This window comes from Malania oleifera, chromosome 12 (assembly GCF_029873635.1).
Source record: "Malania oleifera isolate guangnan ecotype guangnan chromosome 12, ASM2987363v1, whole genome shotgun sequence".
NCBI lineage: Eukaryota > Viridiplantae > Streptophyta > Magnoliopsida > Santalales > Ximeniaceae > Malania > Malania oleifera.
In genome coordinates, this window is record NC_080428.1 from 26129228 (window position 1) to 26273406 (window position 144179).

Here is a 144179-nt window from a genome sequence, read left to right on the forward strand (position 1 = left end):
AGGCCTTATATGGATTGAAACTAGCTCCCAGAGCTTGGTATGAGAGGCTTAGTGGTTTTCTGCTAGAAAATGGGTTTACCCGTGGCAAGATTGACACTATACTCTTCATCAAATCCAAAAATGATGATATGCTCATTCTTCAAATTTATGTGGATGATATCATTTTTGGAGCCACTAATGATGAGTTGTGTAATGAGTTTGCCAAATGCACGCAAAGTGAATTTGAAAATGAGCATGATGGGTGAACTTAGTTTCTTCTTATGGTTGCAAATTAAACAAGCTGAATATAAAACTTTCATATTCCAATCTAAATATGTCAGAGACTTGCTAAAGAAATTTAATACGGAAGATTGTAAAATTTTTGATACCCCTATGAGTTCTTCCATTAAACTTGATAAATATGAGCAAGGAATCCCTGTTGACATAAAATTGTATCGAGACATGATTGGGAATCTTCTATATCTCACAGCCAGTAGGCTTAATATTGTGTTTAGTGTGTGTATGTGTACTAGGTTTCAGGCTGCTCCTAAGGAATCTCATCTAGTAGCTGTTAAACGAATCCTTAGGTATCTAAGTGGAACTATAGAGTTAGGCTTATAATACCCTAAGCATACTACCTTTGAGATTGTGAGTTATACTGATGCTGACTTTGTCAGTAGTAAGGTGGATAGAAAGAGCACAGCGGCACTTGTCACTATCTAGGACAATCTCTCGTTTCTTGGTTCTCCAAGAAACAAAACTCAGTTGCCTTATCCACAATCGAAGCAGAATATATTGTGGCTGGAAGTTGTTGTGCTCAAACTCTTTATATGAAACAACAACTTATTGATTTTGGATTGCACTATGCTACAATACCGATTAAATGTGATAATACTAGCGCAATCAACATCTCTGAAAAACCTATCTCACATTCACGAACTAAACACATTAAAATTAGACATCACTTCCTTCATGATCATGTGCAGAAAGGAGATATGGCTCTTGTGTTTGTATGCACTAATGAGTAATGGGTGGACATTCTCACTAAACCACTTCCAGAAGATAAGTTCATAAAAATTAGATGTGAATTAGGTCTAATGCATAGTAGAGATGCTTCCTAGATATTTCATAGTTTGCATAAATTCAAGGGGAGCTTTCAAATAATTTTAAAATTCTACCAGTGAATATAATTGTTGATATCTTTTATTGGCTTAGACTTTATGAAAGTTGATTATGGTTTACAATGCATAATTCTTATACTTACTGCATAATGATGACTGCATTTATGTTTTATATCTTAATCGTACTAGAACTGTTTGAGTTGCCTAGTTGTGGATGAATTGTTAGGTCTTATAAACTCAAAACAAGTCCTTTTTATATAGGAATTTTTGGGAAATGTCATATTTTCAAATGGCATGTTGCCAAAATTTTTAAAAATTCCCAAACTTCTCTTGTATACAAATGATTATTAGCCAATGCCTAAAGCTATAATTTTTATGGCCCTTTTTTCTATTGCCAAAAAGGGGAGATAGATAAGAGAGGGTAAAAAAATTGGGTTAACTTAATGAATATTTGATTTAATTGAACTTACATGAAAAATTATTTAAAGTTTTACATGATGCACATTGTTAGGGGAAGCCTTCTAAGGCTATATCCATTTTTTTTGCATGATGTATTTGTCATCATCAAACAGGGGGGAGAATGTTGACCTTATAGGTCACACCCGGTTTTGATAATGACAAATACTTAGGTATTTGATGATTGTCAAGTGTTTGTGCAGGCTTAAAAGAGCATCCTAAGGAATGACACTTGAAGCAACAAGAAGACCCTGAAGAGTTTAATTTGTATTTTCAATTAAATGATTGTAATATGGGTCTGTAATAGTAACGTAGGGTATGGTCTGTATTTTCTTACCTACATTTCATGCATACAGGATATATGGTAAGCTCAATAAGACCATAGTAAGACTTTAGGTCCCAACACTCACACATAGATCATACAAATTTAAGGAGTGTCAAAATATGCTTAATTGAATATTTCTAAGAAAATTTGGGGATCTCGGGCAGCCAAACCCTAAGAGTTTAAAATTCCTCGAGCACCCGAACTATTGGAATGTCAAAAGTTGACTTGGGCTCTCGGGCAACCGAACCTTTTTGTGCGTACTGTTCATGGGCACCCAAACCCTTTGAAAGGACATTCCACCAACTCGGGCGATCAAACCTTTTAGTTCAAATTGAGCCCCGGGTGACCAAACACTTGAGTTCAGGCCACCGAATAATGACCGGGCACCCAAAGTCATGAACAAAAGCTACTGACTTTGATTCGGGTTGCCAAAGCATGACACAGGAGACCGAACCTATTTAAATAACTTTTATTACTCTGTTTGTTCGGGCGACCGAACCTCGATTTAGCCACCCGAACCTCAGAAGGTTAAAATAATTTTAACTGTGGTAAAATCGAGTTAAGTTGGGTTAATGGTGTTTTACCTATTTGAAACTTTTTTAATAATTCCCAAGGAGTTATATTTTTTACCTTGCCTATAAATATAGGATCATTTGTAAGGATTAGCAAGATTTAGCAAATTGATTAGCCAAAAAATCATCTCTTTACAAAATACACTCTTTGTCCAAATACTCTTAAATCTTTACTTCGTTGATATATTCTGAGTTCGTGAGAGCACATTTTGAGTGTTTGTGATTGCTACACTTTGCTAGAAACTCCCATTTGATTGATTGTGTGTGAAATTATTTTTGGGGAGTTTAGCTTAAATCCCACAAATTTTGATATTATAAATCTTGTGCTAGGATAAGCTAAGTGAGTTTAGGATATTTGCATTATTATTGCAAGTGTCCAATAGCTTGAATTTTTGTTGTGCAAAGATTTTTCAAACAAGCAAAATATTTTCAAACTAGTATTGTGCTTATTTCATTAAGGAAAATCTTCTTGAACTAGTTTGATTATCTAATTCAGATATTTGAAATATTGATTTGCTACTGAACTGTGCTTTGCTTAAAGTCCAAGATATTGCTTGTATTGAACACTCTTGAGCATATCACTGATTATACCATATTGAAGTGTTGATAGCACAATTATTTGCATCACTGAGCTTACACTATATCTATATCATTGATGTGTATGTGACTGCGCATGTTGGGTACATATCTGCTTTACATAAAAGCATAATCACTATACCATTTGATTGAGAGAATACTGTTGTATTTCTAGGCATGGCTTGAGGGGGCGGTAATCCAGCTAGGTAAGGATTGTGTAAAGGTTGAGGTCAGTCCTATGCTAATTGACCTAGTTTGTTTAGGTGCCGCTCCACCCGTTTAAGTGAGCATTATAGTGGTAATCCTTGTGCTTGTTAGCCAAGGCGGGGACGTAGGCAATTTTCCGAATCTTGATAACATTTCCGTGTGTCACTTCTCTTTTCTGCTTTCTAGTGCATACATAGCTAATCAAATTGTGTTATTTAATTTCTACAACATATCATAATTGATTTACCTTACTTGCACTAGATTGACCTTAAGGTTGTGAATATATTGCTGTTAGGATACCTAGAGCATAAAGTTTAAAAATACCAATTCACCCCAATCTTGGGATCATGGTAAAGCTAACAATTTTCATACTCAGTTCATTTCCTATATATCTTGCATCTCGTACATATAACATAATTCCACACAGAATTCTATTTTACTCATGCCACACTATTTAGCAATAAAATTCATATATATATATATATATATATTTCCTGTAAAGTAAGTCAACCCATATTTAACATTTATATACTAACCTTTCCTTTTTTACATTGTTATCCTGAAAATATCATTCACTTACATCAGTTCATTTTCACATATACGTATCTAAATAAACAGCCGTAGGCTCAGAAAACATAATTTAAACGGTTGGCATTTTAAACCTATGCAAAAACATATACACATATATTTATAACATATTTCATTTTTCAATTAATTCATAAAAATCTGGTTTTATATATATATATATTCCCCCTTACCTGATTTCTTGAACTACGCTAATAGGGACCCTGAAAATATACTCACGGCGCTCACCCGAACTTTGAATCAAAAATCCTAGTTCCATTCAATCAACCCTAAGTAAAATATTATTTTAACATTTCCTAGACCCATAAATTCCAAATAAATAATTATACCCTCAAATATAGCCAGTTTACTTAATTCCCCAAATCTCACTCTCGCTTTGGAGTGGTGCCTAGGATACCCAAATTGAAAATTTACTCCGGCCAAAACATCGTTGATCCCGACTAGAACCTCGTGGTGGTGCCTGATCGTCAATTTAGCGGCAGATTTAAGGAGAAATTTAGAAAATAGGGAAAGGTTACCTTACCCCAAGAATGGTGCCTACGCTACTCCTATGACAAATCCACTCCGGTAGAAATGTCAGTGGCGGAGCTAGGAATTCAGCAGTATCTTCGATTTTCCAATCGGCCGAATATTTACTGAGAAATTGAGGAGAGAAGGAGAGGAGACGAGGAGAGTCACGGAGAGTAGGAGAGATACTGTGAGTTGCGCAACAACTCATTCCAATCTCAATTTCCATTTGCATCTGAAGCTTAAAGAAGCTTCGGGAGATGATAAGATATATATTATTTATTACTTTAATCTATTATATTATAATAATAATAATATATTATATACTTATATATATATATATATCGCTTATCCTTATATATTTAATCATATTTATATATAACCATAATATAACTTAACTTAATTAATTCAATTTAATAATATTTAATTAATTAATTAAAAATGAATAATTTTAATTTAATTTAATTTAATATTTTTACTATTCCTTTTATTTATTTATTTTATTAATTAATTTAATAATGTCTAATTAATTAATTGATGAATAATATATATATATATATACATATATATTTATTATTATTATTATTATTTATTTATTATTTATTATTTTTCCAGGTTACTACAAATTTTCTACATATATAAATTGCGTGGTTGTTTACTTAATTGCTGGAAACTAAATAGTTATTGGGAATTGCGGAAACCTTGATTAAAGGAAGTACGTTGATTGCAGAAACCTTGATTAAAGAAAGTAAATTAATAAATATCAAAGTTCATTAACATACTTAAACTCAAGTAACTTGTTTGATATCAAAATCTAAATTTTGGAAGCTTGCTGAAATTTCTATTTTGTTTCATATTGTGAAATCATAGGTATTATATTTTGTTTCATATTTTGAAGCTTACCTTATTGATTGGATTGATGTATTGAAAAGCTGAATTCTAAATATTGAAATTCTTACCTTTATCATCATTTATTAATAAATACTAAATCTTGGATTGGGTGTTGGTCATTGCAAATCAATTATACTTGTATGATTGCTGAATATAAAAGAGTTGGGAAAGACTTAATAAAAATATTTATAAAAAAAATTTTAAAAACCCCAATTTACCCCCCCCCCCCTCTTCTTGGGAGTACACCTTAATGTGACCTTTTCTTTCACAATCTGAGCATACTTTGTTTTCATGTGAAAGATTTGGCTTATTAAACCTATTTTTACTTGATGAGGCATAAAAATGACTATGAGATTTATAAGATGAACTGGAATCCCTTTTTAAAACATTATTTCTTTTAACTCCTAAGGATTTATTTGAATTATTCTTTTCACTTGTTACTTTGGATATTATTCTAGAATAATCTTTTATTTTTCTCTCCAAGCAAGTGACTTTTAAATCCTTTTCAACTTGTTCCTTTTTCCAAGGTAGCATGCAATTCTTTTAAATCTTCTAATAGTTTTGCCAAATTTTTATTTTCATTTTTCATGATTGTTTTCTTTTTAGACATCTTAACTAGAATCTTATGCATTTTAAATGAAGCATTTTCTAATTCTTCGTAAGAAGACATGCTTTCATCATTAGATTCATCACATGATTCATTACAAGATTTATCACAATAATCATCACATGAATCATTTAATGAAGTAGATTGAGAGACGTGTACCTCCTCATCAACTAATTCTATTAAGCAACAAGTTGCTTTCTTTTGATCATTTGAGGTTGAGACATCCAGAGTAGTGGTCTCTGTAAGGAAAGACTCCTCAAATCAAGCTGCCAATCACAAGTCCTGATTTATAGACTGACATTATGTTTGTAATAAATATCAAATATTTTGTGTTGTAAATGTGAGGCTTCATTTTAGTTCTCTTGCCTTAAATAGAGTTTGTATACATGTATATATGTTGACACAATAAAGTGAAAAGTGTGGAAGATTTCTCCATTGACAGCAATGAGAATCTTTGTTCATATTTCTCAAAACTTCATCGTGGTATCTGTAAAGCCAACCTCCACTGAGCCTTCGATCTCTTCCTCTGACAATACCCATAACCAGATTGCAACCCCACCATTCCCAACACCATTGAACCAACTTGTGTGGGACAAGCTCTTCTTGAAATACATTAGAGAACAGCCATGTTAGAAGAACTCACAGCCCTTATGTGCTATGGCACATGGGAACTGATCCCTCCCCCACCTAATTGTCAACCCATAGGGTGCAAATGGATATTTCGGGTCAAGTGAAAATCTGATGGGTTTATAGATCATTTTAAAGCATAGCTTGTTGCCAAAGGCTACAATCAATGTCCTGGGTTGGATTACAAGGAAACCTTTAGCCCCGTTGTGAAGTCTGCAACAAGTCGAACTATTCTAACAATTGTTGTAATGCAAGGATGACCATTAAGACAACTTGATGTCAACAATGCCTTTTTGCATGGCCAATTAATTGAAATAGTTTATATGGCCCAACCCCCAGGATTCAAAGATGCATCGACACCTAATTATGTTTGCAGGTTAAATAAGGCAATTTATGGCCTAAAATAGGATCCTAGAGCGTGGTACTCGCCACTAAAAATGGCTATCATGAGTCTCGAGTTTCAAAATTCAAAGGCAGACTCATCCTTGTTTATCTACCAATAAAACTCTGTTTTGTACTATTTATTAGTATATGTGGATGATTTGGTCATCACTAGTAGCAATCCAATTTTTTTATCTCATATCATTAAACAACTTGGAATTCAATTCTCCATAAAAGACATAAGCCAGCTTCATTTCTTTTTGGATATGGAAGTAATTCCAACAACATCCGGTCTCTTCCTATCCCAGCACAAATACATTCGGGACCTTCTTTCAAAAACAAATATGATGGGTGCAAAGGAAGTATCTACCCCGATGTCTACAAGCTTGGCTCTGAAGCTGGTTGATGGAACAACATCATTTGATAGTACCGAGTTTCAAAGTGTTATTGGAGGCCTTCAATATTTATCCGTCACACACCCATACATTTGTTTCTCAATAAATAAATTGTTACAATTTATGCATAAACCCACTGTAACTCACTGGGCTGCAGCAAAGCGACTTCTCCGGTACTTGAAACAAACCATTTTCCATGGCATTCAAATTTTAAAAAAAAAAATTCCAACTTTGCTATTACCACATATTTTGACGCTGATTGGGCAAGAAACTTTGATGATCGTACATCCACATCAGCATTCATAAGTTTCCTTGGTTCTAATCCCATTTCATGGAGTCCAAAAAAATAGAAAGCTATTGCAAGATCATTAACCGAGGTTGAGTATTGATCTCTTGCCAATGCTACCTCTGAAACCGTGTGGCTACTATCGTTATTCAAAGTACTCGGGCTATCAATAAAATATACACCAACATTGTTGTGTGATAATCTGGGTGCGAAACATCTTAGTTTCAATCCTATTCAGCACTCTCAGATGAAACACATATAGATTGATCTACATTTTGTTCATGATATGGTTCAAAACAAAATTCTCAATGTTCAACATGTCAACACTTAAGATCAGCTAGTAGATTTAATGACCAAGCCATTATCACGACAACGCATGGAGACTCTAAAAATCAAGATTGGCTTAGCCGATAGCTACTCCATCTTGCGGAGGTGTATAAGGAAAGGCTCCTCAAATCAAGCTCCCAATCACAAGTCCTGATTTATAGGCTGACATTATGTTTGTAATAAATATCAAATATTTTGTGCTGTAAATATAAGGCTTGATTTTAGTTCTCTTGCCTAAAATAGAGTTTGTATATGTGTATATATGCTGATACAATAAAGTAAAAAAGTGTGGAAGATTTCTCCATTGACAGCAATAAGAATTTTTGTTTATATTTCTCAAAACTTCATGAGTCTCCTTCTTTTTGGTTTCTCCATATCTCCTATCAAGCTCTTCCCAAATTCCCTTTACACTTTGGCATGCCATGATTTCTTTAAAAATGTTAGTATCTAAAGCACAATATAACATGTTCATGGCACTAGAATGAATTTTCATTAAACTAACATCATTTTCATTCATCTCATTTTCTAACGTGGGAATTTCTATATCATTAATAATTTTCATTGGCACAAAATTCCCTTTAACAATCACGTTCCAAGCCCTCCAATCCATTGATTTTATGAACATGCTTATTCTTTGTTTCCAAGGGGTGTAATCTATACTACAAAACATAGGAGGCCTTGAAAAAGATTGACCCTCACAAAACCAGGATACACCAATACGACCCATGCAAATATAGTAGTTATATGACCGTTGGCGCTTTAAAATAATAGTTTATTTTGAAAAATAGCCATTTTGTGGCCATTGGAGCGCTTTCCCAAGAGGTTTGGTCCACTGGGGTGAAGATTTGGTCGGCTGGATCTTCAAATCCGCGAGTTTCGGTCGACTGACCAATAATCCGGTTGATCGTATCTAGGATTTCTGTGTGGACACCCTTCAGCGTTTTATACATAACTTTTTCTTTACAACTTTCAATTGGACTTTCTTTGTATCAAACTAAATCTAAGTCAAAATTTCACAACTTTCATGTTGAAAACTTTTTATGATAAGAAGTGATTGATTGAGAAGATCACTCATCAATAAGACAGAAGAAACATGAAAGGAATTTTCTACTGTAAATACCTTTCCGTATTTTGGGCATTAATTCTTCTAGAAAGCTCCAAATGGGACATTCTTGGTATCAAAATAAATTTTAAAGAAAATCACACAATTTTCATGTTGAACATACTTTAATATGAGAAATGATTGATCGAGAAAAATGCTCATCAATGAGACAATAGAAACATGAAGGGGATTTCGAAAATCTTGTTATGGAGTTCTTCATTCCAAAAATGATTTTTACACTTGAAATAATTTTTGCACATTTGTAAAATGATTTTGCATCAAATATAGAGTGCCTAGGGTCCAACTAAGGTCATGGTTCAGAAAGAGCTTCTACTCAAATCAAATGATATGCATGCACAATTTAAACCTATAAACAATATAATTGAAAAATATGAAGTCTTCAATCTTTGCTTTCCACAAATCCATAGAATATGCCAAATGATGTGAGCGTGTAAGTGCTTAATGGCTTCTATTTTGCATTGGCCATTTGTGCTTATAAAAACATAAGCACGTGTTGACTTTATTAGTCCAATCCTGTTTTGATAATGACAAATTACTTGGTATTTGATCTATGCATTGAAATTGTGAACAGGAATTATATTAAGCATGCACGGAAAGATAACAAGTCATGGAAGCCATGAAGAGCAAAGCATACACAACTTGGCAAATCTATGGAACTCAAAGAGTACAAGAATGAAGATGCAAGCAACAAGTTCAAGAACGTCATGGGAATTGGTACTTAGAGCTAATGTATTTACATATTTTTATGATTTAATTTGAGGCTCAAGATATACCCTAGACTGACTTTAGGACTCATGCATTTTATGAACATCATTAGGGGACATTCATTGACTTAGAAATAATTTTAAAACCCCAGAAAATATTTTTATAAAAGAGCCAAGAAAGAGATCAAAGCTTTTTTTTAAACTATAAAGAAAAAATTCAAGAAATAGGAACTTCGAAAGACCGAACTCAACGGTCAGTCACCTGAAGTTGCAATTTCAGAAGACCGAAGTTAACCTTAGTTGTCTGAAGAATTTCTTCAGAAGATTGAAGATTAAGTTCAGTTGCCTAAAGAATTAATGGTGAAACACAAAACCTGGCAGAAGCACCTCAGAAGACTAAACTCAAACTTTAGTTGTCTGAACCCGACACTTCAATCTTTTGAACCCCAAGTATCAGTCGTCTGACCCTGTATCCAATCGTCTGGGCCTTTGACCTCAGTCGTATGAACTTTTGGGAAAACTTAAAACTCTAATCTTTAATAAGAGAACTCGGAGATATTTTTTTATCCGAAGGTTAAGATCTATTATAAGGGCATAATACCTATATATTGAACATCCAAACCCTAGTGCGTTAGCTAAGACCAACGAGAAGAGAAGAGAACATATTTTTGAAAGAGAATTGAGAAACTTGAACATATAGTTATACGATTGCTTGCACTCCAACTCATACTTATTAAGCTTGGGCAAATCAACTCAGAAAATCAAAGGGAAATCATTTACACATCTTGATTTCAACTTGGTATTAAGGTTTGGTAAATCGATTTATTATTTTCAAGAGTTTCTCATCTAGAGAGATTGATCTTGAGTGTTCATATACATATAGAGATTTTTTTTTTACAAGATCATTACTTGAGTAAGGTTTTTTCCATTGGTTGAATAGTTTTTTATTCAAGATAGTATCTAGTTAAAGACTTGATATTTTTTTATACTTCAAAACCATTTGATTAAATATCCTTAGAAGTTCATAACTATATATATATATATATATATATATATATTTGAGGGATATTTGCTGAAAAATCCTATGTTAGTTTTTAATCTTTGGTAATCACATCATATATATATTAAGTGGCATATTACAAAGATCATATTGTGGTTGAAAACTTGAGAGAAATATTATTGTGACAAAATGTGTTTCAAATCTTTGCAATCTTCGAAGTTTTTTTTTTTTTCGTACTCAAAGATTTAACCTAAGTTCTCCAAAACATTGATTTATATAAATATTTTTCGAAGATTTTATAAAAAGGGAAGTTAGTGAATCATATTCTTGCATATAATGATTATATCATTACATTCATTCTGAGCTTCAAGTTTCTTCATATAATTATGTGTTAGGAATTTCAATTATACTCACTAGCTTTGTTAGAAGCAACTTTGAGTGTTTTACAGATTTGATTCTAATCACGGTTCGGATTGTGAACCAGGTTCGAGGAGAGAGTTGTATCTCTTGTAAGTAGCGGATTAGGAGAAATTTGTACCTCTTGTAAGCAACAGATGTAAGGGAAGCTTCGTCCCAATTTAAGGAGTAGGGGTTATTGTGAAATACTTGAGTGGGTCGCTCAAGGCGAGGACGTAGGCTGGGTTGGCTGAACCTTGTAAAATCGCGTTTGCATTCTCTCTTCCCTTATCTCTTTACTTTCCACACTACATTTCATTAATCGTATTGCATGTGTATGTTGAATAACTCTACACACACTTAATTGGGTAAAAAGAACTCATTGATAAAATAAATTTAATTTAGTTTTAAATCCCTGAAATTGATTTGTTAAATATACAAATAGGGATTAAGTGGTAAATAGTTTCAAAGAATTTAAAATACCCAATTTACCCCCTATTGGGATTACACCTAAATCAATATTTGGTATCAGTGACAGTTTACATAGACTTAATAGTTCATTTGTAAAAAGATCACATGGAACACATCGGTGTAACTCCATTCGGTGAGGGACACTCATCCACTAGACCACCAATTTTCTGTGGTGTAAATTATATCTATTGGAAACGTAGGATGAGCATATACCTGTTAAATGTAGATTGGAAGGTATAGAAAATAGTGTCTAAGGGAAATCATGTTACCATTAAAGTAATTGATAAGGTTAATGTACCTAAAACTGAAGATGAGTATATTGAAGAGGACAGGAAATCAGTGCAAATAAATGCTATTGCGATGAACTTGCTTTTCTATACATTAGATGTAAATGAATTTAATAAGGTTATGACATGTAACTTTGCTAAAGAAATTTGGAAAAAATTAGAAGTTACATATGAAGGCACTAAGGAAGTAAAAGATAGTAGGATAGACATGCTCACTAGTGAATATGAAGCATTTAAAATGACTACTAATGAATCTATTCAATCCATGTACACTAGATTCACACACATCACAAATTCTTTAAATGCACTTGGAAAAACTTACCCTACTTATGAGTTGATCAAGAAAATACTCAGGGGACTACCTCTAATTTGGGAAGCGAAAGCTACAGCAATAGCAAAAGGGAGAAATCTCAAGGAGATATCTATTGACGAACTCATTGGATTGCTCATTACCTATGAGCTGGCAATAAATGAGAGGAAAAATGAGCAAAGCAAAGCAAAGAAAAGAAAGCCACAACACTTAAGGCAACATCTCACAGCTCTAGTGAGGGAAGTGATTCAAAATCAGATGACGACATGGCCTTGCTAACAAAGAAGTTCAGAAAGTTCTTAAAGAAGAATAAGAAGTTCAACAGAAAATTTCGAAACTCAAAGTCAGAAAAAGGAGAGTTAAGCATGAAGAAAAGAAGGAAGATCTACCAACATTCTACAACTACAAAGAGGTTGGATACATCAAGCCTGAGTATCCCAAGCTAGTGAAAGCCTACAAGAAAAAGAAGAAGGTGCTGAAATTCGGTTGGGATATGCACAACACAAGCTATTTAGAATCTGAATCCAATGATGATGAGATTGTCAATCAATGTTTTAATGGCACATGATGACCATGAGGTATAATCATCATTCTCATGATTCTAAAAATGAGAATGACATGCTTTCATATGATGAACTGAAACAAGAATACTTGTACTCTATTAAAATGCTTGAGAAGAAAACTAAGAAAATTTTTTATTTGAAAAATAAAGTCAAAGAACTTTCAAGTTTAGTTGAACTCCAAAATGAATCTCATGCATCACTCATAAAAGACAAGGATTTGAAAATTGAGGAGTTAGAAAAGGATTTGAAAGATAAATCTAAAATTATTTGTAAATTTACTAAAGGACAAAATAATTTTGAAAAACTCCTAAGAGCTCAAAGAAATTCCCTAGAAAAGGAAGGGTTTGGTTTTAATGGGAAGAAAAATCTAAGGAAGAGACATCTTTATGTGGGATATTTTATAAGAGAGTCAAAATCATATGTTCCAACTAAAGATTATCATAGAAATACTGCATGTTTTAAATGTAAGAGGTTGGGTCACATAAAATTTGACTATCCTTTCAAAAATAAAGATGTCAAAATTAAGAAAGTATGGAACATCAAAGGAGAATCTAGTACTAATCCCCATGGACCCAATAAAATCTGGGTACCAAAACTAGTTGTCTGATTGGGTCTTGTAGATATGCTTACAATCATCATCCTCAAAAGACATATGGTATATGGATAGTGGATATTCACATCACATGACCGGGGATAAAGTGAAGTTCACATCCATCACACCCACGGATGAAGGATTTGTCACTTTTGGAGATAATGCTAAGGGAAGGATCACAAGTGTAGGTAAAGTTGGTAATGATTCATCACTGATTATAGATGATGTTTTATTGGTTGATGGTTTAAAGCACAGCTTATTGAGTATAAGCCAACTGTGTGATAAAGGTGACAAAGTGTCTTTCGAACATGACAAGTACATAGTTGAACACAAAACTGATAATAAGATACTATTCACAGTTGAGCATCATGAAAACATATATACCACCAGTTTTGATAACTTAACCTCACAACGTGTGACATGCTTCTTTACTATGAATGAAATTAGTTGGATTTGGCATAGGAGACCAGGACACGCAAACATGGATTTAATATCTAAACTAGTTAAGGGAGATTTAGTTAAAAGATTGCCTAAGACAAAATTTGTCAAAGATAAAATCTGTGAGACCTGTCAACTAGGAAAACAAGCAAGAACAAGCTTTAAGAAGAAGAAAGAAATCTCCACTACTAGGCCACTTCAAATGCTACACTTAGACTTATTTGGTCCAAACCCAATTCAGAGTTTAGGAGGAAAGTCATACGCATTCATCATAGTTGATGATTTCTCAAGATATACATGGGTACTATTCCTAGGTCACAAAGATGAAGCATGTGAACAATTCATAAACCGGTGCAAGAAAATCCAAAATGAAAAGGGATATACCATCACTAAAATTTGAAGTGATAGGGGTAGAGAATTTAAAAATCAAAGCATGGAAGACTACTGTAATTCATTAGGAATTGCTCATAATTTTTCAGCTCCTAGAACACCACAACAAAATGGTGTAGTTGAAAAGAAGAATAGGTCTATATAAGAAATGGCCAGAACTATGCTTAACGAACATAAACTACCTAAGTATTCTGGGCTGAGGTAGTGAATACCGCCTGCTATGTTCTAAATAGAGTTTTGATTAGACCATCTCTTAATAAGACTCCGTACGAATTATGGAATATCCATAGACCAAACATATCATATTTTCATGTCTTTGGCTGTAAATGTTTTATGCTTAGAGACAATGAATATTTAGGAAAATTTGATGTGAAATCAGATGAAGGTATCTTCCTAGGGTATGCCTTAGACAGTAAAGCCTATAAAGTATATAACAAACGAACATTGACGATTATAGAATCTATTCATGTAGTGTTCGATGAGTCAAATTCCTTCTCCAAAAGAATTGATGAAGATGAAATTGAAATAAACAAGGAATTTGAAAAACTATCCATTAAGAATGATTCAGAAAATAAAAAATGAAATTGAGGAACCATCCATTGAAACAAATCACATTGAAAATGAGGTTAATGAACCACCTAGAGAATGGAAGTACATAAAGAATCATCCCATTGAACAAATAATAGGTGAACCATTACGTGGAGTAGCCACATGATCCTCACTTAAGAATATGATTAGTCATTTTGCCTTTCTATCTTAAGAAGAACTTAGGAATGTGAGTGAAGCAATTGAGGATGAATCGTGGGTGCTATCCATGCAAGAAGAGTTAAACCAATTTGAGAGAAACAAAGTATGGACATTAGTTCCTAGACCCGAGGATAAGACAATCATTGGTTCAAAATGGATATATAAGAACAAGAAAGATGAGCATGGGATAGTTGTTAGAAATAAAGCTAGAATAGTAGCTCAGGGGTATAACCAGGAATAAGGAATAGATTTTGAAAAAACCTTTGCACCTGTAGCTAGAATGGAAGCCATTCGAATGCTTTTAGCCTATGTAGCTTTTAAGGATTTCAAGCTATATCAAATGGATGTCAAAAGCGCATTTTTAAATGGATACATAAGTGAACAAGTGTACATAGAACAACCCCTAGGCTTTGAAAACCATAAGAATCCAAATCACGTTTATAGACTAACAAAGGCCTTGTACGGTTTAAAGCAAGCTCCTAGAGCTTGGTATGAAATGCTAAGCGGTTTTCTACTAGAAAATGGATTTATTAGAGGAAAGATCGATACAACTTTGTTCATAAAGTCTAAGAAAGATAACATTCTCCTAATTCAAGTATATGTAGATGATATCATATTTGGGGCTACAAATAAAGAATTTTGTAATGAATTTGCTAGTACTATGCAAAATGAATATGAGATGAGCATGATGGGTGAACTAAATTTCTTCCTAGGGCTTCAGATCAAACAAGCAAAACATGGAATATTTATAAATCAATCGAAGTACATTAGAGATCTGCTCAAAAAGTTTAATATGGAAGATGGAAAAATACTAGGTACACCTATGAGCGCTTCATTGAAATTAGACAAAGATGAACAAGGTATACTAGTAGATGTCAATCTTTATCATGGAATGATTGGTAGCTTACTTTATCTAACTGCCAGCCGACTTGACATAATGTTTAGTGTATGTTTGTGTGCAAGATTTCAGGCTGCACCAAAAGAGTCACACTTGCTAGCTGTTAAACGAATACTTAGATACCTGATAGGAACCGTGGAAATTGGATTATGGTATCCTAAGTATACATCTTTTGAGATTATCAGCTAGTCAGATGCTGATTTTGTGGATAGCAAAGTGGATACGAAGAGCACGAGTGGTACATGTCATTTCTTAGGACATTCGTTAGTCTCTTGATTTTCCAAGAAGCAAAATTTAGTTGCTCTTTCCACAGCTGAGGCCAAATACATAGCGGCAAGTAGTTGTCGTGCTCAAATGCTATACATGAAGCAACAACTAATGAATTTTGGATTAAGCTATGAAAAAAATTCTATAATATGTGACAATATGAGTGCAATAAACATCTCAAATAATCTTATATTACATTCACAAACTAAGCATATAGAAATACGAGTTCAATTTCTTCGTGATCATGTACAAAAAGGGGATGTGATACTTGAGTTTGTATGCACGGATGAACAATGGGAAGAAATATTCATGAAACCACTTGCAGAGGATAGGTTTATACAAATTAGGCGAGACTTAGGCTTGATGCATGGTCGAGAGGTTGCCTAGAATTCTATTAGATGAAATAATTCAGGGGAAGCAACGTCACTTGATATTCACAATTTTTTAAACATTTCCCTTTTGACTCATTTATTCTCATTTGATATCACATTAATCAAAATTGGTATCCTCATATAATATTTGACATTTGGCACACTTTGTATGTTCACAATGCAATTTACATTCCACAACACAAATTTATGCATTAGCAAGGGGGATGCTTGATGTCAAAAGGGGGAGAAGCATTTTTTTTTTTTTTTTGGGGACAAATCTGATGGTTGAATAAGTTCAAAACTTTAAGACTTAGAAGGGGAGAAAAATATAAGACTATGTACACTCATGTTTTTGTTGATGTTAAAAAGGAGAGAAGAATCAAGCTTTAGGCAAAAATGGGCAAAAATGGTTGACAACACTAATTGTGTAAAGGGGGAGAAGAATCAGGTTATAAATGAATTAGGTTATAAGAATCAGGCTATAGGAGAAGAATCAGGCTAAACAACTTGTGTATGAACATAAGCATATTTCATTTGGAATCAGGCTAAACAACGTGTGTATGAACATAAGCATATTTCATTTGGCATCCGCATATTTCACTTACTGAATTGTTAATGCATTAATTGGGGGGAGCCTTGTTAGGAGTAACCCATTTTATTCTATGTTTTTGCTCGTGTATTTGTCCTCATAAAAAAGGGGGAGATTGTTGACTTTATGAGTCCAATCCTATTTTGATAATGACAAATCACTTGGTTTTTGATCTGTGCATTGAGATTGTGAACATGAACTATATTAAGCATGTACAGAAGGATAACAAGTCATGGAAGCCATGAAGAGTAAAACATACACAACTTGGCAAATCTATGGAACTCAAAGACTACAAGAATGAAGATGCAAGCAACAAGTTCAAGAACATCATGGGAATGGGTACTTAGAGCTAATGTATTTACATATTTATATGATTTAATTTAAGGGTCAACATATATCGTAGACTGACTTTAAAACTCATGCATTTCATGAACATCATTAGGGGACATTCATAGACTCAGAAATAATTTTAAAACCAAGGAAAATATTTTTATAAAAGAGCCAAGAAAGAGAGCAAAGCAGTTTTTCAAATTATAAAGAAAAAATTCAAGAAATATGAACTTCAGAAGATCAAACTCAACGGTCAGTTGCCTGAAGTTGCAACTTCAAAAGACTGAAGTCAACCTCGGTCGTTTGAAGAATTTCTTCAGAAGACCGAAGATTAAGTTCAGTCGCCTAAAGAATTAATGGTGAAACACAGAACCTGGCAAAAGCACCTCAGAAAACTAAACTTAAACTTCAGTCATTTGAACCCGACACTTTAGTCATCTAAACCCCAAATCTCAGTCGTCTGACCCTGTATCCAGATTAATTTTTTAAAGCTCTAAGGAACTTCGATTGTCTGAGCCTCTAACCTTAGTTGTCTAAACTTGCAGGAAAACTTAAAAATCTAATCTTTAATAAGAGAACTTGTGAGATATTTTTTGATCCAACGGTTGTGATCTATTCTAAGAGCAAGATACTTATATATTGAACATCTAAACCCTAGTTCATTAGCTAAGATCAACGAGAAGAGAAGAGAACATCTTTTTGAAAGAGAATTGAGAAATTTGAACATATAGTTATACGATTGTCTACACTCCAGCTCATTCTCATCAAGCTTGGGCAAATCAACTCACAAAATCAAAGGGAATTCATTTACACATCTTGATTTCAACTTGGTATTGAGGTTTGGTAAATCGAATTTTTATTTTCAAGAGTTTCTCATCTCATCATTCATTATTGAATATCATTAGAGAGATTGATCTTGAGTGTTCATATACATATAGAGATTGTTTTTTACAAGATCATTACTTAAGTAAGGTTTTTGTCATTGGTTGAATAGTTTTTTATTCAAGAGTGTATCTAGTTAAAGACTTGATATTTTTTATACTTCAAAACCATTTGATTAAATATCCTTAGAAGTTCATAACTATATATATATATATTTGAGGGATATTTCCTGAAAAATCCTATGTTAGTTTTTTATCTTTGGTAATCACATCATATGTATATATATAAAGTTGCATATTACAAATATCATATTGTGGTTGAAAACTTGAGAGAAATATTATTGTGACAAAGTGTGTTTCAAATCTTTGCAATCTTCAAAGTTTTTTTTTCTTCAAAGATTTAACCTAATTTCTCCAAAGCATTGATTTATATAAATATTTTTGGGAGATTTGATAAAAGGGAAAGTTAGTGAATCATATTCTTGCATATAATGATTATATCGTTACATTCATTCTGAACTTCAAGTTTCATCATATGTTATGTGTTAGGAATTTCAATTGTACTCACTAACTTTGTTAGAAGCAACTTTGAGTGTTTTATAGATTTGATTGTAATCACAATTTGGGTTGTGAACCGGGTTTGAGGAAAGAACTGTATCTTTTGTAAGCAACGGATTAGGAGGAAGTTGTACCTCTTGTAAGAAGCAGATGTAAGGGATGCTCCGTCCCAATTTAAGGAGTAGGGATTATAATGGAATCCTTGAGTGGGTTGCTCAGGGCGAGGACATAGGCCGAGTTGGCCGAACCTCATAAAATCGCGTTTGCATTCTCTCTTCCCTTATCTCTTTACTTTCCGCACTTCATTTCATTAATCGTATTGCATGTGTATGTTGAATAACTCCACACGCACTTAATTGGGTAAAAATAACTCATTGATAAAATAAATTTAATTTAGTCTTAAATCCCAACAATTGATTTGTTAAATATACAAATAGGGATTAAGTGGTAAATAGTTTCAAAGAATTTAAAATACCCAATTCACCCCCCTCCTGGGATTACACCTAAATCAACATGTTCATTCACTTAACGCATAAATGAGATGTTGTGCTTTGTCATAATCAAAACGAGATAGGACTCAAAAAGTCAACCATCTTCCCCTTTTTGATGATGACAAACACAAGAGCAAAATTAGGTTCACCTGACAAGGCTGCCCCTTACAATATGCATAATTTCAAAAGAATAAACAATATATTTGAGGCATATTCAAATTGAAGACTTCTCAATTTTTCAAGCTGAGAATTTAAGTTCAGTTCAATTCAATTTGCATGACTTAGAAAAAAAATATTTCTTGAAATCATTTCCACTTTTGAGAGAAAACACAAAAGGCAGGAGAATACCAATTGTAAAAGAGATACCACTTGTAAAAGGATTATGATAATTTTGCTCAACAACTCCTCCACCTTTTGTCATCAACAAAAGGGCCAAAAAGAATTCTTCTTTGGTAAGAAGATCATTTAAACAACAAAGCCCTTAAATTTTTGAACTCCATGACAAAAATTGATTTTTAGAAAATTACAAATAGCAAATGTAATGAATGCCTTTAAGTTTGAAGCAAGAGATAATATTTGTCTTTTATAAGATTATTTCTTGCCACAAAAAAATTCATTTTGTAAAAATATTTCCCTTTTGACATTATCAATAAGCACTAGGGACTATGCTTGCTATATCTATTAATTTTTACACAACGTTCAAGCAAGTTGTTTTTTTTTTGGTAAGCATGTAAACATTTATCAAGTCAATTTTCATACTTCAGCCAAAATGAGCTACCTATAGATCCTAAAAATTAGAAAATTTAATGCAAGTTCATATGGCTAGACTTAGAATAAATATGCCTAAGCACCAATTTTCACTTAAGATTTACTGTGAGTGGTAGGCTTGCCAAGTCTTGCGTCCTTAACTACCAAAAAAATATATTTATAAACCTAACTATCCCAAGTTCAGTAGAAAGCAGGTAAGTTGGGTATCGATCCACGGGGACTTGAAGCGCAGTTAGTACACCACTTCCAAGTTAGTTTACTATGGCCTTGTTATGAAAAAGAAGTAAAAGGTGATCTTTTGAAATGGTGGTTGTTTCTAACTAATGGAAAGCGATTAAATGAAAGCAAGTAAATCTATGCTATTGGAAAGCAAGTAAATTTATAAGTTACCCTACTTCTACAAAGCGATATTGTGGTTCAAATCAAATGCTGGATGCCATGCCTCTATCTATGTTCATCCAGACTTCCATAGAAGCACTAACTCGAGTGGGCCAAAGCGAGTGAGGGGTGATCAAGGGCAAAGGATAGCAAGGGAGCACCAACCATCTAGAGGATGGTCAAGAATCGAAGTATACCCTATCTCAATGATAAACTAATACCTTCGCAGTTTCTTAGTCGACTATTTTCCTCTGAATGATGCGTAGAAGTGCTTATCCTTATCTGCAATCCTTCATCAAACACACAGCAGGTAAATGGAAAGCAGTAAACGAAAGCATGTAAATGAAAGCAAGAGTAAAAAGATTATCTCTTTATTATTCAGAATGTCTGTCATTAATGCCAGGAATTACAAAATGAGTGATCATGGAATATACACGAATAGCACATGAACGCCATCGGTTGTCACAGGCCGTCGAACACTTCATGCACACACCGAAATAGGAATTGGCCAAAGAGGAACCCAGAGCTCGTGTTCGTAGTGAATACTTATAGGCTCTAGGGTTTACAAAGTTTGTTTTACAAAGGAAAGTTTGCAACAAATCTCGTGCAGAAGATTGTCGCTGTCGACTAAGTCGCTTCTTCATCATTCTTGTGCGCGCCCAAGTTGAGACTTGCATGAAGTCAGGGATTCAAATCTCCAATGCCTTTGATTTCATCGCACCTCAGGGTCTTGATGGTCGAGTTGATGGTTGAGACTTGCAGTATCTCGATCTTCAGGAAATCTCAGTATCTCGACATAGTCGCCCCTGAAGGTCTCCTGGTCGAACACTTTGTCGAGACTCGATACTTCTGAATTTCAATTCTATCTTAGCATCTCGATGTGGTCACCCCAGTGGGTCACTTGGTCAAGCACTTAGTAGAACCTTGCATCATTATAATCTTAGTCTGAACCTTGGAGTTTGCAGTGAAAGACTAAGTCGCCCTTGTGGTTTGCTAGTCGCGCCACATGGTCGAGCATCTTCTTCTTGTCCATTTATGCTTTGAAGCTTCTAGAGCTTGGCTAAATGTCTGACTTTGAGCTTTGAGTCCTCCAAATTCTCCTTGGCTTCTTATAATGCTAGACTCCATGGTTTTTTCCTGTTTTCCTGAAAAGACAAACAAACCTTGCATAGCTCTGAACAATGATAACTCTGGGTAAATATATAATAAAATGAGGATAAGCATAGGTAAATGAGGGTCTAAAATCATATATTTTAGGGACACATCAGTGAGTATAAAAAAAAAAATTCTAATCATACATACCATAGTAAACTTTTAAAAGAAATCTAAGCCAAAGGATGGGTGAGTGTAAAAAGATAGACTTTTAAGTTAAAAAACTCTCCCTTTTGATCTGAATTCCAGCTTAGATGCTATTAACCACTTATACTAATACCAATTGTGAGAATTCATTAAGTGTTAAACAGTATAAGCAACCATTTTAGGTCTTTAAACACTTCTACTAGATATATGATTAAGCCTATTTTATTCAACCAGTGAAATCATTCCTATAGAGTACACATGCATCAAAAAAATAATTAATGTAAAATGTTTATAAATTTGAGAACAATCCATATCAATTCATATATTCATAAAAGCAGAATATGATGTTCATGGTATTCAAAAGAGCCTTAGGACTCAAAAAAAAAATAGTAATCTGATGCATATGAATCCACATGAGAAACAGTTTAAAAAAATTCCCCTGGGATGGAGCTCAGCTCCCTTGTATGTTCTCAAACATACATAAATGCAATTATAGTTAAGGATGAATTTTATTTATCAAAACATTCATCATACAGTCATCCTTAAAAGAATTTAGCATGCAGCATTTAGCACACAGTTACTTTGCAATTTGCATTTTAGCTTGCATATGATTGCCACCAAGGCTATACTCAAATAAATATGCAATAATTATGTAGTTGGGGTTCAACATGAAAAATACACAACTCAAAAGACTCAATGGGTGTGTGAGAAATAAAAACTTCCCCAATCGCATGACTGATGCAAGTGACCATGCCTTAGGTTGGGCCAACGTGTGAATTTCATGCCTTCTGTGATTTACTATGCTAGTAGGACCTTAAATGATGCCCAGAAAAATTACACCACTACTAAAAAATAATTACTTGTTGTGGTTTTTGGACTTAATAAATTCTAGGCTTACATTTTTGGTTCCCTTGTTGTTATTTTCACTTACCATTCTACGCTGAAGTATTTGTTGGCTAAGAAAGATGTGAAACCACATTTAATCCGCTAGATTTTACTACTTCAAGAGTTCAATATCACCATTAAGGACAAGAAATGAGTCAAGAATGTGGTGGCTAACCATCTCTCCATTTGCCACCATCCTTATCTTCAAATTTCATCCCTCCTTATGGTGATGGTTTCCCATACGAGCAGCTATTTGTGGTTCAAAAAAGCTCCCTGGATTGCTGACATAGTCAACTATTTAGTGACTAAGCAAATGCCTTTCAAATGGTTTATCCAAGATGAGTGCCGATTTCTCTTTGAGGTATGACATTTCTACTTTGATAATCCTTACCTTTTCAAATATTTTTCAGATCAGTTGATTCAAAGGTGCATTCTTGATGATGAGTTTTCCTTTGTGTTGAGATTTTGTCATATGGGTGCATGTGGTCATCATTTTTCAGCAAAGAAAATAGTAGCAAAAATTTTGCAAAGTGGTTTGTGCTGGCCTTCCATGTTCAAAGATGCTTACAATTTTTGTAAGGCATGTGAGTCGTGTCAAAAAGTGGGATCCATTAGCAAAAGAGACATAATGCCTCTTTTCCCTATTCTTACTTTAGAAATCTATGACTATTGGGGAATAGACTTCATGGTACCTTTTCCAGTTTCCTTTAGGAACACATACATTTTATTAGTTGTGGACTATGTTTCAAAGTGGGTTGAGATTGTCACTTACAAAACAATTTATCATCGTGTTGTGCTAAAATTTTTACAATCACTGTTTGCTCATTTTGGCATGCCTAAAGTTATCATTAGTGATGGGGGTTGTCATTTTTGAAACAAACCATTTTCTACATTCATGAAGAAATAGGGTATCACACATTGATTTTTCACCCCCATCACCCCAAACAAATGGGCAAGCTCAATTGGCAAACGGAAAATTTATTTTGGAGAAAACTATTAATCCTAATATGAAAGACTGGTTAGTTCAGCTTCTTGATGTTTTGTGGGCTTATAGGAGAGCTTTTAAAGCTAATCTAGGGATGTCTCCTCATCGATTAGTTTATGGTAAAGCTTGTCATTTGCCTGTTGACATTTAGCATCGAACTCTTTGGGCTATTAAACATGTTAACATGTCACTTGATGAAGCTTCAAGGTTGAGAAAATTGTAGATCAATGAATTGGATGAAGCTTGTCGAAATGCCTATGACAATGCTCAGCTGGCAAAGGAACACATGAAGATTTTACATGACGAAAATATTCATCCCAAGCATTTCGCACTTAGTCAGGAAGCTCTTCTTAACAACTCTTATCAATATATTTTTCCTTGTAAATTGAAATCTTATTGGAATGGTCCCCATGTTATAAAAAAAAGAAAGAAAATCATTCTTAGGGGGCAGTGGAAATTCAGAATCTTAAGAGAAGTACCTCTTTCACCATTAATGGTTAGCACCTTAAGCATTTTATTTCCACTTATGATCTAGGTGATGAAACTCTTTTTGTCCAGACACCTTGTGACTGTTGAGTGTTGTTTCTTTTATTCCTTCTGTTTTTTTTTTTTTTATTTCTTTACATTTTTTTCTTCTCTATTAGCATGGAGGACCTTGCATTGCTTAGTTGGGGGGAGGGACTTGTGTAGAAACCCGAACCTAAAAAATAAATAGGAAATAAGAAAAGAAGAAAAGGAAATTTAAAAAGGGGCAAACAGCAAGACTCGTCAACGAATCCCCTGCTTTCGTCAACGAATTCCTTTTTGTAACTCGTAGACGAAGTTCAGGCATCGTTGACGAAGAAATACCAAAAGGAATTTCAGGCATATGGTTCATTGATGAACCCCTTCTTTTGTCAATGAATGTTCTTCTGTGGTTCGTCGATGAAAGTCCCATTTTGTCAATGAATTTTGCCGGTTCAAAGGGTTATAAATAGATTTTTAGTTACTTCTTCATTAAGTAAACATAAATATCTCTCTCTCTCTCTCTCTCTCTCTAAACTAGCACCCCTCACTCTCTTTCTTCGATTTCTCGTCATTCATCACCCAAATCGACGATCAAAAGCTGCCACGAGGATCTAGGGGCATTTCTCTACAAGTGTAGCGGAGTGGATTTTTGAACTAGGCTCTCCAGGCATCACTCCAAGGTTAAGGTAAGATTTAGGGACTTAGGCCAATTTGGTGTTTTTGGAAGTTTGACCCTTTATTTGCAGTTTGTGGTCCTGAGAAATGTTAAAATAGTACAGTACCTGGGATTGAGTTGCTAAAACTAGATTTTACGAATTCAGGGTCCGTGTGAGTGCTGCAGACACAATTTTGGGATCCTTATAGGTGTAGTTTCAGGAAAACAGGTAAGGGGATTATATTATGTTAGTTGTTTTGAATTATCAACCGATTTAATGGCATTGTATATTTTCAAGAAATGGTATATGTAATATTCTAAATAATTTGGGCATATGAAAAGGATGGTTTTGATTGTTATATGTTTTGAGGGAAATTAATGTGATTGATTTGAAATCTTTTATTTTCTATAAAGTAAATAGTTTAAGTTAAATAAAACCCTGGAGATGCTCAGACCCTATTTTCAACAATTTATGTCTTTCCCCATCATTTTATTTTATTTATGATTTATTAGATAAAAATTGTGTGGCATGTGAACATTTTTTAAATGATATATATGAGCATAATGTTTTTTACTAATAAAACGCAGTATGATATGACGGCTGGGGGCCGAGATTTGATATGATGGCCTGGGGTTGAGATTTAATATGACGGCTAGGGGCCGAGATTTGATATAACAGTTGGGGGCCAAAAGTTATTAAATAACAGGTTTTATATGAAATGATGTATAATACAGTTTTATTATGTAAATTGTTATATATGATTCTAGAGCCCTGTGGATATTAGATGTGATATATTGAGAATGGTACTGTAGCTATATCTTGGCTGGGAGTGCAATCACACTGGGATGATAATGTGACAATGGATAGATGATTAGTAACCTGGGCACAGTACTCCCCTAAGGAAAGTGCCAGGGGGGCCTATCCGATGCAGTTCCGAATGACCATAGGTAGGCACAATCGTACTTACTACCTTTACTGACTCAGTTATGGTTGGTCGGCCATATGTTGAGTCTAGCTTTCAGGCCACATAACCTGTCATGGGAGGAAGCATTTCGTATGAGTTTATGATAGCATGACGATGCTAATACAACAGTCCAAGTTGTATCTTTTATGCATATATGGGAAAATTTACTATAAAAGGGCTATATTGAGCCAACAATTTATTATTCAAAAATTATGTATTTTCAGATATACAGTGTAGTATAGTTTCAAATGTCATTTCATATACAGTTAAATAATGGAAGTTTTATATTCACACGAGAACTCATGTTAACCACACACTAATAATAATATAATCCATCTTATTGAGAAGTGTCTCACTCCATTATACAAATCCTTTTTTAGGTCCTTCAGGGAACCGTACCTAGCTTATCTCGGGGCTAGGGATTAGACTCTTGGGATTAGATATCAAAGCTGGTGAGATACCAGATATCTTATTTTGTTATTTTGGGATTGTAATATATGGACAAATAGTGTTATGTATGTGTGTACATGGGAATAGATAGAACTTTGGCAAAGTGTTTTTATTTTTTTAGAAATCTTTCGATTTATGCTTTAATTCTAGTAATGACAGGTGCACCTGAGATTCCATGGTTAGGGCATGTTGCAGTATATGTATATGTGGTATCTGAGAGTATTTACATATTTTACTAGCACTCCGGGCCCACATGGCGGGTTAGGGTGCTATAGGTGGTATTAGAGCCTAGGTTGCTAGGTTCTGCAAACTAGGTTGGATGATTTTACCAAATTATAGGTTCAAGTAGGACAAGGATTGGAATGGATAGAATAGGAATTTTGAGTTTTTCCTCGTAAGCCTAGAGATAGAAATTCCTTGATGGACTTCTATGTTTTTCTAGATCAGTTGATGGATTCAGAAAACCACGACAATATAATGATGGTTTTTTTTTCCAAGCAGAGAGGTAGGAACTTGAAAACTAGAACAGGAATATGAAATTGGTAGAGTATGTTGTAATCAGGGGAGAAGATTTAAGTCGGTATTGGAGTTTATTTAAAGTGAATATTTTAGTGTTATAATTGCACCAAATGTGGTAGGATATTAGGATTCTAAATTTGTTTTGGTTATGTCTGCAGGATGGATCCCAGGGACACTAACGCCAACGCCGAAGGAAGTAGCAATAAGGGAGTTGCCCATGAGGGTGGCAGTGATTCTAAAGTAGTGCTTCGAGATTTTGCCCAACATTTTATGGCCTAGGTTATGCAGAGCTTTGGGGGGAAAGGATCGTTCCATTACTGAGATGGGGGATTCTATCGAAAATTTCACTCGCTCGAAGCCTCCTACCTTCGCGGGAAGTACCAAACCGATTCTTGCAGAGAATTGGACTCAGAAGATCGAAAAGATCTTGGTCATACTGTGATGCACTGATGAGCAAAAGGTGTTATACGCCACGTTTAAACTGACTGAAGGGGCTGAGAGATGGTGGGAAGCGGTAAAGCTACTAGATGAGCAAAGACTGGTACCGGTGGCGATGACATGGAACCATTTTAGAGAAGTGTTTTTTAATCAGTATTTTCCAGACTCTATCAGGAAAGCAAAGGCAGAGAAGTTCCTAAACCTAACTCAGGGATAACTGACTATTCAGCAGTATGTCACCTAATTTGTGGAGCTATCATGCTTTGCTCTTTACATGGTACCAGACGAGTCTACAAAGACTTTAAAGTTCGAGAGGGATTTGAAGTAGGAGATTATAAAGAAGGTGGCTGTGTTACAAGTACAGGAGTTTGCTATACTGATAGATAAGGCCATTGTGGCAGAGGAAAGCCTACAAGGGGGATGTAAAGGTCAAGAACCTGAAGAAGAGTTCGATGCCTTCTAGTTCTCATACGGGTGCTAGGTAGGGCCCTTGGAGGAGGTATAGTAACGACAAGAGCCAACGATAGGATATGGGTGTTAGGGCATTCTAGGGTACCTCATCATGCCCTATTTTCCCTATATGTGGCAAGAGGCATTCAGGAGAGTCTAGGGTAGGGTCAATTGGTTTCTTATAGTTCATGTTGGCCTTATAAGGCTTAAAATACTGTTTTGATGCTAATAAACAAGTGGAAATTAACATATTTGTGTGAGTAATGTTATTTCAGGGCTCACATATGAGAAAGTAAGGTCAAAGTGTTCACAAGGATCAAATGAAGTTTAAAGAGAAAGCTTAAAGTATATTAAAGCTTGAAGACAAAGAAAGAGCCAACGCAAGCATGAAGACTTGAGTGTTTAGAATGTCAATGTCTTAGAAGTCTTCATGTAAGTACTTTAATGTTTAAATATCGTTTGAAATATTTTGAAGTTGTTATGTTAATTTCTTGGACCTAGATACATTTTAAAATACTTGGAAAATGTTTTTATAAGGTGAAAAGATATTTCAAAAAGGTTAAAATTATTTTTGGAATGAAAAGCACCAAAAAGAGATTTTTCTAAATGCTATCATTTTTTCTACATCCACAGTGAGATGCATTTTTTCTCTATTACAAATTCCTTATTTTAAAAAGTGTTCAACATTAAAGTTGGAGGACTTTTTCTTACCTTTCTTTTGACACCAAGAACACATAAATTGGAGTTTTATAGAAAATTTTATGATCAAAATACCGAAGCGGGGTCGAGACTGTCAACAAACTGAACACTGTTCACGGTAGAACTTCAGAGGATTGAACAGCAGACAGAACCACTTCAGACGACTGAAGTGTAACTTTAGACGTCTAAAGAATTTCTTCATAAGACTGAAGATTAAGTTCAAAATGCTAAAAATTTTGCTCTAAGTTTTCTAAAGAGGCAGAACCACCTCACACGACTAAACCCGAAAGTTCAGACGTCTGAACACTGTTAACGGTCGTATTTTTTTAAAGATTTGAATTTGAAATTCATATTTCTTGGCCACCAAACTTTATATAAACTTAGAAGATTCTCCAATTAATCTTGGGCAACATGAAAATACTTTTGAAAGCCTATAAATACATGATTTTGCAAATCAAAACACACCAAGTATTGAAAAATCTGATTGATAAGTTGAAAGCACTCTTGTTCTTACAAAGCTCTCTCTTGCTCACTCATTGCAAAAATATTTTGCTGAGATATTTTGAAGTGTTGATCCTTCCTCCTCTAAATTCCTACTACTAATCCTCATCTAAGAAGGATGTTGGTGAATTCTATGGTTGAGCTTCAATTCTATTTCATATTGATATTTTTACATTGAAGTATATAGTGCTAAACTTGTACTAACCTGCTCTTTTTAGAGAGTGTTTCTTGTACATAGAAATTCTTTTTAGTTTTCTTGTATATTGATGACTGCAAGGATTGTTTGGATCGTTGGCTAAGCATGGAGTATTGCTTAGAGAGGTGTAGCTCTAGCCTAATGAAGGAGTGACCGAGTGAGGGGATATCACTTGGAGAGGCGGTGCTCTTGCCTATTGAAGGAGTGTGTAAACGGTGTTATTCTGCCCAACAAAGGAACTGGTTTTAGTGAATCCTTTGGTGGTTTGCCAAAGGCAAGGACATAGGCTGGGGATAAGCCGAACCTTGTAAAAACTCGATCACACTCTCTTTCCCTTACTCTCTTTACATTCAGCATATATAAACTACGCGGATGATTTAATTTTCTTAATTATACAAACTACGTAATTTGGAAGTTAAATAAACTTAATGTTTAATTTTGACTTGGGATTGCAAAAATTGAAAGGGACTATGTTGGTTGATCAAACTTTTGCAAAAACCTCAAAAGGAAGTACGTTGGTTGGTTAACACCCAAAGAAAAATTAACTAAAGAGTTTATTTAAATTCTGAGTTGTTTGGGAATTGAGTTGTGGTTTGCATTGAAGGAACGATTTCATATATACAGGGCTTGGTTCAAATTCCCATTCACTACATGGCTTGAATATAAATCATATACACAAGGCTACATACAACAAAGCTGAATCTATCAAAGTGTTGCATCTTGATTGAATATATTTTATTTGATTGAGTTTTGTTTGATTGTTAATTTACTTTAATTAGTTGGTTGTGGATTGAAATCTTTGAAAGAATTAAAAGGCTTAAAAATTCATTAAAAGATTTGAAAGAAATTTTAATAATCAATTCACCCCCCCCCCTTCTTGGGACTACATCTTTGTTTTCAGTTCAGTAGGCCCGGACATTTGGCGCATGATTGCCACGTCGCATGGAATACCGCACCTCCCCAACAACAATATCAAGGAGGTAATCAAGCACCATACGGAAACTATCAGAGGGGTACGACTCAGGTGCGTGTGTATTCCTTAACTCCTTGCAACACTAAGAATGTCGGTAACGTGGTGATAGGTACAATTTCCATTTTTTCAAATAGGGTTATTGTATTGTTTGACTCAGGTGCGATGCATTTTTTATTTCTCAGGGTTTCATTAAATTATGTGTGGTAGAAACACAACCATTAAATGTCGAGTTAGAAGTGGTCACACCGACAGGGTCAGTGGTAGTGTGTAGTAAAGTGATCTAAGACTACTCAGTATAAATTCAAAGGAGAATAATACCTGGTAACTTGATTATCTTTGACATGTATGGCTTTGATCTTATTCTGGGAAAGGATTTGTTAGCATCTAGCTATGCAAGTGTTGACTGCCACAGGAAGGAGGTAGTGTTCCGACTTCCTGAGGAGCCGGAGTTTATATTTGTTGGGTCATGTGTGCGCTCTACACCACAGATCCTTTCAGCTATTTAGATGAGGAGGTTACTTCTAGAGGGATGACAGGGGTATTTAGCATTCATAAAAGAGGCACTAAGGGAGGAATATAAAGTGGAGGATATTTCTGTGGTAAGGGAGTTCTCAAATGTTTTCCCATAAGACTTACCGAGATTACCTCTTGATCATGAGGTGAAATTTTCCATTGAGTTGCTTCTAGGGATAACATCTATTTCTAAGGCTTCACACAGAATGACTCCAGTGGAATTAAAGGAGTTAAAGGAGCAGCTGCAGGAACTTCTCGACAAAGAGTTTATAAGACTGAGTGTATCACCCTAGGGAGCATTAGTGTTATTTGTAAAGAAGAAGGATGGGTCGATAAGGATGTGCATCGTTTATAGAGAGATTAATAAAGTGAAAGTAAAGAATAAGTACTCGTTACCCCAAATTGACGATCTATTTGACTAGTTATAGGGCACAAAAGTCTTTTCCAAGATTGATCTGCGATCCGGGTATCATCAGTTAAGAGTTAAATTAGAGGATGTACCAAAGACAACCTTCCATACTAGGTATGACCACTACGAATTTCTGGTTAAGCCATTCGGATTGACCAGAGCCTACGGCATTCATGGACCTGATGAACAAGGTGTTCCATGAGTATTTAAATCAACTCTTGGTTGTATTCATCGATGACATCCTGGTTTATTCGAGGAATCTTGAGGAGCATGCAATTCATTTGAGGTTAGTACTCCAAGTACTTAGAGAAAAAAAGTTGTTTGCGAAGTTCAAGAAATGTGAATTCTACTTAGAGCAAATGGCATTTCTAGGACATGTGGTGTCTAGGGAAGGTGTTTCAGTAGACCCAAGTAAGATAGAAGCGGTAGTTGATTGGGCGAGACCAAAGAACATGCATGAGGTTAGAAGTTTCTTAGGTCTGACAGTATATTACCGCAGGTTCGTAGTGGGATTTTCTAGATTATCAGGTCTGCTAACATGACTCATGAGGAAGAACATGAAGTTCAAATGGACTGGTGAGTGCGAGCAAAGTTTTCAGGAACTGAAGCAGCGACTAGTTACTGCCCCAGTGTTGACCAATCAATCAGGAGATAGTGGATTCAAGATCTACAGTGATACATCTAAGAAAAAACTTCAGTGTGTCTTAATGTAGTAGGGAAAAGTTATCACGTACGCTTCTCCCCAACTCAAGGAGTACAAGAAAAACTATCCGACACACGACGTGGAATTGGTAGCAATAGTCTATGCATTAAAAATCTAAAGGCACTACTTGTATGGTGAAAGGTGCGAGATTTTCACTGATCACAAGAGTCTTGAGCACTTTTTCACTCAGAAAGAGTTAAACATAAGGCAGCGGAGATGACTTGAGTTAATAAAGGACTACGACTGTACCATTAGTTACCACCCAAGAAAAGCTAATGTGATAGCTAATGCTTTGAGTCAAAAGTCAATGGTTGCGTCAGTCTCAGCAGTTGAAGTTTAGCACCAGATCAAGATGGACTTAGAAGGGTTGGGTATGAAGTTAGTGGAAGGAAATCACTAGGCATTTATTGCTAGCTTGGTAGTGCAACTGACATTACAGGAAAGGATCAAGACAACTTAGATGAAAGATACAGAGATGGTGGAGATTGTGAGTGGAATACATGATGGGTTGAATGCAAATTTCAATGTCTCAGATGACAGGGTATTGAGATTTCACACCAAGATATTTGTACTGAATGATCCTGAAATTAAAAGAACCATCCTGGAAGAGGCACATCATTATTTATATACAGTGCATCCAGGGAGCACAAAGATGTATAGGGATTTGCCGCAATCTTTCTAGTGCTCTAACATGAAAAGAGAGATCACTCGTTTTGTTGAGCAGTGCTTGACATGTCAGTAGGTGAAGGCTGAGCAATAGAACCGTTGCAACCACTTCTCATTCCTAAATGGAAGTGGGAGCATGTTTCCATGGACTTTGTCACGGGATCGCCATTGGCACTTCATGGACAGAATACTATCTGGGTAGTTGTTGACAGACTGATGAAGACAACCCATTTCATTCTGATTAAAATTAGTCATCCTATGAATAGGATGGTAGAGCTTTATGTGCAAGATATAGTCAAATTGCACGGGGTGCCTGTGTCCATCATTTCAGATAGGGACCCGCGATTTACTCCCAATTTTGGATGAGTCTATAGGAAGCATTGGGAACTCAACTCACTTTTAGTACTGTTTTTCACCCACAAACCGATGGTCAGTCAAAGAGGACCATTCAGATTCTAGAGGATATGATGTGGGCGTGTGTATTAGACTTCGGGGGTAGTTAGATTAAATGTCTACGTTAGTTGAGTTCACATACAATAACAGTTATCAGGCCAGTATTGAGATAGCACCGTATGAGGCAATATATGGTCGGAGGTGCCGATCTTCGTTGTATTGGGACAAGGTCGGTGAGTGGGAAATTTTGGGACAAGAGCTTGTTCAACAGACCTCTAAAAGAGTCTAGTTTATCATGGAAAGAATTAAAACAGCACAGAGTCAGCAAAAGAGTTATGCGAATATATGCCAACGAGAGCTGGAATTTAAGAGAGGTGATACAATATTTTTTAGGATTGCTCTGATGAAAAGGGTAATGAGATTTGGGAAGAAGGGGAAACTGAGCCCTAGATACATTGGGCCATTTGAGATTCTAGAAAGAGTTGGTCCAGTGGCGTACAGAATTGCATTACTTCCAGCTTTGTCTAGAATTCATGACGTGTTCTACGTGTCCATGCTAAGGAAGTACAATTCGGATCCTTCACATGTGATCAGTTCGCTACATTTTTAGTGACAAAACTATTAGTGAGGAATTCAATTTCGTCACCAAAAGTTGGTATTAGTGACGGTTTTAAAGAACCGTCACTAATAGTGTAAGCATTAGTGATAGTTTTAGCAGTCGTCACTAATATAACACTATTAGTGATGTTTTAAAACCGCCAGTAATACTTTCGTCACTAAAAACAGCACAAGAAACAATTTTTCGAGCGAAAATTATACCGGGAAAATTTTAGCGACGATTCTGGGTTATTAGTGATGAATTTAATCCATCACTAAAAGTCACTTATTAGTGACCGTTAACTAACTGTCACTACTAGTATTTATTAATAAATAAATAAAATTTATTTGATACTATTAGTGATGGTTTGTAAAATTCGTCACTAATAGTAGGGTATTAGTGACGATTTAGATTCGTCACTAATGATTCTTTTATTTAAAAAATATTTAAAAAATTATTTGATACTATTAGTGACAGTTTGTAAAATTCATCACTAAAAGTATGTTATTAGTGACAGTTTAGATTCATCACTAATAGTTTTTTTATTTAAAAAAATTTATTTGACACTATTAGTGACGGTTTGTAAAATTCGTCACTAATAGTTTTTGTTAGAAAAGGTGTATACCCAAGAGGGGGGGTGAATTGGAAATTTTAACTTTTCTTCTAGGTTAAGTCGGAAGTCAATATGTTTTGGTAACCTAGGGTCTTTTTACACAGTTCCAAATGCGCTGATAAATAAAATACGTGAAATTTAAATCATTTACATCATTCATACAATAACATATACGTGCAGTAAATATAAAGTGCTGAAATGTAAATAGACACACGATATGTTATCGGGGTTCCGCCAACTATGCCTACATCCCCGCCTCTAGTTCGCAAGCCAAAGGATTCCACTAATAGCTCACTTAAGGGTGGAGCAGCACCATTTACAGTCAGGTCAAATTAACACAGGGCTGACCTCAACCTTAACCAGGTCAATTAGCGGGGCTGACCTCAACCTACACGCCTTAACAGGATGACGCACCTAGCTTTCCTAACCGAGTCTAAGCCAATCCGGGACTATTCCAGGGATAGTCTCCCTTTTCAGGCCTGTGCCTGGTTATAGAACAAATGTGTATATAATCAGATGGTACAGTGATTGTGCTTTTTTGTAAAGCAGATATGTACCCAAATACGTGCAATAAAATACACCACAAATGATATAATAAGTAAGCTCAATGTGGTCTAAATGGTTCAACTCTCAAAGGTATTTTCTATTTGTGTAATGTTTACATGAGAGTGACAAACAAGCAATCTTTGTATCACAAGATATTCAGCAAATAAGTTCACACAAAGATATCAAGTCTCTAGTATTTCAATTAGCAAGATATCTCAAGCATGTAAGTATTAAATGATGTATATGCTTGGTTTGCAAAAGATGTGTAATTTTTGTATTCAGAAAATAATATATGAGTGAAAGAATATTGCAACAAAGATCACTATCACACAAACAAATATCTCTTCAAATATTTTACAAGATAAAAGTGCAGTAGATATTTGGAAGTGTTTGAAAAGTTTTTGCAACCAAAAACAAATACAATCTTCTCAAGATCTTGCAATGAAGGTGCAAGCTTGGAAGATCAAATCAAGGTCTTCTTATGAGAGACTTATTAACGAAGTCCCCTAAGAATACTAGGGTTTAGCTCTCATAAAAATAAAATCAATCTTACATAAAATGAGAGACCAAACGTTTCTTAATCAAGCACTCAATCAACTTACAGATAGTTTGAGCAATCAGAGAAGGTAAGTATGAGTATTTGAGGCTTAGATATGAGTATTATAGGATTTGGAAATTTCAAAGAATTTCTTCTAATCAAAATGGCTAATCCCTTCCTAATTTGCACAAATGATCTCATATATATAGACATTTGAGAAAATATGACCGTTGGGGACCTATTGGGTGTTACTAAGAAAGTTTAAGGACATTTAGAACATTTTAACCTTATTTAAAAAATATTAACTGCGGTAAAAAATCAGGGCAACCCGAGAGGTCCGATCGACCAGAAATGTTTCGGTCGACCAAGTCTCATATGGTTCGGTCGACCAGGGGAATATTGAACTAAGTGCTCGGTCGACCAGGAGAGGGCGATTTCTCAATTTTCTGAGGTTCGGTCGACCAGACCATTTTGAACTGGTTGGTTCGGTCGACCAGACCACTAGAAATTCTCTCGAGGACCCTCCAGTCGACCAGGTAGTTGGAGAACAAAAGTGCTCGGTCGACCAGATGGTCAAACGTTGACCAAGGAGGGTTTCGGTCAACCAGGTCTCTTTGAACAACCTAGTTCGGTCGGCTAGGTGGTCAAACTTTTGATCCAGGGAGGTTTCAATCGACCAGGGCTTTTTGAACTACCTGGTTCGGTCAACCAGATGGTCAAACTTTTGACCTAGGGAGGTTTCGGTCGACCAGGGCTTTTTGAACTAACTTGGCTTGTCGACCGAAAGTGCACCATGTGTGCATTTCAATCCCGTTTCGAAACATACAAGCCCTATTCAAGTGCCTAACAAACATATGTGTAAATGTGTGTGTCCTAGGGTCACTTGGGGTCGAATTTGAATACATCAAAAAAGTCCGATGTTAGTCGATCGAAGGTCGATTGAAGGGAAAACCATAAGGTCTTTCTGAGGTCATTTCTCATTAACGGTTTGTTTGAGCTTACGTATTATCATACATGTGATGTGTGTGAGCTTATTACAAACCAGAGCCCTAGTTACCATTACAGACCAATTAAATGAAATATGGTACAACTGAAAAACGTGTATTGGTCCTCAAGCTTTAAGCTTTGTGGCCATCTTGATCTCAACAATCTTAGTTCCTGCACAAAAACTCAAACACTCATTAGATACAATGAGTATTTGTCATTATCAAAACTAGGTGTGACCAATAAGTTCAACAATCTCCCCCTTTTTTATGATGGCAAATAAACGCACAAAATTATAGGGATAAGCCAAAGAAGGCTCCCCCTCACAATATGCATCCAATGTACCCATTATTTTTGCCTCCTTTCCATCTCTCCCTTTTGGCAACAGCAAAAAGGGCCATTTGAAATAAAATCCTAGGCCATGGATGAATAGTACAGTTATATAAAAGAAATTTTGGAAAGATTTAGAAAAATTTCAACAGAGTGTCGTTTGTAAATTGGACTTTCCAAAAATAAATCCTGTATAATATGTAACCTGTTTGAGTTTATATTTCCTAGCAATTTATCCACGACTACTCAAACAGTTCAATATGGTAAACGCATAGATTAGAGGTATAATCGTTCAATCATTCAAAAACATAATAGTCATACTTATGCACAAAGAATAACAAAGATAACCCCAACAATTAAGCACACAAACAATATAACTGGTTATTATGAGGTTCAAATGACATATCAACCATGATTAGACCAGAAATATACACAAACTATTTGAAGTTGAAACATATCATAAGACCCGTGGAAGATTTGAGTTAAAGACACATGGCATATGATACCAAAAAGAAGGTTTGAGCACAAATATAGTCTGACTAGTTCACATGCATTTTCATATATTATCAATGAACCAGTTATGTAATGCAACACCCTTAAGAGATTTCATGACATAAAATTTTAATGCAAAGAAAGCATAAGTCATGAAGGCATGTAAGCATACTAGCAAGACATAAAGTATATTCTATATGAGTTCAGCTCTTGCTTTCATAAATAGATATATATATATATATATATATATATATATATATACATATGTATATGATAAATATATATATTCCCCTTTGATATGTGCAAAAGGTACTGGGGGTTTCTTGATGAAAAAGAAAACTTTAATTTTAAGACAGTCCAAGCAGCATTTTTCTGGGTTGTCAATTATGCACATACTGAATTATAACCAGAAAAATCATAACCATAATGATCCCTAAAAAATTAAGATTCACATGCAAGATCATATGGCAAATCAGGTAACTGTGGCAACAAGAGCATATTTCAAATTTATGATTAAAGCATTTCATTTAAGCACATACCGCACTTGATTTAATAGCAGATCTAGTCCAAACATATTTTGTGAGCAAACAAAAATAGACATTCATTTTTAGATGCTCCTCCTAAATGTATGCAAATTATGAAACAATTCCTTTACATGTATATATACATTTGGCACACACAAGAAGTAACATTTCAATTATTTGGGCAAATGTCTACAAAAAATTCGGCAGCATGCCGACTGTAAACAGGACATTTCCCAAATTTTACCTACACAAAAACCGTTCTCAAACAGACAGTATTATAGAAGTAAGGCATGCGAGAACCTATCATCTACCAGCAGGCAATTCTCAACAACTGCATCCGCTATGCAATAGGCATTCTACACTACTGATGCATTTCAATGCAATACACATTTAACCACTAGAACATGCAAGTCAAGAAACTGCAGATATATATATCATAATAACCAGGGTAGTATGTCAAAGTATCATGAGAGTACAAAATAAAAGGAAAGAGCTGTTTTTATTTAGTACAGACCAGATGATATAAGATAAAAATAAAAAAGAATCAAAGCCACGCAATCTGATCTGCAGACAACCCCGGAGAATAGAACGTCCCTCCATTGTCTCCTCCATCCTCTCATCCATCACCACCGTCACCGGCATCGAAATCGAAGTCCATAGTCATCCTATCCCTCTCATCCTGCATCTCCTAAATGCAGTCACTCAACTCACTAAAGCCAGTTGTCATAGACCACTCCAAATCTGTGAGGCGACTTGCAGTGGAGATGGAGTGCTGCTGGAACTCCTCCTGAAGTGCAGCAGATGACGATGCCAAGTTCTATAAGTCTGACTGGACTGATCCCTGAAACTGTGTGAATGTGCCAGACAAGCTAGTGATGGCAGCCATAAGATCCAAGTTTGATGGCTGCGGAGGCTGTGGTGGCTCTTGTGGGGCCTCTACCTGCACTGCTGCTACTCTAGAGGGTGCCTAGATGTTCCCAATAAGCTCGTGCCCCTTCAGTCATAGGGTCACGCCGGAGAAGATGTCAGCAGGTCGTCTCCTCTTTAGTGAAGCCACATTTGTCCTTGTGACTCCAATGTTTCTGAATAGCTTGTTCAAAATGCCTCCATATGGCATTATCACTTGGTGGCCAATCATCTTGGCCATTATCCAATGGATTACCAAACTGGGTAGGTCCAACTTCTTCTGAGCGAATAGACACCACATGATAAAGCAGTCTAAAAATGATACGTGCACTCTAGATCCCACCTTGGGCAGGACATTGTATGTGATCAGGTGGTGCACGACCTTAGCCTCAAGAGTGATCTGTCTATAATGTGGCGGGTGATTCTAGCTAGCAGTGCCAGGGTCAGACATAGTCAGGTTTGCGAATGTGACAACTATAAATTCCTGCTAAAAAATCCAGGAGTTTACCACATTGGGGCACTCAAAGTCGCCACGGTCTATGTCGAGGACATCAGAGATATATTGTGCGTCAAAACGCACATCTGTCCTCAGAACACTGGAGAAGTACCCGTTCTCATCATTGCCCAAGTTGGCATAGAACATCCTAACAAAGGCTGGGTAATGACCCCCAAGCTGGTAGGAGATAAAGGCTCTCCACCCCTGATACTCGAATATGTCCATAATGTTTCTAAAATGCTGATTCATAAATTCTAAATCGAGTATCTTACCTAGTATAGCTTCCTTGGGACGGAACTCCCGTATATACCATACTTTGCACCTTTCTGAGAGAAAATACTCATCCTCTACGTGTGCAAGATCGTGGGCTTCAATGTGAGCCATGGTAGTGCAGATATGAGGCTTGGAAACTTGGTTTACTAGGAAAGGATGAAGGATCTCTCAAGATTTCTCACACAAATAAGCCCAAAATGAAGAAATCAAATATATATACCACAGCTCGGTCGACCAGAACTTGATACGGTTGACCAACGCTTGAGATTTCCCAGGCACCGACACAGTTCGGTCAACCGAGGAAAAAATGAACTAGGATGGCCAGTTGACCGAAAGGTTGTACTGTACCAGGTTTGGTCAACCAGGAGGAAACCGAAAGGTTCGGTCGACCGTGACAATGTGTTCACTAGGGTCCGGTCGACCGTATGGGTCAAAGTCAACATGTCCTGGTCGACTAGGACACTTTATAACTGCAATGCTCGATCGACCGAGCATAGTGGATTTTCCTGATTTTGCCTGATTTTTTATCCAAAGTTCTCCCTAAGGTCTAGATTTGATATGTAATAGTATAAACATGATTCTTAGGGATTCTTGGTGAAAGGATATTGCTCAAATGAAGTGTGTACCAAGAATAGACTTATTGACCTATTTTGGGCACCGAGCACTAAGGAGTATGAGGCTTTTTATTAAACAATGCTCTTTGGTGATTGGAGAGTATCCTATAGAAATGAAGACATAAAGGAGCAAGGATACAAACCAAGGAATGGGTGAAACCTCACGGAGTGTGATCGTGGTTTGGTGAGGACTTCCTATGGATAAGATTGACTAGAGTTAAAGGATTTTTAATTTTAAACTTAAAGGGTTTCCTAGAGGATACCTCTAATCTTGTTAGAACTATGAGAAGCACACAATGTACATTAGTCATTTATGATTAGTGGTGCTTTAAGCCTAGAGTGATATCTTGATTTTGATTTAGGCTTTTCATTTTAAAAGTGAGTTTAGGGTATAGTGATGCGAGATATAAGATGGAACCCTAAAATTCAACTTTGTGCAATGGACAACTGCTACTTAACTTTATGTTTTTCATGTCGGCAGGGGTTAAGCAATTAGAACTAAATACTGGGCGTACACGCCATGTCCATTTGGAAGTGGATAAAGGTACTTAGTATAACAAGATAGCTTAGTGAGTGTGCATACTAAGAATTTCGTTTTAATCATCAATCACTTCCTAATCCTACAATCGTCACAATCCCTAAATCTAGGAATAAAGGAAGGATAGCAAGAATGCATTTTCATTTTGAATTTGTTTTTTCTCAAGTCCTACGGGGTTTGCTTCGCTGATTATCCATTTCATTTCCTTTTCTAGTCCTTTGGCACTTCTTAGTAAGCAATTAAACCATGTATGCCACACAGATTTGCAAAATAAGCAAGTATAGAATATACGTAAGGAATTGTGCTTATTTATTCCATTTCTCTTCAGTGAGGCTAGTCTATTGGTTCTATGTGAGCAACCTGAACCCCTTTTGAAACGAGTTTTCTTTTTAGGACCAAAGGGGTTGTTTAGGTTGTCTTTATCACTTGGGGATTTGAAAAACATTTTAGAATAATTTTTACTTTTTCTTTCTAAGCAAATGGTTTTCAAATCTTTCTTCATTTTTCTCCTTTCTAGTGTGGCTCGATATTCCTTCAAATCATTCAAGTGCTTTGCCACCTTTTCATTTTCATCTTTCAAGAATGTTTTCTTCTTTGATATCTCAACTAGAATTCTATGCATTTTAAATGAGGTCTTTTCTAGTTCTATATGTGAGGGCATGCTTTCATTATAAAATTCAATACATGATTCATCACAAAGTTTATTACAATAACATTCATATGAATCAATGCATACAATATTATTATCAAAACCAATAGATGACTCATCATACAATATATCACATGATTTGGCACAAGAGTCATCACAACATGCATCACATGGATTATTACATGAGCTAATAGCATAATTATTACTAGGGCAAACAGATGATTCATTGCATGATATATTCCAGTATTCAACATAAGAATCATCAGTGCATTAATAACAAAACAATCACAATATTCAATAGATGATTCAACATTAGATACATCATAGCATTCAGCAACAGAATCATCTACGGAGGCTAAGATAGGAACATATACCTCATCGGCTGTTACTGCAATTGCCCTATTATTTACCACTCCCTGAGTGGTGGTCTCATTCTCCTGGGACTCTCCATATTTTCTTTCGAGTTCATCCCAGATATCCTGTGCACTACTACATGCCATAATCTCAACAAAAATATTAGTTTCTAAAGTACAGTACAATATATCCATGGCATTAGAATTAATCATATTAAAGTCATTTTCATTTATTTGTGCACATCTTCCTCTAGCAGTCACAAGCCAGACCCTCCAGTCCATAGATTTCAAGAATATGGTCATTCTAACTTTCGACATGGTGTAATCAACACCACAAAATACTGGAGGACTAGAAAGTGACTGTCCCTCACCAAATGGGGATACACCAAAGTGAGCTATTGCAATCTTTTGCAAAAACGTTTAAGTCAAGTGCAACGAGGCTCTGAAACCAAATGTTAGAAAAGGTGTATACCCAAGAGGTGGGGGGGTGAATTGGAAATTTTAACTTTTCTCCTAGGTTAAGTCAGAAGTCAATATGTTTTGGTAACCTAGGGTCTTTCTACACAGTTCCAAATGTGCTGATAAATAAAATACGTGGAATTTAAATCATTCACATCATTCATACAAGAACATATACGTGCAGTAAATATAAAGTGCTAAAATGTAAATAGACACACGATATGTTATCGGGGTTCCGCCAACTGTGCCTACGTCCCCGCCTCTAGCTCACAAGTCAGAGGATTCCACTAATAGCTCACTTAAGGATGGAGCGGCACCATTTACAACCAGGTCAAATTAACACAAGGCTGACCTCAACCTTAACCAGGTCAATTAGCGGGGCTGACCTCAACCTACACACCTTAACGGGACGACGCGCCTAGCTTTCCTAACTGGGTCTAAGCCAATCCGGGACTATTCCAGGGCTAGTCTCCCTCTTCAGGCCTGTGCCTGGATATACAACAAATGTGCATATAATCAGATGGTACAGTGATTGTGCTTTTTTGTAAAGCAGATATGTACCCAAATACGCACAATAACATACACCACAAATGATATAATAAGTAAGCTCAATATGGTCTAAATGGTTCAACTCTCAAAGGTATTTTCTATCTGTGTAATGCTTACGTGAGAGTGACAAACAAGCAATCTTTGTATCACAAGATATTCAGCAAATAAGTTCACACAAAGATATCAAGTCTCCAGTATTTCAATCAGCAAGATATCTCAAGCATGTAAGTATTAAATGATGTATATGTTTGGTTTGCAAAAGATGTGTAATCTTTGTATTCAGCAAATAATATATGAGCGAAAGAATATTGTAACAAAGATCACTATCACACAAACAAATATCTCTTCAAATATTTTACAAGATAAAAGCGCAGTAGATATTTGGAAGTGTTTGAAAAGTTTTTGCAACCAAAAACAAATACAATCTTCTTAAGATCTTGTAATGAAGGTGCAAGCTTGGAAGATCAAATCAAGGTCTTCTTTGGAGAGACTTATTAACGAAGTCCCCTAAGAATACTAGGGTTTAGCTCTCATAAAAATAAAATCAATCTTACATAAAATGAGAGACCAAACGTTTCTTAATCAAGCACTCAATCAACTTACAGATAGTTTGAGCAATCAGAGAAGGTAAGTATGAGTGTTTGGGGCTTAGATATGAGTATTATAGGATTTGGAAATTTTAGAGAATTTATCCTAATCAAAATGGCTAATCCCTTCCTAATTTGCACAAATGATCTCATATATATAGACATTTGAGAAAATATGACCGTTGGGGACCTATTGGGTATTATTAAGAAAGTGTAATGACATTTAGAATATTTTAACCCTGTTTAAAAAATATTAATTGTGGTAAAAAAATCAGGACAACCCAAGAGGTCCGGTCAACCAGAAATGTTTCGGTCGACCAAGTCTCATATGGTTTGGTCGACCAGGGGAATAATTAACTAAGGGCTCGGTCAACCAGGAGAGGGCGATTTCTCAATTTTCTGAGGTTCAGTCGATCGGACCATTTTGAACTAGCTGGTTCGGTTGACCAGACCATTGAGGATTCTCTCGAGGACCCTCTGGTCGACCAGGTAGTTGGAGAACAAAAGTGCTCGGTCGATCAGATGGTCAAATGTTGACCAAGGAGGGTTTCGATCGACTAGGTCTTTTTGAAAAACCTGATTCGGTCGACCAGGTGGTCAAACTTTTGACCCAAGGAGGTTTTGGTCGACCAGGGCTTTTTGACCTACCTGGTTCGGTCAACCAGATGGTCAAACTTTTAACCTAGGGAGATTTTGGTCGACCAGGGCTTTTTGAACTAACTTGGCTGGTTGACTGAAAGTGCACCATGTGTGCATTTCGATCCCATTTCGAAACATACAAGCCCTATTCAAGTGCCTAACAAACATATGTGTAAATGTGTGTGTCCTAGGGTCACTTGGGATCCAATTTGAAGACATCGAAAAAGTCCGGTGTCAGTCAACCGAAGGTCGACCGAAAGGAAAACCCTAAGGTCATTTCTCATTCACGGTTTGTTTGAGCTTACATATTATCATACATATGATGTGTGTAAGCTTATTACAAACCAAAGCCCTAGTTACTATTACAGACCAATTAATTGAAATATTTTACAACTGAACAATGTGTATTGGTCTTTAAGCTTTAAGCTTTGTGCCCATCTTGATCTCAACAATCTTAGTTTCTGCACAAAAACTCAAACACTCATTAGATACAATGAGTATTTGTCATAATCAAAACCGAGCGTGACCAATAAGGTCAATAGTTTCTCATTTAAAAAAAAATTTTAAAAATTATTTAATACTATTAGTGGCGGTTTGTAAAATTCGTCACTCATAGTAGGGCATTAGTGACAGTTTAGATTCGTTACTAATAATTTTTTTATTTAAAAAAATATTTAAAAAATTTATTTGATACTATTAGTGATAGTTTGTAAAATTCGTCACTAATAGTAGGGTATTAATGATGGTTTATATTCATCACTAATAGTTTTTTTATTTTAAAATTATTAAAAAAATTTATTTGATACTATTAGTGACGGTTTAGTTTATCACTAATAGTTTTTTTATTGAAAAATGTTTTTTAAAAATTATTTGATAATATTAGTGACGGTTTGTAAAATTCATCACTAATAGTAAGGTATTTGTGATGGTTTAGATTCGTCACTAATAGTTTTTTTATTTAAAAAATATTAAAAAATTTATTTGACACTATTAGTGACGGTTTATAAAATTCGTTAATAATAGTAGGATATTAGTGACGGTTTAGATTCTTCACTAATAGTTTTTTTATTTTAAAATTTTTTGTAAAAAAATTATTTGATACTATTAGTGACTGTTTGGTGAAATGTCACAACTAGCTTTTTTATTTAAAATAAAAATTTAAAAATTTATTTCACTTACCCGACGAGTTCCCCCCAAATCCCCCTCATTTTCCCCCCTTTCCATTTTCTGCTTCCCTCCTCCACTCCCCATCCTCTCTCCGTCGCAGCCTAGTTCGCGGTCGCCAACCGCCCATCGCCACCACCACTCGCCCCTCACCTCACCATCGACCCTCACAGCCCTAACCCCTCTCCACTTCCCATTCTCTTTTCGTCGTAACCTGGTTCGCAGTCGCCCCTCGCCTCTCCGCCGGCCCTCATAGCCCCAGCCCCTCTCCTGTGGTACATTTCTCTCCTTAAATCTCTCATTCACTTTACAAATATGGTGCCTTGCTTCTTCTGCTTTCTTGAAACAAGATACAAGTGGAGGTGATTTATTTGCCATATTTCAGCAATTTTTCTTGGGTAGAAATTCTATTCAAAATAACCAACCAATTTATGAGGTCTTGCTTAGGAGTATGGTTTTAGAACCACAGAGTTGACCCAACTAATAGCAGGAGTTTTAGGCAATCCTAGTTGATTTGAGAGAAAATATACCAAAAGCAGTTTGTTCCCAAAAAAACCTTTCTTTACAACTTAAAACTAGGTCCTAGGTTCCATCAAGCAAACAATTACAGCCAATTTCCAATTTAGGCTCAAGAACCAATGAATCATAAATAAATTGGAGGTATTGATCTCCTGACAAGGACTTATAGTCTTGGTTCCATAAGGCCCCTCCAGTTATACACTAATAATAGAATTCTCAAGTGACAAGAAAGCTTATTCTTGATTATTAGAGCTCACAACTTATGCTTTAGCATCACATTATTACTGAATATTACAGTCTTCAGTCAAAATGACCAAATGTTTACATTGAGAACATATGGAAGCACTCAATCAGTGTACCACATTAACAATAACAGAATCCTTATCAGAGGTCTTCAATGCCACAGAACTAGGCATATGATTTTCAAAATCAATTTCAACAAATTTTGTAGAAAAGCTAAGGGCCTACTTAGTTGTGGAAAATACTTTTCATTTTTCATTTTAAATTTTTAAAAGAAAACAAAAATGGCACATTGTTTTTTTTAGTTTTCCAACATTTACATGGAAAAACTTTGAAAACAATAGAAGGATATTTCCAGCTTTCTTATTGTTAGGTTACCACTTTTCCTACAAGCTTAAGCTGTTAGGTTGTGGGCCAACAATGTATATCAAGCTTTAATACTCCCCTGCACAGGCAGCCCAACAGTATGTGGAGAGATAAACACGCAATAAATAACATCCATTGTAGGGAACACAATCATTTTTTAAACACCACACAATAAATGCGAGCAACAATATTAGAACCCAGAACCTCTTGGACCTACTGACCACTTTACCAAAAAGTGTTAGCTATTAGGTTTTGGGCCGACAATATGTATCAAGATTTAACACCTTTATAAATATTAGAAAATTGAAAAACAAAGTGCTATTTTTGTAAGTGTTTTGAAAAATGGATTTGGAAAATAACTTTCTTCCACAACTACACATATTCTTAAGTTCGTCATTGGTTTGGTAAAAGAAACATTGTTGAGAAAGAGTGGATGGGAACAAGAGAATGGTGGTTTGGTAGGATGAAGACAAGATGACGCTTCCCTCCTCTCAACACCCCTTAGCTTCGAGAATTGAGCATGGCAACACACTCAACAACTCTTTTCCATTACCTTTCCTTTTTATCCTACAATAGCAATCATTTCTCTGTGTCAACCACATCTTCAAAATTGATTTGTGTACTTCAAAACTCTTTTTGGTACCACGTAACTAGGCTGTCCTAGCCAATCATTATTTTCCATTGAAAATTTTCCATCGATCGCTGAAATCACAGCCCTATAATCGATGGGGTCCAATTCTTACACCAAGCACTCTAGTAACAACATAACCAAACTTAAGATTTGAGAAACCTTTCAACCTGCTCTTGTAATCCAGAAATCAAAACTATCTTGTGATTTCAAGCACAAGTCTAGTTTGATATTGTCCACCAGACTTCATGATTTTGTCTTTTAAATGACTTCTCACATAATATTGGAGCTTGAACTATCATATAAACATAAGATTATCATATATAATACACATTTGAAGTAGGATTATAACATGTTGTGTTGGATCCATCCACATAATAGTACTCTTAGGGTGACTCTATCACTGGATTGAGTTGTCATACTGGTTGTGAATATGCCTTCTGCATGGCAGATGCAGATTTGTGTATTGCATGCTGGTAGTGAATCTAGGTTTCTCACATGCGTTTATATATAAGTTCTTTTTCAGGTAAATATTTTTTTTGGAAATGTTCACTTTATAGTCAGCATGTTGCCCAAATTTTGTTAAAAAATTTTCCAAAATATGAGATAATAGATGGTGGTTTCCCAAATTTCACATCTCCGATCAACCTGAGCTGGTTTAATATCTCATCCCCACTTAGTCACTTTAGCTATAACCTTCTTTCAAGTTTTTCATTAAAGCTCTTAATGCCATGAGTCCTCCAAGGATGTCCATGTCATAGAAAATGATGATGACACATAAGGCATAACTTGCATCCGTGCTTCAAGGATAAGGACCCAACATCCTTATTACAGACTGAGCATGCTAAGTAACCTTTTGTGCTCCAACCCGACAGGTTGCCATAAGCGGGAAAATCGTTAATTGTCCACAACACTGCAGCATGCATCCGAAATGTTGTCCCTATTTTCACATCAAATGTCTCCACTCCTTTTTCTCGTAGTTCTTTCAACTCATCAATTAACAGACACAAGTACACATCAATATCATTACTAGGTGCCCTCGTTCTGAGAATAAGTAAAGACATATAAATGAAAGGTTCTTTCATGCATCACCATGGCGGCATATTGTATGGCATCATCATAACTAGCCACATGCTATACTGGTTGTTTATGTTACTAAAAGGATTAAACCCATCTGAAGTAGGCCAAGTCTGATGTTGTGAGGATTACTAGCAAACCACAGATGCATTTTATTAAAATTAGCCCAAGCTTCCGAGTCCGCTAGATGGCTAACAATGTTTCCATCTTGAAGACGTTTCTCTTGATGCCATCTCATTTCGGTAGTAATCTTTCTGCACATGTACAATCATTGCAGTCGCGGGATTAATGGACAATGTCACAAAACTTTTTGGGGGACCTTTTTACCCTTCTTCTAATTAGTTTGCATTTGCATGTTGACCATAAAAGAGTGCACAATCATACCTACACACATGTATTAGAGTGTAATCGAGACCCAATTCATGCATGTATATCTTCGCCTCATAAACGGACTTCAGAAGTGTTTCATTATTAGGCAGTGCCACCTTAATAAGGCTTAAATGCATGTTGAATGCGCTCTGAGATAACACATGCATTGTCCTTGCATGAACCAACTTTATCAGAAACTCTAATTTTGGGAACTTTTTATAGTTTGGATATAGAAGCACCCGTGCATCCCTCACGAGATTAGAAAATGGTTTACCAAGTCAATTCAATGCACTAGGATCGCATGGTATGGTACCTGCTAAAGTAGATTCATCACTAGTACGCGACACACCGATATCATCTGTGTCCACTGCAATCCTCCTTTGCAAATCACCAAACATTTCACATAACCCTTCTGAATGTGTATCACCAACTACTATATTTGCCCCCTCATCTGCATTGTCATCGTCATCACAATGAACTGCATAATCTTCACTGTGGAACACCCATGTTGTGTAACTTTTCTCTATTCCAAAGTTTAATAAATGTGTATGAACCAAATCAATGTGTTTGAATGTTATGTTTTGGCATTTCTTGTAAGGACACCTTATTCTACTGGATTTGTCTACACAAGGATGCACGAACTCTATGAAATCATGTACCCCTTTCATGTATTCCAGTAAAAACCTACCCCAAGCGTTCATCCAACTCTTATCCATGTTCATTAATTACCTTATAACATGTTTAAGTAAATGGTGTTGATTACATTCTCATAATGGTTATGACGCATGCATCGTGAATCCTATAATCAACCACCTTCTGTCTAAAGGGTACGGATCCTATCCCATTCAGGAATGTTGCATTTACGTTCCAATCAATCACTCAAATTCCTTTGTCGTAGTCATTATAAATTTCAGCAGCATCTCCCCATGGCTCTCCAAGTACATGAGATGGGGGAAGTGAACATGTTGCTAGTTTTTCATCACTAACAAATTGTCACGACACCCTACTATACACTCGGAGAACACAAGTATAGATGCGCTCGAAATATATAATGACAATTGATAAAGTGTGAAAGATGACAACAATGTAAATACAACTTCCTGAACTGTCCACATTAGACAATCCAAGAATGGTTGAAATACAAACATTACTAATTGTAAGTGAAACAAATAATTAACATGTTCAATTGATTATTAGTCAACATAGTATGACTAATAATCAATTGAATTTCAATAATTGTTTTTTTATCATATGTACGATGAGGCATGAATGTATAGTAACCATTCTTGAACGGGTCTAAGCTTCAATGAACACAATAAATGACAGTAATTAATTTGGCAGTTTACTTCATGTAGCAGTTAGTTGGCTTTTCCTAAGTATCGTATTTTATATTTTGTTGTTCCAAATATTTTCTAACTGTGCACAATCTCAAATGAATGCACAATAAGGATAAAAAAAAGTGAACACTTATCTGTCTACCTTATTTGTGTAAGTAACATCCACATAAATTCTAGAAATAGCTAGAAAAATGTAATGATACAGTGAAGCACAAAATACAAGTAGAAACCAAAAGCTCCATGTATTTTCATTAATTTCAGAGGCAATACAATGTAGATAGACACATCGAAGCACGCGTCCAGCCATTCAAAAGCATGGTAAAGAAGAATACAGGAAAAAACAAATAAAAAATAAATAAATAAAATAAAAGCAAAGGGTGCATGAGCACAGTACATAAGCAAAAGAGAAAGAGCATAAAAAAGATCCCAAGCACATAGTCTATCCTAATTAGATTCAAAATCACAATCGGAACTGCATAAGCAAGGCGAGGCAGCTGCTGCTCTAGTGATGTCTCGGTCCCATGCCATTTCCTCTAGAAGGTGACGCAATTTAGGGGTAAGAGGGAAGGGTGGTGGTTTGCGTGGCCTGAGGACCCAAGGCAGCAACTCGGCAAGAATTTCTGCGCGAAGGTGGAGCCTCACAATCATACGACATGGTCAGCCTAATCATATGGAACAACACTAGATGAGCAAGCATGTCCTCTTTAAGACCTGGGGTAACATTTGAGGACTGCTCTCTAATGGGTGGCACAACACAATGTGCCGGGGGCAACTGCACATCCTCAAGAGTCACCCTTGGTGCTCTTGTCTCATCCGAAACCCTTTCGTACTCACTCAGTACAGCTCGACCCCTAGAAGAAGACTCTCCCCTTGGTGGGTCTTGAACCCTCTGCCACTTGGCAGTGCATCGTGGTGAGTGGCTGTGCTTTTAGGCAGCCAAAGGCTTCATTCGTAGAGGCATTGGCCAGTAAAGATGAAACCCTACGATTTATGTTGAAAATCAAAAAAAATTTCAGAGGAGTATACTTAATAATAACATTACGTGAAAATATTCACACCTACTGATTAGAAAAGTTCAACATAAATATAATTTTAAAATATAATTGATTAGGTTGAGCATTGAATCTATGGTAAGTGTGTAACATCCAAATCCGAAGGTTCAAGAGTTCGGAAATCTCTCCAAGTGTGGAGGTAAGATTGCATACATGATGCCTTGCGCTAGGTGTTGCACAACATATAAATCAAATCCCAGCATTCAAAAAATTTCCCAATGAATTTAAAATCAAACACACACATTATAAGGAGCTAAAATTAAAGAGAAAGGGAAGAAGAGTGAACACATGATTTTTTTACAAGGTTCGGCCAGCAGCCTATGTCCTTACCTTAAGCAATTCGCTGTGAGGATTTCCTTTACCACTTCGTTGAATAGGTGAAGCAACCCTCTCCATTGGTAGGTGGAGACCCCTCTTTAACAAGAACACCCTCTTGCTAGGCAACGATTCAACAAACTTGAACCGTCAAAAATTGAAAAACAGCAATACAATATTTGTACAAGAAAATAACTCTCTGCAAAGTAGACTTTGTACAAATTTAAAGCACAATATACTTAGGATAATCAATATTAGATTGAAGCTCACAAGAAATCTAAAGTATTCTGATTTTTGAATGAAGATTTAAGAAGAACAAATTAGAATATAAACTAGGGATTTCAGCAAAAGCTCACAGCAGACTTTCAGAGAATATAGCAAGAGTATCACACAAATTTGAGTTGTATGTGTAAGTTTGGTTACCCTAATTTGCAAAAAAAAAAAAATCTTTAAAATTTTTTACCATTTTCCCCAAGTTTGGAATTTCAAATGTTCAAATTTAGAAAGAAAATTCGCGTTGTTAGAATTTTAAAACATAAACTTTAGTCGTCTGATCCATGAGGTCATTCGCCTGGACTTATTCAAATTAACGCACCAAAACAAGCAGTAGCAAGTCAATTACCTAAGCCTATTCTATTCTTTATTAACACTGGCAATAGCATATCAGTCGCATGATACATAAACATCAGTTGCCTAACCACTAAACTACTTAGTGTTTTTCATATTTTGATTCCAAAACTTGTTTTTGTTGACTTTGAAAAATATTTTAGACCTTATAAAAATATTTTCCATGTTCTAAATTAGGTCTCTAAGTCCAACATAAATCCTAAGAGCTTCAAATGCAATATTGAAAATAGAAGCACTTTCATGAAATTCTAAAAGGATGAAACAAATCAATTCCTAAGTCCATAGCTTCAATAATGTGTTCGAGCTTTAATCAATTTTTCAATATGCTTCATATCCCTCATGACTTGTAGCTTTAAGTCTAAGCCTCATTCAATCTCTTCAGGTAGAATCACTTCACTTTGCAAAATACTTGATTCCTGAAGCTTAACTTGAAAGCATACTTAGTAACCTTAATTTGTTATCATCAAAACGAGATTAAATTTTGTTAGGCCAACAATCTCCTCATTTTTTTAGATGACAAATAAGGAAAAAAATTAAAAAACCTTAACTAGGCTCCTCTTTACATTAAGATTTCCCTTAACAAGTCATAACATGAATATTAACTGTTGACTCTATGAGACATATCCCGTTTTGATAATGACAAATCACTTTGTATCTTACCCGTGCTCTAAGCTTTTGAACATAATTATTTGTAGCACGCATAGATGGTAAGGATACAGTGGATGCCATCAGGAACTAAATGCTCACATCACACGATGGCACTTGAAGAGCAAAAGGAATGAAGACCAAGTTTCTCATTTGTTATTACAATTAAATTTTTGGGTTTTTATTATTAAATGGTCTGTAATAATGCACTGCATATGTGATAAAACTTTGTGCTCAAATGCCATAGACTGACCATAGGAACCAATACCCTAAAACTAAAAGCTATAAGCTTATTCACACAGGGTTGAAAAAATTCAAGGGCAATGTAAGACAAAAAACTTCACTTTTAAAGTGCCTCGGTTGACCGACATTGCATATTCAAAATGCCTTGGCCGACCACGCTCAATATTTAATTGTTTTTAAAATTTCTTGACCTGCCATCCTATTTACTTTTACGAACCTCAGTCCCCCGAACTCATAATTGGCTTGTTTTCTAAAGCATCAGCAGACTGGCCTTCACGTTTAAAATTTGGCTAGCTGACCGAACTTGGTCTCTCAAAAAATTGGCCATTACTCATGGTCGACTAAACCAACGAATGATTGGGAAATCGCCTTGCCTAGACAACCGGACACCTCCTATAGAAAACTGAACCAAAAGTAAATTCAAAATCTTTGAGTGAGGTCAGCTGACCAACCCTTGCTTTAGTTGACTGAACCTCTCGGGTTCTCCAATTTTTTACCCCGTTAATCAAGGTTAATTTTTAATTAAATTTTCCAACATACCGGTCATGTCCCTAACGGTAATATTTTTTGGGAAACTTATATTTACTCCTTCATTTCCACTAATTAGCAAGAGATTAACAACTGATTAGCAAAAAACTCTCTCTCAAATTATTTTGTGCTTTCATTGCTTAGATATTCAGTTTTCAAGCATATCACATATACTCTCTCTCATTCGTACTTGCTAAAATCTTTTTTGAATAGAGATTTAATTTTATACACCTCATTTGCAAATCAATTGCAACTTGAAGAGAGCTTGTTGATCTTTGTTGTAAGCATATTCATATATCATCTCTTGGCTTATACTCTCACATATCCATATACATTTGAAAATCCTTCTTGAGAGTTAGCTATTGTGATTTTTCCCATATTATTTCATATTGATAGATATTGATTGGGAAAGTCTCATCTTTTCTTGTGAGTCTTTTTACATTATCATTGAAAGAATCAAAAGCTTGCTTCGGTTTTTTTTTTTTCTAAATATTTTTTAAGCAAGATATCTAATATCTCCTACACTTAAATATTTTTGGAGATCTTATTTGTGCATTAAGATCTTTGAAGAGTTCTTAAAATAAAACTTCTTTTAACTCAAAGACCATTATCTGTCACATATCTTTTTTAAGAGATATATTCACATAGACTCCACTGAGCATAAATCTTTATCATACAAGAGTGCATTTGAGCTTAAAGTTGTACATCATTTTCTTAGTGTAGAAGCATGTTATTTGAAAGCAAATTGTTATCATTGTTGTTTTCCCAATGTGTGGTCGGAAAAGGATTGTGCTAGCCTGTAACGTGCATCGGATAAACTTAGACCCGATTAAGTGTCGGATTGGTTCAGACCTGATTAGGAGAACTAGGAGCACCATCTTGCAAGGTGTAGTTGTAAAGGTTAGGGTTAGCTCTGTAATGTGACTTGGCGTATTCCCTTGCCCAGTAAGGAGAGGGTGTTGTAAACGGTGCCGCTTCACCCATTAAGTGAGCATTAGTGGAATCCTCTTACTTGTTAGCTTGAGGTAGGGACGTAGGCAAGTTTGGCCGAACCCCGATAACATATTCTTTGTCACTCACTTCCCTATGTTATTTAAATTTCTGCACTTGAATGTTTATATCTTAAGTATTGGGAATGATTGGGAAGTACTAAGTATGCATGATCTGTTTTATTTATCTACTCATTTTTATATTGTTGGCTAATTGGTATTTGCTTAGACAGGCCCTAAGTTGCGAAAAATTGATTGTGGATTTGAACCTAACTTATGAAGAAATTTTTTAAATACCCAATTCACCCCCCCCTCTTTGGAATACACCAATCACATCAATTGGTATCAGAGTCTCATTGAGTAGACTTAAACATTTTTGCAAAAGATCGCAATGGCTCAATTTGGTGTATCCCTATTCGGTGAGGGACAATCACCTTCTAGGTTTCCTATATTTTGTGGTGTCAATTACACACCTTGAAAATTAGAATGAGCATATTTATAAAATCAATGGATTGGAGCGCCTGGCAGGGGATTGTTAGAGGAATTTGTATGCAAACGAATGAAAATGATATTAGATTTGTGCATGCGAATTCTAATGCCATGGATATGTTATATTGTGCTTTAGACTCTAATGACTTTCATGAGATTATGACATGTTGTAGCGCTAAGGAAATATGGGAAGAGCTCGAAAAGATATATGTAGAGACCTAGGAAAATAAAACCGCCACTCCAGAAGTACCAAGATTAAATGATCAAATAGTGGTGAATCATGGGCAAGTAGCGTTAGTAGACTAAGAGGTATATGATTCTAACTCTACCTCTATAGATGATTCTTGTGCTAATTGCTGCTATACATCATATGTTGAATCATCTGCTGAATTTAATGATAATACTACTGATGTTGCATGCAATGATTCATGTGTTATTCATTTTGATAAATCTTGTGATGAATTATATGATGAGATTTATGATGAAAGCATGCCTTCTCTTGAAAAACTAGAAATTGCTTCATTTATAATACATAAGGTTCTAGTTAGGATGTCTAAGAAGAAAATCTTTTTGATTAACAAAAGTGAAAGGCTGGCAGCACAATTAGAAAATCTAAAAGATTATCATGCCACCTTAGAAAAGAAAAATATTGAAAAGATATTGAAAAGTATTTGCTTGGAGAAAGAGATGGATGACTATGCTAGAATAACACCCAAAACTAAAAATGAAAAGAATTATCATTTTAAACCCTTAGGAATTAAAAGACTGAAATCTTTTTAAAAGGGTTCATCTTTCAAAACCCATAAGAATTCTTTGGCCTCATCCAATAGAAACAGAACGAATAAGCATGACCCTTCACATATATATAAAACTTTCTTATCTTGTAGAAATAAAGTGCACATTAGAAGTGCCAGAGGCATGGATAAGGAAATGATGTGGGTAATAATGAAGGCAAACTCCTGTGAACCAAAGGAAGAAACGATCCCCATTAAAATTACATAACTTTTTTTAATTATTCCTTAGCTCTTAGGAGTAATTATTAGGGGCAATGATGATTTTGGCTTGGGAAGTGGTATGGGCTTAAAATGAAAACTCTTGGTATATACTATTTTGTATTATGAGAACGTTAGATGATCAAGCCATCATGAAAATTCATGTAAGATATCCAATTTGAACTTAATGCATATAATATCATAATGATTGGTTAAAATATGAAATTTTTGGCAATTGCATGCAAATTTTGAACTAAAAAGATTGAGATTGTCTTTGCTTGAATGGGACATGTGTGTCCCCATTATTCATATCATTCCCAGTTCAGAGTAAAGGTTGAAAGGATAACTAGCTAAAAATCTAGAACCTTATATTTCTGAGATGGTAACATAAATCATAATATCTTGAATAATATCTCATAGGCATATTTGAGTAAAATCCACTTCCAAATGGACAAGGCAACTGTGCCTAATAAATAATTCTTAATGCTTAATCCACTTGAATATAAAAATATTAAGTTAAGCATCTTATGTCCATTGTACAGAATTGAGCTTTAGGGAATATGTTCTGTTATATATCATTTAACCCTAAGCTTACTCTTAAACATAAAAGTCTGATCAAAGATAAGTTCTCACACTAGCCATAAGCACTAGTTATCATAAATTTCATATCTATTAAGTGCTTGTTAAGAAACATCCATTAAGGGAATCAGTTCATCTAGTCATGATCAAACATTCCCTATGTGCTTAAACATAGAACTTTTTGTTTACCTTCTCCTCCATAGAAAATCTTTACCATTCCATGATCACATCAGGTAAAGATTTATCCTTTCATTGGTTCGTATCCTTGCCCTACTTGTTAACTATATGTAAAGGATACCTTCCAATAAAAGCAAATTAGAATTCACCTAAGAGCAACGTTCAAAATTCATATACTCGTAAATGCTCTCTATATAATTAGTTAGGACATGTCAATTAGCACGAAAATATTCATTTATAATGTCCTAATTTTCCTAAATACTCTTCTAAACTCAATAGTAATTTAAATTTTAAGAGTATTTATCCTATACTTCTCTTACAAGCTCTCAAATATCAATCAAATCCTTCTGAGCTTCATGTCCATAGATTGGTGTTCAATGGCTAGGAAGATTGCACTAGGTTTCAATCTATATGAAAATGCAAATGTCCAAGAAACCTATGCATGAGCAATTAAGATTAAAAATCATTCGAACTTGGGCCTCTTATGCATTGAGATTCATAAGAAAAGATGCAAGATAGGCTTATGACATTGAAGAAATATTGACTGTGACTTTTTGGTCCTCTAAGCCTTAGTATTCATAGCCAAGCTTGAATCACTGTAAAACTAAAGCACTTCGCTAAGTTATAAAGAGATAAAGGCATAAGATGGAAATGAAAAGAGTGCATAACTTAGGGGGAACATTTCTCATTCATGGCTATATAACTTAGATGCTCTCATAATTATATTTTGTGTCCATATGCCTTCATAGGAACAGCACTATAGCATACTATCCACATATTGTTGATTGATTGAATTCATTTGATGGATAGTTAACATTTGATCACTACACCGAGCTTTTACTATCCATTTTTTTATTAATGGTTATATTGTCTTATGGATAGTTATTTCTATTCAAATTCTTTTTGTTGGCTTTTTTAGACCAATCCCTACTTTGATGCTGACAAAGCATCTGTATCTTATGTGTGCACTTAGTGTGTCAACAGGTTTACATTTCAGCAAGAACATAAAATACGAGTAAAGGAAGCTTAATGGACTTAAAGATTATGCATTTCAAGTGAATTCCACGCAGAAGAGCAAAGAAGAAAGAAGAAATTTATTCATTTCAGTTGTAATTGCATTTAGTTTTTTATATTATGGTCTATAATAACTGCATCTCATGTATGATAAGTATTTAATTCTTAAGACCATAGCCTGACCATTAGGATCTAAATGCTATAACTTATTCCCACATGGTTGAACAAGTTCAGGCACAAAAACAGGGCTTACACAGACTTCGGTCGAACAAAGGTTGATCGACGTTGGATTTTTAGGGTCAAATTGATGGCAAAATTGTAAGTTAAATTGTCCTTGGTCAACCAACCGCTTGAGTGTAATATTACCACGGTCGACTGAAACATTGTTCACACACGGAGTCAAATTTTCACCTTCCCTTGGTCGACCAAACCCTATCATGCATAAACTGGCTTGGTCGACCGAACATGTCAGAAGTCAACATATTGACTTCGCTCGATCGATCATTCCATTTTGAACATATTGTCCTAAGTCGACTAAACTATAAAGTATCTGACCCCTAATTACTCGGTTGACCAAATGTATAGTTCATTTTGGCCTGGGTCAACCGAACCTAGATAAGTAGCCGACCATCCTTTGTTTTGGTCATCCAAACCCACAAAGGGTTCAAAATCACCCCGAGATAGTCGACCATATCCACAGTTAAAAATTGCCACGGTCGACCATACTTAGAAAAGTGGTTGACTGAACCTTGTATATGGTCGACTGAATCTCTCGGGTTGGTCAATTTTTTACCGCAGATAAATGAGGTTATTTTTTATTAAACACCATTAATATTTTTCCATAAAAACCTCCATGTCCCCAACGGTTAATTTTTAATAGTTGTTTATATATACTCCCTCATTTGTCTTAATTAGGAAGAGATTAGCACTTTAATTGGAAAATTTTTTCTTTGAACTATTTTATACTCTCATTGTTTATATTCCATATTTTCAAGCACATTATTCATACTCTCTCATATTCTTGCTTGCAAAAATCATTTTGAAGAAGAGATTATTATTTCCTTATACTCCATACTTGCAAATCAATTGCAAGTTAAAGGGAGTTTGATTTTTATTTGTGTGTATATTTTCGTATATCATTGGTTAGCTCGTACTCTCACATTTTTATATTCTTTTGTAAAACTTTCTTGTGAGTCAGCTTGGTGATTTTCCCATATTATTTCTATTTGATTAATATTATTGGGAAAATCAAACTTCAGCTTGTGAATCTTTTGCATCCACATTGCTAGACTCAAGAGCTCATCTTTGTGCATAATGCTAAATCATTTTGTTGAGCTGATATCAAATATCTCCTATACTTCATCCTGCAAATATTTGTTGAGATATTATTGTGCATATTTGAAAAATATTTTCGGAAGGCTAATCATTATCATCTCCTAGTCTTTATTATTGAAAAATACTTTTGGAGATATTATTTTCTTTGGGCTGTGGATCTTTGATATACACTTAGTGAACCTTTCATATCTGAATCAAAGGTCACACTCTCACATTTTCATATACACATATTTGAGAGTTGATATATATATATATATATATATATATATATATGTATATCTTGACCGATCCCACCTAAGCATAAATCATTATCAACTGTGAGTGCACTGATTGTATTATGCTTAGTGGTACATATTTGTTTAGTGTAAGAAGTATCTCTATTGTACACAAATATTTGATTATCTGTTGTATTCCCAACGAGTTATTGAAAGAGGGAGACTAGCCCTGTGAATAGTCTCGAATTGCTCAGACTCAGTTAGGTGAGCACCGGACTGGTTTAGACCCGATTAAGAGAACTAGGTGCACCATCCTACTAAGGTGTTGTAAACAGTGTCGCTCCACCCATTAAGCGAGAAATTAGTGGAATCCTCTTGCTTGTAAGCTTGAGGCGAGGACATAGGTAGTATTGGTTGAACCTTGATATCATATCGTGTGTTCCCTTATCTTCGTACTTTAATTTTCATACATGTGTGTTATTATTTATTGTCTTGATCATTTTACATACATGCTTTGAATGGTTGTAAAATACTGAGTCAACTATAACTATTTTATTTATCGACTCAATTTTATATTGTTGGGTAATTGGCATATTTTAGAAAGATCCTAGGTTGCGGTATGCTGCTTGTGGACTTGAACATAACCTAGGAAAATTTTTTAAAATTCCAGTTCACCCCCTCTCTTGGCAATACACCAAAGTCAACACTTTTGACCACTAAAATGCATGTCTATATTTAATGCCTCTTGTATGGCTAATGCAGTTATGTGAATTGCATGTTTGTAGATATTTAGGTTGTTGCATGCTTAATATGATTCATCTACTAAAACAACCACATTTCAAGTACAGGTTTTATAGGAAAATGTCCAATTTACAAATGGCATACTGTTGAAATCTTGGTAGAAATTTCCCAAAATAAAACCATGTGAAAAGATAATTATGAAAAAAATAAATGTTAGAATATTTTTGAAAGGATGAGTGAAAAATAAACATTAAACTACTTCCTTACATAATCATCGAACATTTAGAGAAACTAAGCACCATCCCTAGAGAAAAAGAATAACAGACTCATATGCATCATGTCTAGCTTTTTGAATATTGAGGCTCATCGAAAAACCATGAACAACATATCCAGCTTTAGATATGGATTGTTCTTGGTTATGAACGTTATTGTATGCTTTAATATAAATTTTCTGATGTATATGTGATCTATAGGGATAGTTATATTGGTTGCATAATAGAGAAAATTAATTTTTATTCAGTATATTCAATTTAAGAAATTTAAAACGACTGCTTATACGACTTGGAACTCTTAGTGAAATTTATCATTGATTTGTATAAGCTGTTCATTTTATCTAAGCTAGGATTCAAATCGAAAGGGGGAGCCTCTAAACATAAATTCCTATCTTGTTTTGCTCACAAATATTTTTAACTTATATCTGTTTTTGAATCCTTTGTGACATGTGCTTAACAGTGACGAGTTTGTAGAATATTGTAAATGAATATATATTGTTTTGCCACAATGTCTCTTGGTTTGCCATATGATCCCTGGTTTAAATTTTTGTAATATCTTTGGGATCTATTTCATATACATATATGTACATATATATATATATATATATATATATATATATATATAGTGTAAGAAATAATTTTATATGAGACATATCTTGTTTCTTGCCTGTGTGCTTAAATGATTTATGACTGTTTCATTTCTACTTTAAACTTTTTGGTGTTATAAAATTAAAATATTTTTAAAGAGCATTACATAACTAGTTCATTGATTATATGAGAAATACATGCTAAACTGATTAGACAGAATTTTTACTCAAACCTACTCTTTGCTATCATATGCCCCATGTTCTAAATTCTATTTTTTTTTGTGAGTCTTATGAATTAGTTGAACTGAAATCGTTTGAGGATATTTCTAATCTGAACCTGGTTAACATGTCTTTCTTAATCTTTGAATGACTTGTTATACTGTTGTTCTATTAACTCAATGAGTCCTTCCCATTTTGATTATGACAAATCCAATAGTTCTTACCTGTGCATTCAACTTATTAACATGAATTAAAATTTAGCATGCATGGATGGTAAGGACGCAAGGAAGCCATAAGGACCGCAACGTTCACATCATATGGTGCCATTTGAAGAAGCAAAGGAAATAAAGACCAAATAATTTCAATTTTATTTATTTTTCATTTTATTTTGGGTCTGTAATATTAATCATGGCCTGTAATAATTAATGTATTACACGCATGATAGGACAGACAAGCTTAACAACCATAGATTGACTTTAGGTCCCTAAACATCACATGAAAAGTCTCCTATAACTTAGAAGTAATACTTATGTGAACAGGGGTGACTTCAAATGAAAATCAGGACTTAAATGCACACTTTAAGTGGTTTCGGTCGACCGAACCTAAAGCTATATAGTTTTGGTCGACCGAACTTACCAGAGTCAACATGTTGACTAATCGGTCAACCGTCCTAAAATGAACTTGCCTTCCACGGTCGACCGAACTGACATATGGCTGACTCCCAACAACTTGGTCAACCAAACCACTAGTTCAAAACTGATTTGGTCGACCGAACCTTAGAAAATGATCAACCAAACCTGCCTTGGTCAACCGAACTGCGAACGGTTTAAAATCACCTAAATACGGTTGACCATATTAATTGTTGAAAAATGTCATGGTCGACCGAAGCTCATAAAGTGGTCGACCGAATCCTTAGTACGGTCGACCGAAACTCTCGGGTTACTCAATTTTTGCCGAGGTTAAACGGGGGTTATATTTTATTAACCTTACTTAAACTTTTTCAAAAATACCAAATGAGTCCCAAACGGTTATATTTTTTGGAGTGTCTATATATACTCCCTCATTTGGTTTAATTAGAACTGATTAGCAAACATCATTAGCAATATATTCTCTGAATTTTCAAATACGCATTTTTTACATACAAGCTCACTACTTCCATTCTTACTCATCCTCCTTGTTGAAAATCATTTAGTAAGAGTGTTTTAGAGATCATACTATGAGCTTACGCTCTTATTGCTTGTATTTGATTGAGATTGATTTTATTGAGAGTAAGCTTTGAGTTTTCCCTTGTCATTTCGTTCATAAGTCATTTTTGGGAAAACTCCCTAGAGCTTGTGAGTCTTGCATTGTTGTTGCCAAACTCAAGAGCTCGTATTATGTTTGTTTGTGAAATATTTTTACAAACTAATTTCAAATATCTCTTATGCTTAATTTTTTAGAAAAACATTTTTGAGATATTTTCTTGTGTGATTAAGATCTTTGATACTGCACCTTGTGATTGATATTGTTATCTTGATTTAAAGATCCCAACACATACACTCTCACATTCCAATCGCTATACTTGCATTTCGTTGAGAGTAGTTATTTAATCTACATTGAGCTTACCACATCCTATCATCTTGTAGTGTATTGATTATACTGATACAAATCTGCTTATTGGAGAAGCATATATTTTTGTACATGAAATTTGTATTGATTATTTACTATATTCTAGGCGTGGCATGAAGAGGTGTTAATCCAGCCCCAAAGGATTGGTTGTAAAGGTTGAGGTCAGCCTGACTTTAATTTGACTTGGTTGTATTAGGTGCCGCTCCACCCGTTAAGTGAGTCGTAGTGGAATCCTTGTGCTTGTGAGTCAAGGTGGGAACATAGGAACATTTTTCGAACCTTGATAACATATCTGGTGTTATCTTTACTTTACTTGCTTTACTATACTATGCATGCTAGATTGATTTACTTGTCCTAATTTAATTATGTCATATTTATTAGTTTATTTTATATATGCTCTATATTGACCCTAGGCCTATGAATACTACTGCTGGCTATTCGACCTAGGAGAGAAAAATTTTAATTATCCAATTCACCCTCCCCCCCTCTTGGGATTATAGTAAAGTCAACAATTGGTATTAGAGACTAGTTGCTTAGACCTAACCATTTTTCTGCATAAAGATGAATATGGCTCATCATACTATGACCTCTTTTCCTAAGGGACCCTCTTCCACACATCCTCTTGTTTTCAATGGTGTGAATTACACCTTTTGGAAACAAAGGATGCACATATACCTTCAAACTATTGATTGGAAGGTGTGGAGAGTTGTATCTAGAAGAAATTTTGTTCCCATGAAAATTGAAGATGAGGTTAGAGTTCCTAAGACAGAGTAAGAATGTAATGATGATGATATGAAAGTTGTAAGTATAAATGCAACTGCAATGAATATTTTATACTATGGACTTGATGTAAATGAGTTTAACAGGGTTATGGCATGTTCTACTTCCAAAGAAATTAGGGATAAATTAGAAGTCACCTATGAAGGTACTAGAGATGTCAAAGATAGTAGGATTGATATGTTGACTAGTAAATATGAAGCATTTAGGATGAACACTAGTGAGTTTATTCAAAGCATGTACACACGATTCACTCATATCATTAACTCTCTACATGCATTAGGCAAGACATATCCCATGTATTAGATTTATCAAAGACAACATGGATAGATTCAATAACAGTTAATGTTCTCAAGAAATGATCTTAAATGATAAACTTTTATTTCTTGCTGCTTGTTTATAAGCTTCAAAGTATTCATAACTTGTATTCAAAATTTGTATCTTTTCAGTTATGTTGTTCACGTTTTTTTGGCCTTATTGTTTATGTAAAAACCCCAAAAAGAGATACAAAAGATTAATAGAATGATTTCAAAAAAAAATAAAAATAAATTATGAAATTATGTTCCGAAGACGGCATTCAGAACACGGTATGGTCACTATAAATTTCTAGTTATGCCGTTTGGGTTGATGAATGCTCTTGCAGTGTTTGTGGATCTGATGAACAGGGTCTTTCACCAGTACTTGGATTAGTTTGTGGTAGTATTTATTGATGATATACTGGTGTATTCGAAGAGCCCGGAGGAGCATGAGGAGCATTTGAGTATAGTACTTCAGGTATTGCAAGAAAAGAAGCTTTATGCGAAGCTCAAGAAGTGTGAATTCTGGCTAGAACAGGTTACCTTCCTTGGATACGTCATATCCAAAGGTGGTATTTTTGTTGATCCGAGTAAGATTGAGGCGGTAGTAGATTGGGTACGACCAAAAAATGTACACAAGATCAGGAGTTTCCTGTGATTGGCTGGGTACTACCGCAGGTTTGTTGAGGGCTTCTCTAGATTGTCAGGCCCACTTACCCGATTGACTAGGAAAGGAGTAAAGTTTGAGTGGTCTGATGAATGTGAACAAAGCTTCCAGGAATTGAAGCAACGACTCATCATTGCGCCTGTGTTGACGATTCCTTCAGGAGAAAAGGGGTTTGTAATTTACAGTGATGCGTCCCATAAAGGGCTCAAATGCGTGTTGATGCAGCGAGGGAGAGTGATAGCCTATGCCTCATGACAATTGAAAGAATATGAGAGGAACTACCCTACCCATGATCTGGAGTTGGCGGCAGTCGTTTACGCGCTGAAGATTTGGAGGCACTATCTATATGGGGGTAGGTGTGAGATATTTACTAACCATAAGATTTTAAAGTATTTCTTCACGCAGAAGGAATTGAATATGAGGCAGAGGAGATGGCTGGAGCTAATAAAGGATTACGACTGCACTATCAGCTACCACCCGGGAAAGGCTAATGTGGTTGCTGATGCTTTGAGTCAAAAATCAGTGGAATCATCTGTATCTGCAGTGGAGATTCAGCATCCGATTCAGATGGATCTGGAGAGGCTCGGTATGGAGCTGGTAGAGGGCGATCACCAGGAATTCATTGCTGACTTGGTTTTGCAGCCGACTCTATAGGAGAGGATTAAAGCAGCTCAGAGGAATGATGCAGAACTAGTATAGCTTATGGGAAAGGTACAGGATGGTCAGGAACTAGAGTTCAGCATTTCAGATGATGGAGCCCTGAGGTTTCGTACCTGGTTATGTGTTCCTGCTGATCTTGTGATCAAGAAAGTCATTCTGGAGGAAGCACATCGATCCCTATATACTGTACATCCAGGTAGCACTAAAATGTATAGGGATCTTTGAGAGTCCTTCTGGTGGAGCAACATGAAGAAGGAGATAGCTCAGTTTGTGGATCAGTGTTTGACATGCCAGAAAATGAAGGCTAAGCATCAGAGGCCGACAGGATCGTTGCAGCCACTCCACATTCTTGAGTGGAAGTGGAAGCATATAGCGATGGATTTCGTCTCAGGATTACCGCCAGCATTGCATGGACAGGATGCTATTTGGATAGTGGTGGATCGATTGACGAAGACTGCCCACTTTTTTCCGATCAGAGTTAGCTACTCCATGGACAGATTGGCTGAGTTATACATCCAGGAGATAGTTAGACTCCACGGCGTCCCAGTGTCCATAGTTTCAGATAGAGACCCACGGTTCACATCTCATTTTTGGAAGAGTCTGCAAGGGGCCATGGGTTCTCAATTGTCGTTCAGCACAACTTTTCATCCTCAGACAAATGGACAGACAGAGAGGACGATACAGATTCTGGAGGATATGCTGCGAGCATGTGTGCTGGACTTTGGTGGTCGTTAGATGCAATATTTTCCACTGGTTGAGTTTGCGTATAACAACAGCTACCAGGCCAGAATTGGGATGGCACCGTATGAGGCACTGTATGGCAGGAGGTGCCGATCCCCGTTATACTGGGATGAGGTTGGAGAGAGACAGGTATTGGGGCCAGAGCTAATACTACAGACTCAGGATAAAGTCAAACTCATCAGAGACAGGATCAGGACAACGCAGAGCAGGCAGAAGAGTTATGCTGATACTTGTCGGCGAGAATTGGAGTTTGACATAGGAGATCATGTATTCCTGAAGGTGGCACCGCTGAAGGATGTTATGAGGTTCGGGAGGAAGGGTAAACTGAGTCCTAGGTATATTGGACCATTCGAGATTCTTGAAAGAGTGGGTCCAGTTGCCTATCGTTTGGCATTACCACCGGTCCTATCTAGGATTCATGACATATTCCATGTTTCTATACTGAGGAAGTACGTCCTAGAACCCTCCCATGTGATTAGATATGAAGCACTTGAGTTGGGCGATACTTTAGCTTATGAGGAAGTGCCAATGCAGATTCTTGATTGGAAGGAACAGGAGCTACGCACGAAGAAGATTCCACTGGTAAAAGTTCTGTGGCGCAACCATGCCATTGAGGAGGCTTCCTGGGAACTAGAGGATCAGATGCGCCAGAGATATCCGCACTTATTCAGTGGAGTTTAGCTAGTCAAGTGAATGGAATATTGTTGTAGTTTTTATTTGTATAGTGTAACGTAAGATAGATAGAATTTTTAGTTTTGAAATGTAAATGGTTTTGAGAGAATTTTGAATAGTTGTGATCTCCCAGAGCCCTCGTTGTAACCACGGTATTCCTCCACCATAAGTGAGGGTAATTAACAAAAATTGGAAGTGTTTCGCTAAGGAAGGGAAACAGGAGAAATGGCAAATTTCGAGGACAAAATTTTTATAAGGAGGGGAGAATGTAAAAACCCCAAAAAGTGATACAAAAGATTAATAGAATGATTTAAAAAAAAATTAAAATTAAAATTAAAATTAAAATTAAAATTTTTTAAAAAATTAATTAAAAAAATATATTAATTAATTAAACGAATTTTAAAAAAAAGAAAAAAATTTAATTAATTAAAATTAATTATTATTATTATTATTATTATTATTATTATTATTATCCTCCTGAAGCTTGTTGAAGCTTCAGGAGATTTAAACTTATATATATATATATATATATATATATTATTATCATTATTATTATTATTATTATTATTATTATTATTATTATTATTATATATTATTATTATTATCATTATTATTATTATTATTATTATTCTTCTTCTTCTTCTTCTTCTTCTTTTCTTTTCTTTTCTTTTCTTCTCTACAACTCTCTGAACTCTCTCTCCCTCTCCTCACGTTCTCTCTCCCTCTTTTCTCGATTTCGTGGCAGATTTTCGCCCGATCGAAAATCCGAAGATACCACTGGACTCCATTCGCCGCTGCCGTCATTTCTACTGGAGCGGATCGGTGGTAGAAGCAGCGTAGGCATATTCCCTGGGGTAAGCTATTTTCCCCTTTTTCTTTAATTTCTTGTAAAATATAAGCCCAATTGACGAACGGACACCACCACGAGAATCTAGGAATGATTCTCTACAAGTCTAGTGGGACGGAATTCTCGTGGGGGTGTCGGGCCAAAACCCCAAATTTGGGGTGCGGGGGTTATTAAGGGGCTTATTTTTAATTAATTAGCATTAATTTAGAAATGCTAAAATATTGAGCATTTTGGGTTGAAGTAGGATTTCTGGAATTTAGGGCCCGGGTAAGAGCCGCGGGTGTAATTTTGGGACCCGCAGGCAAAATTTAGAAAATTAAGTGGGCGTTTTAAATAATAGTTTAAATATTAATTTGAAGTATATGGGGCCTAAGGAAGGCTAGATGGGTATTATTTTGGAGAAATAGATTAATTAATTTAGGGAAAATGCAAATTGCAGGAGTTAAATTTCGAGCGCCAAGGGCGTGAGATTTTGGGATTCTAGCGAGACTCTTAGTAAGCCAGGTAAGGGGAATAAATTATAACAATGTTTTTAGAATTATTATTTGAATTAATATATGAAAATGAGCATATGATATTTTGTCTGAAAATTATTATGATATAAATATCAGATAAACTGTGTGGCATTTGAGTGATGTTAAATTGTGGTATTTTGGAGTGTAAAATATAACGATAAGTAATTTCTAAGAAAATATTGAGATGAGAATTATTGATGTGATTAGTGAAAAATAATGTAATATGGTATTATTATATGAGTAGAAATGTTTTGCCTAGAAAATGGGATTTTGTGAATTTTTGATATTGGAAAATAATGAAATGTGGTATTTATTTGTGAGTGGAAATTATTTGCATAAGAAATGAGTATTTTGGGAAAATGTGAAAAATACATGAAATATGATATATGATATTACAAGATAATGAAATGTGCACAGAAAATGATGAGAATATTTATATTGAACTGAATTGTGATATACTAGAATATAATTGATGAAATGCCAATACCACATAATGATTGCGGGTATGTGGTGGTAAACCCTGTTGGATGGTTATGATATTCAGCACGGTACCGTTGCGAGTGGTGTTAGTGCAACCATACGGACTCTTGGAGCGTGTGGCGTGACAGTCGACTGTGCCATTATGTAGGGTTGTTGGGCCCCCTGAGTACAGATCAGGGTATTAGGCCGGCTAGTCGTACTACAGACGCAATATGTGATATGATATTTGATCTAACCGGGTCAGCCAACCGCGGTTAGATCCAGCCTTCGGGCCGCACAACCTTGACCATGGGGGGAAGCACGGCGTGTATAGAAAGATCCTCAGGGTGGCCATGAGTTACAGACGCGATGTTGGCATTTGATACCAAGGATACTCATGAGCCGGAAAGTAAAGTGGAAATGAAAAGTGAAAGAATGATAAAATTGGCTAAAATGAGAAATGAAAGAAAGAATGGAAATTGAGAAATAAAGAATGATAAAATTGAGAAATGGAACAGTGTGAGTTAATAATATAAATAATTAAGGTGAAGTGAAACTCTCCGCCTGAGGGCTTACTGAGTAAGGTGAGTGCCCTGATGGGTATCAGATGTGGCCATACCCGGCTGCATAACGTGTTAGGATAGAGGGAAGCTACCTGTATGGGCGGGTAATCTTCCTTATTCTCAGGAACTTCGTGTGTAAATATGTGTTGGGAATCATTGAATTTGATAAATGATTTTAAAACTTATAAAAGCTTGTGTTGTATATCCATATGATTATGTATATGTCAATATCAGTGTATTTTCTCAAATGAAATGGTGATTTGAAAAGTAAAGTGTATTATAATTGTACTCATTTGGCCACACACTGTAAATAATATATTCCTTCTACTGAGATGTGTCTCACCCAAATTATCTAAATTTTTCAGGGGACAGAGATAGGCAAGGTGGTAGAGCTCCATGATCATAGGGAGCTGGGACCCTGAGATACAGGATGAGTTTTGACTAAGGAGGTGTGGTTCCCTAGGGTTGTATTATTTTTGGGTATGAGATAGTGTTGTGTATTTATGTACGTTGATACTCTGGGTATTGTATTATGACTTATGTGTATATACTGTCTTCCGCTGTTAGGTTGTTTAATAAAATACTTTTTACTCGGTACCCAATGCGGGTCGGGTCGTATGAATGATAGTAGGATTGTGGACGTGGCTAATTAATAGATTTATGGCATGATTATTTATTTATTATTTAAAAAAATTGTATGAAAATCGGGACGTCACAGTTTAAATTGTCTTCTTACTTTAAAAAGAGAAATTTTTGCTTAGCCCTTTCTAATGATGTCAAAAAAGGGAGAAAGATCTTAGCAAAACTCGGAAGATACTGAGAAGATAATAGCTACAGTATTTGAGCTCTATTGCCAAACATTTAATTGCATGATTGATTATTTGGTGCCTTTCTTCCACATATGCTTGAATTACATTATAATTTTTTTATGCCTATTCTCAGGGGGAGCATTTTAAAGGCTATATCCATTTTTTCTTGTGTATTTGTCATCATCAAAAAGGGGGAGATTGTTGACTCAATGAGTCATATCCCATTTTGATAATGACAAATCACTTTGTATCTTACCTGTGCTCTAAGCTTTTGAACAAATTTATTCGTAGCACACACGGATGGTAAGGATACAGTGGATGTCATAAGGAACTAAATGCTCACATCACAAGATGGCACTTGAAGAGAAAAAGGAATGAAAACCAAGTTTCGCATTTGTAATTGTAATTAAATTTTTGTGTCTGTAATATAAAATAGTATGTAATAATGCATCGCATGTGTGATAGGACTTTAAGCTCAAAGGCCATAGATTGACCGTAGGAACCAATACCCTAAACCTAAAAGCAATAAGCTTATTCACACAGGGTTGATAAAGTTCAAGGTCAATGTAAGACAAAAATCTTCATTTTTAAAGTGCCCCAGTAGACCGACATTGCATGTTCAAAATGCCTTGGCCGACTGAGCTCAATATTTAATGTTTTTAAAATTCCTCGGCCGACCATCTTTTTTATTTTTACGAGCCTCGATCACCCGAACTCATAATTAGCCTATTTTCTAACGCATCAGCAGACCGACCTTCACGTTTTAAATTTGTCCAGTAGACCGAACTTGGTCTCTTGGCAAACCAATCCTTACTCACAGTCAACTAAACCTACAAAGGTTCAAGAAATCGCCTTGCCCATCCAACCGGACACCTCCTATAGCAAACTGAACCCAAAAGTAAATTCAAAATCTTTGAGTGAGGTCAACCGACCGACCCTTGCTCTGGTTGACTGAACCTTTCAGGTTCCCCAATTTTTTACCGCATTAATCAGGTTAATTTTTAATTAAACTTTTTCAAAATACTGGTCATGTTCCTAACGGTAATATTTTTTGAGAAGCTTATATATACTCCTTCATTTCCACTAATTAGCAAGAGATTAGCAACTGATTAGCAAAAAACTCTCTCTCAAATTATTTTGTGCTTTCATTTCTTAGATATTCAATTTTCAAGCATATCACATATACTCTCTCTCATTCTTACTTGCTAAAATATTTTTTGAAGAGAGATTTAATTTTATACTCCTCATTTGCAAATTAATTGCAACTTGAAGAGAGTTTATTGATCATTGTTGTAAGCATATTCATATATCATCTCTTAGCTTATACTCTCACATATCCATATACATTTGAAAATCTTTCTTGAGAGTTAGCTATTGTGATTTTTCCCATATTATTTCATATTAATAAATATTGATTTAAAAAGTCTCATCTTTTCTTGTGAGTCTTTTTGCATTATCATTGCAAGACTCAAAAGCTTGCTTCGATTTTTTTTTTTTTTTTTGCTAAATATTTTTTTAAGCAAGATATCTAATATCTCCTACACTTAAATATTTTTGGATATATTATTTGTGCATTAAGATCTTTGAAGAGTTCTTAAAATAAAACTTCTTTTAACTTAAACATCATTATCTGTCACAGGTCTATTTTGAGAGATATATTCACATAGACTCTACTGAGTATAAATCTTTATCATAAAAGAGTGCAATTGAGCTTAAAGTTGTACATCATTTGCTTAGTGTAGAAGCATGTTATTTGTACGCAAATTGTTATCATTGGTTTTTTTCTGGACATGTGGTCGGAAGATGATTGCACTGGCTTGTAATATGCACCGGATAGACTCAGACTCGGTTAAGAAAGTCCCGAATTGGGTCAAACCCAGTTAGGAGAACTAGGAACACCGTCCTATAAGATGTAGTTCTAAGGGTTGGGGTCAACCCTATAATGTGACATAGGGTATTCCCTTGCCTAGTGAGGAGAGGGTATTGTAAACGGTGTCGCTCTACCCGTTAAGTGAGCATTAGTGGAATCCTTTTGCATGTTAACTTGTGGTAGGGATGTAGGCAAGTTTGGCCGAACCCCGATAACATATTCTGTGTCACTCTCTTCCCTGTGTTATTTAAATTTCCACACTTGAATGTTTATATCTTAAGTATTGTGATTAGGAAGTACTGAGCATGCTTGATCTGTTTTATTTATCTACTCAATTTTATATTGTTGGCTAATTGGTATTTGCTTAGACAGACCCTAGGTTGCGAATTACTGATTGTGGATTTGAACCTAACTTAGGAAGAAATTTTTTAAATACCCAATTCACCCCTCCCCTCTTGGGAATACACCAATCTCATCATTAACAATTTCAAAGCTCACGTTAGAATTTTAATATAACATATAACAAGCTTTTAATATAACATATAACAAGCTAATATGCATTACTCCCCTTGAATGTAATATCTCCTTAGACAATATTCAATATTCAATATATTCATAGGAGAAACACATTTAGCATACATAACACATTCGGTATAAACGGCTACTTTCATTATCATTTTGCCTACATTTTCAATTCATAAGCGTTTAACATGAATATGCACCTATATATCCTTTTCTTATCATCTTTCATTATCATTTTGCCTTACTTCTCCCCCTTTTGAAATAAAAAAAAAATTAAAACAGAAAATTAACATGAAAAATTCTCATAGGACCAATAGTCAGCAATCAATTCACAAATACAAGGTCCAAAATTCAGCATGCAATTCTCAAGAAAGTTCTAGCGAGATGCCAACAGGATATCCAATATTCATCATGCAAAGAATATTCAATAAGATCTATAGTCAGCATGAATTACTAAATATCCAAAATAGAACACTAAATAGTATAAAGCATCAAGAAAGATAAGAAAATGAAAAGAAGTCTAGACAAAAAAGAGAAATATTGAGTAGTAAAATATTACAATCCAATTGTTTTCAGTGAAAGATATTAAAAATAAGATCTAGTCTTCATCACCATCACTAGAATCAGCACCCTCTCCTCATCATCATCATCATCATCATCACCTTCCAAGCTCGTCTCCATGGGAGTCTTCCCTCTCGAAGTAGAAGAACCACCCATATAGCTTTCAATGCGCCCGAGCCTCTAATCAAAGGAAGCCATGATGGACTAAAGTGCATCATAAGTATTCATTTCTCCACAAAATGCACTCAATTGAGAGTCCATGTGATGACGATAGTCAATGAACCAGGTAGGAGCATCAGTATTGTGTGCTGTAGGTGCAAGTCGTACATTATGTTGTTCTTCCTAAGCTAGTTGTTGTTCTTGAAGTCCTACATCTTCTCTATGAGCTCAACCATGCTTAGGGATCCATCCTAAGTCCTAATACTTTTCATATCCCATAAGTTTAACTGTAGTGGATGAAAAGTAGTCATAGTGCGTGCATTAGATAAACAATGTGGATGGGGTAGTAACTCCTAGATGTTCAAAGATTAAGGTTTAAATTCCTCCAAAAGGAAGAATTACCCTTCGTGATTCTTCTCTAGATATCATCCAACTCAAAATTAGACTTGGCAGATCAAGACGCTTTCCTTTATAAAATGCCACATTACAAAACAATCTAAATAGGATAGATGATCACAAGACCCTACCCTAGGTATAATATTGTAAGTAAGGATGATATGTATAATCCTAGCTTCAACGTTAAGTTTCCAATATAATGGAGGGTGACCAATATAAATAGATCCTTTGCTCATTATCAACGATAATAATTCTTCTAGATCGAAGTCTTCAGCCATAATCTAAGATTGTCCAAGTTGTGGACATTCAAAATCACTGGCTTGGATCCTAAATCTAGCGGCAAGTGTTTGTGGAGTAAGAGCAAATGCTTTGTCCATTATAGTTGTTGAATACACATTTTCACCCTTTACCATATTTGCATAAAATAACCGAACTAGGTTAGGATATACACCCCTATACTGATACGTAATGAATCTTTCCTAACCTAAAGTGTTAAACATTTGTAGGATATTGGGAAAATCCTCTTTTATAAAAGAAACATCCAAAACCTTATCGAGTATGGGTTTGGTGGATCTTATGTGTTGACAGTACATTCTCCTAGCTTCACAAGTGACCAACCACTCCTGAATGTCCTCAGAGTCATCCTTCTCTGAAGTAGAGCTTTAGTTCACCCTTTACTTGGTTCTTAGCATGGTTTGAAGGAAATGTGTTTGGTGGAATCGGTTAGAATGAGTGAAAGAAGCAAGATTTGGTGGTTTTATGAAGATTGTTTTGTGAAAACTTTATGGGAGAACACTTAGAAGTAAGAGAATAGCCTTTGGGAGAGGAGACAACAAGGGTCAGTAGCATGAGGGCTCGAAAAATTAGGGCTTTTTACGAACATAATGTATATATATTTCTGTAGTTCAGGTACCTGACCTGATGTTGTAAGTCACCTAACTTGTCTGTAAGTTACAATTTCACAAGTAAGTAGTGAGTTAGTCGACTGATCTCAAAGTGTCATTCGCCTAATGTGCTTGAACTTGAAAAAATTGTAAGTCAGTATTAGTTCCACCGACTAATAATAAAGAGTCAGTCGTCCGTCCTTCAGAACTTTTTACGTACTTGTTCTTTTGACTCAACCACCCATTCTAATGAACTTCTCCTTCTTAAATCACTTCTCTATAGTGTAATAAACCTAATTCTTGTCTTATTGAGATGAACCAGTCCTCTGAAAGAGGTTTGGTGAAAATATCTAGCCATTGTTCATTTGTGTTTACGAATTCAAGAATAATGTCTTCCTTTTGCACATGATCTCTAAGAAAAATGATGTCTTATATCAATACTCTTGGTCCTAAAGTGAGATATAAGATTTTTTAAAATATTATTGTGCTGGTATTATCACATTTAATAGGCACAACTAATATTCCAAATTAAAATCCTTGAGTTGTTGTTTCATATACAATGTTTGTGCACAACGACTACCTGCTGCAACATATTTAGCTTCAGCAGTGGATAATGCGATGGAATTCCATTTATTAGAAAACCAAGATACCAAATAACATCCTAAGAAGTGGCAAGTACCACTTGTACTTTTTCGGTCTATTTTACATCCGGTGCAATCCGCATCTGAATAGCTAATCATCTCAAAAGTTGTATCTTTAGGATACTATAAACCTAATTCCATAGTACCTATCAAATACCTCAAGATTCTTTTAACCGCAATTTGGTGAGATTCTTTAGGCGCTTCTTGAAATATAGCACACATGGAGATACTAAACATAATGATGGGTCTATTAGCCATCAAATAAAGCAAGCTACCTATCCTCGGTAGTATTTGACATCTACCGATTTTCCTTGCTCATCTTTGTCTAGGCTAATAGAAGTTCTCATTGGAGTTCTCAATGGCTTGCCACTTTCTATATCAAATTTGTTGAGCAAGTCCTTTATGTAGTTTGATTGATTGATAAATGTTCCATTTTTAGCTTGTTTAATTTGAAGACCAAGGAAATACATCAACTCGCCCATCATGCTCATTTCAACTCATCTTGCATGCATGTAGCAAATTCTTTACATAATTCCTCATTTGTATCACCAAAGATAATATCATCAACATAGATTTGTATGATGAGCATATAGTTGTTCTTAGACTTTATAAACAGAGTACAATCCATTTTTCTTCTAGTGAAGTCGTTTTCTAATAAGAAGCCACTCAATTGTTCATACCAAGCTCTAGGAGCTTGTTTTAATCCATACGAAGCTTTTGTCAGTATAAACACATGATCAGGAAAATAAAGGTCCTCAAAACTAGGGGGTTGTGCTACATATACTTCTTTATTAACATACTCATTCAAGAATGCACTTTTCACATCCATTTGGCAGAGTTTGAAGTTCTTGTGAGAAGCGTAGTCTAGTAGCATTCTAATTGCTTCCATTCTAGCTACGGGAGCGAAGGTCTCATCATAATCTATAACTTCTTCTTGATTGTAACCTTGAGCTACCAATCTAGCCTTGTTGCAGACTACAATCCCGTTCTCATCCTTCTTATTCCTATAGACCCATTTAGTGCCAATTACCGAATAATCAACGGGTCTAGGAACTAACTTCCAAACTTTATTTCTTTCTAATTGATTTAGTTCTTCTTGAATGGTTACTACCCATGAATCATCATTGATTGCTTCATTTATGTTCTTGGGTTCCTCTTGAGATAGAAATGCACAGTGATTGCATAGATTCTTTAATAAAGATCTAGTGGACACCCCTTATGATGGTTCACCTATAATTTGGTCCTTAGGGTGATTATTTACGAACTTCCATTCCTTAGGAAATTCAGATTGATTTAGAGAGTCATCATTTGATGGTATGTTAGTTTCATTACTCTTATCCTTTATTTTTTGAATTGCTAGGTCTACTAAACTTTTTCAAATTTCTATTTCATCGGCATCAGTGGTTTTAGAAGAAAATGGAATAGCCTCATCAAATTCTACATCAATGGATTCTACAACGGAAAGGGTTCTTTTATTATAGATTCTAAAAGCTTTGTTGCTTATTGCATATTCTAGGAAGATTCCTTCGTCTGATTTAGCATCAAATTTTCCTAGATCCCCTTTATCATTTATGACAAAACACTTGCATCCAAATACATGGAAGTAAGAGATATTTCGTCTTTTGCCCTTCTAAAGTTCATATGAGGTTTTATCTAGGTTGGTTCTAATTAATACTCTATTCATCACATAAATGGCGGTGTTCACCACTTTAGCCCAAAAATATTTAGGCAAGTTATGCTCATTTACCATAGTCCAAGCCATTTCTTGAAGTGACCTATTCTTCCTTTCAACAACTCTGTTTTGTTGAGGTGTACATGGTGCTGAAAGGTTGCAAGAGATTCCATGTTCGTCACAAAAATTTTCAACATCTTTATTTTTAAATTTTTTACCTCTAGCACTCCTAATGTGTATAACACCATACCCTTTTTTTTTTTTTTTTTGAAGGTTCCTACAAAGGCTGGTCAGCATTTTACACACTTCATCCTTAGGGGATAAGAATAATACCCAGGTAAACTTGGAGTACTCATCAACAATGACAAAAGCATATTGCTTTCCTCCTTGGCTTTGTGTTTTAGTTGGTCCAAACAAGTCAAGATGAATGAGTTCTAGTGGCCTACCAGTAGAGATGTGTTGCTTCTTCTTAAAGCTAGTTTTGGTTTGCTTCCCAAGTTGGCAAGCATCACATACCTTGTCCTTAACAAACTTTGTGCTAGGTAGACAATTGACTAAGTTCTATCTAGCTAATTTGGACAACAAGTCCATACTAGCGTGTCTTAGTCTCCTATGCCATAGCCAACTAGCTTCATTTAAGGCTGTGAAGCATTTAACTTCTTGAGATACTAGGTTTTCAAAATTTATGCAATATACATTTTCAACCCGGTTTGCAATAAACAAGATTTCATGCTTCTCAATGTGTTCATCTATGCATTTGTCCTTTTTAAATGTTACATCAAAACCTTTATCACTTAGTTAACTAATGCTAAGTAGATTATGTTTTAACCGTTCTACCAATAAAACATTATCAATTACCACGGAGGGTTCCTTACCGACTTTGTCGATGCCAATAATTCTACCTTTAGCATTATCTCTAAAAGCAACATGTCCACCATCCTTTAGTGTCAATAAGGTGAACTTGGACTTATCTCCGATCATATGCCTTGATAATCCACTATCCAAGTACCATTTGTTTTTTGATGGGGTCGACCTAAAACATACCTACAAAAAGGGATTTATGTTACTTTTTCTACCTAAATCTTCTTAGGTCTTTTTGAGTTTGTTTTAGTTTCATTTTTTACTCTCCATACCTTTTTGGTTTTAACATTCTTTCTCTTGAATGGACATTCAAATTTTATGTGTCCCTTCTCCTTACATAGGAAGCATGTGGTATGTTCATATGCATTAGTTGAAGATGTGCTTGCATAATTTTCTGAAGCTTTTACCAAAACCCCATGTAGAGGTGTGTATTAAATAAATGAGAAAAGAGAAAGAAAATTTAAAAGGTAAAATTTTGCAAGGCTCATCGACAAAGCCTCTTGTTTAGTTCGGCGACAAGATTCAGTAGCTTGTTGACGAGAATATGTCGAGAGATTTTGGAAAATCCTGAAATCTCAGGCTCGTCGACGAGGCTGCCTTGGCGTCGACAAACTTCCTTCTTCGGCTCGTCCATGAGGACGTCGTCTCGTCGATAAGGCTGGCCGTGTCAAAGGGTTATAAATATTTATTTCACTTGCTTAATGGTTAAGAAACCAAAAACTCTCTCTCTCTCTCTCTCTCTCTCTCTCTCTCTCTCTGTCTCTCTCTCTCTCTCTCTCTCTCTCTCTCTAGGATTTCGGGTTGTCAGTTGCAAGAATTAACTATCCGATGCTACCACGTGGATTAGGAGGAGAATCTCTACGTTTATAGCGGATCGAAAATTCATTTTGAGGATTTTCGGGTTTTGACCCAAAACCGAGGTAAGGGTCCATTTTTATTTTCATTTCTTTATATATGTAGTAGTAAGAATTATAATGAAGTATAGTTCTTGGATGTTTAGGTTTTGGGAATTCTGTTCATAGTTTTGGAGCCGTAGAGTTCATGTTTTGGTATTCGGGAAAAGGTAAGGGGATTTTGTTTATATCAGTTATTTTTGAAATTGGAATCGATAAATATGTAGTTTACGATTGTATGTATGTTTTTGTTACTTATTTAGGAAAACCTATCGAGTGAAAATGCAGGATTTTCGGGTTACAGTTTTTGAGAAAATTTGGGGTTTCGATTATCATCTCTATTTTGGTTGGAAAATCATATCTTGTATAAAATGGTTGCAATGAGATGATTGTACCTGTATTTGTATTAAACTGTATTTCTCAAATTTAAAATGATATGATTGTTGTATACTCAAATAAGTGTGGAATGAAAAGTTGTATGTAAAATGTTCCAAATTTTGTAAAATAGCTAGGGACAGCTAATTACCGTACACTAATGAGTATAGGAACATGAGTTCCAAAATTGTTCTAGGTTTTGTAAAACAGTTAGGGGAAGCTAATTACCGTACACTGATGCCATGTCTCGGCTAATTACCATGGGTAAGAATGTACGACTCTATATCTGAGGGTGTGAAATATCACCAATTTGTTCCGGCTGGTCACCGATAGGTGTGAGTGGACACCATACTGGCAACGATATCATTGTGAAGCTTCGATTATTGTAGGGTATCGGGTGCTAGAGTGTGATAACACTGACTGTATGTTCGGTATTGTATGTACTGGAACTGGATTGTGAAAATACTAGAACTATATTGTGTTATGTTTTATGTTGAAATAACATTGTATGTCACACACTGATATAACCTGCTTTCTTCCTTATTGAGAGGTGTCTCACCCCGAATATACAAATTTTTTTCAAGTCCTTCAGGTAGCCAAAACTAGCGTCCTAGCGTTTAGGAGCGTGGGTGTCAGTTAGCTACGTAAAGTATTTATGTAAGTACGGATTTTGTAATTGGGTTGTCATTATTGGGTTTTGTAGACACCAGAGGTATGTATGGTGTTTTGGAATGTAGATTGCGGTTATCTATAGACTCTAGTATGGTACGTTGTATGGTATAATGTATGTATAGAAATAACACATCCGCTGCGTATTTGATGAGTATGAATATGTATGTGAATGTGTATAGGATGTATGTGTACCCTACGAGGTCGGACCCTCATTCAGCTTAGTATCATGTATGTTTTAAATGATACAGAGATAGGTTAGGTTACTAAATTCACACCTAGGGCCCATCTGCGAGTTCGGGGCGTGACACTTTTTCTCATCCAAAGTCATTCTTTGTGATCCAACTAGTTTATCAAAGTACTCTTTTCCTTTAGTTAATTTTAGATTGATCCTCAATTTTACTTTCAAGACTTCGTATTTCTTAGTCTCTTATACTTTCATAGTTTACTTGTAGCTTTACTAGTTCTTTAGCCATCTAGTTTATTTTACTTTCGAGTTCATAAAAAACTAAGTCCTTTTCTTTTTCAACTAATTTGGATAAGTCTAGTTGGTTCATTAGCATTTCATTTTGTCCTTTTAATGTTATGTTTCTCTTGGACACTTTTACGAACCTTTTATGTGGTGAGAATAATTTAGTTTGTATTTCATTATAAGAAGGCATGCTCTCACATGAGTCATTATAAGATTCATCACTAGATTCTATAGGTGAGTTTGAATAAGAGTTTACCTCGTCATCTTTTTGCCATGAAGCACAGGTTGGCTAGTTCTTGATCACTTGAATCGATTTTTGAGCTACTCAGGCTGGTATCATCCCAAGTTGTTGCTTTCATTGCTTACTTTTTCTTCTTCTTAGCATCTTTCTTAAGTTATGGACAATCAGGCTTTATATGTCTTGCCTTTTTACAATTATGGCAAGTTGGGGATTCAGACTTTGTTTCTTTATTGCTTTATTCACCTTTGTCTATTTTAGTTCCTCTGAATTTTCTAGCAAATATTTTATTCTTTTTGAAGAATTTTCCTACTCGTCTAGTGAATAGTGTTAAGTCATTATTGTACAACTCATTATCCTCTTCCTCACTTGAACTCTCCTTTGAAACTTTAAAAGCTATTGACTTCTTTTGTATACTAACTTTAGTAGTTCTTTCTTTTATTGTCATCTCATACATAAGAAGCAATCCTATGAGTTCATCTAGGGAAGTGTTCTTCAAGTTTCTGCCTTCAATTATGGTAGTGGCCTTAGGTTTCCAAATAGGAGGAAGTCCTCTAAGGATTTTCCTAATCATCATGTATGTAGTGTAGTTCTTTCCTAGTGCATTAAGAGAGTTAATTATATGGGTGAACCTAGTATACATACTAGTAATAGACTCCTCAGGGTTCATCTAAAAGCCTCATACTCGCTAGTGAGCATATTAATCCTATTATCCCTAACATCTACAGTTCCCTCATAGGTGACTTCTAACTTGTCCCAAATTTCCTTAACAAATTTGCATCCCATGATCATATTAAACTCATTAGCATCTAGTGCACAATATAATGCATTCATTGCACTAGAGTTAATTTGCAGTTGTTTCATATCGGTTTCATTTAGTTCAATTTCATCCTTGGGAACTACTTCATTATCTATAGTCTTAGAGTGCACATAATCACCTTGGGTAACTACTTTCCAAACCATAGTTTGCAAAAATGTCCTCATGCGTTGTTTCAAGAAGGTGTAGTTAACACCACAAAAAATAGGAGGTTTAAATGAAGATTGACCTTCACCGAAAGGGGATATGCCTATTTTTGCCACAAAGATCTTTGTGTAGCTACTTGTTAGGATTTACTATGACCTATGGCTCAGATACCAATTGAAATAAAAGATGTAATCCCAAGAAGGGGGCGAATTGGGTATTTTAAAAATTATTTAGCGAAATTTTGGTTTATTTTAGCCCTTGTAGATTAAACCAACCACAACCACACTCTAAATCAATCACGATATTCTAATCAGCGTACATACTATACCAATCGACAATCCTAGTTATATATATGAATGCTAAAAAGACAAATCAAATTTAAACTTAAGTTATTTCAGTATTCAGTTTTGAATTTCAGCAACAAACAATTATTTTCTCAAGGTACAAATTCAGTAATTCAAGTTAGGTTATCTTGATGCTTATGATTCAATTAAACAATTAAGAACAATAAATTTGCCTCAGGTAATGACACCTAAATTCAAATATCAAAACTTGCCTGATTTTTCATCCAACTACATAAACAAACATTCAATATAATAACTTGATTTAACCACAATCAAATCTCACCATTCAGCAAATTTCCCAATGAATTTAAAATCATACACATAGATTATAAGGAGCTAAAATTAAAGAGAAAAGGAAGAACGAACATGGGATTTTTACAAGGTTTGACTAGCATCCTACGTCCTTACCTCAAGAAACTCGTTGTGAGGATTTCTTTTACCAATTCGTTGAACAAATGAAGTAACCCTCTCTCTGTTGGAAGGTGGAGACCCCTCTCTTGTGAGAACACCCTCACTAGGCAACAATTTAACAACTTTGAACTATCAAAAATTGCAAAACAGGAATACAATATTCGTACAAGAAAATAACTCTCAGTAGAGCACAATTTGTTCAAATTTAAAGCACAATATACTTTAGATAATCAATATTAGATTGAAGCTCACAAGAAATCTAAAGTATTCTGATTTTTTGAATGAAGATTTAAGAAGAACAAATCAAAATATAAGCTAGGGATTTGAGCAAAAGCTCGCAGCAGACTTTTAGAGAATATAGCAAGAGTATAACATGAATTTGAATTGTATGTGTGACTTTGGTCACCCTAATTTGTGAAAAAAAAAAAGGCTTTATATAGAGTAGGAAACTTTCTTATCATTTCCCCCAAGTTTGGAAACTCAAACGTTAGAATTTAGAAAGAAAATTCGCGTTGTTATAAGTTTAAAATATAAACTTCAGTCGCCTGATCCATGAGGTCAATCGCCTGAACTTATTCAAAATAGCGCACTAGAATAGGTAGTAACAGGTCAGTCACCTGATCCCGAGGGTTTAGTCACCTAATCCTATCATGTTCTTTGTTAACACTGGTATCAGCATATCAGTCGCCTAATAGTTAAACATAAGTCACCTGACCACTACGCAACTTAGTGTTTTCATATTTTGATTCCAAAAATTGTTTTTATTGACTTTTGTTGGCCTAACAAGGCTTACACTCTTAATTTTGATGATAACAAAGTAAGGTAATTTAATATGCTTCAAAGTTGTGATGTTTTAGGAAAAATAGATATTGGAACTCAGCATACTTTATATGATCACAATGAACATATTGAAAGCCCACACCAAAACAAGTGATCAAAAATGAAAGCTTGAAGAACAATGAAGCTCAGGACTAAGAGAACTCAAAACAAAAATGTTCATACATGAAGATTTTCAAGGAGTTCAAGAAATGAAGAGTTAAATGAGTCAATAGGACATGCTTTGTAAGTACTTCAAGTATACTCAAGTATGAAATTATTTTTGAAGCTCATTAGGTATAAAAGAGACCTAGAGACCTAAAACTTAATCTTGGAACGTATTTTTTAAAGTAAACAAATTCAAATTCCAAGAATTGAGAAGCAAAGAGAGCTCTTACAAAAATATTTTAAAATCAGCATTTTTCTACTTGACAGTAGCCTGACTGAAACCATCAATAGGTTGACAATTTAAATGCTTTTAACTGCCTAGACCCTGACAGGCGCCTAATGACGCAAACTGAGAAGCCTGACTGGGTTTTGCCAGGCGACTACCACCCTACTAACTTTGAAATTAACTTGTGTATTTCAATGACAAGCGCCTGACTAAAAAGCATCAGGCTACTACCACGTGCTATAAAAATTTGAAATCTACGTGGTAGATTTCAAATTTTTATAGCAGACAAATTTTTAAAATTAGATTTCTTGGGGCTCAAACTTGTTTAAAACTTGGGCACTGCTCCAAGTAAACTTGGGGATCAAGTTAAATGCTTTTCTAAATTTATAAATAGCCTCAAGATCATTGAATTAATTCACCAAGCATCAAAATTAGCATTCGTACTCTCTAAATTGCTCTCAACATTCAAAGGCTCTCACACTCTCATCTTGCATGTGCACGAATTCTACTAAAGCTTTGCTGACTCTCAACAACCAATCTTGTGCTACAACTCTGAATCCTTTCAATCATTGAAAGAATCATTCAATGATAAATTCTCTTAAGCTTCAATTTAAATTTCATATTGAATTACTTTGAAGTATATAGTTTTAAATTGTACTAATCGGCTCTTTTGAGAGCATCTCTTGTACAAATTCTCTTGAATCTTTTCTTGTAGAATGATTAACGGTTCAAATCCTTGAATCGTTGTTGGACCAAGCAAGGATTATCGTTTGGAGAGGCACACTCTAGCCTAATTGAAGGAGGGATTGTAACGGTGTTGTTCCATCCGAAAAGGAACTGATTTAGTGGAATCCTTTGGTGGTTTACCAAAGGCGAGGACGCAGGCTAGGGATAAGCCAAACCTCGTAAAAACTTGGTGTTCTTATGAACCCTACTTTTTAATTTCTGCATTTTATATATATATATATATATATATATTTGTGGATGTTAAGTGTAGGTTGCATGGCTTAAACACTGAATTTAAAGAAGACTCTTAATCTATAGAAAGTACATTTCAATTAACCATTTGCGGAAACCCGCAAGGGAGTACGTTGGTTAATTTTTGAAAATCTTAATTAAGATAATGCAATTAAAATCAATCCAAAACAGGGCTTGCATACAAATTACAGGGCTGTCATCAAAAGCTGAAAGCTTTCAAAGAGTAACAAAATCTTGATAGTTTAAGTGTTTGTGTTGGTTATCTTAAATCATTGTGTGGTTGATTGGATTATTTAATTTTTCAACTAATTGTGGTTTTTAGTTGTTGATTGAGAATTGATTAATTAACTTAAGTTTTGCTGTGAGAACTAAACAAAGAATTTAAAAGGAACTTAAAATTTTTAAATAACCCAATTCATCTTCCCTCTTGGGAACGCTATTCTACTTTCAATTAGTATCAGAGTTAAGATATAATAAACCTTAACTAGAAGCTATATAAAGATCAGAATGGCACACCTAGGAATAGCTCCCTTCAAAGAGGGTCAATCCTCAACCCGACCACCAATCTTTTGTGGACTGAATTATACTTTTTTAAAACAACATATGAGAATTTACCTTCAAACTATGGATTGGAAGGCTTGGAAGGTTGTCATAGATGGTGACTTAATTCTTACCAAGTTAGTAGATGGAAAAAAAGTCCCTAAGGAAGAAAAAGACATGACTGAAATCGATCACAAAATGCTACAAGTAATTTCAAGTGCAATTAATGTTTTATATTGTGCTCTAGACATTAATGAATTTAATAGAGTCATGGCCTGCAAAACCGCTAATAAAATTTGGGACATGTCACGCCCCGAACCCCGAAATGGGACCCAGGGGTGAAAATGTAACCTAACCTGTCCCTATATCATACAAATCATCACAGATACAGTACAATGGATGAGGGTCCAACCCCGTGGGGTTCCAGGCACCCTAAACACATCCAACCACAATCATATACGCAGTGAAAAAAGTCATTTTATATCAACATATGCAGTACCATACCTGAGTCTATACACGAGCCAAACACAGCTCTATCCAAACGTACAAATTGGGTGCCCAAATACAACACAAAATGGCAACCAACAAAACAACAGTCCTAGTACTTACCCAAGCGCTAACGCAGTACACCGGCCACTACGCTCCCTACACCAGGATGCTAGTTTTGGTTACTCAAAGGACCTGTAAAAATGTACGTACAGCAGGGGTGAGACACCTCTCAGTAAGGAAGAACACAGGTTATATTAGTGTGTGGAATTTGAGTGTTATCATGATGCAACATACACGCAGTTAAATGCAAATCCAGTACTAATTTACACAATGCATACACGTACACACAACACATGATCAGCAATCCTGGTCTCATCACACCCTTCGACCCGAAGCCGGTCCGACATTTCGATATTGGCCCGTAGCCAACCCGTGAAGCACGGTGCCACTGGCACATAGCTAGTCCTCAACTCCCATGGTATCGTACCGGCGCTAACTGGTGGATCCACACCCTTCGGCCTGATCTTCTGGGATAAGCTCACGCCCTCGAATATAGAGTCTGACACTTTTGCCTACATGGTAGGTGATAAACACACGCCCTCGGATATAGAGCCGGTCACTCTCAATCCCTGAAATCATTGGAATCGCAGTCCCATCAACAATTCTGCATATTACACACACATGCATGCTCATATAACCAAACAAACCATACTCATTTGGTAATCTAAATCATGATTTTCCAAACAAATACAGTTTAAACAAAGTCAAGGCATGGCTATCCCAACATCACAATATAAATCACACACATACTCGGTTTTCAACAAAACCCGGGATTCAGCCCGTCGCCCCCTTTTTCCCAAAATTGTAATAATGAAAAACTCATAGTTTTCCCCATTAGATCCCCCCAAATGAGTAGCCAAAACACACACAGGACTGTGGACCACAATTCCACCGAGTCCGATTTCGAAAAGAACCAATATAAACACAGTTCCCCTTACCTTAACCTCGTATAACAAAACCCGAACTCCAATGCTCCTAAACAGCGAACCGAGTTCCAAAACCTACAAATCACAGTACAGAATATACTCACAAGACCATCCTCTACAAAACTACCAAATCGGAAATGAAAACCGAGCCTTACCTCGATTTTTCGCCAAAACTCGAAAACCTCCAAAACGAGATTCCGTTCTGTAGAAGTTGTAGAGAATCCTTCCACGATCCTCGTGGTAACTTCCGTTTCCCGATTCCGCCAATGAATCGAGAGAGAGAGAGAGAGAGAGAGAGAGAGAGAAGAAAAATCTAAGTTACTTATTGATGAAGAAATGAGAATTTCCTTTTATAGCCCTTTGACCCGGGCAATTTCGTCGACGAAATGGTGCCTTCGTCGACGAATCTTTCACTGAATTCGTCGACGAATTGGTGGCCTCATCAACGAATCTTGATATTTCCATTTTCTGAAACTCCTTGACTTCTCCTCGTCGACGAGTCTCTGAATTTCGTTGACGAGAAGAACACAGGCTTCGTCAACAAAATCCGGATTCGTTGATGAATCTGCTCTTTTACCAAAAATGTCCCTTTCTTTACATATATAAACCCATTTATCACAATTCAAGTTCTTACAGGACAAGTTGAGAGTAACCTATGAAGGAACTGAAGATGTTAGAGATAATAGGATCGACATGCTAACTAGTGAATATGAAACTTTAAAAATGAAACTAGATGAATCAATCACTAGTATGTATACTAGGTTCACCCACATAATAAATTCTCTCAATGCTTTAGGGAAAACATACTCTACCTATGAGATGATCCATAAGATTCTTAGAAGTCTTCCACCCACATGGGAGCCAAAGGTTATGACCATAACCGAAGGAAGAAATCTTAAAAACACACCTCTAGATGAACTTATAGGATCATTACTCACTTACGAAATGGCTTTAAAAGAAAGAAATCTTGAAAATAAGAATAAGGCATCCATAGCTTTAAAAGCATCACAAGAAAGCTCAAATTATGAAGATAGTGAATCAAGTGACTTAGATCAAGATGAACTAGCCTTTATTACTAAAAGACTCAGAAAATTTTATAAAAGAAACAAAAAGTTCTCTAGAAAATTCAGAGGAGCAAAAGCTAAAAAAGGTGAGACAAGTAAGAAGGAGAACAAAAATAGAAATGATCCACCGACGTGTTATCACTACAAAAAGGTAGGACACATTAAGCCAGATTGTCCTTAGCTCAAGAAGGAGAAGAAGAAGAAGAAGAAGAAGAAAACAGCAATGAAAGCCACATGGGATGACACGAGCTCGAGTGAATCTGAAAGCAAAACCAGTGAACAAGAGATGACAAACCTATGCTTCATGGCACATAACAAAGAGGTAAATTCCTATTACTCCTCCTCAACTCCTCCTCAGAAGAATTAAGTAATGAATCATGCAATGACTCTTGTGATAGTATGCCAACTTAAAAGGAACTTCAAGATGAGTTATTTGCTCTTCACAATAGATTTATAAACGTTACTAAAAGGAATATAGCCTTGAAATAACAAAATGAAAATCTTAAAAGTCAACTAGAATCTTCTAAATCTATTGAAAAAAGAAAAAGAATCCCATATTGATAATCTAATGGAGAAAGTAAATGATATGTCACAAGAATTAGTCAAGTTACAAGTAAAAGATCAAAGCAAGAAAGATTTAGAAATAAATGATCTTAAAAAGACAATTGAAGATAAAGAGAAGATTATTTACAACTTTACTAAAGGAAAAGAATATTTTGAGAATATGGTTGGACAACAAAGAATGAATGGTAATAAAGAAGGAATCGGTTTTAATGGAATCACCAATAAAAGAAAGAAGAAATTTTTCATGGGGTATTTTGTAAAAGAAGCAAAATACTATGTTAGTACATCCTCAACTAATATACATGAACATACCACATGCTACTTGTGTAAAAATAAGGGACATATCATGTTTAATTGTCTTTTTAAAAAGAAGTATGTCAAAGTTAAAAATGAATGGAAATACATTAGAAATCACCCAAAAGAACAAATAATCAAAGAACCATCAAAAGGTATAACTACAAGGTCATCCTTGAAAAATCTACGTAATCACTATGCATTTTTATCTCAAGATGAACCTAAAAATGTAGAAGAAACATTAAATGATGATTCATGGATTATAGCTATGCAAGAAGAACTTAATCAATTTGAAAGAAGTCAAGTATGGCAATTAGTACCCAAACCTAAAGATCATTCAATCATAAGAACTAAATGGGTTTTTAGAAATGAAAAGGATGAAAATGGGATAATATTTAGAAATAAAGTCAGGCTAGTAGCTCAAGGATATAATCAAGAAGAAGGTATTAATTATGATGAAACCTTTGCCCCCATAGTAAGAATGGAAGCAATTAGAATGCTTCTAGCCTATGTAGCCCATAAGGAATTCAAGTTATATCAAATGGATATGAAAAGTGCTTTCTTAAATGGGTATATAAATAAAGAAGTATATGTTGACCCTATGGGTCATACCCTGTTTTGATTATGAAAAATACGGTTATTAATGGTTTGATGAGTTTGTGTGCAAGACCGATCGAACGTACGTATTATATGTTGCACGCACACGACACATGAAGTGAAGACCTGAAGACCTTGTTTATGTTGTATTTTAATTTAATCATTATTTGGGTCTGTAATAGTAATTAGGAGAATATGATCTGTAATAATTAATGCCTTCCCTGCATGGTAGGATCGATAAGCTCAAGACCATAGATAGACCTTAGGGAACACCCTTTACTTGACCGACACCGGATTTTTTTGATGTCTTTAATTGGACAAAAATGACCTTAGGAGACTCACCTTTGCACTTGCATGTTTTAGGCACTTGAATAGGATTTGTATGTTTCGAGACTGGACTGAAATGCACACTTTGTGCACTTTCAGTTGACCGGCCAAGGCAGTTTATTTTGCCCTAGTCGACCAAAACAGGCCTGGGTCAATAGTTGACCAAGGCCCTGGTCGACTGAACTAATGCAGTTCAAAACCCCCAGGTCGACTGAAATAGGCCTGGGTTAACAGTTGACCAAGGCCCTGATCGACCGAACTAATGCAGTTCAAAACCCCCAAGTCGACCGAAACCCCCAAAGGTCAACAATTTGACCATCTGGTCGACCGAACCATTTTTGTTCTCTAACTACCTGGTTAACCGAGGGTCCTTAGGAGAAATCCCAATGGTCTGGTCGACCAAACTAGCCAGTTTAAAATGGCCCAGTCGACCAAACCTCGGAGAAATGGGAAATCGCCCACTTTCGGTCGACCGAGCCTTCAGTTCAAAAACCTCCTGGTTGACCGAACCATATAAACTTTGGTCAACCGAAACCATTCTGGTCTACCAGACCTCTCAGGTCGCCCCTAATTTTTTACCGTGGTTAACTTTTTTAAATGGGGTTAAAATAGTAAAATAATGTTAAAACTTTTCTAATAATTCCATGTGTCCTTAACGGTTATATTTGAGGGGTTTTCTATATATACCCCCTCATTTGGAATAATTATAAGTAGATTAGTAAAACAATTAGCACATATCCTCTAATTCTCAAAAGCTCTATTTCTCACATCCAAGCTATATTTCTTCATTCTTACTTATCCTCATTGCAAATCTTGTTAAGTAAAAGTGCTATTGTAAGTATCTAGTTAAGCTTTCAATCTCATTTATTCTAGTTGATTGATATATATTTTTATCCGAGAGTAAGCTTGATGTTTTTCTAGGAGACTTCATTAATAAGTCTTTCATAGGAAAACTTCGTAGAGCTTGTGAGTTTTGCATCATCATTGCAATACTCAAGAGTTCGTATTGCTTTTTATTTGTGAAATAAATTGTTGCAAATTGATTTCAAATATCTCGTGTGATTTACTTTGAGAAATATTTTGTTAAGATATTTGTGCATACGCAAAAAGATCTTTGTTGAAATATCCTTTGATTGATTTTATCTTCTTGAACACAAAGATCAAATAATTTTATAAACTAAATCTAAATATCTCTTGTGGTTTATATTGAGAAACATTATCTGTTGAGAAATTTGAAGTGTGCTTGTGATCTTCGTATGTGCATTGTGATTGAAATATTATTTCGACACAAAGATCCTATCATTTACACTCTCACGCACTGATTGCTATATTTGCATAAATATTTGAGAGTAGACACTTAGACTACACAGAGCTTATCAAATCCTATCTCTTGGTAGTGTATTAATTACATCATGCTTAGTCGTACATAATCAGCTTAGTGTAAGAAGCATTTCCTTGTACGCAAAATTATATACACATTTGTTGTATTTCCAGGCACGGGCCTGAAGAGGGAGATTAGCCCTGGAATAGTCCCGGATTGGCTTAGACCCGGTTAGGAAAGTTAGGTGCGCCATCCTGGTAAAACGTGTTGGTTGAGGTCAGCCCCTTAATTGACCTGGTTGTAAAGGTTGAGGTTAGTTTTGTGCTAATTGACCTGATTGTTTAGGTGCCGCTCCATCCGTTAAGTGAGCCTATAGTGGTAATCCTTGTGCTTGTTGGCTAATGTGGGGACGTAGGCAATTTGGCCAAACCTCGATAACATTTTTGGGTGTCGTCTCCTTTACTGCTTTATTGTGCATGCTTGGTTAAATATTTATTGCAGTTTAAATTCCATTGTATATTCATATTGATTTATTTTACATGCACTAGATTGATCTTAGGCTTGTGTAACACTGTTGTTAGTGGATTGACCTAAGGCAGTAAATTTTTAAATACCAATTCACCCCCCCCTCTTGGGATTGTACCAAAACTAACAATTGGTTTCAGAGCCTCGTAACTTAGACTCAAACATTATTTAGTAAAATATCATGATGGCTCATGTTAGTGCATCCCATGCATGTGAGGGTAGGTTAGTCACACACCCACCAGTATTCTGTGGTGATAATTTTGTTGTATGGAAATTTAGAATGACTATGTATGTGAAAGCTTTAAATTGGAAATTTTGGAATGTCATTGATCAGGGTGATAGTGTGCCTGTTAAATTCATTGGTTGTACTAGGGTTCCTAAATCTGAGTGTGAACTGAATGATCATGATAGGAACTTAGTGCAAATAAATTTTGATGCCATGAATACCTTACTGCATGCTTTAGATTCTAATGTTTTATGTGAGCTTATGGCGTGTAGTAATGCTAAGTAGATCTGGGATGAACTTGAGAGGAGATATGGAGCACCCATGCAAAACAATGTGATCTCTCTATATGACTTAAGCCCTTCTAATCTTGAAGGAGATAACCAGTGCTTTGTTGCCTTAATAGATAATGAGGTTATCTCTATTCCTTCTGCTTTAGTAGATAAATCTGGTAATGATTCATGTGATGAATTAAATGATGCATCTGATACTGAATCATGTGATAGTACTGATAGTGAAAGCATGCCTACTTATGAAGAATTGCAAATTGAATATGTTAGAACTCATAAGTCACTTGTTAAAGCTAATAAAAGATATACTGCTTTGAAAAACAAGTGTGAGACAAGTGAGAAAGAATGTGACTCAAAAATTCTTGCTGAAAGAGAAAACAATTAGAAAATTAAAAGATTGGAAAGCAAGAATGAATCATTAGAAAAGGAATTGACTATTTTGAAATCTAAAGTTTCTAATGATGATAAAGAGGATCACTTGATTGCAGATCTTGAAAATAAAGCAAACAATATGTCTAAAGAATTTATGAAACTTCAAAATGTTTGCAAAGAATTGAAAAACTCAATAATTCAAGATCTAGAGAAGAAAATAGAAGACCAATTTAAGATCATCTACACGTTCACTGGAGGCAAAGAAAATTTTGATAAATTGCTTGGCTCACAAAAGATAATCTTAGATAAGGAGGGTATAGGTTTTAATGGAATTGAAAATAAGAAAAAGAAGAACCTATACATGGGGTACTTTGTAAAAGAATCGAAACATTATGCTAGTACCTCCTCCGGTCTATACACTCACACCATATGTGTTTTATGTAAAAAGAAGGGGCACGTAAAATTTGATTGCCCATTTAAAAGAAAAGGCGTGAAACCCAAACAAGTCTGGAGAGCCAAAGTACCACCTAGTCCTAACCCATAAAAAATCAAAGATAAAAAAAATGGTATGGGTTGTCAAGAAAGCAAACCCCTTAAAACTCAAGAAAGAATTTACTCAAACAGGAGTTACATGATCGCATAATTCTTCCTTAGCATCTAGGGTCAACCATAGGGGGTAGTGTTGACTAAAGGCTTAGGAAGTGGTTTGCACTGAAAATGTAAGATCTTAGTATATGTCCACTATTTAAAATCTTACATACTAAGTATTTTGAAAAATCAATCTAATTCGTAAATTTAAGCAAAATAACCAATCTAAACTTATTGCATATATTCATTGGTTAAAATATGAAATTATCGGCTGCTTGAATAAAAATTCACTTCCAAATGGACATGGCATGTTTGCCTTATTTGTTTTAAATTTCAAATTGCTTAACTCACACTTAAATATGAATATCTAAAATTAAGCATACTATGTCCATTGCACATATTTGAGTTTTAGAGAATCCATCTCAATATATATCAGTCAAACCTAAACTCTTTTTTGAATATAAAAGCCTTAACCTTTGTTTAGTCATCATTCTAGGCTTAAAGCACTATTAATCGTAAATTCCAAATATTTTTTGGTGCTTATTAAAAGACATCCTTCCATTATCAAAATTAGAGGCAACCACTAAGGGATTCTAGTTTCACTGATTAATCAAAATATTCCCTTGTGTGCTTAAAATATAAAAATCTTCTAATTTTGGTTCACCGTATCCTCCATAAGGAATCTTTACCAACCTCGATCACATTAGGTAAAGATCCACCCTCTCATTGGTTCGTATCCTTGCTCCAAAATTATGACCATATCTAAAGGATACATTCCAATCACCAAAGAGCGGCAGTTCCTAGTTTTTCATATTCTCCACAATGCTCTTTGCCAGAATAATTTAGGACATATCCTTTAAAATGCTTATCTAGTACAATGTCCTACTTTTGAATACTCTATTGAACTTAAATAAAATGTTTAATCTTTAAGAGTATTCAATTTTCTTCCAAGCTCTCAAAGTTTATATAAAATCATTTAAGAGCTTCATCCTCATGAATAAAGTTAAAATGGCTAATTTAATTGATATAGGTTTCAATCTAGATGATAGAACAAAAATTCAAAGAAACCTATGCATGGACCTTAAAATGAAAAGTAATTTAAACTTAAGCCTGTCACATATTCTAAACCATAAGAAAAGAGGCAAATATAGGCTTAGCTCACTCAAAGATATATACATTGTGACTTTTTGGTCCTCTAAACCTATTCATCCAACGCCGAGCATATACCATTAAAAATCTAGATCTCTTGGCTAAATGATTTGAAAATAAGAAAAAGACATTAAATGAGTTGAATGCATAATTGAGGGGGAGCATTCATCTTTCATATCTATATATATATATATATATTAAAATGCTCTCAATCCTTATTTATGCGTGTATGTTTGTATGCTCTTGTGAGAACAACTCTGCACTGATCTCATAACTATCCATTGTTAGTTATTGTTCATATCATCTATTGGATAGTTCATTTCTTTTATAAGTTGTTGATTGAACTACTGGAAAACATGCTTATGTTGAAAGCCTCCTGCATGGTGGATGTAGTGATATAATTTGCATGCTAGTTGTGGATAGTAGGTTGTTGCTTGCTTTACATGGTTTATCTATTGAAAACAGCCCACTATCAAGTACTAATTTTTATCGGAAATTGTCCTATAATTAAACAACATGCTGCCGAAATTTCACCAGGATACTCTCATATAAAACCTTGTGTTAAAGATGATTATGATAAAATTAATGTTAAAAAATATTTTTGAAAGGATGAGGGAAAACTAATTGAAAATTAAATTTCATCCTTGCATAATCATCAAGCACTTAGAGAACTGAGCACCTACCCTATAGAAAGAACTTACAGGACTCATATGCATCACTATCATTTATTGAAATATTGAGGCTCTTCTGACATCCATGAACATTATATCTTGCACATAAAGTTCTTTGATTTGATATGAAATATTCTTGGGTCATAAATTGCATAAAATGCCTTGATATCTACTTTCTGATGCACTTGTTGTCTATAGGGATGACTATACTGTTTAGAGATAAATATTGTTAATTGATATCAGGTATAGTTGTTGAAAAATGGTTTGTGTGCTCACCTATACTTTGGCATAATCAATGAAATCAATCCCTTGCAAAGTTTAAGTAATTTATAGTATCTAAGCAATAATTCAAATTGATAGGGGGAGCATCTAAAATTGAAATGCCTATCATATTATGCTCACCAACTTTTTAGCTTAGATCTGTTTTGAAATCATGTGCGGCATGTGCTTGAATGCATTGTTTTTATTGAAAATCATATTCTGAAATGTGTTGCTTTGCTACATGCTGTTTGTGTTTGCCCTGCGATCCTTGCTTTAAATTGATTGACATATTTAGGATCATCATGGTTGTGGCTTTTCTAGTAATTTTTCAGTATGTGCTTATTGACAAAGCAGAAAATTTATTGCTTGTTTGCATGATATTTAAATTATTTTTGGCAAGCAACACGCCAATATTTTAAGCAAACATTATAAGGGGGATATATGTGTATATTTATATACATATGTATTTATTTTTAGTACTTTATGGCAAGAACTAATTTCAAAACTTTTTTTTTTTGCCTTACTATAATTATTATTATATACATATATGGTTATAAAATTGGATAACTGGTTCGGTAATTTCATATGAAAATGCATGCGAACTTGTTAGACTATTTTTATGCTCAAACCTCCCTTTGGTATCATATGCCACGTGCCTTTAACTCAAATCTTCCACGGGTCTTATGATATGTTTAAATTGCAAATGGTTTGTGCATATTCATGGTCTAATTTTGTTTTTCATGTCATTTAAATCATTTTTATAACCAGTTATATAGTTTGTGTGCATAACTGCTAAACCAGTCATTGCTTTATACTCTATGAATTTGTCTGTGCTATGAAATGCATGACTATTCTATCTCTTGAATGACTGAAAGTTATACTTCTATTTAATGTTTTGAGAATACTGGACTGTTTGAGTAAGTGTTGTAGATATCTTGAATATATATTACTCAATCATGTCACTTGTTTACAAAAATTTTTGGGAAATGTTCTATTTTCAAACGGCATGCTGCTGAATTTTCTAAAAACCTTTTCCCAAACATTTCCTATATTCAGATAATTATTTGCCTATTTGTCTCAATGTTTATTTAGGCCCTTTTTGTTATTGCCAAAAGGGGGAGAAGTAGGCAAGTATTTGTCATCATCAAAAAAGGGGAGATTGTTGACCCTATGGGTCATACCCTGTTTTGATTATGACAAATACGGTATTTAATGGTTTGATGAGTTTGTGTGCAAGACCGATCGAACCTACGTATCATATGGTGCACGCACACGACACATGAAGTGAAGACCTGAAGACCCTGTTTATGTTGTATTGTAATTTAATCATTATTTGGGTCTATAATAGTAATTAGGAGAATATGGTTTGTAATAATTAATGTCTTACCTACATGGTAGGATCGATAAGCTCAAGACCATAGATGAACCTTAGGGAACACCCTTCGGTCAACCAACATCAGATTTTTTCGGTGTCTTTAATTGGACAAAAATGACCTTAAGACACTCACCTTTGCACTTGCATGTTTTAGGCACTTGAATAGGGTTTGTATGTTTCGAGACTAGACTGAAATGCACACTTTGTGCACTTTCGGTCTGCCGATCAAGGCAGTTCATTTTGCCTTGGTCGACCGAAACAGGCCTGGGTCAACAGTTGACCAAGGCCTTGGTTGACCGAACCAATGCAGTTCAAAACCCCCCGATCGACCGAAACCCCCAGAGGTCAACAATTTGACCATCTGGTTGACCGAACCATTTTTGTTCTCCAACTACCTGGTCGACCGAGGGTCCTCAGGAGAAATCCCAACGGTCTGGTTGACTGAACTAGCCAGTTCAAAATGGCCCGGTCGATCGAACCTCGGAGAAATGGGAAATCGCCCACTTTTGGTTGACCGAGCCTTCAGTTCAAAAACCTCCTGGTCGACCGAACCATATGAACTTCAGTCGACCGAAACCTTTCTAGTCGACCGGACCTCTCAGGTTGCCCCTAATTTTTTATAGTGGTTAACTTTTTTAAATGGGGTTAAAATAATAAAATAATGTTTAAACTTTTCTAATAATTCCACGTGTCCTTAACGGTTATATTTGAGGGGTTTTCTATATATACCCCCTCATTTGGAATAATTATAAGTAGATTAGCAAAACAATTAGCAAATATCCTATAATTCTCAAAAGCTCTATTTCTCACATCCAAGCTATATTTCTTCATTCTTACTTATCCTCATTGCAAATCTTGTTAAGTAAGAATGCTATTGTGAGTATCTAGTTAAGCTTACACTCTCATTTGTTCTAGTTGATTGATATATATTTTTATCCGAGAGTAAGCTTGATGTTTTTCTAAGAGACTTCATTAATAAGTCTTTCATAGGAAAACTTCGTAGAGCTTGTGAGTTTTGCATCATCATTGCAATACTTAAGAGTTCGTATTGCTTTTCGTTTGTGAAATAAATTGTTGCAAATCGATTTCAAATATCTCGTGTGATTTACTTTGAGAAATATTTTGTTGAGATATTTGTACATACGCAAAAAGATCTTTGTTGAAATATCTTTTGATTGATTTTATCTTCTTGAACACAAAGATTAAATTATATTGAGAAACATTATCTGTTGAGAAATTTGAAGTGTGCTTGTGATCTTCGTTTGTGCATTGTGATTGAAATATTATTTCGACACAATGATCCTATCATTTACACTCTCACACACTGATTGCTATAATTGCATAAATATTTGAGATTAGACACTCAAACTACACAAAACTTATCAAATCCTATCTCTTGGTAGTGTATTAATTACATTGTGCTTAGTGGTACATAATCAGCTTAGTGTAAGAAGCATTTCCTTGTATGTAAAACTATATACACATTTGTTGTATTTCTAGGCACGAGCTTGAAGAGGGAGACTAGCCCTGGAATAGTCTCGGATTGGCTTAGACCCAGTTAGGAAAGCTAGGTGCGCCATCCTGGTAAGGCGTGTTGGTTGTGGTAATCCTTGTGCTTGTTGGCTAAGGTGGGGACGTAGGCAATTTGGCCAAACCTTGATAACATTTTTGGGTGTCGTCTCCTTTATTGCTTTATTGTGCATGCTTGGTTAAATATTTATTGCAGTTTAAATTCCATTGTATATTTACATTGATTTATTTTACATGCATTAGATTGACCTTAAGCTTGTGTAATACTGTTGTTAGTGGATTGACTTAAGACAGTAAATTTTTAAATACCAATTCACCCCCCCCCCCTCTTGGGATTGTACCAAAGCTAACAATATATGTAAAACATCCTCTGGGTTTTGAAGACATAAAATATCCAAGTCATGTATTTAGATTAACTAAAACCTTGTATGGTTTAAAACAAGCTCCTAGAGTTTGGTATGAAAGATTAAGTAAATTCTTACTTAACAATGATTTTGCAAGAGGAAAAGTAGATAGCATTCTATTCATTAACACTAGAAACAAAGACATGCTAATAGTACAAATCTATGTGGATGATATTATATTTGGTGCTACAACTGAAGATCTATGTAAAGAATTTGTAAAATGCATGCAAAAAGAGTTTAAAATGAGTATGATGGGAGAGTTAAATTACTTCCTACGGTTACAAATCAAGCAAGCTAAGAATGGAATATTCATAAATCAAACCAAATACATTAGAGATATGCTGAAAAAGTTTGATATGGAAGGAAGTAAACCTATAGGAACTCCTATGAGCACCTCCACAAGCCTTGATAAGGATGAAAAGGGAAAACCAGTTGACACAAAACATTATCGAGGAATGATAGGAAACTTATTGTATTTAACAACTAGTAAACCCGATATTATGTTTAGTGTGTGCATGTGTGCTAGATTTCAATCAGCACCTAAGGAATCTCATCAAGTTGCTATCAAAAGAATTCTAAGATACTTATTAGGCACAATTGAACTAGGTCTATGGTATCCAAAAGACACCGGCTTTGAAATGATTAGCTATTTAGATGCAGATTATGCTAGATGCAAAATTTATAGGAAGAGCACAAGTGGTACATGTCACTTCTTAGGAAGATCATTAGTATCTTGGTTGTCAAAGAAATAAAACTTCGTGGCCTTGTCAACTGCTGAGGCTAAATATGTAACAGCCGGGAGTTGTTGTGCACAAACACTATATATGAAACAATAGTTAAAAGACTTCAATCTTGAATATCAAACAATTTCAATTACGTGTGACAATACAAGTGCAATAAAATATTTCAAAAAATTCAGTATCTCACTCAAGAACAAAGCACATTGACATTAGACATCACTTCTTGAGAGATCACGTACAAAAAGAAGAAATAATTCTAGAGTTCGTAAAAAAAAATGATCAATTGGCAAATATATTTACAAAACAACTTTTAAAAGATTGATTTGTATTTATTAGATGAGAATTAGGGATGCTACACATTTTTGAAGTAAATTAAAAGAGGAATCAGAAGAATTTGCATGCAACCTGCATGATAGGCGACTCCTAGCTGAGAGGCAAGCACCTGATTGGCTACTTCCTGGTGAAATTTAAGTCATTAGGCGCCCAACCCTTCAAGTGACAAGAGCCCTAATAAGCGGCGGTTCATCTTCTAAACACGCAAAAACACCTCATTTTAAACAACATCCGCCTATCTACTCTTCTATAGCTCTCCAAAAAACTCTTTCTTTCTTCCTTACCTCTATTTCTTCCTCCTCAAATCCTTCCCTCACTCAATCTCCACTTCACCCATCAAACCCTAAACCTTCTCAACCTAGGGTTTTAGGATTCCAAACAACTTTTCAATATGCCATGAACAAAAACAACCGAAAATAAGGACAAGGCTTCCTCCTCTCGCCAAGCAAGCAATAATGAAATTGAGAAATGGCTAACCTCCTCACACGTAAGATAATTGTATCGAAACCACATTTCAACCATTGATCCAAAATTCAGTAAAGTCCTAGATATCCCCTTCTTTGAATCTAACTTTCCTGAAATCTTAACTTTATTCAAAGATATCAGTTGGGATAAGTTCATTCAAAACCAAGCCAAGGAGTATTATCCAGACTTGACCAAAATATTCTACTCAAATTTGGTGAAAAAGGAAGTAGGAATTTCCACCGACCTCTTAGGACAATCAATTACCCTCACTCCTCAATCCATCAGAAAATTGCTTCTAATAAAAAGAGGTGAATTTGAGTGCACTCCTATAGAAAAACAATGGATTTTGGAGCAAGGTTTCACCCTACACGAGTTCTTGCCTCTTGTACTGGATGATCCACCCATATATTTTAGCAATCCTCCACTCTACAAACAACTCAATTTACAAGCCTTAATCCTCCACAAGCTCATTGCTTTCAATATCCTACCAAGAGCCGGATCATATGACCACGTTTCATTCTTAGACTGTTTTTTCATGTGGTGCTCACTCAAAGGGAAAAAATTGGATTTGGCTAGCTTAATGCTTAAGTGGATGGTTATGAAAATGGAAGCACCCCAAGTTGTTCTTCCTTACAGTGGAATCCTATCCTTACTCTTTGCTCACTACCAGGTCATCACACCATCTTCAAAATTCGTCAAAAGAACCCATTATGATCTATTTTCCTCCACCACTCTCAAATTGACGGGTTATAAGAAATTCACACAAGGATGGTTGTATAGAGGGAACAAGCAGCTCAACCAGACCCAGAAAATCCTAATCCTGCTCCAAAGGTCGCAGATATGCTTGCGTGGTTCCTCCCTTTCTATCAACACTAGTCTAGTTTCAGCATTGGCATGAGGGTAGGACTCATTTCCCTTTAGGACAAAGTCACCAATATGGAAACCCGATACTCCTCACTTGATCAGCGCCTTGAAAAGCTAAAACAACATCTCACTTGTTCTTCCTGGGGTATAGCCCCTATGGATATCATTTCAACACCAGATGAAGAATCAGAAGAAAAAGAGGAAAATGATGAAGCTTCCAAAGAAAAATCTAATTCTAAAGACATTGAGAAAGAAGAAGAAGCCTCTAAAGAAGGCTTAGAAGAAGAAGATGCTAAAGATGATTCTACTGGATCTGATGATTGATTGTGATATTTTATGATGTCTTGTAAACTTTAAGATTATGACTTTTTGCTCACTTTTTTTATGGATGAATGGCACACTCTTCTTTTGAATGTCTATTATGTTTTTGTATTTCTCCTTTTTTGAATGATGTCAAAAGGGGGAGTATCTTTATGAGCAAAAGATGGTTGCTTACTTGATGTGCATGATATATGAGCATGATATCTTATGAGTATGAAATAATGATGAGTATGATGAAATTATAAGATGTTTAATATGGAATGAATGCTATAATGAAATCATGAAGCATATGAAATTATGCCGTAATGAAACTTTGAAGTTTATTTTTATACTTATTGTAAGGGGGAGCCTTTTAAGGTTCACTCTCATTTTGCTCCTTATTTGTCATCATAAAAAATGGGGAGATTGTTGGCCTAACAAGGCTTACAACTTTTAATTTTGATGATAACAAAGTAAGGTAATTTAATTTGCTTGAAAGTTGTGATGTTTCAGGAAAAATAGATATTGGAACTCAGCATACTTCATATGATCACAAGGAACATATTGAAAGCCCATACCAATACAAGTGATAAAAAATGAAAGCTTGAAGAACAATGAAGCTCAGGACTAAAAGAACTCAAAACAAAAATGTTCATACAGGAAGATTTTCAAGGAGTTCAAGAAATGAATAGTTAAATGAGTCAATAGGACATGCTTTGTAAGTACTTCAAGTATGAAATTATTTTTGAAGCTCATTAGGTATAAAAGAGACCTAGAGACCTAAAACTTAATCTTGGAATGTGTTTTTTAAAGTAAACAAATTGAAATTCTAAGAAGTGAGAAGCAAAGAGAGCTCTTACATAAATATTTTAAAATCAACATTTTTGTACTTGACAGCAGCCTGACCGAAACCATCAGTAGGCTGACAATTTAAATGCTTTTAAAATGCACAGACAGAAGGTCGATAGACGACTTCCTAGACCCTGACAGGTGCCTGACAAGGCAAACTGAGAAGCCTGACTGAATTTTGCTAGGCGACTGCCACCCTACTGACTTTGAAATTAACCTGTGTATTTCAGTGACAGACGCTTGACCAAAAAGCGTCAGGCTACTGCCACGGAGCAAATTTCAAATTTTTATAACGGACAAATTTTTAAAATTAGATTGCTTGGAGCTTAAACTTGTTTAAAACTTGGGCACTACTCCAAGTAAACTTGGGGATCAAGTTAAATGTTTCTCTAAATCTATAAATAGCCTAAAGATCATTGAATTAATTCACCAAGCATTAAAATCAATATTCATACTCGCTAAATTGCTCTCAACATTCAAAGGCTCTCTCACTCTCATCTTGTACATGAATTTTACTGAAGCTTTGCTGACTCTCAATCACCAATCTTGTGCTACAATTCTAAATTCTTCCAGTCATTAAAAGAATCATTCGGTGATTAATTCTCTTGAGCTTCAATTTAAATTTTATATTGAATTACTTTGAAATATATAGTTTGAAACTGTATTAATAAGCTTTTTTGAGAGCATCTCTTGTACAAATTCTCTTGAATCTTTTCTTGTAGATTGATTGAGGGTTTTGGTCCTTGAATCATTGTTAGACCAAGCGAGGGTTATCGTTTGGAGAGGCACACTCTAGCCTAATTGAAGGAGGGATTGTAACGGTATTGTTCCACCCGGAAAGGAACTGATTTAGTGGAATCCTTTGGTGGTTTATCAAAGGCGAGACGTAGGCTGGAAATAAGCCGAACCTCCTAAAAACTTGGTGTTCTTCTCAACCCTACTCTTTTAATTTATGCATTATATATAGATATATATATTTGTGGATGTTAAGTGCAGGTTGCAGGGCTTAAACACTGAATTCAAAGAAGACTCTTAATCTATAGAAATTATGTTTCAATTAACTATTTGCGAAAACCCACAAGGGAGTATGTTGGTTAATTTGCGAAAATCTTAATTAAGAGAACACAATAAAAATCAATCCAAAATAGGGTTGTCATCAAAAGCTGAAAGCTTTCAAAGAGTTGCAAAATCTTGATTGTTTAAGTGCTTGTGTTGGTTATCTTAGATCATTGTGTGGTTGATTGGATTGTTTAATTGTTCAACTAATTGTGGTTTTTAGTTGTTGATTGAGAATTAATTGATTAACTTAAGTTTTGCTGTGTGAACTAAACAAAAAATTTAAAAGGAACTTAAAATTTTTAAATAACCCAATTCACCCCCCTCCTGGGAACACTTTTCCACTTTCAACTTTGAAAAAATATTTTAGATCTTATAAAAATATTTTTCATGTCCTAAATCAGGTCTTTAAGTCCAACACAAATCCTAAGAGCTTCAAATGCAATATTGAAAGTAGTACTTACATGAGACTCTAAAAAGATAAAACAAATCAATTCCTAAGTCTTCATGTCATAGCTTCAATAATGTGTCCAAACTTTAATCAATTCTTCAATTTGTTTCATATCCCTCATGACTTGTAGCTTTAAGTCTAAGCCTCGTTCAATCTCTTCAAGTAGATCACTTCGCCTTGCAAAATATTTTTTTCCTCAAACTTAACATGAAAGCCTAATTTAATTTGTTATCATCAAAATGAAATTAAGCATTGTTAGGCCAACAAAACCATCTATTAATTTAAATTAATATTAAAAATTGAAAATACTATTTTAATTAACAATATTATTTTAACATAAATTAATGTAATAATCATATTTTATAAATGTTTATTAAGTACAAGATTATTAGTGATTAAAAATAACATTTTATTTTTTTAATTAATTCAAATATTTAAATATTAATTAAATATAAAATTTAAAATAATATTCAATCAAAATTTAATTATATATTATTTTATTATGCATTATAACCTATTAATTATTAATAAAATAGAATTAAATTCTAGAATGAATAAAAATAACCATTTATAAATTTTAAATAAATTAAAATTTTCAATTCAATTATTAATAATATTTTTAACATAAATTAATGTGATAATCATATGTTATAAATATACATTAATAATAATATTATTGTTAACTGATAAATAATACTATATTAGTTTCGTTATTAGAATATATTTAAATTTTAATTATAAAAATAAAATAATTATCGTTTGAATTTTTTATTATAAAAATATTAATATTTTTATTTAATATATATTTAAAAATACACAGTAGTTATTATAATTCAGTTCTAGATTGAACGCAAATTATTCACTAATTTAAATTAAACTTTTAGATTTAATTAATAATATTATTTTTATTATAATTTAATATGATAGCAATATGTTATAAATATATTAATAACATGATTATTATTAATTAAAAATAATAATCTTATATCATTTTAATAAAAAAATACTTAAATTTTAATTATGAATAATAAAATAATTATTAATTAAATTTTTAATAAAAAATATTAATATTTTTAATATAAAATATGCTTAAAACTAATCTTATAATACCCTACGATAAAAATAAGTGCCCAAATATCATTTGTTTTAAACACAACTAAATATCACTTATAACTTTCAGTACTTTTTTAGTTCCACACTCATTATCAACACTTTCCAAGAATAGACGATAGAAATTTTATTTTTGAAAAAAGTACTTGATGCTCTCTAATAAGATGAAAAACATTCTCTCTATGCATTCATATAAGAAACAAATCAAAGTCATTTATGATTTTTGTTAAGTTTAAGAATTAATTAATCTAAAATAAATATTTAAAGCATAATTTAAATATTTTTAAGAATATTTTGTCTTATTTTTAAAATTTGAAGAAATTTTAGTCCACAAAATAATTTATATTATTAATACTTTTTGTACACACCAATGCACATATTTAATAAAGATTCGTTTCTTAATAGCCTTCTTGATAATGGTTTTCATTTTAAAGGAATAAATTTTAATTGGAAGACAGAAACAAAGTATTCAATTCAATCCTTTAATTAAGCCTTGATAGGTGAGACTTTGTTGAAAAAAAAAAAAGTTGTATTAGGCCAAAATTGACCATAAAAAATATTAAATAATGTTTTAACAAATTTATTGAATTTTAAAACTTGGAAATATCATAGCCATAGGTGAATTGCAAATATATATATATATTAAAAGGCTTTTGGCGCGGTGATAGGATTTAGTAATTTCGAGATGGGTCCTATTCCAAAAAAAGAAAAAAAAAAAAGTTTAAGATGGACATAAAAAGTTTTTTAACATTATTGACTTATTTCTTTTGTTCATTGTAATTAGTTAAACTAAAAAATGGCAATATAAGCATGATTATAACGACCCATAATTGGATGAGTCGGGAGAGCCAAGACACCCAACGTAATCTAAAAAGAAAAATAATTTTACAATTTACAACGTAAATTCATAATATGAACTGTAATTTTTCTTTTTGTAGTGAAAACGGCGTACTCTATTGATCAAAAATTATATTACGAAGCTCCCAGACATATGATCGAATGGCAAGGGCATGCTTGGGAGGGCCACTTCGTCGGTACCCCAGGTTCGATTCTGGTTGATGCCCTTGAGGAGCCAGCGGTTGAAGCGTCTTACCATTTCCCATGGATGATGGTGCGAGAGGTGTCCTAGGGTCGGGTTAGCCGAATTAACCTCATGTGAGATGGCTATGGGCTCAGCTAATGCAGACGTGGGATTAGTCTTGGTCAAGTTCGATGACTGGTCATTCTTGGAAACTTGATGTAAAAAAAAAAAAAAAAAAATTATATTAACAAAAAACAAATCCCGTTTCACCTAGGTTAGCCTTTTCCCTGCAAAAAGTGAGTTGGTTTTTTGCTTATTTAGAAGGGGGAAAACAAAAACAAAAAAGAAAGTTAAGGCAGAAAAATAAAAGAAGAGAGAAGGATTCAAAGGCTGGCTTAATAAAAATAAAACATAAGAAATAAAAAATAGAAAGGTAAGAAGAGCACACCCACCTCCTAATAACATTGAACGCTCATGAAATCCCCACCCTCTCTGTGACTCCGTGTCCTCTCTGTACGACAAAATCGTGGATCCATCTCCTCCCACCATTTTATCTGTCTTTCTGTAGCTACTCTCCCCTTAACTCTCAAGGTCTCTCTCTCTCTCTCTCTCTCTCTCTCTTCCCAGCAGCAAGCCATGAGGCCTTGTCTTTCTTGAGATCTAGCCCTAGCCCACTTCCCCTCTCCCCCTCCCCCTCCCCCTCCCCCTCCATGTCCCAGTCCTCCTGATTCCCCAAATCCTCCTCTCTCTCCCTCTCTCTTCCATCCAATGTCTTCTCTACGCTCGGATCTCACATCCAAGATCTGGCCCGAGCCCTCCGACAGCGCCACCGACCATTTCGATCGATTGCCGGACTCTCTACTCCTCCTCGTCTTCAACAAGATCGGCGACGTCAAGGCCCTCGGCCGATGCTGCGTCGTTTCGCGGAGGTTTCACAGCCTTGTCCCTCAGGTCGAGCACGTCCTCGTCCGCGTCGACTGCGTCATATCCGACGATGACGCCGCCTCTGCGGCATCTGCCTCCGACAAGGCTCGTGCCGGTTCCTTCTCGAACATATTTCGTCTCATTTTAGGCGGCATCGTTAAACCCCTCCAGGCGCTCGGCCAATTCTTAGGTCCCAAGCGCTCGGGCTCCTCGTCGTCGGCGCTCGCGGTGGGCGGTGGCGCTCACGGCGGTGATGATGAAGAACTGGATCAAGGCGGGGTGACCCACCATTCGCCCACCCAGGTTTTGAAGGACTTCAACGAAATCCGCTTCCTCCGGATCGAGCTTCCGAGCGGCGAATTGGGCATTGATGATGGGGTTTTGTTGAAATGGAGAGCTGAGTTCGGATCAACTCTTGATAATTGTGTGATTCTGGGCGCGTCGTCGGTGATCAATACCGCAGCCACGAAGGTATCGAATGTTCAAGACAATGGGGCTGATGGGTTTTGCGGAAATGGTAGTGGGGATGATAATGGGAGCATACCTGAATCGTTTTACACGAATGGCGGTCTTAAACTTCGAGTTGTCTGGACTATAAGCTCGCTGATTGCTGCCTCCGCGAGGCATTACTTGCTACAGCCTATAATTGCAGAGCACAAGACATTGGACAGTTTGATTTTGACGGACGCTGATGAGCAGGGCGTGCTGTGTATGAACAGGGAGCAACTGGAGGAGCTCAGAGTGAAACCTTTGTCGGCATCTTCAGCATCTAAGAGGACCTTAGTGCCTGCGCTTAATATGAGGCTGTGGTATGCTCCCTACTTGGAATTGCCTAATGGCGTTGTGTTGAAAGGGGCGACATTGGTGGCTATACGGCCTAGTGAGCAATCTGCTACTAAGAAGGAGGTATCTGATCTGTCCTGGGTTTCAACTGCGTTTGAGGAGCCTTATGGGACGGCGGCAAAAATGCTGGTGAAAAGGCGAACTTATTGTCTGGAGATGAACTCATTCTGAGAGCTATTTCAAGGCGAGGTAAATTATCAGTGTATTTTTCATTGTGGCTAGGAGAAGCGAAGTTGTTGTCCCCACTTTGGTGAGTATGACTAATATCAGGGAAATGCTGCACACAAATAGATTTCGCGTGTTATCAGTTACCACTGGATGCTGCTCACTGAATAACACCTAGAGTTTATTGTATAGCTGCAAGAGATGCCTTTCGCGTTTTGTTTGCTGTCTTTTTAGTCGTGGATCTAATATTGCTTTTTCTGATGGATCTTTTATTATTCAGAAATTGATTTTTATTTACTCTGAATGCTTGGATCATGCTTGATTTATTCCATTTGTAATTGAATTTTCAGGGAAAGTGATATGTTGTATGGGAAGAAGTGGGTTTGCTTGAATTGGAAGGCGAAGAAGCACAATTTTGTTCTGATGGGTATGAAATTAAATGCAGTGCTCCATGAAGCCAATTCTTGCTTGAATTCAGCCCTGGAATGCCAGCCCCCTTTGTTGATTGCTGCAGTGCATACGTTCTGCTAGTTGTGCTTGAACTGACAGAGGACGTGCATCTCCATTGTGTTTTTATTTCAGGCATGTCGTTCTAGGAGTGCACACAGCACACAAGCAACTAGATTGATGTTGTAAAAGCTTTGAGTTTGTAGTCGTTTACATTTGCCAATCATCTCTATATATGTGAATATTGTAGTTATGACACTGTTATGCTATGTGATATACATTTCAAAATGATTTGAGCAACTTGTTTTTAGTTAGCTGTACCTGTTTGAAGCTAGTCCACTGGTTATATTGAAAGCAATCTTTCCGATGGCAAGATATTCCTAGCTGACGATTTATTATATGGTTAATAGGACATATTGTAGTGTTGGATTGGTAGGGTGAAGAACAGTATCTAGTGTGGACATGTCTTGGTTGCCATAAGTTTTTGCTGACTATGAGTCTCTGAAGGAATAGGGATTAAAACAGATGGAATAAACCCTCGATAGTGTTGCAACACAACAGTAACTAGGTTGATTGGTATGGCAGACGATGTAGTACTCGATGATATAAATATAGAATGGGGATTCTTATTATTGACTTGCAAGGAATTGACAAGTTAACATTTCAAATGATTATGAGATGCCCCTCGCAATGCTGTTATATTGGGTTATTTTATGATATAAATTTAGAATGGGGATTTTCATTCTTGACTTGCAAGGAGTTGACGAGTTAACGTTTCAAGTACTCTGATATGATTTATGAAATGCCCCTCCCAACCCCATTATTGGGTTATTTTATGGATATTTTGAAATATCATGAAATTCAAATTCTTTGTCCAACATTGTACTCTTACATGGGGTGAAATTGAATTATATTCTGTTCTTGTAAGCCCTGGTGATACAGAGTTTGCATTTGCAGATGCGGCCACCTCTATATTACTATGAGGACCATATCGGAAGAGAGTCATCAATTGAGGTATTCTTGTGCTTTTAGTCAAGTTTGGATTTAGGAAATGATTCAAGCAAATTCTGCACGGCAATCATGTTGAGAATTTGCATAGAAATTTTGCTGTCCTAAAGGAAGGAAGGCTTCCAAATTGTTATTTTGGTTGTGCTGCTGATCTGTAAATAAATTTTTCTTGTTATTTAAAGTCCCCTGTTACCATTGCATGCAATGCTTATGGCAAAGTATTTTGTGCCGATGGCTTGTGACATGGTTACACAAAAGATTCTAACATATTATGCCTCTCTCCTTGCTGTTATTGGGTTATTTTATGGATGTTATTTTGAAATATCATGAAGTTCAACTTCTTGAGTTTTTTCTCGTTTTATCTTTATTTTAAAATAATATATTAAATAATATCCTGTTTGGGAAAATATTTCTCAGAATGACTCTAATGTAATCTCGCTGCTTGATCCAGCGAGATTTGCCTGAAAATAGAACGGTGAAATAGAATCATGAAGTCTTGACTCTTCTTCGAGCTCTCGATGTACTTTGGTAGAGTCGTGAAGAACGGCGAAATGCCGTCACCCACGTCGCTGTCCCACCTCTTCCTGACCACTCATGCAGGCTTCGAACCGTATGATCTGAGCATGCAGAGGTGAGGCTACAGAACTATCTTCACATTTTCCGAGGGAGATTCGGCGAATTGAGACATTTGGACCGAAGTTGCTGGTTTCTGCGCCCTCAACTCGTTGAAGATCGCTAGAGCCGCTGTTGCCATCGGGTGGTCGAATCTTAGGCAAACTGGAGCTGGAGAGTCTCTAGAATCTACTGGGATATTCTAGTGGTTTGGTGGGTCAATATTTGGGTAAGGGGTGCCGAAGCTGAAGCCGTAGCTGTAGCTGTCGCCGCAGCCACCAGACCAGATTTATGGAGCCTCTGCAGAGCTAGGGTTTTAGCTCTTGTGCGGACACCCAAGGAGGGTTGCGAAACCTCCATGACCGCTACTTCCCCTGTAGCCTTCGCCTTCCTTATGCACTTCCCAATCTCGGCTACAATCTCATAGATTGAGAAAATACACAAAGAATTTAGAGATGGATTCAAAGAGCATAAGAGGGATAGACAAATGGTGAGGGAAAATATAGGTGGAAGAACAAGGAAGAGGGTATGCCAGAGAGTGACACAGGAGAGACAGGTGTCTGAGACTCGGAGAGAGAAAAAAAGAAGGGAGGGGAGTTTTTTGTTGGTGGTTTGAGAGGGTAAGGGGCTCCGTTTTATTTTCAGGCAAATCTCGCTGGATGGTCCAGCGAGATTCGCTTGCTACGTGTTGACGTCTCAACGTGAACCCTAGTGCTGTAGGCTTTGCAGTTGCAGATGCTGCCACATAGATCACTATGAGGACCATCTCAGCGGAGAAATGGGGTAGTCTTTGTGCATTTAGTCGAGTTGGATTTAGGAAACGATTCAAGTATATGCTACCCTGTCATCATGTTGAGAATTGGTTAAGAAATTCTGCAGTCATGTAGGAAGGAAAACCGCCATTTTGGTATTTTGGTTAAGCTCCTTGGATGGCAAGGTTTTCTGAGCTGGTGCTTGCTTTCTCATATGGTCGCACAGGATTCTAACATATTGCAATGTTGGATTGGGTTGGACGAAGAGCAGAATCTAGTGTTGACTTGGCCTAAGCTGGCTGGTAGGAGAGAACCGGCAGGTATAGCCATGTGAATGGGGCTAAGAACCATCCCCACACCCTCAATCCAAAGCTTATTATGCCTTGCTTTTTATTGCGCCAAACATGGGTGAAGCCGCTCTTAGGTTATGAAACAAATGCACCCTTCATGTTGAGTGAACATTTTTCTTTCTTGTCAGAACTATTCTTGTATTGAGAATGGTGGGAGTTTGGATGTACTAGGTAGTGGAAGTGGTGCATTAGTGGGGACTCTTGAACTTGGTAGGTTACACTTGGTTAATGGAAGAAATTAGGAATGAGATGTTCCTAAATGGTCATTATATAGATATAAAGTAGTCTACAAAAGAAAATGCATTGTTATTTATGAAACAAATGAGCATGTTTTGAGCCAAAATATGGAATAGATTAGGTATGACCTTTTTCAAATTTCCTGAACTCTTCCTAGTATTTTTTTTATTAAAAGGTAAACAATTTATATTACTAATGTGAGTTTAGAGGCAAGCAACCTTAGAGTATAACATGATGCAAACATCACAAAATTGTTGACTACATTCATAAGAACAATTTAACATCCATTGAGATGTATTGTATGATGAGATCTTAATTTGGAGCAGCTCTTTGATATATCAAGTCATTTCTCTTACTACATGTATAGTAAATTGCCATAGACTATGCCAGAACTGCCATTTTTCCTTGAACCTCCTACAGATTTTAGCTGGACTATATTTGTATCCATTCACTTACAACTCCTACAATGCTCCATTCATTGTTAACCTTTGAATAAATTTGTCTAGTGCAAGGACAATCCAAGAATATGTGCTAAATTCAATATTTACATTGTCTGCAAATATTGTTATCAATCTCTCAATGCAACAAATTTCTCCAAAGCTGAAAGCCTAGTCAGTGTAATCAACCAACATATAAAACTATGCCTAGGAACTTTTGCCCAAATTATTGGAGCCCACTTTGGCGTACAATTTTGCCATACTAGCTTTACAATGCAATAATTTTCCATTCAGAAATTTTTCTCTAAAGTCCCAAATTTCCCTTTGTCTATTGTGTTGGTTGACAACACTAAAAGCACCTTTTTTTTATTATAAATTTTATGGATGGTAGATTGTGACACAACCTTTCAATTGGCTCAAAGATAAGAAATGTTGTCTGGTAGAGCATCTTAGTGGCTCTTTTCCTCTAACCAAATAAATGCAATCCTAACTCACTTGGACAATAAGAGGGTTAATTTGGAGGCATTCTTGCACAATTCTATAACCACTTGCAACCCATTATAATGCTCACTTTTGCCCTTTCTCCCATCTCATCATCTCGTATTAACTCTCTGTTTCCTATCTCGGCTTAATTGTGGCATACTGCCATTAAAGGCCTCATGGGGTTGGAAGCAACGTGGCATTGTTTGAAGTAAGACATAGTTAGATTGGATAGACTATATAGACTAACATACTAATTTCTCCAACATTAACACCCTGTAATCATTTTTGCGGGATTCAACTTCATCCTTTGATTTTGTATGATCTATTCATATTTTAAAAAAACTCTAGATGAAAGTTTAATTCATCGGTCAAATGGGCACCCCTCCGCCCCTAATGACTTGCTAGATAACACCCAATTAGAAACTAGGCTTTACTTTTTTAATTACGAACCAAAAATTTTAGAAAGGGAGGGGGGGGTGCAACTAGTCTTGAAAAACTAGACCTTGAACCACAAGAGTAAGAAACATGAATTCATACAATCGGTTTTTGGGTGTTAAAAATCATTGAATAGTTCTAGACCTCTAGGGTATATTTATTTTATGGGCTACACTTGGCCAAACACTATGTCTATATTTGGTGTAAATAGTAAATAAAAAAACTTCCTTTTTCGCCTAGTGTAGTGAAAATAGTAAATTGTTTTTGGTGTAAATACTATTTAGTCAATCCAATCCTATAAATATTGATCTTTGAAACAAACACAACCCGATGGACTAAAAACCCATCGAGTGGGAGGGGGTCAAAATGAAGATGGGTATATAATATCATCCTTACTTATTTCATTTATGCAAAAACACACACTACCATTCACCTAGTGTAGTGAAAGTCACATGTGAAAAAAATCATAACTTTATTCAAAACCAAAGGCAAAATGTGGTTTTGAATAAAAAAGATTTGATTAAACTATTAGTTTCCAACAATTTTTCAAAATGGAAAAAGCAATAATGTGAAAATAAACAAAATAGAAAGCATGGTTGCCATTCACTTGTACCAATCTAAGAATAGTTTTGCAGTTATAGTGTCTTTGCTACCCACTATTGCCTCCCATCACCAACTAGAAATTATATATAAAGGGAACTAATCCTTTCATGTCACTATGCATTAGGTGGCGACTCACACTCTTTTCATATATTCACTTCAAGTAAAAAGAGTGGAACTCACCAATCTATGGCGAGCACCGAAGTACCAAGCGGAAGGCCAAATGGAGGGATTAAACTCTATAATTTCTCACCAATGACGAAGTTCTAGTGCTCGCTAGTAAGTGTCATTCATGAATAGCCAAATTCATTACTACCCTTCATCTCTTTTGTTGTTGCAAGACTATTGGAGAAATACCCACCTTTGTGTCACAGATGCCACCACCCCCAAAATCAAACCACAATGTGTACATGAAAAAATTGCTCAAGCTCATTTGTCATCAACCTCAATATCTCAAATAAAGCGAGATGATCAATAATGAGTTAATCATCTCTCCCAATGTTTTTACATCTTTGTTGCAATCCATGCAAATAAAATGAAGAAATTGCCAACCGTTAAAGATTGCTAACAACAAGCTGGCATTTGTTTGTTTAGTTGGCAAAGAACCAACAAAACCCTTTTTATTTTTCTTTTCTTTTCCTTTCTTTTTTCTCTATTTTTGCTATTTGCGAGAGGAGAAGAGAAATTTAGCATCTTTTGTTATTGCACTAGGGCTATAAGCACCAATAAAAATGGTAGGAGAAACATAAGTAGGGCCAGAGTTACAATGGAGGAGAAAGGAAAGGAAGGGCATAATGGTAGTCTATATTAGTTTAAACGCTTTGTTACAAGACAAGAGGGGAGAAGAGGATGATCAATAAATTTACTATCACGTTTTACTCAAAACTTTCCAATTTGCGAGCCTTATATTTTGAGGGTTACATAGGGAATGTAATGGCTTTAGAAACCTAATGATTCCTCTCCCCTCCTTTAGAAATAATAAAAGAAAAATGTATTGAAAACTCTTCCTTACCTTCCCTTCTCTTCTATTTCATTTCCCTTTACTAATCATTATGTTGAGGTTTTATTCAAAGAATGGAGAGAAAAGAGTATGAGGGAGAGATTTGGAAATAAAAAATATAAAGTTAAAGAGAGAGAGAAAAAAAAAAAAAACAAGGGCTAATATAGGGAAGTAGTTGGATCAGCTAATTTAAGCCAATCTGGTCCAATTCAAGCAAAAAATAAAAATTAGGAAAAAAAAAAATCTTTTAAAAAGATTCATATTTATTCAGCTTTCTTGTTTGCCCGACCTTCTCTTAGTATAACATCACTGACAAATGATAGATAGTAATGGTGGTCTATCCTCAATAGCTTTTTCTCCTACTAACCTAGCTAGATAATAAAAGATCTATTAACCCTATATTAGATTGTTGAAAGTTTATGAGGCCTATGCTGTACAATCAAAACATTAAAAGTATTTCTTTATCATGTATACACTGGGGAGCAAGTGTGACGACCTACTTAATTTCCATATATATTTTATTTTTAATAAAATCAATATCAAAAAACTCAATAGATCATAATCCACCTGGACTTGTGGGTACTAGGGATACATCAGAAATACAATGCGGAAGCCTAAGCAGTAGGAAACATACAATCATACACATCTCATTATACCATATATCACAAAACCAAAGTTACTATAACCACTGTATTTATATACACACAGTACACAACCCAAAAGATATCTTAGGGCCATCCCACAAAATACATCCGACCCTATCAAAACACTTACCCTTCTGAAAGGGCAGATCAACCGTACTAGATTAGTAGGGCTTTACCCGCTCTCCTATCAGGGGCTCATGAAATGTTTATAAAATTCGAGGTGAGACACCTCTCAGTTAGGGAAATAAACTAATATTAGTGTGTGACAACATGAGTATTACGTGTTATACATATACCATACAGAACATATTTAGTAAACTGTTATGTCATATCTGGGAAAACATATATATATATCATCATAACATGACAGAACATATTGCATTTTCATAAACATATATCATCTCATATAATAATAATAATACAAAAACATTCTTGGTAGATTAGCTAGCTAATGTCATGTATTACCCCCACATGAGTGGGTTTTGTGGCCCGAAGGTGAGACCTGACAATGGTTGGCCCATACGTTGGCAAATCATATCCATAGTTCGGCCCGTACGCTGATAAATCATACACATAGCTCAGCCCGTACGTCGAAAAATACATCAAAATCTCGGCCATTACGCCAGTTTTCCTTTATAAAAATCCGTATCATTAACACATTCCCAGAAAATAGTTTTTCATTGTAATTCCTACTCATGCCACACGAAATAGGTTTTTCATATATCTAACATACCATAATTTTCAGCAGTATTTTTCAAATTTAAATCATCTATAAATATATTTATTTCCCTAAAATCAGATGCTGTAATAATATACATATATTCATAAAATAACTAGCTTATTTTATCCTCTCACCTGTGTCCTGAAAAACCCCTAAATAAAACACTCGTGCACCTGTAGGGTTCCCTGTTCAACACCCTGAAAATAACATTCCTCATAACTAAAGTTCAGTATTTTTATGCATACAATACTTTCTACAACTGTCAAATAGGCAAATACTGAGTAGAAAGCCTTACCCTGAATTTGCGATGCTTTCCAACTCAGCCCCACCGACGATCCGCTTCGGCAGACTTGCAGAGAACTTTCTCAGGAGCGTCGTGGTGGCTTTAGATCGTCAAGCCGGTGGAAATCCGGCCCAAAAACTTAGAGAGAAGGAGGAGAAACCGAAAGATGAGAGAGAGAGAGAGAGATTCTGCGTAGAAAATGAGGTGAAAAATCATGTTTAACCCTATTTATACTGCGGGATTCGTCGACGAGCCACGTCACCTCGTCGACGAGTCCTATAGAAAGTTCGTTGACGAACCTCAACCCTTGTCGACAAATTTCAGGCTTCCAAAAATCCTCTCTTGGTATCTTCTCGTTGACGAGACGGAACTTCGTCAACAAGATCCTGAAGCACCCTCGTCGACGAAACCCCTATGTTCGTCAACGAAGCCTAGAAAATTCTTGGGATTATCCCATCCAAAATGCAATATCGTTGACTGCCTCATTCTGTTCCTGTTTCCATTTCTTCTTATTATTTAAATACCATTATTTTTCGGGTCGTTACAGCAAGTGTCAATCACTCTACAATTTCCTCATGTTCAAACCATCGCCTATGATGATTTTGATCCAACTCTCTAGCAGAGGGGTAGCAAAAATATTTATACAAACACTTTTGGTCTACTAACTGATTACATTGATGAGGAGGAAGAATCTAAACCCACTAAGCATGAAAGATATGAGGATCCTTTAGTGACCAATTCCATTAATGACGAGGAGGATTTTGACCCTGCCAAGAATGTGAAGTTCAAGAACTCCTTTTTTCAATTGAGGATGCAAAGCCTACAAATAATGTAGGCTTTTGTGATATTGAGAACAAATCTTATCTCAAATATTAGAAAAATCCTAAATAAACTAATGTGTAGGCTTGAATCTTCATACTGGGGTTTGGATAGTTAAAGAAATACTTGATGTTGATGTGGGTGCATTTATATGCAAAAATATAAAGTTAGGCAAGAATGATCCTGACCTTGGAAAAATCTAGTATACTATAACTAGATATTACCCTCTACCTTTAATCAATCAAAACAACATGCTTAGGGGACATCATTTGTAATTAATTTGATTGATCAGGAAATTTTGAGCCTAAGAAAATAGTGAAAATAAATAAATATTTCATGGCCAAAGGGTATAAAGGCTTAATACGTACTTAGGAGTGTGTTGGTAATAAATTATTTTCACACGACTCACATTTGGCATGTTATATAACTACCTTATAACTGTTAAATGCTGCTAAATAGAGTAGTTGTGGGGCATTATTTGTGTGATCTTTGTGCACCCCCTTGGAATATGCGCAACCATTGGCTACGTGGCAGATAGAAAATTAGGATTTATTTACAAGAGGATGAATTACTTAACCATATCATAAAGGTGTAATACGGTTAGATAAGTTAAGATGAACATTGCCCAAAGCATATAGCGGTCAACCAGTTGAGGTGAACCACTTATTGCCCAACTATCCAAGGATAACAAGAGAAGTTACCTAAGCAAGACACTAGATAGACACCACTCAAGCAAGGTAGTCATCTGAGGAATTAACATGAGGGGTTATGCAAGTAACACACAAGAAAAACACCACCTGGGTAAGGTAGTTTCCCGAGGAATTAAAATGAGGGATCACCCAAGCAAGGAAAAACCATAACCCAAGCTCAAGGAATTATAAGGAAGGTTACCTAGGCTAGGTTAGCCGAGCCTGGCACAAAGCACAACGTAAATAGAACGAGTCCTAAAGTTGGAGCCTCACCTCAATTACTATCATAAAGAAGACTAGGATACAAGATGTAATAACTCGAGGAATTAATCAGGGCCTCGTTGATGAACACAATGGATTCGTCGATGAGGATACATGAGGACCTCGTCGACGAGAAGATACCAAGAGAGGGTTTAAGGCAGACTGAAACTCATCGACGATGGTGTAGGTTCGTCGACGAGATGACGTGTCTTGTCAATGAATCCAGCCCTATTAATAATTGAAACTCGGATTTTTATCAAAATTTTCAGCGCAGAAACCTCTCCTCTCTCTCTCTCTCCCTCTCTCTCTTTCTTTCTCTCTCTCTCTCTCTCTCTCTCTCTCTCTCTCTCTACGTTTCACTTCCCTTCTCTCTTCGATCCTGGCCTCATTTCTCATCGAATTGAAGATCTAAGGCCACCACGACGCTTTTGACGAAGTTCTTTGTAAGTCTGCCGGAGCTGATCGTGGGAGACGTTGGTTTGGAATTCATCCCAAACTCATGGTAAGACACACTATTTAGTATTTGCTTTCCCCAAAGTTATAAGAAACGTAGTATGCAAAGAAATACTAATATTTTGTTCTGGGAGATATTGTTTTCAGGATGTTAAATTAGGAACCTTGCAGGTATAGGGCTAGGATTCGGTAGGGGTTTTTCAGATTTAAAGTAAGGGAAATATGTTATGCTAACGATTTTTAATATGTATACAGAATATTATGAATATGTATTTACAAGCATGCATATCAGATTATTTTTTCAGAGAATTATGAATATTATCTTTATAGCAGTATTATAGGAATTGAGCATGAGATTGTGTTTACTAAATGTGTGGCATGAGTTTATTACAGTATAGTATGTAGATTTTACAGTATTATAGATATTCAGATATTTCAGATTATCAGCAATGAATGAGACATACAGTATTTCTCTGAAAAACATGATTTTTAAACCATAACACTCAGACAGATTACTTAGATAGATTATTCAGACAGATTATGTAGTTATAGCATCAAAATCCTATAATTAGATTATTTAGAAATTACAGATATTATACAAAAAGTATACAGATATTATATACAGATATTACAGACAGATATTACAGATAGATATCACAGTTATTACAGACAAATATTTTTAAATATTTTAAATAGATATTACAGATAATTCAGATTGATGTTTCAGATATTACAATTCAGATTTATAGTGTTATGGTTGTTTTTGAAATCATGTTAAAAACAGTAAGATGATTATATATTTATATATGTATACAGTATTACACAGTTTCAGACCCCCTGTGGATATTACAGACAGAGATATACAACAGAGCACGATACCGTTGTTATTTCAGACACGTGCAACCACATGACTTAAATAGTATGTGGATTCCGTCTATCCGAGCGAGGAGGGATTGCAGTCTCCCCAGCATGCTGGGTTGAGGTCGCCGATTAGACGATAATTAAAGGTTAAAGATGGCCCGGAGTGATTGTAGCGGGCTTGATTTACATAGATTGGCGGATGTACAAATATAGATTGACTTACTTGGTAGGCCAACTAGAGTAAGTCCAGCTTATGGGCCGTACAACCCTATCATGAGGGGATATATCATAATATAAAAATCCTAGGGTATAGCAGCAGTTCCTATGTGTAGATATATCACACAACAGCAGATTATACTGTTATATTAGTTGTACCTTCAGATAGTAAAGTCAGATATACAACTATGTTTTAAATTATATTCCATATATTCTGTATAGTTTATCAGTTTTCTCAGATTACAGTATCAATATTGTTATAGTATTTCAAATGTATAACTCAGCAGCCACACACTAATAATAACATATTTCCACTTACGGAGCGTTGTCTCATCCCAGTGACTTATTATTTTTTTAGTAGATCCTACTAGACGAGCAGATCAGGCTCATGGTTAGAGATTGTCTAGGCTGCCCTACCTGGAAGGGTAGGTGTGTTTTTTGGGTATTAGTGATTTTGGGGATAGTTCCAGATTTTGATATTGTCACTAGGTATTTTGTATTGTAATTATATTTTAGAGCATTATACTTTTTCTGGTATTGTATATAGCAGTTCCCAGTTTTGTGTACCGTTGCTTAGTTGTGTATGATTTACAGAGATTCCTCAGTGCTCTTTTGGGTCTGGGATGTTATTCTTAGTATTATTCAGACAAGTGATATTATGATATACAAATAGAAATAATAAATGTTTTATATAAGTAGCAGGTCGTTACACATGAGTTATGAGAAAACCAAGCATTTCCCTTGACTAAATAGTTGCCAAAAATTTAAACTATAGCCAAAAGGTAAGGGTTTGATTACAATTGTATTCCAAAGATAGTTGGTCTTAGGAAAGGAAAAATGAGCAACAAGCCAAATATCGCAACTATTGACACAGATAAGGGGGTTGTTGATGACAAATAAGCTTGACTGTACTAGCAAAATTCAAAGGAAGTGTTTGGGAATATTTTTGTTACCCCAAGTTTGACCTAGAAGGGATATTAACAACTATAAGAAAAATCTTGTAAGAGATCTCTAGTTAATTCAACATATCAATACAACTAGTCCAGTGCAAAATAACCATTCTCTCTCTCTCTCTCTCTCTCTCTCTCTCTCTCTCTCTCTCTCTCTCTCTCTCTCTCTCTCTCTCTTTATGCCCTTCTATCCACATATTCTCTTTAATCCCTTATTTCACAATGTATCCCTTATTTCATAGGACAACTATTAAACATTTTTTATAGGGGCTTAACATAACAATACGATCTATCATGTCAAATCACCATCTTCCCATTTCAATCTTTGTTTAGAAGACGCTTAATTCCTATAAAACAACTTCTAAATGTGAATTTCCCATGCCAAATGTGTTGTGAACTAATAATCATAACAAAGGGGGTGGTAGTGGCAACTTGTAAAGCATTGTGCTTTTAAAAAACAAAATTTTTTTACCTTCTCAATTGGAATTTGTGTTCAAAAGGTTTTCTTCATTGCTTTACATTTGTAATTTTGGTGCTTTGTGGTTGGATGTGGGAATGTAGTGAAGACTCTGTAGAAAAATTGAACAATTTTTTATTTTAGAAATTTCTTGTTTTTTTTTTACTTATTATTAGTTGTCATTTGCGTTTGAAATTTTTTTTTTTTTCGTAGTTTTAAATTTGTTTAAGAAAAAAAGAAGGCATATTTAAGTTGTTCAAATACTTTAGTTCTAAAATAAAATTTAAAGAATGATTTATTGTTTAAATTTAGGTGTTTGTTCATTTTTAGCCCGATTAGTAATTTTAAAATTGATTCAATATTTAACATTTAATATTTATATTATGTTTGGAAGTCAAAAATTCAAGTCCTCTGAATTTAAATTCATGTATTTTTAATATGATTTATATGTTTAAATTTACACAAATTTATATTGAAAATCTAAATTTAAAACTTTCAAACTCATTATTATTTTATTTATTATGTCTTTTGGCTATTCAAGTAGGCTTATTAATATTATTATTATTCAATAAATTGCACAGGCCATTTGTTTCTGGAAATGCAAAAGGGCATTACTCTAGTTAGGTGAAACCGTCTCCGTGTGGCCTGCCCTTTTGCTACGCACAGCACAACCTCGTTAATTAATTTCTCTTTGGACATTATTTTTTAGTTGGTGCCTTTCTGGCGGGCAGCAGGATCCACGTGACGGAAGTATAGGCCTGAACTACTAGTCCACTTGGAGTTGAACGATATATTTACATAAAATGTAATTTATTTTATTCACCCAAGATATTATTAATTGCCATTGGCTTCTAATCCTAGTTGCATCAAGTCCAAGTTGATTTTTTTTCATAAATATGATTCTTAAGTTATTCAATTTTTCAAAATTCCATTTCTAATGCATATTGTTCACTTGTGAGTTTATCACACATTGAAACATTTGAGTGGATGATGGGTGCTTATATACATGATTGGACCCAAAACCCAATAGGTTTAAGTTTTTGGGTCAAATTGGTGTTCACTCGTGTATCAAGCCCACCCATGGGCTCCTTCGGTCCTAACAAGTGATATCAAAGTTGACGGTTCATAATTCTGAGTGAGCGATATCGTAAAAAGTCGATATGTAAAACTAATTCTCCCGACATGCTAATAGTTGAAGGACCAAGTGTGTGGCCGGGACTAATAAGGATCATCTAAGTTACGGATAGATTTGAATAGGGTCAAGACGTGAGGTAGGATTAGTTCGAAGGCACGTGGAATGTAATCCGAAACACGTAAGGTGCCAGTGGTAAAGCCCACTTAAGCAACTATTGGAGAATTGTGCTTACTCCCATAAGGGAGACTGATTATGTTCAAGGGGGAGTAGTTGAAATTCACAAGTAAGAGGGAGATTGTTGAGAATTCCACTTGTGAGTTTGTCCCACATTGAAAAATTTAAGTGGATGATGTGTGCTTATGTCACGCCCAGAACCCGGTAATGGGACTCAGGGGTGAATTAGTAAACTAACTTGTCTATGTATCATGTAAAATACCAATGATACAATAATGAATGAGGGTCCGACCCTGTGGAGTTCCCGTACACCCTATACACATTCACATACATGACATATACACAGTGGAAATTGTTCTTTCTATACATACAATGTACTATACCAGAGTCTATGCAAAAGGAGAGTAAGCTCCATAATACAAAACGTAAACCCGGGTGCCAGCCAAAACCCAAAAGACAACCCGATATAATCATAGTACTTACACAAGTACTTTATGCAGTACACCAACCACTATGCTCCCAACACAAGGACGCTAGTTCCGGTTACTCAAAGGGCCTGAAAACATGTACGTACGATAAGGGTGAGACACCTCTCAGTGAGGTTATATCGGTGTGTGACATATGAGTGTTATCATGACATAAAACATACACAATTCAATACAGTTCCAGTATTTTCACAAAACAGTTCCAGTATACCAACGATACAAAGCAATACAATCTGGTGTCGTCACACCCTTCGGCCTAAGTCGGACTGTCTGGTGGTATTTCTCACCCTTCGGAAAAAATCAGTGCCCCCAGTAACCTAGCATAGCCTAAGCCCCACAACGTTGAACCGGTGCAGATCTACTGTTTTCATACCCTTCGGTAAAAACTAGCTGATCTAGTGGTATTGCGCACTCTTCGGTAAAAGCTGGACATCAAAGCTTGGAACAATTCGAAACCCCGTTCCTATCTCATTTCATCAAAACACAACTCATGCATGTTCATATAAAAATTCATTCCACTCATTTGGTAATCTAAAAATCATGATTTTCCAAAATACAGTTTAAATAAGTCAAGACACGACCATCTCCATAACACGTATATAACACAATATATATATCTATGGTTTTCCAACAAAACTAGAGATGTAACCCAATGCCCCCTTTTTCCAAAACTGTAACATGAAAATCCTGTAATTTTCACCCATTAGATTCCCCCAAATGAGTAGTCAAAACACACACAGGACTTGAACCACATTTCTACCGAATCCGATTTCGAAAATAACCGATGTAAACAGAATCCCCTTACATTTCCCCAAAAATCTAAACCTAAACTGTATGGCTCCTAAACAGCGAACTGAGTTTCCAAAACCTATAAATTACAGTACAAAACATACTTATAATTTCATTCTCTACAGAACTACCAAAATGGAAATGAAAACCGAGTCTTACCTCAATTTTGGGTCAAAACTTGAAAACGCTCGAAACGAAGATCCGTTCCACAAATCTCAAAGAGAATCCTTCCCTGATCCTCATAGTAACGACGGATCGTCGTCGATTCTAATAACGTATGACGAAGAAATCTAGAGAGAGAGAGAGTGGGGTTCGAGTTCTTAGAGAGAGAGGAAGAGAAACTTACGTACTTAACTAAGAAGCAACCCAAATGGATATTTATAGCACCTTTGACTCAGTCAACCTCGTCGACGAGGCAGTGTCTTCGTTGACGAGGCGGCGTCTTCGTCGACAAGTCAATGTAGACAATTTGTCGACGAAGCAGTGGCCTTGTCAACGAGCCTGAGATTTTCGGAGTTCCCAAAACCTCTCGGCTTCTCCTCGTCAATGAGCACCTGCAATTTGTCGCCGAACAGCAGAAGGGCCTTCATCGACGGATTCTGGCTTCGTCGACGAAGCTTGCTCAATTTACTATTTTGCCCTTTCCTTATTTATTTATTCTAGATCTCACAAATCAGGTTCTTACAACTTGTACACATGGTTGGCCCAAAGACCCAATAAGTTTAAGCTTTTGGGTCAAGTTGGTATCCATGTGTATCAAGCCCACCCATGGGCTCCTTCGGTCCTAACATATATAATATTAATGTATAACCAACCTAACATGTATTTGGTACTTTTTGATGATTCATTTTGTCACAATCAACTTTGGTTGTGAAAAACTCTCAATTTCAGACTTCTATTTTGCAATATGAATTCTTCAATATTTGTACCTTTACACATTAATTTAAACTCATTTTGCTCTTTTGAGATGCCAGCATATGCAAATATTATTTTCTTTCATTTATAGTTTTTTTTTTTTTACTTATTTAAAATTTTACTTTTTTATATTTATTTAAGCTTCGTTTGGGACTCATGAAAATATTTGGGAAAGGAAAGGAAAATAGTAGGGAATCCTTATTTTTATGTTTGGTTATCAAGGAAAATGAGAAAGAAAATAAAAAAGATACCAAATTCACAAACCTTTTTTTTTTAAATTTTATACATTATTAATATTTAATTTTTTCAAATATTTAGTCATACTAAAAAAAACTTTCATTTTTGATAATATCCAATAGAGAAGGAAAATATAAGAAAAAATAAGTTTTCTCTTTATTTTCCTTTCTTTTCCTTTTCCCTCATAAAATCTTTAATCCAAATAGGCTCTTAGAGTTTGGCCTTGGAATTTTACTCGACTTCCTTTGGAGTCATATTTTGGGTTTTGTTTTTGTTCGGTTAGGTTGGCCTAAAATAGCTTTGGAGTTTTTCAAACAATAAAAACAAAATACTTTTTTTTTTTGCGAATTGACATTTTTTAATGTCAACATCCAATGAGACCTTCCGCAAAAGAGAGACAATGGAAAAACAAAAATGATGATAGTTGGTTTCGTCTTATATTTAAAAGAAACTTTCAATTAAAAAGTCGACATGAAGTGATGTAGCTTAGCTAAATTTTTTTATATTTTTTCTTTAATATATTTATCTTTTTTTTTTTTTTTTTGAAGAGTATTGATAGAAAATTGATGTGTAACTAATCTTTGCCAACAATAATTTTGTAAAATTTGCTCCATTTTATGCTTTTTTTACTAGAAAAATCTTATTATCATACATTCCAAAGTAACATAAGATTTATGAGTAAAGAATATTTTGAGTATAATATATTTCTTTTTCAGTATAAAGAGTTCTATTAATATGAACCAATCAAACAAGTAAAGAGTTTGATGAACTAGAATAGATGCATACAAAAGCCTCAAATAATCAATAAATTGGGTCTAAACACCTAGATCTGCAAATACGATATAAGTTGAATTGCTTATGTACTAAAAAAAAGAGCAGACGGACAGGAATTTTGACAGTCGAACCAAGACAGAGAATGAAAATTATGGCTCCACAAGAAGATCCTTTGCATGATTCTATTGAAAGTTGTTGATGTTGTGGAAGGTGCATCATGGGATAATCTTTGGTTGCGTTCATACCAGATTTCGAAGAACATAGCTGTCAGGATGGAAAATTTAAGAAGTATTCAGGGTTTGCCTTTAAGTTTGGAGTAGCCCCAACTTTTTGTTGTGAGTATTTTGTTTCTAGTTTCTAGTTTCTTTTTCTAGTTTGTGCCAATAGAAAGTTGTAAGCCATAAAGTTGGTTCAAAAAATCAATAGCTACATTCACATTTGCTCCTCTCAGATTCCTGCAAAATGACACCGACAAGATTGTATCACATTTGGAGTAGCCCCAACCTTTTAAAAAAGCTTGAATCGTTGCTGGTATGGACTAATGCAAATCAAGAAATTGGGAAAACATGTCCCATATGTCTTTGCCAAAAGGGCAGTGTAGAAATACAGTCCATTAATTCCCGACTTGCATTGTAGAGAAGACACACCAAAGTTATGCACCAACCTTTTTTTTTTTTTTTGGTAAGTTTTTTGCTGTGAGTATTTTGTTTCTAGTTTCTAGCCAAAAAAAAAGAAGAAGGAGATCTTTGAAGGTATGAAGGAGTTGCAGATTGTCTTGATAGTGCTACAGTCCACTCTGTTAATAGAAGGACTAATCAGATATGAATAGACACTTTTAGTGGAGAAGCACCCATTATTTTTTTTTTTTTTGGATTACGCACCAGGTATCCATGTGTCCGTTTTACGGTCCATGTGACTAATCCTGCGCCTCTTGAAGTTGACCCCACAACTCCAAAGGGAGGGTAAATTCAGGAGTCCAGGGGTGGAAATAAACCCGGGAGGGTTTGAATACCAGACCTCATGAGAGGCACTCCCGCAACCCGCACTACCACCTGAACCACATCCCGGGGGTGGAGAAGCACCCATTATTAGTTGGAGACCAACTGCAAGAATCTTTTGTGCCAATAGAAAGTTGTAAGCCATAAAGTTGGTTCAAAAGATCAATAGCTATGTTCACATTTGCTCCTCTCAGATTCCTGCAAAATGACGCGGACAAGACTGTATTATCATTGACAAATTGAAAAATAGCATACCTCTGCCTTCTTGCAATTCGAGAGTGTATAAAGAGCAAAGGCACTTGAGAGGCTCACAGTCCAACCATCTATCAAGCCAAAAAAAAAGGATAATCTGCCATTGAGAATCTTAATTTTGGCGCACTCCCAAAATTTTTTGTTGCCTCAAGGATACCCTTCCAGAAACCTCTTTGATTACGCGTGCAAACTGCGTAATTGGGTACTTTAGCCCAGTCTTTATGGCGTATATTTTTAATTAAATGTCCAAATTTATCTAATATTTTAATAAAGTGCCGAAATTATCATTCTTGAGTTTTATTGTGCATTTTACGAGTTTTTGATAATTTTTTATCGCAGGAAAAGTCCCGAGAACCAAAATTGACACCTGTTCGTATTTCATACATAAATTTTCCGTCCGAACTCCGATCGAGGCGATTCAAATTTTTGGAGAAAGATAAAAAGATTAAATACAACTTTTGTGTTTTGAGTTTTGTGAGCAACTGCCTTCAGAAGGGTCAAATATTGTGGTGAACAGAGAGAAAAAATGTGACCCAGCCATGCAGGCCGGGTTGGGTCAAGTTGTCAGGTCGGGTTGGCTAAACTGGGTCTAGGGCTTCCACCAATCTCTTTTAAATTCTTCTTCTTCTCTCCCTTCTTTCTTAAATAGCCCTACGGGCTGCTCTCCATCTTCCCCTTCTTCATCTCTTCTTCTTCTTCTTCTCCTTCTCTTTACCTTGTTTTATTCTCATCCTCTTTCTCTCTCTCTCTCTCTCTCTCTCTCTCTCTCTCTCTCTCTCTCTCTCTGTTTCTATTTTTATTTTTCTTTTCCTAAGCCCAGCACCCTCACAGCCTCCCCTCTGCTGCAACTCCTGTTCCGGTGACTCCAGCACAGCACCAGCCCGAGAGCCACACACAACAGAAGCCACCCTCAGCCGAGTTCTCCTCTGCAACCTGCGGATAGCCCACTCTCCACCAGCATATTCCAGCCACGGCGCTGTTGTCCTCTATCTCCACCATCCCGAGGACCATACCAGCAGCCAGCCGTGAGCCACAGCAGATGGCCAAACACCCGAGCACAGCAGCAAGCCTCCTTGTTGTCACCGCCAGTCCACAGCCGAGCACCAAGCCTGCCTTTTCTCTATCTCTCTCTCTTTTTCTATCTCTTTCTTTTATTTATTTATTTATTTACTTTTTTTTGTATTGAAAGTTGGACATGGTTAAATTAGTATTAAGGTTTATTTTAGATTTTAAATAATTGTTAAGTTGTTTTTGCCTTTGAAAAATTAAATTAGTTGTGCTTTTTGTTCAAGATTTATTTTTATTTTTTTGTTAAAACTCAATTTAGATTAGGTCCAGTTTTATCAAAATTTGTATTTTTCTTATGGTTTTTTCGTTTTATTGATGCAGTGAGCCACCGTGGAATTAATTTGACCCAGAAAGTGTGTATTGTTAGCATGAGTGGCTAAGTTCGGTAACTCGGGTTGTGGGTCAATGTCGTTTGTTTTCCATGATTTATTAGTTCTCCTAAGAAATTATTGTTAAACTTTTATTTTGTTAAAACCGAATATCGAAGGCATCGTTGACAAATTGTTGGCTCTTATTTCTTGTTTTGTTGTTGACGATAGGCACATGAAAACCTTGATTTAACTCTAGGATTTTAATCAACTAATTTTTACATAAAATTCGGTTATTGCTTAATGAGAGTTTTTATTTTCTTCCATTTGGATGTGGCCAATTTACTCGATCTTTAGTAATAAAATTTCATCTTATTAATGCCTTGATTGGATTAACAAGAAGAGGAGTAAGACCTAGGAAATTAGTAAACGGTGGAAGCAAATAGACGTTGAACCGTAACCCGAGTGTTTGGTAAAATTGTTTAGTTTCGGTTGCGTTATTAGATTTATATTTTTGGAAAATTGATAAAATTTCAGTTTCATTTTGATAGTTTACTCAAGCTTCTCTCACTTTGTTTACTATTTTTAAAATCATAAAAGATCAAAAATATTTTCAACTTACATTTTACAGCAACAGGATTTCACTAAACTTTCGCAAATACTTTGATACTCAGTGGTCCCTTTGGAATACGATCCTGGACTCATCCTTGATACAACTTGACACTTCTGCACTTGGAAGCATAACTCAGAACGAGTCACTCTTCTTCCATTAGTATTGCAATCAGGATGTCCGCAAGAGTTTGGATCAGAAATATATAAGATGCTAATCAATTTCCTCCATGTGTTATTTCTTTCAATTCAAAAATGCTAGTGCTAGTTTCTTAATTGCATTCATGGTTTGAATACTTTTGATGCCTAGCCCTTTGTGTTGGATTGGCAGATAAAAAATCTTCCATTTAGCTAAAGGGTATTTAAATTTATCGAAAGCACCTCTCTATAAAATAAAAATTCCTCTGCAACTTTTCAATATTTGATGTCACCTTAATGGACAACAAGACTTGTAATAAATAAAGAAATTGGATAGTACAACTCTAACACCCCGACCTAGGTTTGTCAGGGAGCACTGTGTCTCTCCTCCTCCACCTGGACTAGACAACAGAGGGGACGGAGGATGGGCCTTATTAGACTAATGACTGGTCCCACAGACTAAGACGTGTCATTTTCAGTGTGCTTTGTCCTCACTCACACACTTCCTGAGAAAACTTCCTAGAAGGTCACCCATCCCAAGATTATTCCAAGACAAGCATGCTTAATCATTGAGTTCTTATAAGAAGGCTCCCGAAAAGAAAGGTACACCTTATTGATATGGATAATGACATTAAATCCTTTTCAAACCTTTCTTCCACGGGGTATCACAACAACCTTAATAAGAGTGAACCTTATGTTGATAGGAATTTAGCTTTCCATTATTTGAACTTACGATCCATTTTATCTAAAATAGGACCCCCAAGAAGAGACAACTCCTTTCCTTGCTCCTTAAGAAAGGTTCAAATAAGTGGTTGTAAGCTTATTGAGTTTGCATTAAAGAATGGAGGTCGTGAACTCATAATAAACCACTTTGCGAATCGAGAAAAGATAGCCTTTTGCAAAATTAACTTTGAGGCCCGACAACACTTTGAAGCATAATAATATAGCACTCAGTTATTTGATCTCCTCACCCGAGTCCCTAGAGAAAATGATGGTATCATCAACAAAGAGGAGATGGGAAATAGTCAGAAAGTTACCTCTATTAGAAATAAAAACTCCGCTGATAATTTGTAGCTCAAAAGCTTTGAAGATCAGTTGACTCAAACCTTCCATTACTAGAGTGAAAAGGAAAAAGGACATGGGATTGCCTTGTCTTAAAACTTAAGATATGGAAAAGAAACCAATTGATTCTCCATTATTGAGAATGGAGAAGGATGTCGTTGAGATTCAATTGAAAATCCATCTCCTCCATCTATTTCTGAACCCCATGATTGTCATGATATTTAGGAGACAAACCTAATTCAAGTGTTCAAAGGCTGTCTCCAAATCAAGTTTACAAATGAATCCTAGTATCCTTTTATTCCTCCGAAGTCAATGCATCCATTCGCCATAAGTGTCACGGGCTGAATATTTCACACCTTCATGAATGGACCGTGCAACACTAACTAAAGCCCTCTTACTTAATTAGCCAGCCTAGTGTTTACCAAAATTCACCAAAAAAACACTTTCATTATCATTCAAGTAGATATAAGTGGAAGCAATAAGCAACTTATGAAAGCAGTGGCACTTAAGCAGTAAACATTGAAACAATGTAATTCATTATCAACATCTCCATTAACAATATGTGTCTAGCGAGAAGGGCAAGTAGGCTAAACATATTGACAATATCTAGTGAGTTTTACAAGTTAATAAGTACTCACCCTTCCCTAAAGAGCTTTCTATGCTATTCTTACTCTAGCACTAGGAAACATCAATATGATCGAGGAATCATACTTTGCTTTTTAGCCTAGGGATTAACTATCTCTAAAAACTAACTTTACACTAGTATTTATATGATGAAAACCTATCCTAAACGCATGAGACAAGCGATCACAAACAAGCATAATTCCCTAAACAAGCTCAACTTGTGATTCTCCCCCACTTATGCAGTCAACATCTTCATAGACTTTGATGCTAGGTACACTTCAACTTTGTCCATGAATGGTTGCATGTCTTCTGCAAAAACCTAGCTGATTCTTCCATCGTCAAGGCCTTTCCACTTCACTAAGAACTCCCACTGATTTTTCGTTGAGGATGTGAACTCTCTATTCGAAGGATGTCTTTAATTTCTTGTCTATTGGGTTGCACTATCTTCAATCTTCCTTTGGTAAACTGACTTATGCTTAGATCTTTGGTGTCAGCATTGAACGACTTAAGGCAGATGTCGTGAAACATGAGATGCACTTTTATCCAAGTTGGAGGGTCAATTCTATAAGAGGCCTTCCCGACTTTGGCCAAGATGGGGACTGGTATTTCATATTTACGAAGAAGTCTCCTATCTCATCCCTGTAGTGACCTGATCTATTTAGGATTGAGCTTAATAAGCACCAAATCACCTACTTTGAGTGTGTTGTGGTCTTTTCCCCTGATATACTCACTTCTTCATCCACTCAGAAACTTTCTCTAGGTAGGCTTAGGCAATATCTGCATTGTGTCTTAATTCTAGGGCGAAGATGTACGCTTTGGGACTATTTCCTCTGTACGACTCATCCATTTTATGAGGTAACAGCGGCTGCTAGCATGTAACAAGCTCAAAAGGGCTCTTATTGGTTGTTGAGCTCTTTTGGGCATTTAAACAGAACTAAGCCACATCAAGTAGTTGCACTCAATTCTTCTGGTTGACATTGAAAAAATGGTGTAAGTACACTTCCAGTAGCCTATTAAATCTCTCTGTCTATTCGTCTGTCTATGGATGGTAGCTTAAAAGGATGTCAAGATGCAAAATGAGGATTCTGAAATGTTCTGTCCAGAAGTTGCCAGTGAATCTTGAATCTCAGTCACTGACAATATCTTAGGAAACACCCCAATACTTCACAATATTCTTACAAAATAGTTGTCGTCTCCTCTGTTAAAAAATAATTTGGTGTAGGTATAAACATACCAAACTTTGAAAATATGTCTATAACCACAAGTGTAGACCTTGCATCTTTCACTCTAGGCGTGTTGGTGAGGAAGTCTAGTGAGACACTTTCCTATGGTTTGGATGGTACTAGTAGGGGCTCTAGCAGCCCTGTAATCTTCTTCCGCTCCACCTTGTCTTGTTAGCATATGAGACAAATATGGGTATAATCAATCACATCATCACGCATACGTGGTCAATAATACCTCTACTTCAGTAATGCCAAAGTGCACTGCCAACTTGGATGTTCGGCCCATATGGTATCATGACACTCTCTTAACAGTGCTTTCTTTAGATTTTCCAACTCATGGCACAAGGAACTGGCTACCATGGGTCATCATCAATTCGTATTCCATCCAGAACTAATGTGCTTTCCCCTCTTCGGTTAGCTTTATAATGTTTTGCGCAACTGGATATTTGGCTAAATTTTCTTTGATACGCTCCCGCATCATTGTGGTAACGGTACTCACATTCAAGTGTGTTACCATCTGCAAGGCCGCTAGCTCGACCTTCCTACTCAATGCATCATAAGCACCCTGCCTTGTGCCCAAATGAGAAATCAAATTCTTCCAAGAATTCTTGGCACCAGCCTTGCTTAGGTGTTGACTCACTCGAAAAATGAGCAGCTCGAAAGCTATCCCAAGTATAGGAGTTACGTCGTGTAATATTAAGCCCAAGGGCTAGATCGTCTCCTCAGGGAATGCGTTTAATCTCAGATTTAACGTTCTTCCAATCAAAATTAAATTGCACTGAACTCGGTTCAGATTCAGAGTTTTTCAGAGTTGTTCAATTTTACTTTTGACGAATTAGATGGCACGTAATTTAAAAAATCCTAAAACTAACATGTACTAAATAAAAGAAACAAGAATAGAAACCCTACGTCTACTTAAAGAAACATTAGGACACGCGTTAATAAAAACTGGAAACCTAAAACATGGAACTAAAACATGCAAGAATGGAAACTCTAATCTACCTAAGGAAACATCGAAACACGCACTAATTAAAAATGGTAACATTAATCATGGAATTAAAGCACATAATGGAAACTCAATCACACACACACAATTTAAAAATCGAAACTTTAACAAAAATCAAGAACTCGAACCAAAATAAAAAAGACACAAACAAAAACCTAAATTTAAATGCTATCGAAACACAATAAAAATGCAAACTTTGATAAATCTGACCCTAATTAAGCTGAGCTTCAAAAAGAACCAAAAATTAAAAACATTCGCAATTCAAAATTTCAAATAACCCAATAAAAAATTAATACTTAACAATTATCCGACTAACACAATATTCAAATTCAAAACTTTAAATAATCTTCAAAAGATAACATTTAATACTTATTCAACTAACCAAAAATTATATAAAAAGAAAGAAAAGATGAGAGAAAGAGAAAAAGAAAAGCCATGAAAGCTTTAGGCCGTGGCAGCAGGGTGCTGTGCTATGGACTGTGCAGCAGCTCGTGGAGGCTCACGGGTGGTTTGTTGATTCACGTACAGCAGAGAGGCTGGAGGTTGGGTAAGAGAAAGCAAAGAAATTGGAGAGAAGAGAAGAAGGAGAGCAGGGAAGAATAAGAGAGAAGAGACAAAGAGCAAAGCAGAATTGAAAAGAACAAATAAAACAAACTAAAGAAGAAGAAGAAAAAGAAGAGGAAGGAGAAGAGGAGAATGGGGAGCCATGGGGGCTGCCTCCCTAGGGGGAAGAAATAGAGGAGCTTAAATAGGAGGCATTGGGTGCCCTAGACCCGGATGGGAAAGGGTTGACCCGTCAACTTGATTTTTTTCATTTTTTTCATTCTCTATTCATCGCAAATTCTGCTCTTTTGGAGCCCGTATCTCATAAAACTCAAAACACAAAAGTTGTAGATGATCCTTTTCTCTTTCTCTAGAAATTTGAATCGTCTCGATCGGAGATTGGAAGAAAAAGTTATACACAAAATACGAATAGGTGTCGGTTTGATTCTTGGGAATTTTCCTGCGACAAAAAATTACCAAAACTTCATAAATAGTGCAATAAAGTTCAAGAATGATGATTTTGGCACTTTATTAAAATATTGGATAATTTTGGAAATTTAATTAAAAATATAAACCGTAAAGCCCGAGTTAAGCATTCAATTACGCAGTTTCGGCGCATAATCACACCCCCCAACTAACGTTTTGCTAGTCTCTAGCAAATGACGTGAATGAATCTCAGGGTGGTATCTACAACTACATACTCCAATAATCATGAAATCAATGCTCATGCAATATAACTATACCACTTCACATACAAGAACATAACTGAATTTCACAGAAGCTCGTTCATATTCAATGCACACGACTCCAAAACACGTCACCCATGCAAGTTTCATCGTTTATATGTCATTTAAGAGCATTATACTCACATGAAGTTAATCAGTGGCACATTCAGAGTTAATGCAATCATATAAGTTCAAGTATAAACAGGTAAACTCTCAAGGTGTGTGTAATGTGTGTGACTCAGTACACCTAGGATGCCAGTGGACACCTACAGAACGGTCGCTTTGACTCGGCCTAGCTGGTATACCCTCAAGAACACTCAAAGAAAATGGGTTCACTCATCATATGTGAGGAAGAATGTCGCGATCAAACATCCCACATATTAAAAAGGAACAAACGCTAGGTATATGGAGTGAACTAGTCTTGAAAGGATCTAGCCTATCTATGAGGTGTCGGGTCCTTCACCCTAACATCTTCTCACCTACTCACCATATCCAACTGAGACCACCCTAAATCAACTCATTCACAAACTTGTCGTGAATACATCTGAGACATTAACCGGTTGAAGAATCTTCATACGTAGAAAATATGTGCGTCCTTGACTTTTTGTGATATGTATTTGGGTCGACATTGACATTTCATTTCATGCGCATGTGTGTTGCTTATTCTTTTTTTCTGCTCATTCTTCATTTTCTGTCTTTTCTTGATCCATAAGGACATTATAACACTTCTTTTGTAATCTTCATACCATCAATGGGAATTGAGCTCGAGTAGGGGTCCATGAATTAAGTTTGTCTCTAGGGGTGGCTTAGCCTTCACATTTTGAGTAGGCTACAAGACCTAGGTTTCTATCTCCCCACTAGGTGTCACCTCTAGGCTAGCAAATCAAAAATAAAGACTAGTGTACAAGGAATCATCCAGAAAAAGAGAATTGAGTTCTATGAACTCTGATTTGATATTAACGCTCAAAAGGATGATAATTAGCTCAAGAATATCTCACAAAGTGTCATAGTCTCCACGGATGTTCTCTCAATGCTCACAGGAAACCCTAAGTGCAATGAATCACGTGAATGAGTTTATTCAGCCTCGTGAGATGCCGTGTAAATACAGGAAATTATATAGTCAAATTAACACGAATGTACTATCAATCGATTCTTCATGGAGTCATAAGATCATATAAAGAGAAAACTATGCATGATTGACTCAAGTGTGTCATTCTTAAGTTATACGCAAGTATGTAAAGGGTATACAAAGTGTTAAGCATGACATAGTGCAGTGTAATTCCTCAGTGCTCCTCCTTTCTTTTTCTTTCTTTTTGAATTTTTTTTTTGTTTTTTTTTTGTTTTTTTTTTTTGAAATTAAAAACCCAGTACGTGTACGTGCACGGTGTTACATGCGAATGCTCATCCCCCCCAACTAAAGTGGAACATTGTCCTCAATGTGAAAGCATAGGGGAAAGAAAATACTGTGCATGAAAAAAGTAAGGCGTACCTGAGTGGCGAAATAATGGAAAATAAAGATCGAACTACGAGAAAATAAACCTGAAAACTAACTAAAAAAAAAAGAAAATAAAATAAAAGGACAAGAACGAAAAGAAAAACATCACAATTGTCTTGGTGGAGGCTCTGGAGGAATTTCGTCTGGTGGCCGCAGGTATATAAATTGCAATGGCGGTTCTCCAAATTTGAGCCGCCAAAATCGATCAATCTTCAAACCTGCACGAAAATCAACCCTAGATAAATTAATGTGTGTCAAAATACCAAACAAAATGTGTGCAGGTCGACCCTCTTGTGTTGACAAGAAAGGGTCTTTATTCAGCATCGTTTCCAGGAAATTTGCTTCTTTATGAACTAATGTGTGATAGGAAGTTATCGGAATAATTACCTGCAGTTCTTCAGAAGCATTAACATTAAAGGTTTTACCTAGTTCTTTGAAAATTATATGCCCACCAGATCGGTCACCCTCTTTATCGGGTGTACACATCATCATACCACTGCAAGATTCTGCGTCCACATTAGGCTCCTTAACATCTGATTCAGGCAGGAGTGACAGTTTCATGGTTTCTGAGCTCGGAGCATGAGGTACCACAGGTTGGTACTCCGTATGAGTATCATTCTCATCATCAACTAAATGCTCCGCTTGTGGCCCTGTTTCCTCTGATTTTTCTTTGACCTCTTCTGGTTCAGCCATGACTTCTAGTGCTGGGACAACTGGTTGTTCGACGATGAGCATTTCAGATTAGGGATCGTCTTTCTCGCTACTGAAGGTGATGGTGGCCTCTGCTGTCTCAAGAGAAACATCGTGTATTTGTTGGTGTGGCTGTTGGTACTCTTGAGAACTAGGCTGAAGTTCTGCGAGTGTTTCCTCGTTTTCTAAGATGTCCAACTGTGTGCTTATCGCATTAATGGTATCCCGAAATTCATTATTATGATCAACTTGAGTTTGCATGAATTGCTGGAGCATGTTCGCTATCTGTGTTATGCTATCCTCCAGAAATTCTGACGGCGTACAGTTCGGAGAGATCTGTTGTGGCTGATATTGAGGCGGAGGGTTATCCAGGCAGTTTGGTGGTTCATATGCATCACCACCACTAATTATGCTGATAGGGTGGGTAGTCATGGGTGCCTGAGTGTATCGTGTATTGCACTGTGGGACATTGTCAGCTAAGTAATCAAAAAATGATAATACCTGATCTGGATCCTCACTGACGGGCTCTCCATTAGACATAGTTTGGACAAAACACTTGCAATCAGGGGTAAGAGCAGTATAAAAATAGTCAACTAACCTCCATGAGTCGAACCCATGATGTGGACAAGTGCTTAGTAGATCCTTGAATCGCTCCCAGCAAGCCTTAAATGTCTCATCATCCTGCTGCACAAAATTAAGAATCTGTTCCTGCAAAAATTGAGTTTTCTGTGAGGAACAAAACGCATACAGAAATTCATGCTCCATATCAGTCCAATTAATGATAGAGTGCGGTCTCAAGGAATGAAACCAAATCAGTGCCCTATCCTGCAAAGTAGCAAGAAATAAATTTAGTCTAGTAGATTCGTCAGTTTTAGCATGAGAGAAAAACATGTTGCAGGTTAACTCAAACTCTGCTAGGTGCTGATAAGGGCATTCTGATTCCGTCCCGTAAAACTCGGGTAGCAATGATGTCCTCTCGCGCTGCATCATGAAATTAAGCTCGTCATAAGGCAAAACAGTGGAAGAGGATGCTGTGGCATATTCAAGCTGCAAAAAGTCCATTATCGTGCGCGGTGCATGTGCAGCCATTTTTCAAAACTCGATTTTTTTTTCTTTTTTTGTTTTCTGCTTTTTTTCCTTTTTCTTAAAACTAATAAAAATGACGAGAAAAATGTAAAATTGAGACTAAGAACGACATTCCCCGGCAACGGCACCAAAAACTTGACTCACTCGAAAAATGAGCAGCTCGAAAGCTATCCCAAGTATAGGAGTTACGTCGTGTAATATTAAGCCCAAGGGCTAGATCGTCTCCTCAAGGAATGCGTTTAATCTCAGATTTAACGTTCTTCCAATCAAAATTAAATTGCACTGAACTCGGTTCAGATTCAGAGTTTTTCAGAGTTGTTCAATTTTACTTTTGACGAATTAGATGGCACGTAATTTAAAAAATCCTAAAACTAACATGTACTAAATAAAAGAAACAAGAATAGAAACCCTACGTCTACTTAAAGAAACATTAGGACACGCGTTAATAAAAACTGGAAACCTAAAACATGGAACTAAAACATGCAAGAATGGAAACTCTAATCTACCTAAGGAAACATCGAAACACGCACTAATTAAAAATGGTAACATTAATCATGGAATTAAAGCACATAATGGAAACTCAATCACACACACACAATTTAAAAATCGAAACTTTAACAAAAATCAAGAACTCGAACCAAAATAAAAAAGACACAAACAAAACCTAAATTTAAATGCTATCGAAACACAATAAAAATGCAAACTTTGATAAATCTGACCCTAATTAAGCTGAGCTTCAAAAAGAACCAAAAATTAAAAACATTCGCAATTCAAAATTTCAAATAACCCAATAAAAAATTAATACTTAACAATTATCCGACTAACACAATATTCAAATTCAAAACTTTAAATAATCTTCAAAAGATAACATTTAATACTTATTCAACTAACCAAAAATTATATAAAAAGAAAGAAAAGATGAGAGAAAGAGAAAAAGAAAAGCCATGAAAGCTTTAGGCCGTGGCAGCAGGGTGCTGTGCTATGGACTGTGCAGCAGCTCGTGGAGGCTCACGGGTGGTTTGTTGATTCACGTACAGCAGAGAGGCTGGAGGTTGGGTAAGAGAAAGCAAAGAAATTGGAGAGAAGAGAAGAAGGAGAGCAGGGAAGAATAAGAGAGAAGAGACAAAGAGCAAAGCAGAATTGAAAAGAACAAATAAAACAAACTAAAGAAGAAGAAGAAAAAGAAGAGGAAGGAGAAGAGGAGAATGGGGAGCCATGGGGGCTGCCTCCCTAGGGGGAAGAAATAGAGGAGCTTAAATAGGAGGCATTGGGTGCCCTAGACCCGGATGGGAAAGGGTTGACCCGTCAACTTGATTTTTTTCATTTTTTTCATTCTCTATTCATCGCAAATTCTGCTCTTTTGGAGCCCGTATCTCATAAAACTCAAAACACAAAAGTTGTAGATGATCCTTTTCTCTTTCTCTAGAAATTTGAATCGTCTCGATCGGAGATTGGAAGAAAAAGTTATACACAAAATACGAATAGGTGTCGGTTTGATTCTTGGGAATTTTCCTGCGACAAAAAATTACCAAAACTTCATAAATAGTGCAATAAAGTTCAAGAATGATGATTTTGGCACTTTATTAAAATATTGGATAATTTTGGAAATTTAATTAAAAATATAAACCGTAAAGCCCGAGTTAAGCATTCAATTACGCAGTTTCGGCGCATAATCACACCCCCCAACTAACGTTTTGCTAGTCTCTAGCAAATGACGTGAATGAATCTCAGGGTGGTATCTACAACTACATACTCCAATAATCATGAAATCAATGCTCATGCAATATAACTATACCACTTCACATACAAGAACATAACTGAATTTCACAGAAGCTCGTTCATATTCAATGCACACGACTCCAAAACACGTCACCCATGCAAGTTTCATCGTTTATATGTCATTTAAGAGCATTATACTCACATGAAGTTAATCAGTGGCACATTCAGAGTTAATGCAATCATATAAGTTCAAGTATAAACAGGTAAACTCTCAAGGTGTGTGTAATGTGTGTGACTCAGTACACCTAGGATGCCAGTGGACACCTACAGAACGGTCGCTTTGACTCGGCCTAGCTGGTATACCCTCAAGAACACTCAAAGAAAATGGGTTCACTCATCATATGTGAGGAAGAATGTCGCGATCAAACATCCCACATATTAAAAAGGAACAAACGCTAGGTATATGGAGTGAACTAGTCTTGAAAGGATCTAGCCTATCTATGAGGTGTCGGGTCCTTCACCCTAACATCTTCTCACCTACTCACCATATCCAACTGAGACCACCCTAAATCAACTCATTCACAAACTTGTCGTGAATACATCTGAGACATTAACCGGTTGAAGAATCTTCATACGTAGAAAATATGTGCGTCCTTGACTTTTTGTGATATGTATTTGGGTCGACATTGACATTTCATTTCATGCGCATGTGTGTTGCTTATTCTTTTTTTCTGCTCATTCTTCATTTTCTGTCTTTTCTTGATCCATAAGGACATTATAACACTTCTTTTGTAATCTTCATACCATCAATGGGAATTGAGCTCGAGTAGGGGTCCATGAATTAAGTTTGTCTCTAGGGGTGGCTTAGCCTTCACATTTTGAGTAGGCTACAAGACCTAGGTTTCTATCTCCCCACTAGGTGTCACCTCTAGGCTAGCAAATCAAAAATAAAGACTAGTGTACAAGGAATCATCCAGAAAAAGAGAATTGAGTTCTATGAACTCTGATTTGATATTAACGCTCAAAAGGATGATAATTAGCTCAAGAATATCTCACAAAGTGTCATAGTCTCCACGGATGTTCTCTCAATGCTCACAGGAAACCCTAAGTGCAATGAATCACGTGAATGAGTTTATTCAGCCTCGTGAGATGCCGTGTAAATACAGGAAATTATATAGTCAAATTAACACGAATGTACTATCAATCGATTCTTCATGGAGTCATAAGATCATATAAAGAGAAAACTATGCATGATTGACTCAAGTGTGTCATTCTTAAGTTATACGCAAGTATGTAAAGGGTATACAAAGTGTTAAGCATGACATAGTGCAGTGTAATTCCTCAGTGCTCCTCCTTTCTTTTTCTTTCTTTTTGAATTTTTTTTTTGTTTTTTTTTTGTTTTTTTTTTTTGAAATTAAAAACCCAGTACGTGTACGTGCACGGTGTTACATGCGAATGCTCATCCCCCCCAACTAAAGTGGAACATTGTCCTCAATGTGAAAGCATAGGGGAAAGAAAATACTGTGCATGAAAAAAGTAAGGCGTACCTGAGTGGCGAAATAATGGAAAATAAAGATCGAACTACGAGAAAATAAACCTGAAAACTAACTAAAAAAAAAGAAAATAAAATAAAAGGACAAGAACGAAAAGAAAAACATCACAATTGTCTTGGTGGAGGCTCTGGAGGAATTTCGTCTGGTGGCCGCAGGTATATAAATTGCAATGGCGGTTCTCCAAATTTGAGCCGCCAAAATCGATCAATCTTCAAACCTGCACGAAAATCAACCCTAGATAAATTAATGTGTGTCAAAATACCAAACAAAATGTGTGCAGGTCGACCCTCTTGTGTTGACAAGAAAGGGTCTTTATTCAGCATCGTTTCCAGGAAATTTGCTTCTTTATGAACTAATGTGTGATAGGAAGTTATCGGAATAATTACCTGCAGTTCTTCAGAAGCATTAACATTAAAGGTTTTACCTAGTTCTTTGAAAATTATATGCCCACCAGATCGGTCACCCTCTTTATCGGGTGTACACATCATCATACCACTGCAAGATTCTGCGTCCACATTAGGCTCCTTAACATCTGATTCAGGTAGGAGTGACGGTTTCATGGTTTCTGAGCTCGGAGCATGAGGTACCACAGGTTGGTACTCCGTATGAGTATCATTCTCATCATCAACTAAATGCTCCGCTTGTGGTCCTGTTTCCTCTGATTTTTCTTTGACCTCTTCTGGTTCAGCCATGACTTCTAGTGCTGGGACAACTGGTTGTTCGACGATGAGCATTTCAGATTAGGGATCGTCTTTCTCGCTACTGAAGGTGATGGTGGCCTCTGCTGTCTCAAAAGAAACATCGTGTATTTGTTGGTCTGGCTGTTGGTACTCTTGAGAACTAGGCTGAAGTTCTGCGAGTGTTTCCTCGTTTTCTAAAATGTCCAACTGTGTGCTTATCGCATTAATGGTATCCCGCAATTCATTATTATGATCAACTTGAGTTTGCATGAATTGCTGGAGCATGTTCGCTATCTATGTTATGCTATCCTCCAGAAATTCTGACGGCGTACAGTTCGGAGAGATCTGTTGTGGCTGATATTGAGGCGGAGGGTTATCCGGGCAGTTTGGTGGTTCATATGCATCACCACCACTAATTATGCTGATAGGGTGGGTAGTCATGGGTGCCTGAGTGTATCGTGTATTGCACTGTGGGACATTGTCAGCTAAGTAATCAAAAAATGATAATACCTGATCTGGATCCTCACTGACGGGCTCTCCATTAGACATAGTTTGGACAAAACACTTGCAATCAGGGGTAAGAGCAGTATAAAAATAGTCAACTAACCTCCATGAGTCGAACCCATGATGTGGACAAGTGCTTAGTAGATCCTTGAATCGCTCCCAGCAAGCCTTAAATGTCTCATCATCCTGCTGCACAAAATTAAGAATCTGTTCCTGCAAAAATTGAGTTTTCTGTGAGGAACAAAACGCATACAGAAATTCATGCTCCATATCAGTCCAATTAATGATAGAGTGCGGTCTCAAGGAATGAAACCAAATCAGTGCCCTATCCTGCAAAGTAGCAAGAAATACATTTAGTCTAGTAGATTCGTCAGTTTTAGCATGAGAGAAAAACATGTTGCAGGTTAACTCAAACTCTGCTAGGTGCTGATAAGGGCATTCTGATTCCGTCCCGTAAAACTCGGGTAGCAATGATGTCCTCTCGCGCTGCATCATGAAATTAAGCTCGTCATAAGGCAAAACAGTGGAAGAGGATGCAGTGGCATATTCAAGCTGCAAAAAGTCCATTATCGTGCGCGGTGCATGTGCAGCCATTTTTCAAAACTCGATTTTTTTTTCTTTTTTTGTTTTCTGCTTTTTTTCCTTTTTCTTAAAACTAATAAAAATGACGAGAAAAATGTAAAATTGAGACTAAGAACGACATTCCCCGGCAACGGCACCAAAAACTTGACTCACTCGAAAAATGAGCAGCTCGAAAGCTATCCCAAGTATAGGAGTTACGTCGTGTAATATTAAGCCCAAGGGCTAGATCGTCTCCTCAGGGAATGCGTTTAATCTCAGATTTAATGTTCTTCCAATCAAAATTAAATTGCACTAAACTCGGTTCAGATTCAGAGTTTTTCAGAGTTGTTCAATTTTACTTTTGACGAATTAGATGGCACGTAATTTAAAAAATCCTAAAACTAACATGTACTAAATAAAAGAAACAAGAATAGAAACCCTACGTCTACTTAAAGAAACATTAGGACACGCGTTAATAAAAACTGGAAACCTAAAACATGGAACTAAAACATGCAAGAATGGAAACTCTAATCTACCTAAGGAAACATCGAAACACGCACTAATTAAAAATGGTAACATTAATCATGGAATTAAAGCACATAATGGAAACTCAATCACACACACACAATTTAAAAATCGAAACTTTAACAAAAATCAAGAACTCGAACCAAAATAATAAAGACACAAACAAAAACCTAAATTTAAATGCTATCGAAACACAATAAAAATGCAAACTTTGATAAATCTGACCCTAATTAAGCTGAGCTTCAAAAAGAACCAAAAATTAAAAACATTCGCAATTCAAAATTTCAAATAACCCAATAAAAAATTAATACTTAACAATTATCCGACTAACACAATATTCAAATTCAAAACTTTAAATAATCTTCAAAAGATAACATTTAACACTTATTCAACTAACCAAAAATTATATAAAAAGAAAGAAAAGATGAGAGAAAGAGAAAAAGAAAAGCCATGAAAGCTTTAGGCCGTGGCAGCAGGGTGCTGTGCTATGGACTGTGCAGCAGCTCGTGGAGGCTCACGGGTGGTTTGTTGATTCACGTACAGCAGAGAGGCTGGAGGTTGGGTAAGAGAAAGCAAAGAAATTGGAGAGAAGAGAAGAAGGAGAGCAGGGAAGAATAAGAGAGAAGAGACAAAGAGCAAAGCAGAATTGAAAAGAACAAATAAAACAAACTAAAGAAGAAGAAGAAAAAGAAGAGGAAGGAGAAGAGGAGAATGGGGAGCCATGGGGGCTGCCTCCCTAGGGGGAAGAAATAGAGGAGCTTAAATAGGAGGCATTGGGTGCCCTAGACCCGGATGGGAAAGGGTTGACCCGTCAACTTGATTTTTTTCATTTTTTTCATTCTCTATTCATCGCAAATTCTGCTCTTTTGAAGCCCGTATCTCATAAAACTCAAAACACAAAAGTTGTAGATGATCCTTTTCTCTTTCTCTAGAAATTTGAATCGTCTCGATTGGAGATTGGACGAAAATGTTATACACAAAATACAAATAGGTGTCGGTTTTGATTCTTGGGAATTTTCCTGCAACAAAAAATTACCAAAACTTCATAAATAGTGCAATAAAGTTCAAGAATGATGATTTTGGCACTTTATTAAAATATTGGATAATTTTGGAAATTTAATTAAAAATATAAACCGTAAAGCCCGAGTTAAGCATTCAATTATGCAGTTTCGGCGCATAATCAGGTGTCAAATTTGGCTGTATGGAGAAGTGGCTAACGCCCTAGTTATCTATTTTCACCACAAACCTTGACACAAGTAAGTAATGTTGCCACATATGGAGACAATGTATCACTGCTAGCATCTCCTTCTCCTTAGCTGTGTACTTCTGTTCCACTTCATTAAGCTCACTGCTCTCATATGCAATAGGATTTCCCTCCTATAACAAAACTCCTCCAAGGGTGTAGTCCGATGCATCTATTTCCAACTTGAAGGGTTTTATAATGTCTAGAAGTGTAAGTACCAGATCTCTCATCATGGCATCCTTCAAGTCAACAAAGGCTCTCTAGCACGTCTCTTTCTAATTCCACCCTTGAACCTTCTTCAGTAGTTTTGTTTAAGGAGCAGTTCTCCTTGAGTACCCGTCAACGAACTTTCTGTAATAGTTGGTAAGACTAAGAAAGGAAAACAAATCCTTCACCATCACTGAGTTCTTCTATTCTTGAATTGCTCTCACCTTGTCCATATCCATCCTGATATGACCTTGCTCAATCACATGACCAATGAATTTGATGTTCCATTGAGCGAAATAGTGCTTCTCTTTCTTCATATACAAATTGTTCTCCTTTAGCTTGTCGAAGACCTTTTGTAAATGCTTTTTATGTTTCTCCAATGTGGAACTATAGAAAACAATATCGTCCAGGTAGACCACAACAAACTTGTTAAGGTACTGACGAAATACCTAGTTCATCAAAGTACATAATGTCATAGGCACATTCGTCAACCCGAAAGGCATCACTAAGAATTTATATACCCCATACCGTGTCACACAAGTTGTCTTTGGCTCATACCTATCAGCAATTCTCACTTTGTTAACTTTGGTGCAACCCCAAGACCGGGGGGATGGGTGAATTAGGAATTTAAAAATTATCACCTAGGTCAATTGGTTCAACAACAATATTACACAACCTAGGGTCAGTCTATGCAATCAATAAATAAACATACACATGCAGTAAAAGTAAAGTGTAAAAAGTAAACAATACACGCAATATGTTATCGAGGTTCAGCCAAATTGCCTACGTCCCCGCCTTGGCCACACCAGCACAAGGATTCCACTACTGCTCACTTAACGAGGGGAGCGACACCGATTACAACCAGGTCAATCAAGGGGTAGAGCTCAACCAACACGCCTTACCAGGATGACGCACCTAACTTTCCTAACCGGGTCTAAGCCAGTCCGAGACTATTCAATAGGGTTAGTCTCCCTCTTCAAGCCCATGCCTAGAATACAACCAATGTGTATAAAATTTGTACATGAAAATACGCTTCTACACAACCAAATATGTGCACCAGTACAACTTAATCAATATTGCAAGCACGAATGATATGTAAATTTGCTCAGTGCTCTAATGTGTGCTAAACACTCAAATAAGTATAGATTATCAGTCCAGATCTAGAGTGTATATCAAAGTAAAATTTGAAATACAATATGTAAATAACACAAGATCATATTGGGGTTTCAAATATGCTAAGAAAGTTGACTTAAACAATCTCAACAAGATATCTCAATATACAAAGCACAATGGAGTGTATGAAAAACTAAGTTTTGAAAATGATTTTTGCACACAAAAATATAGGTTTAGGTATCTTGTAATGACAATTCAAGAATCACAACCTTCTAAGTCTTCCCACACAAGATTTATCAGGTAAAATCGGTGGAAGAACTTAAGGCTATACTCTCAAATAAAATCACTCAAACAATGCACCAAATGAGAGTATTAGCTAGTAAGACTAAGCACAATCAGTTTAGAATTACTCACAACACTTGAAAGATCAAGAAATATGGAGTGTAAGAGTGTTTGGGAGTAGTATAAGCTAAAATAGGGTTTTGGAAGTTGAGAGAATTTTGGCCTTAATCAAAATGCTAATCCTTTTTCTAATTATGATAAATGAATAGGTATTTATAGGCAAGGAGGATTTTTTTGACCATTGGGGACTCAATGGGAATAATTAAATTTATTTTAAAAGCCATTAAGAAAATTAACCCAGTTTACCCCATTAAAAAATCGGTAAAAAATATTTTAACCCGCGAGGTTTAGGTGCCTGGCCTGAGGTTCAGGTGCCCGAATAAACTCAGTCAAAAATCCAATTTTTAATGGTTCAGGTGCCTGAATTGAGAGTCGGTAGGCTGAATAAAAGTCAATAGCATTTGTTCGTAAATTCGGGTGCTCGGTTCCAAGTTTGGTTAACCGAACTGACCAATTCAGTTGCCTGAGCCCATTTTGAACGTGATCATTCGGTCACCCGAGTAGTTGAAAAGTGCTCTGACATAGGTTCGGGTGCCCGAGGAAGATACGCTAAAAAGTGGTTCGGGTGCCCGAACACAAAGTCAACAAGTTGACTTATCCAAGGTTCGCTTGCCCGAGCCGTTTTGCATAGCTTGGGTTCGGTTGTCCGAACTCTCTCAACATTTTCCATTAAGCTCGTTTTTAGCCTGAATTGATTCCCCTGATATAATAAGTGATGTTGGGGACATTTTGTGCATTTGTTTTGGGACCTAAGGACTTTCTATTCTACAGAAAAATCCGGCGTCGGTCGACCGAATCTTCCCTAAGGTCTTTCTAAGGTCTGTGTACGTACCTAAAATCCAACTAGGGTCGATTTGAGCATACCTACCTATCATGCATGATACAAATTATTACAAGCCGCAGGGTGTACAGTCCATAATAAATATTACATCCCAGAATGAAGAAATGAAATAATAAATACAAATACAACACACAATTCTTCATTCTTTGGCACGAACACCGCACGCCATTATGATATGTCTTTCAGTCCGAATACACGTGCACAGTGAACCTGCATGCAAGCCTTAGTACAATGATCAATACCAAAATTATTTGTCATAATCAAAATTGGGTGTGACCAATCAGGTTAACACACTTGATAGTTGCTTGACCTCAAGTTGAGTTTAGTGAAGTACTTGGCATGACTCAT

The 144179-nt window shown here is 35.8% G+C and overlaps 1 protein-coding gene across 1 annotated transcript; it reads left to right on the forward strand.

The window, feature by feature from the left end:
• Positions 1-103965: 103965 nt before the first annotated feature.
• Positions 103966-106167, forward strand: LOC131144425 (F-box protein At5g46170). Its single transcript, XM_058093065.1, has 2 exons — positions 103966-105456; positions 105783-106167. The coding sequence occupies exon 1, from the start codon at positions 104269-104271 to the stop codon at positions 105436-105438; it is 1170 nt and encodes a 389-aa protein (XP_057949048.1). The 5' UTR covers positions 103966-104268; the 3' UTR covers positions 105439-105456; positions 105783-106167.
• Positions 106168-144179: the final 38012 nt, after the last annotated feature.

Bases quoted from the DNA above. Each gene is read 5' to 3' on its own strand.
- LOC131144425 (XM_058093065.1), top strand. From the start codon at position 104,269: ATGTCTTCTCTACGCTCGGATCTCACATCCAAGATCTGGCCCGAGCCC.